The sequence below is a fragment of the Vidua macroura genome, chromosome 1 (genome assembly GCF_024509145.1).
Source record: "Vidua macroura isolate BioBank_ID:100142 chromosome 1, ASM2450914v1, whole genome shotgun sequence".
Lineage (NCBI taxonomy): Eukaryota > Metazoa > Chordata > Aves > Passeriformes > Viduidae > Vidua > Vidua macroura.
Window position 1 is genome coordinate 88145616 of NC_071571.1, and position 119154 is coordinate 88264769.

Genomic DNA, 119154 nt, shown 5'->3' on the forward strand with positions numbered 1-119154 from the left:
ATGGCTCTACCTCTGTGATCTCTTTGAAAAATGAAGGAATCTTATACATCAGTCTTTCCAGTCCTACAGCCAGAATCACATCAAATAGATGTCTTTTTTTTTAATTTCCCACACATCACTAACAGGATGAGAACAATTATTGTGTCTTGTTGATGTCCAAGTCAAACACACAATTAACGGGCAGACTCAAATAACCCCATGTCTGGAAGAGAGTCCATTACATATTCCTCTGATATTTCCCACCTCAGATACTGTGACATGAACCAGAATATTCCAAGTATGCAGTAAATGAGTCAGAAGCAAACCTGAGGCTCAGAGCACCAAGACAGCAATGGTCAACTGCTTCTACACCAAAACACAAGGGCTCCCTGTGTTGTGGATATTACACCAGCTGGGTATGTTGTGCTGTCAGCTGCACCATGCCAAAGGCATTGCCTGTTTGCTGTGCAGAATAATCTGACCTGTCCATGATGTCCACATTGCACAGTCACAGCATCACACTGGCAGAGGCAGAGAGGTGTTCTCAGGCAGGTGGTTTCCAAAACCAACTGCAGAGCAGACCAGGTGTGCTGAACTGCAGTGAACCAGGAGCTCTAAAATGCCAAGGCCTGAGCATTATTGAAGAGTCATCTCCAGTTACTGGCCTGGCAAAGGCAAAGAAACCTCTTTTATGCTGACCAAGTGCTGAGGGGTGAGGGTGGGAATTTTGGGAACCTGAAGAAAACAATTTAGCAATGTCAGTGATCATTTAAGATCACTCCAGATTTATTTGTCACAAATCCGACTTCAGGAACCAACACGCTTAATGGATTATACTTAAATGGCTTCTGAAGCCGGCATTAGGCTGGAAGATTCAATTGGACTGAAGTGTCCAGGAACAAAGCATATCCTAGGAGACTGATCTCTACCCATTCTACCACTCTATCCAGGAGACCCAGCGCTGGCAAGTCCATAGCCAGAAAAAATCCAGACCATATGGATCTGGTTTCTACAAAAGCCATGACTCAGAAGATACAATTTCCTCCAAGTTACATTCCAGCACTGTTGCACAGGGTTGAAATGCATTTTTTTTCAAGGCAAAAGTACAAGGCAGAAAAGTGGAAATGGCACATGATGCCTCATGGCAACCCAGAGCTGTGGAAAGGAATGAGAACAATGAAGTGTTTCCTCACACTAGGGACCTGACTGAGCAGGGTCGAGGTGGCACTGACCAATTTCTGTACCAAACAAGACAGGCAGGGCTAAGCATGCCTACAACAAACTTGTACAATAGCCTCTTGATGTAGGTTGGGTGTACATGCTCCTGCTGCCGGGTTCAACTTCAGTTCTAATTGAAGTAGTTTAATTTGCTTTGTCTGAACTACTTCACATAAATACGCACATATGCACAATCTGTAATTGAATAATTCTCTGTTTCCATTCAGTAATTCACATTCAAGATCATAAAAAAAAAAAACAGGCCAGATCAGAATAACGATTGGCTTTGACTACAAAGGGTAATTCTGAGAGCTACTACATTCAAGCATGCCCTAAGTATGGGTAATACAGTCAGTTCCTGTGGTTTTCAGCATCTGGGAATGTGAGAGAGGATTTGGGGGTTTGAGATTTGTTTCCAGTTCATTCACCATGTAAGTACAGCCACATTTAAATGGAACTATATGTGCAACTTGATCTCACTGCCTCAAGCATACATTTCTTTCATCATTTCACGCAGGGAGAGGTTCTTTACTCTGGGTAATGGAAATGACACTCTCACTCCCAGCACTTCCCTGACTCAAAAGAGTACAGGAGAAAGTACAAGCAAAGGGTCATTGCCATTCAACAAGCCATCACTTACCTTATTACAGTGATCATCTATAGTGACAGTTGTCATATCCCAAGACCTGGCATACTTTCCACCAGAAATGGTCATTTGAGCCATGTTTATCAAACTGGTCTAGACTGAAAATGCTATTTTGCTAATCTGGTTAGCTACCTGAAAACATTTTCAGACCAAAAAGATCCACTAGAGACTCAGATATCCCAATTAATCAATTCACGAACATCAAAACCAGGAGAGAAAACAGCAGTAGAAAATTCTTCCTGTTTTCATTGAACTTGAAACAAGTTTTTTGTTCTGAAACAACCCAGATCTCCTCATCGGGCAGCCAAGGCAACTACAAAACTTACTCTCAAGGTCTTTGGTCTGAATATTTCCAATGCTGAAGTTGCCACAGCAATAAAGGCTGGGCTTCTTTCCCACTTCCTGTGGACTGGACATGGACCCAACAGTTTTTCTTAGACCACTTCACAGGATAGGTGGCTCTCTTTGCCAAAGTTAAGTTTGTAAGAAAGACATATTTCTAGAATTTAGAGGAAGTAGTGGTGAAATCTCTTGAAACACTGGTTTAACCTCTGTTCTATTGCAAGTTCACTCTCAGTATATGAACTATACAGAGCCAATTGGTTATCGTCCCAAAAGCAGGAAAATGACAGAGCAAACAATATCTGCAAAGTAAAGATTTATGATTAACTTTGAAATGCACAGTGGAAGGCACAGAAAAGTGGCAGGAAAGGAAATTTTGACTAGGTACTGGTGGGGAGGTGGGGGATTCTTTACCACAAGAGGTGTCAGACACGGACAGGTTGGCCAGAAGGTTGTATCCATCAAGACACGGAGGAGCTGACTGGGTGAGGTCCTGAGCAATTTGATCTAACTTTGAAGTCACCCCTGCTTTTGCAAAGGTTTAGACCAGATGACCTGCTAAGGTCTGTTCCAACCCAAGAGAAAAAGAAAAGTGGGAATGTTAGAAATGTGTGATTGAATCAGTATCATTAAGTACTGAGGAAGAAGTCCCAAGTTATTTAAGACAGAAAAATAACCAACACAAGGTGACTAAACAGCATACATGGAAAGAAAGCAAAAATCTATAAATTCAACTTAATGCAAAATGGAACAAAGAATTACTTCTATAGTCCTGTATAATAAGATAAATATTCAGAAGACTAAAATGCCACGGAGGATCACTTCCTGAAAACATTTACTTAATGCACTATTGGAATACCTTACGAATAACACAGAAATAATGCACATCTCTAAGGCAATATATATGTCCTCATCACTATCTTAAAAACCACAATCCAACCTTTGAAAATAAATTTTAAAAAAAATAGACTCAGAGAAAGGTGATGAAAATGAGACAGAACTTAACAAGAGGTGAGGCCAAAAGGCTTTTCTAAAGAATACAACCATGAAAAACATCAGAGTTATCAGACCTCCTAATGACATCCATCCACTGAAGGAAATAAGATGCATTTAAAACTGAAGGAAGTTCTATGTGTCTTACTATTTACTCCAGGGGCAAGGAAACCAGTCATGATTGTTGCAGAGGCAGGTTACTGTCTATGCCCTGAACCAGTGCTATGACAGTTACTTGGTTTGTTGTCAGAAGTAGTAGTTTGCTTTCATCTCAGAATTCAATTCTGATATGGAGAAGCATCACCAAGCTGAATGGCAAGGTAAGGGTCAGCTTACACTGCATGAAATGCAAGCAAAATGCTACAAAAACATCCTCCAAGATTCATAAAGAAAATAAATGAACAATGTAGTGAATTAGTTTTCATCTCAGTGTCACGATTTCTAGTCTTTAGATAACCTATTAGTTATGTGTCAGTTTTGTTTTCTGCATTAGAAACTTGCTATATAACTATTTACTTATCAAAGTACTATTTTGTTGTTCAAAATACTGAACCACCATGCTCACCACTTTCACATATCACAACTATGCTTAGCTGAACAATTCTCAATCATCATTGGTTAGAGTAAAATGCAAACCTCAGAACTATTTACTTTAAAATGATTGTAAGAAATGCTATAATAGAACTGAGAGCAAACAGCACTCTGACATTGTGCAAGTTTTAAATTTGGCACATTCCTCTCTTACCCTAAATCTCTACTGTTTACAATTTAGTTCAAATCAGATACAAAGCTCCTAAAGCTACTAAAATTTATTCTGTAGCACTTGTTTTCCTACATTTCTTCATTTGAAAGCATGAAGGAACAGTTAAGTAGTGAAGGAAAGCTTTGAGTTACTATTTCTTAGTTAATCTTCCGAAGCACATTTGCATCTCCTTACTTACCTTGAAGGAGAAATATAGCAGAATAAATCTGCCAGTGTTTTGCTCATCTCTCTGAATGTGCTACCTTACTTGAACAAATACAAGAAAGAATTAAAAAGGATCATTCTAATTTTGTTTCTAACTTCTAACACAGATTCTGTCTTTTGCTTACAATAAGATAAGAACCACTTTTGCTTACATTCAGATAAGAACCATTGCTATGCTAAAATGAAACGGGACTGCCAAGCCCCTTCAAATGGAACTACCATAAAAATAACATTATTAAAATACAACTTAATACTGATAAAACAAACTGACAGTTTGAGACAACAGTCATAGTCATATGTACACACAGGTAACTTTTGTGACTTGCAGTAACCGAAGAGACTCAAGATGACCTAATCAGACCTGGCACAGTGTAGTTAACTAAAGTTTGTATCAAAACTTGTAATTTATTTCAACTCAGTTAAAAGGCACTAGTATTTCTCAATAAATGTCTTCAGGCAAGCAAATGAAAAGAGATGGAGAACAGAACACTGCCTTTAGAGCATGCATAGGAAATTTATGCTAAATACACTGAGCACAGGACAGACAAAGGACAACAGGAGAGGTTACCAATTCTCTTCAAAATATAGCTACTGATTTTTTTCACTACCATGCAACTATTTGCTATCAAGATTAAAAACCTCTCAGCAGTGGGTTTTTTTTTCCCTCCTACATCTGATCTGAACAGCAATAAATGCTGAAGAACTAAAGTGAGATTTTTACTGGAAATCATTCATACATCTCATACACAGGTGTGTTACACAATAAGGAAAAGGCAATGCTTTGTTTTTCAGAATGGGTTAAATAAAAATACATACGGAGGTTCTTAAAATTCTGTCTGAAGACTCAAGTACAAGACTAGATGGAAAGGAATTAAGTATGTCTGTAACTGATAGAGCCAACTAATATTCCTACTCAAAGCTGGTATATAGAAGCACTATGCCTGTAAGTGGAGGACCACTGCTGGATAACTACAGCTGAGCAGAGTTCTAAGGTCACTTTCAGCAGGGAGCTCTGGTGACACGAGCTTCTGCGGCAAGAGAGGCTCTAAGATAACTCTGTGTGTTCCGTGGCCATGTTTGAAAAGTGCTTAATACGACAGAACGTTTGAAATGCACATTGGTGCAGGGATTTTTTGCAGAAGTCCTGCGTTGTCACCGACACAGCACAGCTGGTGGGCACGGGCCATGGAGACATAGACAGGCTAAGCACAGCCCACTGCCCCTAAGCAGCCCCAGTTACCCACCATGGGACTGGCTGAGCTGAGGGGTTTGGAACCAAACACCTCAGGGCTGCAGCTGCTCTTGGGACTGCTGCTTCCCCTCCCCATACTCAGCAGGTAAGAACTGGCAACATATAGGCTGGAAATCTGACTGCTCCTTCAGCTTGCTGACAACTTGATACATGCCTTTTAAGTTCTGCAAGTATTTGTACTGCAGTTTTATATGACCAACATGTAAAATGACTTGTTGAACTAAAAAGGGTAAAATCACAGTAACACTGAGGCCTGCCTACAAGTTTAGTTACCTCCCAAGCCATGGCACTTCAGTTTTGTTAACAGGATGTCACAGCAGGGATCATAAGAGTTGAAAATACAAAGTGAAAATTTTGTTTTGTGTGTTCAGTGATGTGCTGTGTGCATATAAAATCTGAAACAAATGAAGAAATTTTTAAAACTTACATGACTTTCGCACTGCATTTCTGATGCTCCTGCTTCTCCATGAAATTTCTCATTTCATTCCATGAAAGCTTACCCAACTCTGATTTAGAGCCTCTTTGCTGGAAATGTTTTTAAAAGAATGTTTTGTGTTTGGGAAATTTTTTCTGAAGTAAAAGATACCACATTCTTAGGCACCACCACAAACGCATGCCCTAAAAATTGCGTTTGCAAAGATTAAAAAAAAAAAAGATGGCACTGTCACCCACCTTGTCCTCTTCATTGACCATAAGAAAGAATAAGTCTTCTCACATATCTCACATAACCATTAAGATGGACTTGTTCCCTTTTTTTTTTTAAGCCATCTTGTCATACTTCAATATATTCCTCATAAATTACTTTCATAAATCCACTTCAATCTCATAAGATTTGCAGGGCTATCCAAACAAAGGGGTCAATAAAAGATAATTAGATATTTGGATGTTTTATCTAATATTAAACCCACATTGTCTCATCCTATCTATTTTTAAAGTAGCAATGTAACAGTACAATTTTTTAACCTTTCCCCTGTTTTCTGTATGAAAACTCTCATGTACTCCTGAAGAAATAATGGAGATAACACTGACAACAGCAGCTTGGGATAGTAAATCTAAAATGGCCTTAGCAGCCAAATATAATTTCACACAACTTTTGCATGAGTCTAGGTTTAATTTGCTTTACAGGACAGTTGGCCAAACAATGACATTTATCATAAAAATATCCTCTCCATTAAGCAAATCTCATTTTCCTTTCCAAAAGAAAATTCAATGTATACTCTGAGCAGTCAGTGGCCCATTTTCAAGATCAGCCCACATAGATTTTTCTTAACAAAACAAAGCAATTCAGTTAAAAAATGCAGACCAATGTAATGACATAGTCATATTGCTTTTGGCTATGTTAACTTTAAAAACCATGCCAATTTCACAATTTTTCTTTAGGTTTTATTAGAAAAAAGCAGCAGATCAACATTACAATTCAGAGTCTAATCTAAATATGCACTTGACAATGAAGCACATCTGAATATGAAGTGAAAAAGGATTCCAGAAAACCTTCCGTTTTGCCAATCCTCTACGCAAATCACGTATCTTTTCTTCTGGCTTTCTGATGACTGAAATCAAACAAGGAACAAAAGATTTATTGCTATGAAAACAAAACTGTAGTACAGTAGTAGAAGTCTTGGGCGCTAAAGCATACTGAAGTTAACTTAATCTCAAAGTGTACTTAAATCTTTTGTTTGGCCATGAAAGTCCATAAGCTGACTGACCCAAGTATAAATTGAAATGGCAGGTCTGGAAAAAAAAAGTTAGACAGCATGTTAACCTCCAGTTTTCAGACAGTAATAAAAAGATACAATTCCAACAGCCAAGAAATTAAAATTAAAAGGAAAGTGGATTTGACATTCAAGAGCTCAATTTATTCTTATGCTCATTTTTGTTTGCGCCCAAAATAATTTTAGACTCACCAGGACAAAAAAAGTATTTATGGACTATCACACAATTGAAAAAGAGAAACAATTGCCTTTTGACTTGGTTATTTTCCCCCACTGAGGTATAAAATCTACATATAAATTTGATACTTCACTATAACAAATTGTACTTTTCATAGTTCTGCTTTAGTTTCATTAAACCCTGTTTACTTTTTGCTTTTAAACCACAAAATTCTTATGTCATGATACTGAATCTGGTTTGCAGCTCTCTCATTTATTTGTGGATCTATATTTAGTAGTCTGGTTACCACTGCTAACCAGGAAAAAAAGAATTCTTGAAACTTTCTTCATTACAACAGCACTTTCAGCAGAGGTTACTGATGTGCAAGCAAACTAAAACGATATGTAGCTCTTCAGAGAGACTATTTCATTGATTATGCTTCCACTGTCCAAAGGTTCTCTAAATTATTTGCTGGAAGAAACTCTTTCAATCCTGTAAACATCAGTGGGCACAGTTTCACTGCTATGTGTGGTAGTTTCACATCCTTATACAGGAAGGCTGGTTCACAGATACTGAGAAGCTGCAGGAGTTCTAACAGCTGAGGAACTGTGGATTCAGAAACTGAAGTTTCTTCTGTTGCTACTTAACAGCGTAGCCAAAGTATCAGCCGAGGTAGCCCAGTCAATCCTTGCTTTTCTTTAGAACCTCTCAGAATATTTCTGGAAGGGTGACATTGCGGAGCAGCCATTGCTGGGAGCGGCTGCCGGTGCAGTCTCTGATGCTGGGTACCTGGCTGTCCTCTTCTGTGGCTTTGTCCAGGCACTGGTTACTGTTCACATGCAACAGGGTTAATTTCTTGAAGAGAAAATAAAAAGAAATTAGCTTTATAAAAATCACCAGGCATAAGGTAACCAAAAAATTTCTAGTTGGCATCAAAACTTTTCCATAGGCAAGTGGGAACTAGACAAGACCCTGTGGTTACTGACTGCAGATCCCAATCCTAAAAAACACTTAAATATGCTATATGACATTGTAGACACTAAAAGCATTGCTTTATGAAAACCAAAACAGTCTTAACTTGTAAATGATGCTCTTTGTCAAGCAACATCCACCATTCTTTAAATAGGGCTATACAGCTAGGGATCTTTGAAGAGTTAGAAATTACAGGTTGGTAAGATATACAACTTCAGCTATTAGTTATAATAGTAGCTTTTATCAGATCAGAATGAACACATTGAATATGTTTTCAAAACTACTTTTTTCTTCCCTCAGCTGGGGACATAATACTGACCTTACACTATGTTCTTTCAGCACTTTTTGGGCTCTTTTTCAAAAGTATGTTCTTTTATGAAAAGAATGTGCAACTTCACCTAAGTGTATATCTTTTGCAGTACCTACTAATCCCTCTTATGCAATCTTTGGTTAACCACTCTATCTACACCTCAGCACTATCCTCATGGAGAAGAGATCCTCAGAGGCTGTATTTCCTGCCACTGTTCTACAGGTGCTCCTCAGCGCACCAACTTGCCTATGGTACCATAGGCATTACTACCTGTATTTCCTCTCTCATTCAGCAGCTCAGCCAGGGCAATGGGATGATTGAAAAGCCATGGCCTTATGTGCACAAGTAGCAAAGGGTAATAGAAAAAAATCAAATTCAAAAACCTGAGCACATCAATCTCCTGCACTCATAGAGGTGCTGAAGAATGAAGGAGGGAGTTGAACAGAGGAAGAAAGAAAAAAAAATAAACCACAGGAAAAAAAATCACTTAGCTATGTGGGCAGGAGTTCTTTTTAAGTGCCCTATAACTTTTTTTTGTGCTTTATTAGCCAGCTTATGTTCTGAAGATTATGCCTGGATTTTCTACTGACAAATTAAAGAGAAAAAACACATATAAAATTTATGGCTGAGGATCAACAAAGGGAAGTCTGTGACAAGCACTGCAAGACGGATTATTGCATTTAAGTGTCTAAAGATGCATTTTTATTATCACTGATAAGGTAGAAACCTAATGAAAAGCACTTCCTCTTCAGTAAATCAGTGTAGGTGGTAGTATTATTTATATTATCTGCTTAAGTCAGGTAAACAAACTACATTAAAACCAAGAATGAATGGTCCCCAAGACTAACTTAATCCTGCAAGCCTTCAGCTTTCTTCAGTGTCCTGTCAACAACTGCTAGCAATGTGCAGAAATCTTAGCAGAGGTCCATTGTCTTCTACCTTAACTGCCATCCTAATCACAAAATCATCATATTTGCTCTTGGTCTAAAAGGCTGCAGGCTTTGTTAACACCTCAGCTACAGTAGCAAGAGCATTTAGTCAGAAATAACCCCCACCTTGCTTTTTAATTAGTGAAATGACTTTTTAGTAGCTAAATATCTGAAAATTCTTTTTTAAAATAGTCACTGCAAGTACTGGCAAGATTCTTCATCCACAAATTGTCTCACAACTGTGTTTTGTAATAATTGATTTTAAATCAACAAGCTCAAGAACTACCTTTTTTCTAACTATCCATGACGTCAGAGTTCTTGACTGCATTACTCAATCACGAAATCATTTCTAGAGCTTGCAAATCAAACTAGTGATGAATTGATCAATGGACAATGATTTCTAGATCTGGCAGTTCAACATATGAACTTCAAAGTAAATTCAAACATTATGTAGAAGAGAGAGTATGATTTAAATAAAGGTGTTTTAAGCATCTATACCTTAGACATAACATTATCAGAAATGTAAAATCATCATCAGTTTGCAATGCTCCTTTTTTAATTAGACAAGTATTTCCTTTTAACTTTGTGTAAGACAAGTTACCAAGTGATACGTTTGTCACCACATCATTACTATTATTTTTTCTTGCCCCAGTAGACACCTGGAATACTTCTCCATAATTGATCTGATTCTAACACAACACTACACTGTCAGATAATATTTCTCCAGAGGGTCCCAAAGCACATACAAAACATTCTTCCAAAAGCTCCCCCAAAACTCACCAGGTAATTAAATCAACACAGATGTCCACTGAGTGCCTACATAGTGAATTAGTAACAGAGGGAACATAATCCTGACTTTATTTCCTGTTTTGTCTGTCCAATAGTGGCCCACACTGGAATATGCTGCTCTGCAGGCTCATCTAAAAGCCAAAGTTGCCTCATTTTACAGTCAAAAGTCATTAGAAGACTTACCACTGGATCATATTCCCAAAGCTGATTTCCTTTTAGATGGTGGCACTTGAGCATTGTTACTGGGCCGTTAAGTTTGGATACATCTAAACACAAATCATCTGTTCGAATTTCTTTGTTGGCAGTGTATGAGAAAACCTAGACAGAAAAAGAATGAGAGGAACTGAAAAAGAACTGCTTCAACCAAAAGATTCCTCGAGTGGGGGGAAAGGGGAACATTTGTGCATTACTTCATTTATTCCCACTATTTTTTTTTCTTTTGCTTCCTGTTCCCTTCATAATAGCGAGGCATGGAAATATTTTAAAATTTTTTTTGGAGGGGAAACAAGTATAAACACAATCACAAGCTGTTCAGTCAAAATAGACTTTTTTGAATTGAAGATTGCTTGCTGTGAAGGAACAGGAGCATCCCCAAACAGAGGTAATCTCTGTTTATGTGAAAACAATTCATCAAGAATCATTAAGAAAGTAGAACAAAAAAACAGATGAAACATAAATCCCACAACTGACACCCAGGAAAAGATACATTAAAATATATTTCAGGCACAGGCACATTTGGTTCTGTTTTTTTTTTTGTTGTTGTTTTTTGTTGTTTGTTTTTTTTTTAAAAGTAACAATGCCAATCAGGAGTTCTAACTAGAATGCATCTAGAATGCATTTCCAAAGAACCTACAGGTGGTGAAGTCTAACTCATAGCAGTATTTTCCTCCCATGATTTTGTTTTTGACTTTAAAGTTGATCTAAAATGTATTGCAATCAGATCTGAAAAATATACAAGCAGAAACCACCACCAAATCTTCTCATGCATTTCCTCTTACAAGCACTTTCTTTAATGAGGGTTTCCTAAGTATATTTTGAAGATAACCACTGAAAACATCCAAGAATTGTCCCAATGAGCAGTACTGTCTCAAATAACTCAATACATTAAGAAAATTCCTTTTGAAAAATTGTCACCTGATTGCCACCCATTCCATGGCAGTTAAAGATTCCAACTTTCTCATTTTCTTTTCTTGCCATGTTATCTAGACATTGATTTGTCTCCACATTTCTTATCTAGGAGGGAAAAAGAGCATATCACCAAAGGTTGATCTTTTTAGAACAGAATTAGGTCCTTATCAAACTACAGTGGCACCAGTTCTCCATGCACCAGAGGTTATGTGAAATAAATGATTCATACTAGCAATGAGGAATCATTGTCCAAGACTCAAACTCTCAAGCAAACACTCAAGCTTTCTTTGGGGGATCCTTCCACCTTGGGGGCACTTTTTGCTCAAAGATTCAGCTACAACAGAATGGATACAATTGAGTCTGCAGCCCAAAACCTTCAAAAGTATTAATCTCTATATCACTATACAGTAAGCAGGCGTGAAACCAAGTCTCTTGATAGTCATGAAGAAGCACGCTCTGCTAATAGTGTTTCTTTTAAAATCAACAGTACAAAATCATTCTACAGAAAACTTGATATTTAGTTCAACATGACTTGTAGAGGAGAAGGTGCCTACTTATTTAGGACAGCATCATCTGTACTATTTCTACAGTTAAAAAGGTTAAAGAAAAAAAGAGAAATGCTCAGCAAGGCTTAGGGGTCACTAGAATTGGCTGGTCACTGGTGAGGGTTCTGGGGGTAAAGTTCAGAACAGCTTTTAGGCAAAGACCTTGCTTGACCTAGTATAGCTTTCAAGCAAAACTTAACTCATAGTCTATGTACAGAACATTATACAGAAAGTCATGCACAACTACATTTCTGAAGGAATATCTCTAAAGCCATTTATATGGCATTTTGTACTGTAGTAGAAAAAAAGGAAAACATTCAAATTACAGTACTTTATACCAAAGTTCAGTTGTCTGCCCCACTGAGAAGCCAGGTTTGTCATTCTACATGGGACAGAAACACATGTGCAAGATACTTGAACTTTGCTGGAGACAACTTGCATGCACTGCTCAGTTCAAAACACAACTTACTGCACAATGTACTCTACATAGGGAAGACGAATATGAAAGATGAAATCTTACCTCTCCCAGAGAAAAGTAATGGCGTGGAATTTGGGAATCAGGATAAACATTCTCCAGGTACCAGGAGAAAGGCTTGCACTGGAGCTTGCGCCTTAGCCCAAGTCGTGACGATATGTCCCCATAATCAACTTTAGTAACTCCTGAAAAAAAGAAAAGGAATTTGTATTCATTAGCTGCCAAGAAATACCATTTAATTCTGCTTCATAAGAAAACCCATTAGTATAATTTACTACTTCCATGAAAGACTTTCTCTTTAAAAAGTCATCTCTATACAAAGGGGTTTTTGCTTAATATAGCACTATGAACGTATCTGTCAAGACCCGTGACTTCTGTTTCCACAACAGATAGGATCTCTACATCTGGGCTGTGCATGACAATTTCTTACCTGTGGTTTGTGGAACAATTTGAGTGTAGTTGCTTACTAAGTTAATAGAGGAGAAAGGCTGAAACCTTTTTAGTAACTAATGCCATTCTAGCCCCAGTGGTAACTGGAGTGCGTATCTATGCAGCAAAACACAGCAGTCTCCTTCCGTGGAGCAAGCAGAATTCCAATTTAATTTATTTCTGTAAGCTAGGTACCACCTGCTGGACTCTTCATCATCTATCTAACTGCACAAAGAAGCAGGCAGAAAGCAGCCTTCATACAGAGCACTAAACCTTAAATAATTCAGCATTTGTTCAATATAACCGCAGCGTTTGCAGGAAGTATGTTCACCATTATGACTGTTATAATTTTTTTTGTGGTAGTTTGCTTGCCTTTTTATTCCTTTGCTCCTCATTTATCAAAGTGCTCCTTCTTCCTGTATCTTCCCACTCCGTTATGGTTGCTTTAATTCCTTCTGAAAATTAATTTGTGCAAGTCCCATCTGCAGATGGGTTGAGGATGGTGTGCAAGAACAGTAGGTACTTTTGCTTCACCTGAATTAAGCACTATTGTAATTAATATTCAATAATAATCATCATCATCATCATCATCAATAATAGTAGGATAATTTCTACTTTTCAAGCATCATGTCTTTTTTTTCTATTTCCCACACCACACTCCATATCGCACCCGTCAAATGCAGTATACTACCAAAACACTCAAACCAAAAAAAAGAGAACAAAAACTGGCCCCAGCAATTTAAATTCCCCTAACAGACTACAAATATGGCTCAGCTGGCCACCACATTACAGACCTCCAGCTGCACACATTTTTCAGAAATCTCTCCACTTGGGAGGACTGCGATTTACCTCTAAAATTCTTGACCTTGGAAAGAGCTTGAGACATTTCTAAGCTGGCATACTGTGTATTAAATGGACTTGCCAGCAGATGGTGTCTTTCTACTCAATTGAGACAGATAATTGGATCAAACTTTAGCTAACTGTCTGTAAATGCCAATGAAAAACACAATATTCTGGAAAGAAAAAAATGGTAGTCAGGTTTTTAGGCTTTTTTTTTTCTTTTTTAATGAAAGACTTCATTTTAATAAATATATTGGAAAACTACACTGGTAAGGGAATGAAAGCAAAGGAAATTGTGTTTGTGTAGAATCCCAGAAAACTTCTGTCTGTGCTTTCAATTCACAGAACAAATCCCAGAACCAAGAAACACAAGACAAATTTAAAAACCCAAACAAACAAACAAACAAAAAAACAAGCCACAGAATGCTGCTCTATCTTCATGAAAGCCAATATTTGCTCTACAAGAAAGCAATACTCTCTCAAAAGCTGACGCAAGAACAGAAAGGTTCCGACCACAGCTAAGTACTGGATTCTTCATTTTTCAGTATGAAAAAGCAGCTGATGGATGAAATAGTTATCATGCCACTCTTGCAACAACCTTAAACACTCAAAACATACTCGGGTTGCTACACTGACCTCCCAAAACCAGCACTGTTAAGGCTTTGTCACATCACTGAATGGCAAAAAAAGTCACATCCATAAATAATTCAATGTAAAGTAAGACTTAATAGCATACAAGCAAGCTGTTTCTTAAAGTAGTTTTAAATGTCACCACACACAAAAAAAGTGCCAGTTGATTTTTCTCTTTCATTGTATTCCATTAAACCATTTTTTTTCAGAAAGGTTTTCAAAAAATCCTCTCTGAAGTCAGGTCTGCATCAAACCATTCACAAAGACTACAGTTAGCAGCAGGTTGGCAGAGAGACTGAAGAGCACAACAGTTAGAGTTGTCCTTGAGGTGTCCTCTAGTAAGGCTGAATGATTCTTTTTCCAAGGTTTTGGTACCTTATCAATATTACTCTAAACCAGCTTGAGTATTTCTCTCCTGTGCCGTGCCAGTTACTTATGCGACTTTCTTTTGGGGAAAAAAAGAATGTAAGTATAAAGCATACCAAAAATTAGGTACAGGTTTAAATCATTATTTCTCCACAGATCAGTAAAATTTATATGTATACCTACAACAGTGACATATAAGCTTCTATGGGTTTTGGACATTTGTTCAAAGGCTAAAAAACAAAAACCAAACTGAAAAATGTAAATTAGATCCAATTTCCTCTGAGGAGACAATTATGCCAGATTCCAAAGGAATCATAAGGAAGACAGTCATGTCCACTTGTTTTTTCAAACCTTTTGTCTATTAAAAAAAAAATTAGGAAAGAATCATATAACCACAGAATAGTTTGGGTTGTAAGGGAGTTCAGGATCATCTCATTCCAACCCCTCTGGCAAGGGCAGGGACACCTTCCTGTACACCAGGCTGCTCAAAGATGCATCTAACCTGACCTTGAACATTCTCAGGGATGGGATATCCGCATCACACAAATCAGAAATAGTATTTAAGAAATCTTACAACTGTTGTCCTTATTTGACCATAACTATATTTTTCCTCAACCTCCCTAACCCTAATTACATTTAAAAGTTTGGCCCTCCCTGGTGATTCTATTTGCCACACAACTTGCTGTTAGCTGTGGGACAATCACATGCTTTTTTTTTCCACACACATGCTTAAAGACATACTCATAATATAAATATTGGTAATGCAAAAAACATCTACTTCAAATCATCCAGCCACACCAGCACCAGCCATGTTGCAACAGTCATGCTATCCTCAAATTTTCAAGAGCTGAAGATTTCCTTGCCCAAGTTTAATGTGTGGCAATGTATTTATGCTGAACTCTTTTGAAAAAAAATAGCACGTTGTTGTCATCATGATTATAAATTGCTCAGTCATTTGCAAAAGCAGAGTATGAAAACTATTTCATCTAAATCTAGCCTTCTGATAAAAATAATATAACTTGTTTTTATTTAGTATTATGAAACTCTATAAGCAATAATTTAAAACCAATTTGAATAGCTACATTCTTTGCATTCTCAATTAATGCTAATAGGGACTAGTAGCTGAACACAAAACCACATGGAAACATTTAGCTTAGCTACACTGCAAGATGTGGGCTCAGTCCCTCCTCTGTCATCACTATCAACCATAAATAATGTTTTCCATTTCCAGTCTCTACATACTGAACCTTGACCTGCTGTGCCTGGCTAGAGCCCAGGGCGTGCAGTGATGAGATACGAGGCCTACAGATCCAATTTTCAGCATGATGCACCCCTGTCTCTATCTAGGTGACTCCAGCTTAGCTAATTCCACAGTGCTGTCTTTTCAGGCTTTCTGCCAGCCCACTTAGTCCCAGGACAATACACCTTCTGGGTACATCCCAAAATATATCTCAGAATATACCCTTCGGGGCAAAGCTGACCAGCTTAGCGCTTTGCAGCTGCTGCTGCCAACGGGACAGCTTTCCCTTGCTCACCTTCAGATTCCTGCTGTACCTCCTGTGCTGACACAGATTCTAACTTAACACCAGGGAGCCAGCCCACAGGAGAAATAACCCTGACAAATCCAGAAAATCATAGAAGCAGTTGATGCAGATGAAGGATCAGCAAGTGAGGGGAGGTGAAGCCCTATTATCTTCCCTACAAGCACACCTGCCATGAAAAGCAAGCTGTGAGACAGGCATCACCATCTTGTGAAGCCTCCTCATCCTGGAAAATACAGCCTAATCTTTTAGTCTAGAGAGAGTGATGAATGACCAGCACTAGAAATAAAGAAGTGGCAGAGTCCACAGAAAGAATGACTGGAGCCAGGAAACAGATTATTCACATGCTGGATTTGTTTTCTGAAAGCCAAAGAGAAAATGGTCTGGGAAACAGGGCCCTGGTGTAACACATGACTGCGAGGAAAGCTACCAGCTAATGAGAAAGGCCTGCAGCAGTGCCTGTACTGCTGGGGAGAAGAGCTGCTGCCTGCAAAGAGCCAGGCTGGATTCTGGCTGAGCAGCAGCTGCAACAAGTCCCTGCCCAACCTCCATCTGTACCTAACCACACCAATGCAGAGGGATGGCTTCTAAAACGCACTCAAGCTTAATACAGACAAGTAGCCGTTTCTACTGGGTTATACTTATAAAAGAAGGAAAGAATTACAGGCTTACTTTTCAAGAGGGCAGCTTTCCATTTAACTACATTACATCAATAGTAGAAAGTCTCTTGAGTTCCTATCATTCACGCAGCAAGACTTTTTTTCCCAGACAACACAGATTACATTAAGTGGGAAAGCTACCTGAGAATCTTACATTTGCTTTCCTGGATGAATCCCTCTGTGATTCACTATCTTAGGGGAACAGAAAAGAAAGTATAAAGGAGGAAACAAGTGTCTTGTTAGCTAGGCTCAGTGATGTTTGTCAGTATATTATCTCCTCCAAAATCCAATTCTTTGCATCCATATCAACTAGTGAGAAAAATCCTGGGTGCACAGAGGATTGCTTGTTTTCCTCTTTCATCTGCACCCAAGGCTTGCAAACCAGCATCAGCCTAAGAATCCTCACCTTGCTCCTTGCAAGGGCTTGTGACACTGTCACAGTAATACTGAAAGTACACATTTGTACTAGCAAACAGTTTCACAAGCTGCACACTGTGTTCTGACTGAGGATTACTACACCAGCATTCTGTAAGAACTATACATTTAAATTTTTATATTAGAAGGATATCTGGAAAAGCTAAGTGAGCCAAGCTAGCAGAGATTCACTGAGTTCCTAAACAACTAATGCCCACAAGGGACTTACTGAAACTTGTACTGATTCTATTTGCTGTCAATGGGCAAAATCACAGTCTGCAACACTCAGCTAAGATTGGAGATACCAGAATTACAAGAATAAGCTGTTTGTGAAGTTCCCAAAATAGCAATCCTTGTTAGTTAATATCTACTGGCTCTCACAACTTACGTGGATTTGGGAGGGTGAGAGGCATGAGTGGCTCTGAGTACATTTGTGTGTTCATTCTTTGAACAACAGGTTTTCATCAGAGCTAAAGAATGACCCACAGTACTGGGCATTCTCCTCACAGCCCCAGGCAACAAATCAATTTCAGAATAACCCAACTTATTCAGATACAATATTATCCTATTCTCGAGACACTTGAAAATTCTGGCATCGAACTTCAGCGCACGGTCAATACGGTCACGGAGACGCAAACGAGAGCATGTGACAGGCAGCAGGTGCAGATGCTCTAAGAGCAGCCTGGCCAGAGCACATCCAACAATCACTCAGGCCATTAGCATACAAATTATGCAGACATGCATCTTTTGAAAGGAAAGAAAATATACAGTTGTATATTGTACAGTTACAGATAATTGCTTAACTTACTTCTACCATTTCAGAATTTTTACTGTCTTTGGACAATGCATGCATATTGTACAGTACCACAATGCTATGAAAGTCCTATCAAAAAACCCCAATCCTACAAAATTCAGAGTATAACTCCTTTTGTAGCTTATGCTTACCACGCAAAATGGAAGGCGTACAGTGGTGATATATAAAGTAACAGAGCCTTATCATGGCTTATCAGTAATTTACATTTTTAAAAGAATTTGGCTCTTTTTTGTAATTAGGTCTTCCTGCAACTTTTAAAATCTAGCTTGACATGGATGCATAAGAGCAATCTTTACCAAAAAAGACTGCACCTATTTATATATAACTTTTCTGAATATTTCTACATGCTCATGTTTGAATTCATAATGCTGTATTAATTACACAACAGGGCAACAACAATAAGCTGTTAGCTTCTGATTTCACCTAAAAAGCTTTGAATAGTAGCAAGACTTTTTCTTAATTAAAAGTCTTACACAGTCTCATTTGAGTAAAGCATTCTTTTAAGACAAAACCACCGTGAATCTGCACTGTCAGTTGCTTTCACATGCATCTGTAAAACCCATAATCTAAAATTTGACACTGTTCAGACTCATACAACATTGTATTATAGCTTTTAAATGTCAATAGTAATGTAGGTTTAATAAGCAGGTCAAAAGGAAATACTAGTTTTAAAGAAATTTCTTTGGGAAAGCAGATGCAGCATATAAAACTACCACTCGGTACACAAAGTCTAATGTCTCAAGTATTTAGAGAAAGGTTGGCTGTTGGTACCTGAAGGTTGTCTTTTTATAAAACAATAAAAATAACCTCAAGTTGAAAGTAATAATTCAATATTTCCCAGGCATCCTTTCTTCTCCTGAATTTTTTGCAGAAAATCTGAGTTCACAGGAAATTTTCTCTCATATTTTACATCCCCTTGTTTTGCTAACATCCACATCAAGAAACAATAATAAATATCATCACAGTCAATTATATTGGCAGCTTGCCCCTATACTCTAGACAGTGAAATACAAATTCTATCAAGATAGAAGATAGTCACTTTTGCCACTCCTCCTTCTGGGTTTCACTTAAATCACTTGTCATGTATTCATCATGGAATGCCTACAACATGGGAGCCAGAGCCCAAAATTCAGCACACTGTGATATGACTTTGGATGGCTAATTTTCAGCATTACAACTGAGCTCTTTGATGTTCCACTGAGCTTCAATTCTGTTGCACAGGAAGCTCATTCATAAATCATGTTCATGTTAAAAAGCAAACAAAGAAAAACCCCTTCAGGGCATGTCTCTGGCTAGCAAAATTATTTTTCAATTAAGACCTTTTGTACACCTTAAGTGAGTTCTGTCTTAACAAACTTCAAAGCAATAACATTCTTATATAAATACTCATGTTATTTCCCAGTAGTAGCAACATTTTAATTCTTAAGAAGTATTTCTCATAACCAAAGACCTGCTCACCTGGGGAAATAATGTAGAAAAAGTTTTTGAATTCGTCCATCCAGACTTCTGCGAGCCGCCTGTTATTTTTGTTGATTATCTGCCCTGTACCGCCTGGGAAAGTGTACGGTGTTGCTTTTCTGAACACATGCCCAACATGTGAACAAGTTACAATTTCCAAAGTGCCACCACACTGCCAGATCTGGAAGAGATAGAACAATTATTGCAAGCTAAGAATTGTTAAAAAAAGTTCCAAAACATTAATCACTTGCTTCTGTTCAAGGTGGGGAAACAACATTAGCTGAGGTCTAGAATGCATACTGCACGGAAGAGAGCTGCATGTTTTTTCCTGCTCAGCAGCTAAAGATGCTCACAAGCCCAAGCAAGGCAGCATATGAAAGTACTTCAACCCTTGGAGCAATACCGCATCAGCCAGAGATTACTTTAAAGAACGGGGCAAGCTGACCACAAAGGAAGGAAAAGGCTCACATGAATCACAGGAACTAACAGGTGTCTAAAATAGTCCATTATAAAACAAAATCTCCACGTAAAAGAACCCACACACTTCCCAAGTCTCTGAAAATACTTTCAGTTTTATCTGGACCTTGAAAACCAGCAGATTCAGAAAGCTGAAGTACTTCAGAAAAATCCCCACCTATGTACTTTCTGCTGACAAGTAAAATGAAAGGAAATGGTGCCATTTCGTAGGAACAAAAATGAGAATACCACTGGTTAGGTCCACAACTAAATGAACACATGAAATCATGAAGATAGCAAAGAGCAAGAAGAGAGGGGTTGTAATAGAGGTGCTCACATGTCATTGGCACATTAAATGACGCACGGACGACATCACCCTTAACTGATGCTCCCACAACAGCTTTTCTACCTGAATTCCTTTCAACACACAAACACCCATTCTTCAGAATAACCATTTTAATCTTTTAATCACAAAGCTATACCGACAATTCATCATGCACTTTTTACTGACACATACAGTCTTTGTGTCTCTGCTGGTGGAATTTAACAGGGAAGTGCCAGCTGCAACAGAAGAGGACACTGGTGCAGGTGGCAGATCTGTGTTTTACAAAAATCCAGATGCACTGTCCTGATTAATAAATTAATGATTAATAAAGCACTGCAGAGTTTTACCTACCCTGAAGGAAATTTCTAAGTTTTCTCCACCCCAAATATCCATTCCAGCATCATATGTTCCAATTTCCTGAAAGTAATCTCTGTCTATTGAAAAAAGGCCTCCTGCCATTGTAGGTGTCCTGGGGGGAGAAAACAAAAATCACATTGGTCACTGTAAAAACATACTTCGATACATTTCACTACATACTCTGACAAACCAGATGTTTATATCCCAAGTTCCTAGCATATTCCTTCTCAGTAAACTTCCCTTCAAACTCTGTTACTGTTGGTGTACTTGCTAGCTCAATTTTTTCCAGACATGGAATTAGGTAGTGGCATAGTGGCAGTTCTCCTTATCTTCTCACTTCAAACTGGTGTCTGGAGAGAGAAACAGTCCCTAGAAAGCTGCTGTCATTCCTGAGAAAAACTTCTGCCTTCAGTGTTGGTAACTCATATAAAGGACCCAGTTTCACACAGGAAAATTATACTTCAGCCTACTGTTCTTGAAACAGTTCTGGGAGGCCCTTAAGCAGCCTGATTGCTTTCACTCTTATTGCTTCATACAGGAAAATTGTACAGTCAGGGTTGCATCCAGATTTTCCTTACAGATTCCTTATTGTTACAAAAAAATAAAACTCTGCTAGCTGTTTCTCAGAGCTTTAGAAACATCTCCCAAATTTCAACTTTTTCAGACAACAAATATACAATAAGTAAATTACATGTTAGGCCAATGACATAACTTTGTAGTTCAATTATTTACACTTTTAACATAAATTATTTTATATCACTAGCTATTTTCCTGAAATGTTTAGGGCTTTTTCTGAAAGATACATTAAATATAAGCTAAGTCACAAGCTAACTAAAAACTTATATCTCTTTTCCCCTGCTAAAAGGAAACAGAGGGAAGAGAGGATTACAATTAGCAATATCCTGAGAAGACCTTTTAATTTCTTAAACTAAAGACAAACAAAAACCAGCAAAGGTCAGATCCTGAGCTTTACTGTAAGTAAATAATGCCAAGTTTTCAAAAAAGTAAGGACAGAAAATCTAAGTTTGCAGTTGTTAAAAGGTACACATTACACACAAACTATCTTCCTCATTACCTTTCTCATAAACCTACATGACATCCAAATCTAAATTCACCTCCCATCCCACCTTTTAAGACTTAAAGTTTGCATATAAATGCACATGCACAAATATATATATACATGCATATACCAAAAATCAATGCAAGTTTACAAAATACAGTTTACTTTGTCATAATAAAAAGATAAAAACAAGGTTCAATTTAAAAAAAGGAAAAAAAGCTTAGTTAAAAACATGTGCATCATTAAAAGTTCTATCTGAAAACTAGTCATTCTGAAGTAATTAACATAGAACTGAAAAATATTTCCAAAGTGACAAAGTGATTGATGCCTTTATTGCTACCAAAAGTTACCGACAACCAATCCATGCAAGAACTATTTTGTTGTTCCTTCAATCAGACAAAAAAAGATGCTACAACATTTGACTAAGTACTTAAAAACCTTAAGTACTTACTTTTGAGTTTTTAATAAAAAGCAAATATCAGACAAAGATTTTAAGCAATTTAATAAATTCTTATTACCTAACAGGGAGGGTTCGGTCTCCTTTCCGTCGATCCATCTCTCTCTGAGGAACAGGGTACCAACGAAAATTCAACTTCCAATTGAATCCACCATAGGTCATGTCAGAACCTGCCATATATTCGAAGGTGTCATCACTGATTACATCAATGATGGGACACACTACTGTCCTCCTAGGAAAAGGAAAGAAGCAAAATTATTACATTTTAAACTAATAAAATCTATTAGTCAAAAGGGTAAAGAGGCTGTTTGGGGTTTTTTAAAAATTATTGTTTTTACACATACAGTTGAAAGTTTTATCATACCATCTCTTAACAACATTATTCAATAAATTATTAACAGGAAACATACTAAAATTCTGTCTTGCTAATTGTAAATCTGATACAATTTTGGCAATGCTAGATCTTCTTTTAAATCATATTTGCATTATTACCAGTAATAAATATTCATCCCTCCGCAGACAGAAATAATGATCCCAACTTTCTCATTGCTACATAGTGATTAGATAGAAAACAAGAGGTTCTTTTTTCTAGTTGAGTGGTAGAAGTAACTACCGTGTTTTGAAATTAAAACTTGGATATTAACTCTGGGTAAGTATTTTTATACAACCTCAGGACTAAGAGATGATAGTAGTTGTTAACAATGCACAACTACTGCATCACAGTCAACAGAAAGTGGCCTCGTTGTCCACTGTCTTGACATTATTAATACATATATTCACAGAAACCAATTCTAATCATCTTAAAGACATTTAAGTAACCATGCTCAAAGCAGGCTTCCTGTCATGGGAAGCTCAGTAAAAAGATTCAGAGGCTGCTTGCAACTGAATTCAAAGGACTTAAGTCAAGATATTTGCACAAATTGTAACAATGTATGTATTGTTGTGTCACATTACCTAATTAAGGATAACAAAGTTTACTTTGTCTTTCCACAGTGCTGAATAAAGATTCTTCATTGTTTGTAGCTTTTTCATGATGTAACACTATATTTTGTAACATCAAATTTTAAGTGTGATTTTTATCTATAACAGTAAAAAACTAGGGATCTTTAGCACCATGTTTTATTCTATTTAATATGTAGTCTACTAACAGACTAGTGCACAAATACAGCTACTGTTCAGATGTTTTTAAAACATGGATATTTTATAAAGCAGACAATTCTCTCACCTTCATCCCCAATACAATTTCCATCGTGTATATAAGTGTAGATCAGTATGATTCCAGTAATTATTCTAACTTTAGAAAACACATCCCAGAAGATCAAGACACAGCCCACATTTCCACAATCAAAACCATTATGTAATAAAGAAATCATAATGAGAGCCTGAAAACAGCTCTTGTTCACAATGTTGGTGCTATGTAAAATCAGGGCTTGATTTCTTCCTCAAGACTATCTACCCCAATACATGAAGGAATAGGCCAAGTTGCAGACTGAAGACCTCAATTTCATTCATTGCTCCTGCTATTTAACACATTATTCCATGCATCCCAATATAGACTTCATTTGAAACAGAGTTTTACTTTTAAAAGTTTAACTAAATTAGCCTTTTATCCTTATACCAATGACAATTTATTCAGCTCCTCAGAAAGTCCATATTTGCTTGTAGAATATTTTGTAATACTTGGAAAATTTCTTAACAAGTGAAAAAACCCAAGATGGGCGAATAGATGGATAATTACCTGTCAGCTTTGATCCTTGCCAGCAGAGGTTCAAGCCAGCCTACTGTACATTCACAATGAGCATCTAAGAAGGTGATGACCTGGCCTTTAGAAGCAGCAGCCCCCTTTAATCTTGCTCTAATCAATCCAGAACGCTGTTCCATTCGAATCACATGAACAGGTACTTTTAATTTCTTCACATAACTCTCCAGTGGTCTTTTCAAGAAGTCTGTGAAGAATGATCAAAACTGTTAGTTGTGTAGTTCAGCTTCTTTATTTTTTAATGAAGAGACTTGAATTAAGATACATTTCCCCTGTTCTTGCCTATCCTTTTTCTACTTTCTCAGCTAGTTTCCTCTACGCTTCACAATACTCATTTCCACATCTCCCAAGTGTTTCATTTGATAGCACAGAAAGTTCTTCCTCCTCTTTATTTCTTCAGTATGGAAAACCCAAAAAGGAAGAGAAGGTTGAATGCTTACACAAAACCCAGATGGGATTCACAAGTTTTTATGGCAGAGAAGATGTAACACTTATTTTCAAAAACAGGCATAAGTGCTCTTGGACTTCTCTACCAAGGAAATACAGAAATGGTTTGACTAGCTGAATATAATTAATTGCCTCCCACAGTAATGCAACTTACAGATAGTTTCTTTGTGAAAAGTTTAAAACACAATCAAACTGATTTTTCAATTGTGCTTTCTCTAGGGTTTTCTGGCTAATATTTTTATATTAGATTATCACCATAACACCTAAAAAAATAAACTATACGTAAATGAGAATCTGTAACACCAACAAATCGCAATGTAGCACGAATTATGAAAAACAAGTTATTCAAAATACAAGTCAGTTACCATATACCCAGAGACTCAAAATTACTTGCACTCCGAAGAGCTATTGGGTTGTGATGACTGATGCCAAAGGAAGAACAAAGAAGTGAGGGAGAATGCAACGGACAGGCACAGAAACAGACTTCTGCAATAACTAGCAGTTTCAAAATGTGTAAAAAAGGCAAAATAATCTTATTGCTCAGATATGGAATACTAGATTGTACACTCAAAGCACGTGGGAGTTGAAAGTTGTACCACAACAGTGCATGGCCTGTAGTAGGAGTCACATAAGGTAGAAAGTACCTCATGCAAAAATAAGTGTGACACTGGACAGGTGGCGGGGGGAAAGCTCAGCATGAGCTCTTAGTGACTCTTTTGTAAACCTCAAGAGGGAGGGTTGATTTGAAGGTGATTACCATTCCTTACCACTTCTCCAGATGAATGAGTTCTAATTGCCTTCTCATGTTTTTCTGTGCATTGTTGGACTGCCACTAAAACCCACAGAAGAAAGTTCTAACATGTCTTGAAAGCTAAATTGTGCTAAAAGTATATAACAGTTTGATATGTCTAAATATTTGTCTCCAGAGAAACTCAAAGCAACTTAATTCTTATTTTGCATATGAACAGAGACTCAAATTAATACATGTTTCTTAGTACAAACCAAGTGTACATGTTTGAACATTTTGCAAGACTTTTGGGGTTGGTTGAGCACAGAGATCACAACTGAGTCTGTAGCAAATATAGACTCATCTCTTTACAGTGTAGCTTTCCAAAGCCACTGATTTAAAAGAACTAGTATCATGGCAATGTTTATAGCTTTAATGTACAGATGATGTACACAGAGAGACCGTGCAGCATTTCTCTCTATGCTCACCATCTGATGAGCAAGTCACACAAATCAATATGTTTCTCTGCACATCTCAGGTGTAATACTGATAAGCTTTTAAAGTAATTCCATCCACTTTAAACGTAAATGAATTCATATGGTGTGTGACATTGGTTCTTGAATGTAGTTACATTAACAGAATGGTAAAATTCTGGCAGAGGGAAGAGAGAAAGATTGCAATAATACAACTGCAGCCAGTCAAGAACTTGCATAAAACACAAACTTACATTACAAAAAGTCATGCTCAATGTATTGCATATGAAAATCCTGAGTCCTACCTATATTTTCTTGGTAAAGTGTTTAAAATTTCAGTTTATCAAGTACTTTTAACTTTTTTTTCTCTAAGAAAGAATCAGAGATATGTGCAGTGTTTTCAGTACAGAGGGAAAAAGATTAAGAATAGTCCTTCTCTCATGTTTAACCATGTCCATAAGAACATTCTTATGAACTATCACCTTGTTCAAAACTGCAGAAGGGATTATTCCCAGAAACAAAACATCGTGACAGACCTCCAGTAACTGTGTCCTTAAAATATCACTAGAGCTCCAGCAAAATGTGCAGAAATGATAAACCTTGATCTCTCATCCCTATAAAAGCACAGTAAATAATTCAGGCATCAAGATTTCCGAAGTTCCTCTGCTACCAGCACTTAGGGTAAAATGTTCAAATCTAAGCAGCTATTTTCCCTCCAGAACACCCTCTCTAAGAGCAATACACATCCCTTACAAATTGCTCCCTTTGTTCAAGTAGCAGGAAACTAGCTTTTTTGATTAGTCATGCATCCAGAAACTAGTAATAGTTTCTTAGAACGTAAGTCTTGATTTTTTACCTTAAACAAAAAAATCCAAATATTTGAATAATCTTTTAATGAATGTAATACACTTTGTCCTACAAGAAACATCAGGAAAAAGCCATGGAGATGACTTTTATACAAACCTATTGGTCATACTAAATTCTATATTGAACACTGAGATGAGAAGCTTTATGCATTACAGAGTCAGCTGCTTATAAATGACCCAGGATTAGAGCTGACTAATTTTTTAGCATTGGTTCATATACTTCCAAGAGTGAGGCTTGATAATATTTAAAAAAACCAAACATCTCCACAATACTCCTAATTTGAAACATTAAGAATTCATGTTGTTTCATAGGTATAACTGTAACTCTTTGTGGTGGATATTCTTTTCAAGCCTTTTTGCTGTCAAAAGGGTGCATAGTTTTACCTAGGACTGAGCATCTTCTGGGGAAGTAGCAGAACTAAGGAAGACAAAAGAGCAAATATATTCAGTTCAAGTCAACTAAGTGCATTAGTTGAAAAATACCTCACCAATTCTATTACCAAGTCACACTGATATGAATATAAATGAAAAATTAGGTTTCTACCCTTTTTTTTTATTAAACTACAATAAAGCACAGGTTTATCATTTTTATGATCATGCAAACGTTTTCTTAAGAAGTATGAATATTTTTGTAAGTATTGTTGGCAGGATTTAGCTGCAGCCACGTTGCTTTGACCTGGATCTCTGTAGCTAAGTTCTGTGGATGTGGTCTATCCCGATGCAATCTGCCTACCACACTTGGCTACTGGGTGCTGACCTAGTCTGAGGTACCAGCTAATTGTGATTTCTCCTGTTAACTGTTTCCAAATAGTTACCAAAGATCAATACTTCAAAACTAAAGTTGCAGTTCTGATCAGTAACTAGAGAACAATTTTTACAGATATGTCTTGTTTCTCCAATGCTTTTCTTTTGAGTATAAATAAATGCATGCTATTATGCAAATTCACTCTTCTAAGAGCATGACACTAGCAGGTACAAAGTGTGCTTCAGGCAGACTGAATGCTTACTTTATTTCAATTAAAATTACTCTGATGTTAGAATTCAATATACAATACCCAGGCTGAACACTGTATTTTTCTGGAAAAGTACACTGTTTTAATTCAACACAAACAGAATGCTTAACACAAACCCTTCACATCTTCAGGCATCGTACCCTTCTATTTTGTTTAATGTAAAAGCATGCTTGATGGAACCATAACAAGTTCTTGGAAAACAGAACAAAAATAACCCCTCTCAGTAATTGTTGAAAATAACAACAAATAAAAGATGCCTAAGTGATCTGAAATGAAGATCACAGGCTTCAAAAAGAAATGCTGGAACAGGTTCAGTAACAGCACCAAAGAAAGTATGAAATGCTCTATCTTTCAGCCTGGAATTAAGTTAATATGTTTTTATTACCAAACGCAGAAACAGAAAATTTATCTAGAGAAAGCCACATGCTTTTTTAAGTGGACTAAAATTCTATGATTCATAGTGAGGACATCTTATTGCTACATTGAAATTGATTTTTTCTAAAACAGAAACTGAAGAGGCAAAACATAAGTAATATGATGTGTACATATTCTAATATTAGCTTGCTCTTTATTTCTAGGTCATACTGAAAGCTGACCTGTCACAAATAATAATTAGCACTGATTTGAATTAGTGCCAAGAATTGTTTCGATAAATAAAACTTAGAATTTTTACATAAAGGTTAAAAACTACAACAAATCAAGGAGTATAATTATAAATTACCCACAAGTGCAAAAAGCAAAAATTGGATGTCGTGTCTTTGTAAAAGCAAAAGTTGCTCATGCCTCTCATTTAATCTGGAACACGTTTCTGTGGCATTTTGCATAGGCATTTCTCCTCTGCTGCCGGAATGTAATTGTATTTAATGCTTCTGTTCTTTCTTCCAAATTGCACTGGAATTAGCTGAAGCATTTAGAGTTCGGTAAAAAAGGAAAAGCAAAAGCAAGTGAGGGTGCCCAAGAGAGGAAAGGAGCAGAGACAAGTGCAAACACAACCCGAGCGCGTGTGCTTCCTCAGGAAAGCAGAGCGGCGCGAGCTCAGCTGGCTGATGGGATCTGTCCATGCTCCACAGGCAGCTGTGCCCACACCTACCCAGCCAACACTCCAGGCATCATGCACACACGCATAACCTGAAGGGGCAACTTGGTATGTTTGCTACCACCTTAGCGATAAAGCAGAAATCCACTCCTAATGCTCTTCAGCTACAAAAGCTCCCGTTAACCACAGTAAGTTCCTAACTATCCTAAAACCTCCTGTTACACCGTAACCCGTGTATCATAGAGCTACTTGGGGCAAACCCAGCGCCTCTCTTTGTACACACAGATCTTGGGCAGATCTTGTTCTCATCTGGACAACAGTCAGACATCTTACTCTGAAGCTGGGAAGCTGGAATTACCATAGGCAGCAAAACATGAATTTTGCATCACTAGAATGAGAAGCAACAGGCTGGGATGTCAGCATGCTGTAAAACTCTTCTATGTGTTACACATGGGAATTCCTTCTGACACAGGCAATTGGTGACAGCCTACAATTGGTGACTGTCAAGACTTTTTCTCTAGTGGCATACTACATTGGTTCCAGTAGAAAACTTTCAAAATAGAAATAGAAGGGAAAAAAAAAGGTGGATCAATATAAAAATATAGACATGTTTTATTTACTAAACCTGTACTACCCTCTCACCTCCATTTGCCAACATAAGGAAAAAAGGTACTTCATAACCCATACCATCAAGAAATACTAAATAAAGAACAAGCCAAATATCAACTATTAACCAAAATTAAATGTTAAGTATTATATAGAATATTATTTTTATTTCTAATATACTGCAATTAAAAATACTATGAAGATTAAAATCTAAATACTATTACTATGTTTCACAAAAAAATCAGCTTCCAGTTTTGCTTATTACACATAGCAAGCGTCATTCTGTAGCATGAAGTTTTCACCTGGAGCACTGTTATTAAGAAATGGAACCTCCTGAAGCACAGAAACTGAATTTTAACTTCCCATGAACTGAATAATCAAAATTGATCCCTCTGAACACCAAGCGTAACAGTGGCAGTGACAGTAAATTTAAATGTGTGCAACAGAGTTGCCTTTGCTATTATTCACTAGGTGATTCAAGTATTAAACACCCTCAAGCTGTATGAATGTGCTAAAATTCTAAATGCAAAACACTAAAACTGTAGCAAAACACAAAGTCCATGCTGCCAACAGAAAAGTAACTGGACAGATGAAGTTACACCAGCTTCCAGTGCAGAATGATCCATCTGTATTTCAAAATGGGCATTGCTCCCTCTGCCTTCCCTGCCCCAGGTGCTGTGCTCTCCTAACGAGGGCTAAGCCCACATCAAGTCAGCTTCAGCTCTCGAAATAGAACAAGCAGCAGGTCAGGCACTGAGGCTCTCCTTACCTCTCTCGCTGGCATCATCGACGAGGACGATCTCTTCCAGCATGTGCCGCGGGGAGCGGTTTATCACGCTGTGCACGGTCCGCAGCAGCGTGCTCCAGGCCTCGTTGTGGAACACAATGACAACGCTTGTCGTGGGAAGGTTGTCTGCATACACCTTCGTTTTACACCTGTAAGCCAAATTAAAGCACGTATTTGTCAAGGTCAAGGCATCAGTTAGAGCTGCAAGTCTGAGGTTTCTCTCTTGAGGATTGCTACTAACATCCTGGATATGTCAATTTTATGCAGAGTGTGACAAAGGAGCACACAATGCCTATTTTATATATGCTCAAAGTGCTATAAAGTTCACCTAATTAAAAGATAATTATATTCACTTTCCAATGTTAGCACAGAAAATAATAGGTTTAGCTCTCCTAACAGCATATATAGGGCATTTATGTAAACTATGACATACACTTCAAGTAACCCCACATGCAGCCAAAATTTTTACAGTCTGCAATGCTATTTTAAAATAAATGATGTTTTCATTATCTTTTAGAAAAATCAATACACTGTACCCAAAGTGCTGATCACAATTCTGAAAAAATTCCAATTCTGCTCTAAAAAATAACCACACAAATATAACTGTTCTCTGCACAGATCTGCTCCTCTAGCACATTTAAAAATGACACTGTTACTTATGTAAGATTTGATATTATTAATCCTTTAAGAATCCAAATTAAAGAGATATATGCAGATCTCAAACAAAAGGAAAACACCGAGGTGGAAAAATAAATATATTCAACAGAGCTCCATTCCAACAGAAAAGCTTTTATTAGATCCCAAATTGTTGAGTCAGTTCACTTTAATGTAACCTGATCTAAATACTACAAAACATTGACAAGTATTCATGACTATCATCCTAACAGCAGCACTGTCCAAGGGCTTGAGAAGCACAGAGTGCATATTCTCTACCCTAAATATCCACAAGCAGTGCTTAAGGAGCAGCCTGCCAATACAACAGGATCACGGTGTCAGCATCCAATACCATGCCAAACAGTGACACGAGGAATGTCAGCCAGAACTAGGCTCCCAACATCAATATTTTATTAGCTGGATAACTCATTTAGCCAGAGCACTTCTCAGAGCAGCTCTCACAGCAAACCAGCATTTCAGCTCTGAGGTGGTGACAAAAGCCCAGCATGCACAGACATTTCAGAAGGGATCAGTAAGTCCAGGTGCAAATGAAGAAATACCTGGAAGGGCTTCTGTGAAATAATTTCTGAGAATTGAAACAGTCAGATCAGGCACTATCTGCCTTCGATATTATGCCTACTTATTATACAACTATGCCAAATTTAATTATTCATCACACTGAACTGAACATTATAAAATCTTTATGCAAAGCTTCCATATATCCCTATGTTATCCTGATTTATTTCACATATTAAAAAAAAGCTTGCAAAGCATGCCAACTGAAAAAGCTACTTCTTTGGTATCCCTTGAAAAATAAAATAACTTTTCACAAAAACACTATGAATTTCAGATGAAAAATTCAATCATAAGCTAAATAATTTTATTCCCATATTTGCCATTTGTTCAGTCTACTTTGCTACTTTAAACCCAAAATGTTTTATTCCTTCTGCTGCACTGCTCCCTAGACCAGAAAATAAGTTTCTGATTGTAGACCTTCAGCTACAATAGTATTACAAATCCACCAATTGCTCCTCTACTTTTTGGAAGAATATTTGTAAAAAAGTTGAGAGAAGCCTGTTAGCAGTTCTCTATGAAAAGCAGTAACAATGTGTCATTCACCAGGGATATCATGCTGGGATAGCCACAGGATCTACTCTTGTAGTATGAAATCTCTCATATTCAGCCTTACCTTTTATCATGGTTTTACAGAAGATTTTATTTTACTGAGCCCAAATCAATGAACTGGTATAAATGTCAGCCAAGTGAACAGCGCCTACAATGTTTATACAGCATTGCACTCTCTGAAGTACAAATATATTAAAACATTTGAGAGCTGTCATTGAGGAGGAACTTTTTAGCACTAACAGGAAGGCTTACAGGAATTTTTTGAGGACCCTCCTTCCCATTGCAAGGCATTCCTCCTGCTCTGTCCTGCAGAAGGTCAATCTCCACCTTGCCAAAATGAAACGTGTCTATTCTCACCCCCAGAGGCCAGTCCTTCCTGGGGTAACAGTTTAGGAGTGACCCTACACTGGCACTTGGCTGCTGGCTACGTTTAACCCATGACACTTTTTCACCGACATGTAAAAGGCTGCCAGGACAAACAAAGGGGTGGTATCATAACAAAACTGGCTGGGCATTTTTGAATGCTATTCTTAATCAAGTGTTTGGTATGAAATTCATTGATGCAGGCAAGACAAATGAAAGGGTTGACAGTATGAGACCTGTTTTTTTATTTTCCTTTTACCTGCCCTTCTATATATACACCTTTTAGCTATATCTGTACAAATTGCTATGAATACATACAAATAAAACCTCTTGTTTTGAATTTTGAAAACCCGGTAACTCCTTCTGCCCCAGGAACATATTGCTGCAGAACATAAGACAAATAAAATAGAACACTTGATGCCCATGATTAGACATTAGCCTTCTAAGGAAGCCTCATGCTTTATTCCATTAACAAACATTTAAATTAAGAATTCTTTTGTCTTTCATTTGAAAACAAATTACCCCAGAAAGGAGTACTATAGAATTTAAAATAAAGCATTAGCTTCAACCAAGTTATGCAACATTAGAAGCAGAATAAAACCATGAGGGGTATGACACACAGGCTATGAATTAAGGACAATTTGAATTTTAATGAGCTACTAATACATTATGTTCCTTTTGTTGGATCATGCCTCAAACTGTTTTAAAATTGAGTGCATAACATTAGGAAGACATACCATCTCCAGTAATTTAATGAGGACTCCAAACAGCAGCTGAGAATGTCTACTCCTCATGGAATGCATCATCCTTTCCTTAATCTACAGAATTCACTGTAGATTATGCAAACTCTCAGCTAATGTGACTCTATATTTTATTTAGATTGTGGAAACTCCCCAAAAACATAATATATTTCAAATACAAACAGAGACTTGTGTCCTAAAGACACAGAAAAAAAACCAGGCCATATTGTTAAAATACAGAGTAATGATATTTGTCTTCCCAAGTCACTGTTACAGGTGATGGAGCCCTGCTTTCCTGGAGATGGCTGAACACCTGCCTGCCCATGGGCAGTGGTGCATGAATTCCTTGCATGTGTGGCTTTTGCTTTCCTGATTAAACTGAATATCTCAACCCATAATTTTTTTCACTTCTACTCTTCTGATTCTCTCCCTCAGCCTACTGTGAGCAAGTGGCTGCATGGGCCTTAGTTGTTAGCTGGGGTCAAACCACAACAGAAATAGAGTGGAAAATTACATAGGAAATATAATTAAAATTATGAAAGATTTTTAATGCCTCATCAAAATCAGATGTGAGAAAAAAAATATTTACATTTAGTATCTAGGCTTTTTAAAGCTGTTTTACAATCACACTACTATAAAGACATGACTCTGCTCTGACCTTTGTAAGATACTCACACTCTTCACAGAATTTTATCTTTTTTGCAATCTTGCATCATATATTCAGAATACTGAGTACTGCATTCTGGTCTGGGGCCTTCAACATAAGAAGGACATGGACTTGTTGAAGCAAGTCCAGAGGAAAGCCACAAAGATGTCCAAAGGCACCTCTCCTATGCAGACAGGCTGAAAGAGCTGGGGTTGCTCAGCCTGGAGAAGAGAAGGCTCTGGAATGACCTTATAGCACCTTTCAGGACCTAAAGGGGATATACATGAACTGGAGAGGGACTTCTTACAAGACTCTGTAATGACATGACAAGGCAGAATGGCTTTAAACTGAAATAGGGTCAGTTTAGATTAGATAACAGGAATAAATCCTTTACTGTGAGGCTGATGAGACACTGGAACCGGTTGCCCAGGCTGTGGATGACCCTGGGAAGTGTTCACAGCCAGGCTGGACGGGACTTTCAGCAGCCAGGTCTAGAAGAAAGTGTCCCTGTCCACAGCAGAGGGGTTTGAACTAGGCGATCTTTAAGGTTCCTTCCAACCCAAACCAAACCATTCCATCATTCTGTGATTGTCTTGTTCTATGAGAATAGTTTGGCCCAGTTCATTATAACTACATAGTTAGTTCACATCTCCCCAAGAACACAGGGCAGTGTAAGAAGCCAGAATACTTTATAACTTGAAAACAAATTTAATGGACTAAAAGCAAATAAAGGTGGACAGATCCTAGCATTTATCTGTAACACTGTTAAAGAAGAACAATACAGCAAAATAAGCACATGTTGTTGTCCCTGACAACCTGTAGCCAGAATCCAAAGTTTTAAGTCAATTACAAAAGCTTTTTAAATGAAAGGCTAAAAGCTGCTCTGAGTTTTGTTTTGCTTGTCCATTATTGCAACTCTTTGTGAAGGTATAAGTTGAATCTTTCATAGAAGGTCTGGAGGTTTTATATGGGAAGATGTTCAGAAAAAATACCTGAGAGAATTTTATTCAATGGACTAGGTATAATCACTTGAAAGCTACCCAATGCTACTTCAAATGCATCTGAAGAGCCTCTGAATAAACTGCTTTCCTACGTTCTCTTTCAACCCAGAGTACAAATAGTCCACAGGAGACATTACAAAAATAACCAGAAGAGACAACAAGTAAGGCAATTATGTCCAAATAAAATTAAACCATTAAATCTCAGAGCTTAATTGTTGCTTCGGCACAAATTTGCAGGCAAAGAAGACAACCTTTCATTTTGCACTTTCTACAACATCACAACCATACACACTCAATCCTTCTTCACATCTAAGAGAACTCTCTTCTCTCCTGCCAGTGAGAGAATAAGGGAACAAATGTACTTTGCCACTGCAAGGGCAGAAGAAATCTACCAGATGATCCTACAAGATGCTTCAATTGAATTCATCAGAAGGTGAAATTCTTCTGATATTCTTCTGATCTCCTCAGTGTCTAATTCAGAGATAAAAAAGCTACCCACTCTGGCCACAGCTAGGCATGCAGAGACTCAAGGAACTTGGGACAACACCTGTGCTGTCCTCATGCTGCCTCTCTCCGCTTACTGTTGGGTCTTTGACAAACATTCCAAGTATAAAATTAGAAAAACCCAGCAACTGTGCAGCCATCTTATTACAGAATAGCACTTGGCATTTTATCAATATTATAAAATTGCATCCATGGATCAATTTACTTAGAAATTATTCCTGAAACCCAAGATTGAGTGCTACATATGTACTGTTGGCAAATCTTGAATGACATATTTACAATGTTAATAGTGATCTCTGCACACTCTTCAAAGGCATACTAAATAATTTATGGAAGTGAAAAAAAAAGATTTACTATTTGGATAGCTCTTAAGTACCTTTTCAAAAAAATCACATCCCAAACAAAGCTACAAGCACGGAAGAGGTCTTGTAGGAAATCAGTTATACACGACCATAATGCTCAACCAGTGAGACACAATGAGGAAAACCTCATTCACTGAGGCAAAATACAAAATAAATTTTAGGTCATTTTCTAGAAAGATGAGGGCATAATTATAGTCTGCATTAGAAATAAATGCTAAATTTCTAAAGAACTACAGGGCAGGTTTCTACCCCTTCTGATGCTGCCAACATGTTGTTCTCCGCAGAGGAGAAGTGAGAGAACAAGATACACACTGGAACTTGTTTTTTAATATGGATTATTCAAAACAAGGTCATTGATACCTACCTAATCATGAAAATTATCAGAGTCAGACACTACCTGAGCTATGATTTACTCTACTTGTTTCCAGTTCTATTCCCAAATTCCACCAGCCTTTCAAAGGAACAAGCCATGAGCAATAATTTACAATGGCTCAAAAACATTAACAGCAGTAAAACATGTATGCAATCCTTGTTTTCTAGCCCAGTGCACACAGCCCAGAGCACTCTGATAAAGGACAGAGATGGAACACAAGTAAAAGTGTCTCCTGTGCACTGAGCAGCTCAGTTGGGAAATCCCAGTGGAGCTCAGATTGGTGCTCGTACGTGCAGTATGATAACACAGTGCCAATGCATTTCTGAAAGCTGAACTAGCAAAAGATTGGGGAAGGAAGGGAAGCACGTTTAGTCATCTTACAAATTTAATACAATCTTTCATCTTGGATACTACAAACAACAGTTATAAATAAAAACTGCAGTTATAAATAAACTGCATCTCAGGACTTAAATTTGACAATGACACATAGGAATAATCCAAGTCTTGCTGAAAATCAGGTTAGAGCTGAAGTATTGACAAAATACTACACAGCACAGCCTCTGTAATAAATTTGTTTAATATTACTGATGCAGTATAAACAACTCACATTTCAGTATTAAAATACATTGAGAGTCTCTGGAAAGTAAGCATCAGTATCCTTTGACTTGAAAACACACATTTATTTTCCTTTGAGGTTACAAAAGTTAATTCCAGATCGATAGAAAACAAAATCAGAAAATCTGAACTCCCCTCATGAAACCTCAGGTTTAATTACTGATATCTGATGAATATCACTGCAGCACTATAAAGTGTCAGTATTCCATTGCTTACCTGTTCATATGCTTTAAGTTATAGCCTGCAATAAAGTTAATGTTACAGAGCTGAAGCACAGCTATGCCCAACAAGAAACCTCCTCTCTACTTAAATCCAGGTGAAAACAAATTTTGAAATAAGACTCAGAGTCACCCTGAAGCTGCTGAGACTGACCTACATTTCCATCAAGGGAGAACGCCCTGTAGCAGGGTGTCAGAGAAAATGTCAAAACACTACATCAAGAACCACCAGGACTCAAGTCACGCTGTGTTTTTCTGGTAAACACCGACTTAGTCTTTCCTGGATCACAGAATCACAGAATGTGCTGAGTTGGAAGGGACCCACAAAGATCATTGAGAATATGCAGTAGCCTCATAATATCATTTAAGAGGGGGTGCTAATGGATCTGCTTTTTACATAAATTTTAAGAACACTCCAAGCTCCTAAACTGAAGACAATCAAGCTGGATAAAGATCTGATTTTCATATAGAAGCAATACAGTTAAAAGGACTAAAAGCAATTCTTCTGAGAGATATGGGATCACTAGCTGTTGTAACATGCCAAACCACATTTCACTATTCAGATTTTGTATACCACCACAGCTTTAACTTGCAACTGAACAAAGAGAAAGCACTGCAGATAAGGTTGCAACAAAACTTCACACTACCCTGAATCTGGTTTTTCCAAGCAAATCAGAACAATTCATTTTAGGAAGAGAATTCTTTTCTGTAATTCAGAATTCTTTTCTGTAACTTCAATTATTCTTTCTGAACAAGTGCCCTGGATGCAGGCAAATCCCTTATCCTTATTTAAACATTTCAATGCAGCCTGCTTAATATCTGCCTTCAACAGTATTACATAATTTACCTGACATCAAGAGTATGAAATTTTCCTTTCTTCTGATCTCAAAGATTTGGATATAAGAAATGTCGCATTATCTCATGAGTCAAGTAGAAATCTTCTTAAACCCTGAAAACAAAATCCAAAATGGTTCTTAAAACCATTGTGGTTACAGAATTCAAGCAGAACTTCACAAAAATATTAGTAGCTGCAATTGACTATTTTCCTTATCCTCAAAGCGATCACAGAAAAGCATCTCTTGACAGAAGTAAAACCAATTCTGTCCTCAGAGTCTGAAATTGAACCTAGATCTCTAGACCAATTATTTTCCATACCTGACCTAACAATCTGAATAAATTTCAGGATATGGTAGCTCATCCAAAATAGATGAGCATGAATAAGAAGATTACTATATATATATATATATATATAAAATATATATCTGTGTGTGTGTATAGTGTAACTCCTTCCCACTGCCAAAAAAAAAAAAAAAAACACAACAGTTTACAGGAAGTAAGCTGATTTTTATTGCTATTTTTTCTCCTCTACACTTTCTCTAGGGAAAAGGTTTATAGAGAATTTCTTTCAGCTAACTCACTAAATCAATGTGAACAAGAACAATTCCAAACATTGATTCTGCATCAGGCCAGGAGATGCTATAGGCACCACAAAAGCCAGATGAAAAAACATTCCTGCTTGAAAGAACGGTAAAGTCTCTAATACCTCACAGGCTTTCTGACTTCCATGACATTGCTGAAAGTTACATTGCTGGTGATGAGGTCAGAAGATTTCTTTACAGATGCCAGGTTAATTAACAGTCTGGATTTCTAGCTTGAGTCAAAAGCTCCTGAATCTTCCACCACTTATGTTGAAAACTTTGCTCTTTTTTTATTGTTTTTACATTACTATGACCTGAGCTGAATGATTACCCATGGCCTTATGGGGATTTTAATGCTCAGGTTCTATAAGAAAGCTTTTCTTCCCACCACATTCCACATAATCCAGCGCAACTGTGGGCTGCTGCCAAAAGCAATAAACCCACCTTTTGCCATTACAGTTTAATCTCATCCCCTTCTTTCCACCAGATCTGGTAGTCACATGGCTGCTGTGTGTGTTGCCTCAGTTTGCTGAATCAACAAACAATACTTTTTTCTACTTTTTTGGTGTCCATCCAGTCAGTGAACATCCAGGCCACACAATCATCAGATTAGTATCAACAGAAGTGATGAGAAAACTTCTTTCATCTGCAGTCCACATTTATACCAAATTATATGTAGTATAAAACTACCCCTATGCTTTTGAATTAAATAACTAAGTAGAGAGCACACTTTCACAAGCCTCATATAGAAGCAAATTCCTTGAGTGCTGTCTTTTAAAAAACCCATGAAATATCACACTTGAGTCCCAAGACCACAGTCTTGCATGTGTGCCTTCATTTGTTTTACTATGAATAGTTCTACTCAAGCTATTATCCTCACATTGAGATTGTGTTAATTTTATGGATGTGTTATATTTTGATTCAACTATAGTATCCTGAAGTATAGAACAAATAAATTTGCTTTGAGAAGATATAATTCTGAATTCCAGTATATTCTCACGTGCATATGTCATACTTAAAATCAACATTACATTTTTAAAGCACAGATATGAAAACCAGATTGTGGTAACTGAAAAAAAAATTATATTTTATTATCTAATTAACAGTGCTGAAATCTAAATTCTGTTCTTTATAACCAAAGATATGACAGAATCAGTCAAAATTACTATTTTACTAGATTTACTCAGAAAGAAGACCAGCATAATTGCCATAAACTCCATTACATACATGTAACATCGAATAATGGCTTTTAACTTGAAAAATTGTCTACTTCCTCCCACTTGTGGAAGTAAGCTTGGCAGCAAGAACTAAGCAGCAAGAACTAAGTTTGATCCAGAAAAAAACCCTACAATAATAACAATCTGACAACATTTATGTACTAGCTAAACACAAAGATCTCAGAGATATGCACCTTTCTTTTTTCCATGAAGTGGCTGAAGTTGTAATTTGTATGGATTTAAACACAGTTGACTCAAAATATGTAGGGTCATCTGGCTAAAAACTCTCATTACACCTTAACATGATTTATAGCACTCAAAATACCAGCACAACTACCTTCCTGAGTACAGACAGCTTGAGAAAATGATAGTTAAAAAATCCCAGACTCTATGCAGAACTAATTGAGGTAAAATAAGATGCCTGATACCCTTAATTCTGGCAAAATTATACCACTGGAAAAAAGGAAAAGGAAGATCTTTTATGCCAAATTGTATAGAACCTGTAGCCCTGGAAAAAGGTTTGCTGAGGAATCAGCAAGGAGCGTGGATACTCCTGCTTGCTGCAGGTCTGCCTGGGGAAGCCCATCACCATTCCAAGAAATATCAACCTGCAAATATGACACCCTGCTAGTACTGCATCACAAGCTCCAGTGGGGACCAGAGCCCACATGAACACAAATTCATTCTGTCCCAGCTATGCCTTCATTGCTTGAAGACTTGATTGCTTGTGCCTGAAAAATAAAAGTGTTTTAAGCAGCTCTTTTCAAGTGAAAACATCTCAGAATTTGTTTTAAATTCTCACAACAGGGAAAAAATGTCTACTTAAAAGTTTTATATATTCCACAAATTGTTAACTAGTAAGTTCAGGCTGGAAAGCTCAGCCTTCGAACACAATACTCATTCTTCATTTTGCAAAGCAGTTTCTGAAGTCACCTCCAATGGCACTGAGAGCCAAACCCAGTCATACAATATGTGTAACAACATGCCTTCAACCCCTCTACTTTCCAGGCTGAACACCAATCTAAGGTACAGAGGCACAGCTGAACATGTACTTTACTCACTAGTGCCTATTTTATTCATTGCCTTCCTCATCTTCAGCAAAATCAAGGCAAGACTCCAGTGTTCCTGATCATCCATCTTTTACTCTTTGCTGTCATGTCAAGCCCACAGCTGCATATTTTCCTGGCAACTGTGAATCAACCCCCACTTTGATGATTGATTCACAGGCTAGAATAAGAAATGCTTGCACGAATAATTCTATTAACAACTTAAAATCAATCTGGTATGCACAGCTGCTTCTTCCCCTGCAAGAGCTTTCCTCCAGAGGTTGTAGCCTTGTCCATCATATTAGTTTGTTATACTAACATGTCCCAGTCCAGATTCAGGGAAGTATCCAGGCTAAAAACATTCCTTCTGGTTTAGCTTTTTCTGTTGAGTAAATCACACTCAGCTGGGATAAAGAGAAGTACAGCAATGTTCCCAGTTACAGACACAAAGTGACCAGCAATTCAGGTACATATCAATGATTTTATAGGTGTCTGTGTGCATCGGTAATTTTGTGCCAAATAATAAAAATAGATATAAACCTGAAAATACAACTGGGGCACACTTGGCAGAACAGAGATGCCAGCTTCTGTAGCTGTCTTGTACTGAGGAGTTCCCTTAGCTGGAGAAGTGCCTAGAAGTTATTTAAGAAGCTCACATTTCTGTTCTTCTAGTAAAGGAACAAAATTTCTTGGCCAAAACAGAAACAGGGTGCCCAGAGTGGGTCATCTGCAGAGATTAACTTATGAGCACTCCAGGACCAACACACTTGTTTTTGCACAGGTGATAGGGGTTTGGCAGAACTAGAAATTAATTGAAGGATGAAGCAGTCTACTTCAAAAACTCCTCTCCAACTGACACATCATGCCATTCCCATTAAATACATGTGGCAAATTGGTCCTGGCACTCTTAATTCTGCCAGCTTTCCAATGATTAACCGCTAGGCAAAACCTCTGCAGGCTTCTGAACTTCAGAAAAACTGACATGCTGGAGAATTAGAGAACTTGAAGTAATCACTTCTTCCCGCCACACCACATTAAAGGAAGCAACCCACAAAACTTGTGAAGAAAATAATTACATGGTTGAACAGCTAAGCGTGCCTTTGAACATATCCTGCTTTTTCAAAATCTTGATTGAAAGTGCTACTGGCAGCTGTGCTGTAGGCATATAAGTGTGGTAAGGAATGATTAAAAATTACCCATTCCCCTTCTCCACAAACTATTTCCACATTACCAGGGACATAGAACAAATTGTAACAGAAGTAACACTAATGCAGCACAGAGTGTTTCTGACTTTGGAGTATTTTGACTAATCAGATAAATAGTTTCATCACACATACACACAACACCAGAGTACATTTATAGTGTTCACAATTCTGAACATGATTACAGTGTTCTTGAAGAGTAATACTGATCTGCACATACAGATTAAGACACCCTTGCACTGTAAACACAGTATTGTTCTCAAATTTGCCAGAGAAATGTTAACATTCTCCATGACTTCTTAATTACCATGACCTTATAAAGAACAAGTTGAAAAGATGACAAATGGAAGAGATTTTTGGGAAGTGTTTTTCTCTCAAAAATGACTAAAAATGAATACACACATAAATGTTAAAATTTTGGCAGGAATTTACAAGAACAGAAAAATCCAAGTCTCTCCTAAGACTATACCTAAAATTTTATACAAAGATTCCACTTTCACACAGCAAGTATAGTGAGAGTATTGTATCCAGAAAAAATGGAAAAGAGAAGCAAATGCAACATTATAGAACTTATAGAACATGTCTCACTGTGAAACACAATAACTGTGGGGTTGTGAAAGACAAAAAGTTCTATTTAGCTAAACTGGATTTTGAAGTAGCAATTTCAAGTGCCTGCAAACTTGAGTGATGCCTAGGTAATAATTTTTTAATAGTTTATAACAATTTCTTTTTCCATTTTTGTCTAATTCAAAGTCTAGACCTCTCAAAGGTTATGATTAAGTCAACTTTTTAGAGCCTCAAATGTACATTTCATATTTGAAAATTGATTAAAAACTACATTATTTCAATCTTGTGAAATCATATTTTGAAAAATATACCTCCATTATTAAGAACAGCAGCAATGCATCAAGAACACCAGCCCTACCAGGAAATCACAGAATCACTTTCATCACAACAGATGAAACACAGATCGCTACAAACCAGTTCCTTATCACTCATTAAAAATGAAAAGCAGCAAGAGCTTCATCTCACTCTGCTAATATAATCTTCTGAGGTAGGAGATGAAAACAAATTCATTCAGGAGCTAGGACTTGTGTATGCAGCAACAAAGCAGAGCTTCTAAAGAAATTATTCTTGCAAGATAATGTAGATAATCAGGAAAATTTTGTTTCCTAAGTGTTATTCAATCTGAATGCCTCTTTCATAGAGATGAGGGTTGAGGTGGGGGGAGTCATCATCCTGTCATAGTCCCAGAAGGGTAAAGCAATCTTATTTTTTGTTAAAACAAGGCTACAATTTTCTTTTTAATTACTTATGATTGAAATAGCTCTGAAAGGATCAATATTCTAGAGGCAAGATCAAAAACAAACCAGATGGATATTAGAAAACATTATAATGAAATCTAAATGAAGATTTGCACATTTCATTAGGTAAGAAAATTTTTGAAGTATTTCTCTCATCACCCAATCTCTTTTATTTTATATAATGCAGAATTTTAGTCTGCCTCATTACAAGTAATGCATGAATTTTTCAAACAAGTGATTTTTTTTCCTGAAATGCTTATGCTTAAGTTAACTTTCCTTCAGCCAAATTAATTTCTATTCCATTAACATGCTTCATACTTGTAATCAGATTCAAAGTTAAATACAATGAAGAAAACTGGTTTCTGCTGGTCCATCTTATATACAGATTTTTTTTCTATTTTACTAGTAAGTATCTTATATACAGGAAATTCTCCAACTGTTTGCTGGAACAGTAATATCTTAGAGACCTGTACTGTTGTTTAGGATTAGTCTTTGCACATTCTTCATTTAAAGAGAGTACATTTTTAATACAACATCAAGTACTTACCCTTCTAACCTGACATCAGGTAAAGATCTGTTGAGTGCAATCATTTCACTTGCCATTAAATTAAATTGATTTATTTTAAACATTTCTTTCATTTTCTCTTGCTCCTCTTTTGGAATGACCACAGGCTTCCCCATCTCTCCAGGTCCTTCATGTGGTTTTTGTATGGGTTCTGGAACTTCAAAAAAATAAAATGTTACTAACTCCTTTTAAGCTTGTTTTTGTTTGTTTATACATTAATTTACACTGTAGGAGTGCTCACATTTAGAACAATCCTAAACCCACAAGGTTTTGAAAGTGAAAACCAATCTTCACATTTGGGAGTTTAACAGAAATAGTTAAGTGCTTTTCTTACACACCACAGTTCATGTAAAAAAACAATAAGGAATTCTTTCTATCTACCATTACATCATAATTGACTTTATAAAGTTCCTGTAAAGAAAAATTCAACTTTTCCAGGAAAGCCTGCATGCACAAGAAAAATCTGGGATATAAATGAGGGGAGACCTCACGGCAGTCTGCAACTTCTTCACAAGGGGAAGAGGAGGGACAGACACTGATCTCTGCTCTGTGGTGACAGTGACAGGACCCAAGGGAAATGGCCTGAGGCTGTGTTTGGGGAGGTTTAGATTGGATATTAGAAAACATTTTCCACCCAGAGGGTGTTTGGGCACTGGAACAGGCTCCCCAGGGAAATGGCCACAGCACCAGCCTGACAGAGTTCAAGAAGTCTTTGAACAACACTGGCAAGCACATGGTGGGACTCTTGGGGAGTCCTGTGCAGGGGCTCAATTACCCTGATGGGCCCTTCCAACTCAGTGTATTCTGTGACACTGTGATAAATGATGTTCCAGAACAGTAAAGGTTCGATTCAAGTGTAGCTTGACATTTATTTCCACATTTTTATTTTATCAGAATGACATTGGCAGCAATAGTTTAGAAACAATTTCTCTTGTTTGTACTAATGTTGTTTTTATGCAACAAAATTATATTTTGAAGGTTAATATTAGTAACAGAACATTATCAAACCAGTAACACTACACATCTTAAACCCAAAGAAATTTAAATATCAAATATCTGATCAAACTGAAGAGGAAGAATGGGAGAAAAAGAATTCAGACTCTTGAATTATTTAGGGTTTTAAACCAAATATGTAAAAAAATCAGAACAATTTTTAAAAAGTTACATTTCTCTTTACAAGTACCATTCACTTTTCTCCTGAACAGAAATGCTCAATTACTGAATTTGAACTATATTACTGCTTTACAAATTCAGCAAGAGGTTTAACTTAAAAAACAGCAATTTAAGATCTAAACAGAGGAACAGAAAGTATTTTAAAATAAAGACACCAAATCCCCAAGAAACAAGCCTAGCTTTAAATTATCTTTAATTTGCATCTAGGATAGCACAGTGTAATTAAACCTTAGGCAGAGAGTAAACAGCCACATAACGAATAAAAAGAAAATTAAAAAAGAAGGCCCGAACCTTCCATCCTTGCTGAAACACTAAGACTTAAATATATATTACCAATAAATGAGGCTTTTTGCTGGTCTGCATTTAGTGCCAACTGGAAACAAGCACAATGTGCTCCTTGAGAAACTTTCATTTTCAATCACCTGAAGCGATTGCACTAGTTGCAGTCACGTAGGAGCATTTAGCAGAGAAAATCCTCCCATCCTCCTCCCATCACAGGGTGTTTTCTTTTAACCAAACTCTCCTTGATGGCCTGTTGAGCTATAAAACCCTAGAAGTTGCCAGCCAGCCATTCATCCACTGAAAATCGATGGAGTAAGTGTGTTCGAGCAAATCCTGAACAGATGGGCCGAGGTGCTCGTTCCAGCCACGGGCTAAGCTGAGCAAGCAGTTTGCTTTGCATCTTTGCCTCTTCAGAAGGTATGGTTGGAACCTGCAGCAGAATTTGCTGACTTGAAATTGCATAACCTTTTAAACTAGAATTTTTGCCTTCCAGGGGGTAATTAACTTAAAATTATGGTATACAATAAAGTAATTATTTGGGCTTAATTTTATACATTCAGCGTGGTATTATTATCTGGGCTATTACAGCAATTTTTCTTAAGTGTATAGCAATGAGTACATAGGTTCACTTAGAAAATGATTTAACAATGAGTGTTCCACATACCTAAAACAATTAAAAAACCCTATCAGATATAGTTGTAGGCAGCATGTTTTTCAGAGTACTGAAGAGTATCTTATCCTACCAAATGACCTATTTAGAAGAAAAAATAATTTCCTGTTTCATTTGCACTTCCAGTTCTTTCTTAAATTTCACTAAACCAGTCAAACTGATTAGCTAAATCAGCCAAAAGCTCATCTCTCACATTTGCAGGTCCTCCTGTTAAGATGCGAGTTTAGCACATCAGTGACTTGGATACTGGTGTACAAATTCCACAAATTCATCAGTTGAATTTTTATATTTCATTAGTAAATACATACTGCTTGATTACACATTTTACCTCAGTACCTCATTCTCCTTGAAGAAAATTCCAGCAACAACTAACTAGATTCAGATATTTTGTGCAACTCACTAAATGCAGACAGTCAAGTTGAGGCACAGGCAGGGCAATGACTTTCCAAGAAAAGTTAACCATCAGAAGATGTTCTCTCAAGTTTCTGAGAATCATCTTCTCTTGGGTTTTTTTTTATGGTTATCTGTTTCCCCACAGAAACATGTAGGTTTCACACAAACAATAAGCAACAACGTTCTCCCAAAATTACTAATAAATGCATTGTTAAGAATTCAAACCACAGTCCTCTTTTGTCAGTTAAATACAGAAAAAAATTTCCTTTGAAGGACTCTATGTACTTGGTGGTATTCTTCTAACAAACAGAAATTAAATTTATGGCTACAGGTTTCAAAACTAAATGAATGACTGAATAACCACCTGATTAAATGAGAAATCTAGTAATGTATTTCCAGATTTTTATTTGTATCAGTAAACCATTAGTTTCAAAGAAGGCTTGATCTCTTCCAGATCTTCATTAAAAAATCAGCAACTCTTTATGTCTGTGGACTACAATTTTCTTTTTACCAGGCAATATGCCTGATGAAAACCAGATAATTCAAAATCTAAGACTATCTAAAGCCAGGAAAAAGAAGTGGATTCTTCTGGTGAGATGCCTTTAGAGCCCATGTAAACTGACCAATGAAAAGTCCAGTCACCTTTGGAGGCGGCACCATAATTACAAGAAGCTGTTTGGACAGGTAAAAGTTCAGAGCACTTCTGCCTCTTACACACTCCTCAATCTTAACAGAACAAGACTGATTTATGACAAATGGTTCACATTTTCAACAATTAAATCTTGAAATTGCTCACTTTTCTTCTTAGGATTTTTTCATGCAGATGAGGTTATTCAGAACCAAGTCACAATTTAGAGATCCAATCTTTACCAGAGCTCAAAATTCAGAATGCAAGGTCTTGATTAGCAATTGACAAAAATGGCTGTGTCCTAGTTTAACTTTGTCATTGCTCCAGGAAAAGAGTGTAAATAGCAAGGAGCTGAGATTACATGATTCTTGCAATTCACCAGTCCTAATTCTGAAAGATTCCCCAGTGCCCCTAATCATTACACAAGGGGAATGTACCTTGAGGTAGAAAAAAAAAGGAAAGAGGATGATTCTGAAAATTTATTTTGAAACCACATCAAGTGCCAAAGCTGGAAGGCTTTTGTTTTTTTTTTTTCAATCAGACCTTTAGTAAGCCTCTAACTGGGGGTAAAGAATGACTCATTTCATCTTCATTTAAGTCAAGACCTGAGGGATGACATACAGGGTTCTTACAGAAATAAGACAGAGCTGCACAAAAAAAAAAAAAATCTTTATTATTAGTAAAACCACGGTACTACCTAGGTATATTTTGTTTACAAGAATGGTCCCTAATGGTCCCTAAGCTGTTAGAGAACATCTTGAACCCTCTCTTTAAGTCTGGAACTTGTTTACATTTATTAAGTAAGCTCTATTCCAGGCTGTGCAGTCTAAATTGTAATGCCAATCTCCATAGGAAAACAATAATGTTCAAGTAACTATCCTATGAATTTTAGATTTGGGAAAAAAACCGTAACATGGATGATGCTAACTTACCACAGTTAAGTAATTTTCTTTCCAATTCATAGCAACATTTAAACTTACAGCAACAGTCTTCAATAGAAAACAATTAATTACTTTTTGTTTGTAAATTTTACTGATTAATCACCAGGAATTACAAAAAGGGAGCCACCATCCAGAAGATGCGGCAATAGGAAGAACATGTGTGGCAGTTTGATGTGCACCATCCATGTCAGAGGAGGCGAAGCAACCTCAGAGCTGAGCACTGGGAAAGAGCTTCCCCCAGTTTTCTCCCAAGCCCTCTGGTCACAGTAGGGAGAAGAAAGAGCAGCTGTATCAGTCAGCACAAGCACAGGCTTCTCACAGCTCATGGATTGTTGCTGGAAACAACACTGCTGGGTGTTCTGATCCCAGCTCCCCAGGTTACCTGGTGAAGCCACTGCAGATGTCTTCTGCCATGGTGGAGGGGGTTGGCAAAAGCTTAAGTCCATAGACAAATCATCCCATGCAACTACAGTCACTAGATTCCAACTATCCCTCCCTCTGGTATAATCTTAGTTACTCAATCCTGTACTCTCCAGACCCTCTTTTTCCAAAGCATGTCCACCTCAGCTGCCTTCCTACCTGGCTAGTGGCCTGTCCCTTTTCTACCTCACCTTTTGTCTCCTCAACTCCACACCTGTGTCATTTCAACTCCCAGCCTTTAATCTCCGTCAGAGTAGACACCAAGGCTTTCATCTCACTCACCTTACAGTTCCCCATAACCATGTACACTGAGTTTTCCACAGTTGCACATTCCTTTACTATTCCTTATGTCGTGGTTTGACATGGAAGTGAATTTTTTCAGAAAGTTGGGGTCAAACCAATCAGTGGTCAGGTTTGGATACTGGCACCTGGAGCGACCACTGAAGGCATGGACACACCTCTGAGAACACAGGGGGTTAAAAGCAAGAACTCCCAGGGGAACTGTCTCTTTGGTTCGGGTCAGGGTACAGTGCAGACCTCCCCTGCCCAGCCACAGGCTGGGTGGGAGAGGGGACGCCATGTGGCCTGGTCGAGGTAGGCCAGGGGCTGAAGGACTGGAACTGGGCGAGCCCCCTGTGGATGGAAGGGTGGAGAGAAACAGAGATGGCTTTGTTCCACCCGCCCCCCCCCCCCCCCCAAGAGGGAAAGAGACAGAGAGCCTGAGGGCACCTGGAATTTACCGGCAGAGGAGAAGGAGAAGGGTGGGGGGAAGGTGCCCAGACATGGGAGTTGGGAGTCCTGGGCAGAGATTTCAGCTGTCCAGGGAGTCCGAGACTTTTAACCCTTTCCTGGGAAATGAAGGCTTTGTAAAATATTACTCCTCCTTGATTTGAAGTAGAAGAGAGATAGTCTGGGACCTGAGATGTTAGAAGAAGGAATTTTTAGGTGGAAGGAGATGATGAGGTGGCTTGTGGATGGACTTTTCTTGATAGCCATAGACTGAACCAATTTCTCCTGCAACAGAGACTGCATTTTTAGGGGGATGCAATGGTGAGCCAAGAGATCTGCTTCAGCGACTACCAGCACAGGAATGGATAGAACAGAGAAAAGCTGAGGAGGGTGTGGTGAAGTCCTCCATCTTCAGGAAGAAGAGGGTGTGGTGATGCCCTCTGTCCTCAGGAAGAAGATGATCTCTGTTCCTGGACCCTTGGCCCCAGGGGAAAATGGGGGGGACTGTGGTCCCAAAATGAGAAGCTGAACTGTTGTCTCTTTTGGTCCATGGCAAAGCATCCTTAAAGGAGCCCTATGAGCAGTCTGTCCATGCACGGTGGTGAGAGCACTGTGACATGGAAAGGAGAGTGTCACACTGGCAGATTTTCTCCGGGTGGTGCCATGTGTGACAGGGAAACACAGAAGGGTGGCAACTGTGTTTCCTGGGGTCGTCTATGGTGCTAGAGAGACTCCTCTCACCCTTGATGGACTGAATATTGATTATCTGAAGGGTGGCAACTTGATCAGGAATCCCAGGTGGTGTCTCACTGTGGTTGTTTTGGAAATTGGGTGGGGGGAGGAGTGTTTTGGAGAGTCTTCACCCTGGATTTAGTGTATGTATGTGTCTTTTATAGTAGAAGTAGCTTAATAAAGATTTTTTTTTTCCTTTATTTCTAAGCTTGGGCCTGCTCTGCTCTGTTCCTGATCGCATCTCACAGCATTTATTTGGGAAGGTGTATTTTCATGGGGGGCGCTGGCATTGTGCCAGCATCAAACCGTGACACGTTATTTTCAGCAATTTTAAAAACATTACAGCAGGATAACCTAAAATCCAATATTAGACACATAACCTGAAGTTCCTGATTTAAGATGGTGGTATCTTATGTCATCAATACCAATGAGAAAGAGCCAAAAGACAATTTTGGCTATGGCTTTTGCCTAATTCTATAAAAAGAAAATCCTTCAATTTTCTGTATTAAAAGCCTATGGAAAACATCCTTCTAACTTAATGAAAGCCCAAACTGTCCAAAGTTGTCCTCAAAATCCTGTGCTCCTGCTGAAATAGCTAAAGACTGATTTTTCCAACTAAACAAGTACAACCTAAAATAAACATAAACTCTTCAGAAAAACTTACTCCTATGATGAGTAAGTTCATTAAATGCCATGGAATTCTTCCATGAATTGCAAAAGAGAGGCTATATACCAGAGTAACATGGACAAGAGGATATTAAATTCAGAACACTAGCATAATTTATGCTGAATCAAGGAAACTAATTCAATTATGGAAATTAAAAGCAGAGGAAAAAGTGAAGTGAAAAAGCAGATTTTAATAAAAGCTTCACAGACAAAATAGCCTCAATGTTATCTGAGAAGACTCCAGGCACTCTGAGCAGGAGTAAACCCACTACAGATGCCAAATCAGCAAACTACTGGAACAAGTAAAAATATCTATGATCAGGCATGCAGCTTGGTTAAAAGGAAATGTCACAGGGTCAACCAAGGTTTCTAGCAGACCTATTACTCCTGCACATACCTTACTACAAATCAGCTGTTAAAAAAAAAAAAAAAACAAACCAACCAAAAAAAAAAAAAAAAAGAAAAAAACACCAAAAAAACAAAACCAAAAAAACACTGAAAAAACCCCACCAAACAAGAAAATGTACAAAATTATATACAAGGTTTTGTTTGGGTGGGTTTTCATTTGTTTGTTTACCAGCCGACTATAAGACATTATAAACATATCAAGAATTTTAACACACACAGGTTTGGGTAAAGGTCAGAATGAAGACTCTACTCAACTAAGTAAAATTAGTGTTGCATAGGGAAAGTCATAATACTAATCTGTCAAAACTGAAGACTTTCCCTCACCTGAAGGGTTCCCACAATGAATTCGTATGTCATCTGAAATTTCAACATTATCAATATATCGCATTAAGTTGATAGATATTGACTTCACCTGCTGTTTTCTGACATAAGTTATCTGCTTTATGGGAAGCCAAAAAGTGGATCTATTCCTACATAACAACACATCAGCCATTATCTTGCCACATAAGAATTTCCAAACTTCTGGAGAAAAAAAATAAAAAAGGAAAAAAAAACAGGACAAAAAAAGCCTGAGTTTCTGTAGAAGACATACTTTCTACATGAGCCTAGTTAATTTTCTTGCCACTTTACTTTCCTCTTACTGAAAAAGAAACTCAAAAAATGCAATGCCAGTAATGAAAATTTAAGTTAATTCTGCAAAATTCAGGTGAATTAGAACCCCTTGTTCACATGCACTCATGAAAACAGGAGTCCAGAGGTGCTGAGCACAGAAATTCTACATTCTACACAGTGCTCTCTGTGGAGATTTATTGGCTTGTTTTCATCACAGGGAAAGAAAACAAGTAAACCAAATCTGACACTTCTTAAATATCTCCCCTGTGTTATTCTGTAATAGAACAACATTATTCTTAAAATACTTCTGAAAATTCCCAAGATCAAGATTCATACCAGATGTCAACAGGTGAAAAAGTTTTCTGTGATGGAAAGCAATAACCTTGAGTGCAATTAACTGATTGGACTTGACAATTACCATCACTGAAGAGGCTTCCAACATCAGCAGTGTAACACAGACACAGCCTTTTCAGTGGGAGAGATACCTACTACAAAATTAGATGCTTCACAAACAAAGTGGAGGTGGCAGCTGCTTGCTGTTTTAAATGCATACACTGAGATATTGCAGGGATGAGAAATCTCCCTGCACCAATCATTTCTCCCATGTGATCAACTATGCTAACTTCCTAAAAATAAAGTTGGCAACGTCAATAGTAGTGCTGTCAAAAAATACCCAAACAAAACAACCCCACATTCAGCTCATCTAATTGGTACTCTAAAACTTAAGATGGCAATAACAAAACTGAAAGCTTAACTGAAAACCTTAAGTAGTGAATAATACAGCTCTCACTTAAAAGTTATCTAGAGAAGCATGTACTCATATTTGTCACTTTTACATCCAAGTTCATTCTCTTATCATAAACCTTTTCATTACCATATTTACTGTGCCTTATTGCTACAGTCTTTGTCTAAACTTTGGGTTAGGTGGGTTGTGGGGCGGGGGTGTTTTTCAGTTTGGATGGTTGAAGTCTTTTTTTGCAGGGGCAGGCAGACAAGTGAGCTTGGTAGTTGGTTTGGTTAATTTTATTAGCAGGTCTAATGAAGTTAATAGTGCCTTTGCTTCCTCACTCATGGAAATTTAAATATGCTTTAGACTGCATTAACATGGCTTAGATTTCTGCACTTCTTGTTGCATAGTTTTTTAGGGTTATTTCATATACATTAGTGCTTAAAATTCTACATCTTAAGTGTTTTAAGTCTGCAACATACATGTCATGCAATATGGTTATTCTCTAGTCATTCAAAGAAACACAGAATATTCTGTGATTCCTAAATACTGACACAATGCAACATCGTTGAGAAAAAAAAAAATCCCAAATCTTTAAAAAGAGTACAATTTTAAAGGAGCATAATTTAAAGAGTACTTAGGCAGATAACTTACCATCTCCAGCTGGCAGGCCTCGTTCCTTTTTCTCATCACATTTATTGCATTCACTGAAGTACAGCAATAGAAACATATCCAGAAGGACCCAAACCAAAGAGGTGGCAAGGACCACCTTGCAATATGCAAATTTTTTCATGGCACTTTAAGTCAAATACAAAAATAAAAAAGTATAAATAAAAATATCAACAGGGTTTTTTTAATCCAGTTTGAGAGACCACGTTCTATATCTGGAAAAAAAAAAAAAGAAAAAGAAGTCACAAAATTTACCTGAGGACAGATGCTAAAATCAGAAATTTTAACTCCATTTTAAAGGTAACAATTTAGTTACCTTATGATGTATGCAAAAAAAATTAATGTCCTATGCATTTCAGTGAGATATGGGAATGGGGTAAATTATAGCAGCATTATCCCAGTCCTTTATTATGTTGACATTCATCACCTCATCACTCATCAAAATGAGTGACCAAAACAGAGTCCTCTGCTGAGCCACTGGAAAAGAAGGCAGGCACATCTAATGACATTAGAAGAAACTCCCTGGATCCTCTGCAAACCAGGACAACCTAAATGAATGAAAACCAGGAACATCTTGGGAAGTAGGGTATCACTCTCTACTGTGTGAATCCCATGGCTGATACTTCTCATGCTTCTCCCATGTAGCACACACTGACATTCTAGGTCCATCACTAGGAATGCTGGCCTACAAATGCCAGGATTTTACACAGGGTCTAATTGCCTATTACACAAGCATCACAGAGACAAATGCTTTACTTTCAGCAAACCAAAAACAAACATCCCTTTTAGTAAAATAAAACAGTAGGCAAGGTTAACAAAGTACCCATAAGCCACCACGATCATTTACTAGGTATTCAAAGCTAAAGTTAGCAATTCTGACACTTGAACTGCCTTTATTAGCTTAATGTCTGGTTATAGAGCAAACCTCTATACATTTTTCAATGTGTATACATTACAATTTTAGAATGCCAGCCTTTGAAATTCTCTTTTGCCCTACTCAAATTACAGATTTTGTTATAAAGACTGCATATTTCCGTGACTAGTAGGGCAGAATCAAGAATAGCTTTGAGCTTCCTCACGCTAAAATACGAAGGGTTTAATTTTTAATTTTTTTTTTAACCACTACTGACATATTTCAACTCAGAGTACTCCTGAAATGTTTACCAGTGGGAACAGCATACCAGTTAAAACCAGAATTGTAGACACTCTTCACATAGAAAATGAAGGGAATAAAATAAGAAGTCTTTAAAGACATGCTAGAATTTTATAAATTACATACACTAAGTTTTTCTTACACGCTTTCAGTGAAAACTGAAGAATTTATTGAAAAGCAAACTTTAATCACAAGCCTTTGTGCTGGTTTGGACTGGGGCAGAGTTAATTTCCTTTAATGCGACCAGTAGAGGCCATGTTTTGGATTTGTGCTGGAAACAGCGTTGATAATTCAGGGATGTTTTCATCAATGCTGATCAGTGCTTAAACACTGTTGAGGCCTTTTCTGCTTTTCACCCCACCCCATCAGTGAGGAGGCTGGGGGGGCAGAAGGGAACACAGCAAGGACAGCTGACCTCAACTGAATCAAGATATTCCATACTATATGGAGTCATATAAAGCTCATATAGAGGGGATGTTTGGAGTGATGGCTTTTGTCTTCCCAAGAAATCGTTGCATGTTATGGAGCCCTGCTTTCCTGGGGATGGCTGAACATCTGCTTGTCCATGGGAAATGGTGAATGAACTCCTTGTTTTGTTTTACTTGTTTGTGCAGCTTTTGTTTGAACTCATTTTTCATTTGTATTCCTCCCATTCTCTCCTCCATCCCATTGGGGTGGTGGGGCGTGAGTGAGTGGCTGCTGCACAGGACTTGGATGCCAGCTGGGGTTAAAGTACATCAGTTGTGACTATGCAAAAACCTCATTAAAAGCCTGCATCATTAAGACTGCACTTCCTTTAGTATTTCATTGCCATAATTTGACCCCTGCCTCCCCTCACCCTTCTTAAGGGAAGATGCCATGACATCCCATTTCTAAATACAGCTTATTTCTTCTTACTGGCAGCAGACACATTCCTGTTTCCCTGCACTCCTTTACACTGAAGGATGTTCCTTCACACAGCTTTGGATGGTACAGCAACACAGAAGCCTGTGGCCTTCCACTTGTACAAAGCTAGAGAGGTATACAACCCTCTGCTTACTACATAGGTGTACATCAAATACCAAGAATGAATTTTGTTTGGGACCTCAACTTGCATCTATATAGTTTTGGTGTACAGGGATGACTGTACAAAACTAGGAACTGCAGAAATATCTGTAACTAACAACCTGATGATAAAGTAACAGATGAAATTACCACAATGAAACATCAAGTGACATACATTATGAAAAAATCCCAGGGGTTGTTCGGTTGGAGGTTTTTTGGTTGGTTTTTTCAGTCTTTTTTTTTTTTTTTTTAATAGATAGGAGGATAGACCTGAACTCTGGGTCTTGGGAGCTGTACTATGAAATTCTTTAAAACCATCAGCAGCAGTGAAAGAAAAATAAATTTGTTACAGACCACTATGTAAAAAACAGAAACCAAACCCTCACTACACCATTACACAGTATTTGCTCTCTCATCTTGAGTGCTATGTGAACATCCAGTCTTATAATTTCAAAAAGGATATAGAAGGATTAAAAGGAACAAGTGAGAAGTGCAGAAGGATGAATACAACAAAGAACAGCTTTATTGTAAGACGAAAGTAGCATTTTTCCTGGCTGGAAAAGATGTAACCTAAATCAAGTGGCAGGTCTATAAAATCAAAAGCTGTATGGAGATGGTAAATAGAGATGGACTGTTGCCTGCTACTCTTTTTTCTTATATTGGCAGAAATCAAGTGAATTTAGCACAAGAGGTTAAAATTCAGAAAAGGAATGTATTCCCTACAATGTGTAGTCATCCAGGGGAGCTGCCTGCCACCATCCCCTGCCAGCACTGCAAGTCTCCTCATCAGCTATTAAATACCAAGTCCTTACACCTACTTCAGGCAGCCCCTGACCATGAACTTCAAGTCACTGCATTCCAGGAGAGTACAGTGAGAAGTATCATTCCAGTTTCCCCTATTCTCTGCCCCAGATGTGCATATCAACCGCTGGCAGAAACAAATACTGTATACAGACAAAATTTGTCTGACATAGTGCATGACTGCCCTTAAACTCTTCATACAATAGGTTTCTTCTGGTCCAAACTCAGACACCATAGAAATGATTTGGCAAAGAATCAAGTCACACCACCACCCTGCTTGTACTTAAAGAACACAAATGCTAATAAAATACGTGTTTTGAAAGAAAACTCTACCAATTCTTTTAATTTCACACTTCTTGAAGTTCAGACTTGTGAGACATTAGGCTGTAAAACAGTGTAAAACACACAGGAGCACAGTGCTTTGGAGTCCTCAAATTAGCAAGACATCAGGAGAACCACAATCTAGACTTGCTGTCCATAAAAATATCAAGTGCTTTAGAATGCATAGCCTGGTGGTATATCTGCCTCTAACAAAAGAGAATTCTTTTGTCAGTTCAGTGAAATGTCAAAAAGACACTTTGTGAACCCTTTGAATCCTTTGAGGGTTTGGGGAAGTGATGAAAAGACAGTGATGCGAAAGTTCAACACACAGTTTTCCATCAATAAGGCCCTTCCCTGTACCTTAGATGAAGGCTCTTATTCCTTTGGGCAGTCTATCATCTCATGAATTACACTGCATTTTTACCACTGCTTTTGTGACAGCACTTCCCCTGCCTGCTTCCCCAGCAGAGCAATGAAGCAGAGGGGCCCAGAAACTCCAAAGAAGCAATTGTTCTTAAGGTACCAGAGCCTTGACCCAGAGCTCTGGGAAGAGGGCTCTGCTATCCAGGGCTTGTGTTGTGTATTTGGTTCCTCCCTCTGCTGCTGGAGAGGCGGTGGTGGCCTCAACCACGGGAAGAACGCTCTGAGTGCTGCTTCTTCAGTGGAACAGGCTATGGAGCAAAGTGAGCAAGGATGAACAGCAGGTGGATGCATCTCCACAGAGACCTCCAAGTGCCACAAGTCTGTGCCCCATGATGCAAAAAAAGAAGAGACAGCTAAGCACTGCACTCAAAGGATAAGTGGATGCAAACTCCCAAAATGGAGGCTGAGAGAGATAAATTCAGGAAATGGTGGCAACAGAAGAAAAGCTGGCAGATGTGCCCTTCCACAACAATTATACTGCCTGGGATGCTGTTGAAAGACTGATGAATATGGCTGAGTTACATTTCCTGAGCATGACAGGAGTTTCTCAGATAATCCAGGAATACAAGTTGGAACAAAGCAAAAGCAGCAACAATAACAGCACTTTAAGGATAGGGGATAAAAACAAGGGCTGAGAATAATGCAGATCCAGTGCTCAGCATGGAACTTCACATGCAGGACACAGACTGGGTCAGGGATCTCTTAAACCACTTGAACATGTGCAACTCAATGGCATCAGAAAGGTGGCATCAGAGGGTGTTGAAAGAGCAGGCTGATCTTACTGCAGGGCCATTCTCTATCATCTATGAAAGGTATGAAATAGTGATCCAGAGTTTCACAATCCTCAAGATCAGGAGAAAAGTTATCATCAGTTAGGAAAGAAGAATCTGGAGAACCATCTGCTAAGTCAGTCTCACTTCAGTCCTTGCAAAGATTATGTAAGAAATCTTACATACAAACACACAAAACCCCAAACCAAACGAAAAAACAAACAACAAAATAAAGCAAACCCAATCCCAACCAGATCACCACAACACAAAAACCAAAAGGGGAACAAGGCAGTACAGATACACCAAAGCCATACCATACTTGAACAATTTGGCAACTCTCTTCAAGGAGAGCATTGGTTTGGTGAACAGGGAAGAGCAGTGAATGGTGTTTGCAATAACTTCAACAGGGACTGTGACAGTCTTCCAGAGTACTTTTTCAGAACTTAGTGAGGTTTCATCTAAAGAAGTGAGCTATCAGGGGGGTGGACTGCTAGCTGGACCACCATGCTTTATGGGTTCTGACCAGCCATACAAAGTTCAGCTGACAGACAACCACTAGTGATGGCTCTCTGAGGCCAAAACTGGAGCTGACACTTGTCTAGTGTCTTTACTGAGAAGCTGAGGGATAGGACTGAAAGCATGCTCAGCAAGGTTGCTGGTGACACGCAGCTGGGCTGGAGCATGCAGACAATACCCTGAAACAACATGCAGGAAACTGATCTGGGTGGCCAATTCAAGGGACATTCAAAGGCTAGAAAAACAGGCAGGTTAAAACCTCAAATATTCAGTAACTAAAAAGTACAAATTCCTGTTCTTAAAGGCCAAGTTGGATAAGGCCCTGAGCAACTTGATCTAGCTGGCATCCTTGCCTATGGCAGGGGCTTGGAACTAGAATATGACCTTTGAAGTTCCTTCCAACCCAAACCATTTTATGATTCTACAAGTATTAGCTATATAGGCTCGGTACTACCACGCTCAGAAGCTGCTCTGCAGGAAGAAACCTTTGGAGCCCGAAAGCAAATTCAAAATGAATCAGCAGTGTGTTCTTATGGCAAAGAAAGTCAACTGCATCTACAAACCAGCCTAGCAAACACAGAAATAATCCCCAAATGCATAGGCTTAATAATTGCATTTATCTAAAGAGTCATGTAATAGAACTGACGATTTTTGCAAAACCAAGTATTTTTCATCCCTTCAAAATACTGGATTATAGATTACAAAACCCTTATACTCTGGAAGAAAAAGGAGTATTAAAAACATCTTGGAAAAGGTAGGAACAAAGGTTGTACTTTATCAAGAATAAAGTGAAAAGAGGAAAAATGGGTACATTCAAGTCTTGTTATTTCTGAAGGTCAAGTGAATTTTTCTTCCCCATGACAAAATCCATGATACATTTGACACTACAGGAAAAGGTCATCTTTAAAATTACTGCTCATATAAAGAGCATTGTTTCACTTAACAACCTCTTTTACAAACACAGTTGGCATGGGAAAGAAAACTTACTCTTTTTCAGTATAGCACACAAATACTCAGTAATTTTTATCTTTGGATCAACTTTATCTCTGTTTATACCAGTGATCAGTCTTCAATACGACTTTGTAGCAGACTTGACAAAGGACTTCATTGCCATTATTCAGCTGAATCAGGATTCTACACTGGTTGCAGCACGTAACCAGACAAAGCTGATGTAAAGTTTGTTTTCCAGAATTTCAGATATGAACAAAGAGAAGCTGGCACAAAATAAGGGCTTGTCAAAATTCTGACACAACATTTGCTATTTTTAAGCTATTAATATCAATTTAAACCAAATTGAAAATGATTAACTGAACAGCATCTAAGGAAAGATTGATGGCTTCGACAAAACTGAATTTTCAGCTTCTCAGTCCACTTAGTAATGAGGGAGAAGAACTGGCATACTGCAAGGTAACATATTAGGCATGTGTATGGATTTTTGAGCAAATTTCTAAAAAATTGTTGTGAGCACTGTCTACAACTCTGTACCTCTGAACTATTAGTGAGGCCAATCCCATTGGTTACATCCATATTTGAAAACAGAAGTGATGCCAACACTACAATAAGGTTCCAGAACTACTTTTGCTGCTGGGCTGATGTGTTTTATCTTGTTCTTTTTTTCTTTTTTTACTGACTCATGCTCTGAATTGGTTCTAGTGCTTGTTTGCAGAGAGCTCATTACCATCAGAACATCAGGTTGGTTTGAGGATAAACAAAGCACTACCTTTCAATGCTGTGAAAGCAAGTGATAAAAAAAACATTTAAATTAGGGTGGCCCATCACCTGTGGAAAATGGATTATTCTTCATTTTTTTCACAGTAACACAAATGCATCCAGTAAATTTCAACAGGCAAAAATAATACTAAAGTGTTTTAGGATGCCAGTAGTTTTCTTCTCAGAAGTTAATATAAGAGAAGAATATATCATGGGGCTATGCTCATTTCATGGATTTTGAAAGGTTTTATTATTCATCTGTTCAGTACAATTCAGCAAGTAAGTTCTGAGGAGGTGATGAGAGAAAGCAGATCATACTAGTCTGAACAGTATGAAAACAATTCATTAAAAGCAAACCTGCACTTCAGAAAAATCTGAGAAATGTAGGTCAGTACAATAAATTTCTATTCTTCTCGCTCTGAGTAGGAAGACTACACTTTTAATTCATCAGAAGCAATTTTTAAATTAAGAAGTCATTTTTTAATTGGCCATTTGAAAAAAAAAATCAATTATATTTCTAAAAACGGTAGGCCTTGCAATAAAGGCAGAATAACAAACATAGAAGTGGCTGACTACAGTTGAAAAACAAGGATGAACTTCATACACAAAGGCAGAAGCTATTGGTTCATACCTCCTTTCCTACAAATTAACAGAATGCATTACACTCACAAAAGTAGAAGCTCTTGTGAGGTTAAAATCTCTCATCACATAGAAAAGCAATACCAGAAATTGAACAACAGTTATGCCCTCCAACTACAACTTTGTCAAACTGCTTACGACTGTATGGAACTGTGTGACTGTGTACTTGAACCTTTGATTCTCCCTATCCAGAATCACAGAATCATAGAATACTTCAGGTTGGAAGGGACCTTCTTACCTAAGTAGTCTTTACTTAACCTTTCAACTTTTAAGATTAGCTCTAAATACTGCTACATAGTAAGGAAATAACATTTCTGAATTGAAGAAAATGGCTTTTAAAAAGTTTGGCTTTTAAAACAAGTTCTTTCAGTTAATGCAAGAAAATTAATTGAAAACACAATGCTATTTTGGTACCTATAGTTTTCAGAAACAACTACAGTCACTGAAATTCTGAAAACAGTTTATAATTTTGCAAACCAGTGTTTAATGGTTTCTCAAATGAGTTAGTAAAAACACCAAATTCCCGCAATACAGCATTTTTGAGAATGGAAAAAAAAGATTATTTACAAAACTGCTCAAATAAAAACCTTTGAAATCACTTAAATTACACTCTTTCCCAGTCATAGTCAGACCTCTTTAGATTGACTTTAAGAAAGTCCTGTCTTGCTTGCAGGAAGAAACTGCAGTGGGCAAGGTTTCAAAGGACCAGAAGAACAACATTTTAATCAAATAATAAAAGTTCAAACCAATTTAATGCACAGATTTTGAATTTACATTCTGTTTTTCACAGCAATTTTTGCTATGCAAGAAAAGGAATAAATTTATCCAGGAGGGAGATTAAATATTCCCTATCAGACTATCACTGTAAATATTGCAAGAGCTCAAGAGGATAGCTAAAACTTGGAAATTAAGAACACAATAAAAGTACAAAGAATACTGCTGTCATATAACCAGCTGAGATACACTAGATGTCTAGTCTTTAACTTTGAAGTAGATTTCAAATGTCTGAGGCAACAACTTCATTTCTCTGTTGTTCTACAGGTTGTATAAAAATTATCTAAAACCAGACATCTCATTCAGGGATTCTTCACACATTCACATTCTCTCAACTGCTCTAAAATTTAAAACATACTTCTCTTATGTCCAGTGAGAAATCAAAATACATTACTTAATATTGCCAATCTAACAACCAGAAAACAACTATACATCCTTTTACAGAACTGCTTCAAATAGTTGGAGAACATCGTTAGCCCAGGTTAACTGCAACACATAAGAAAATGAATACACAGATATATAACACCCTGAAGCAAAGAGAAGTAGGTGTTTGAAGGGGCGTTAAGTTATTGGCTGTTACAGTCCTGGCAGGTAATTCAAATCACTGCTATTCAAATCTTTTCCCTCTTAGACTGAACAGCAGAACTGCCTCTCGTGACAGGTGCAGAATAGGCAATCCTTTTTGGAAAGCAGATTTATAAGCCAAAAGACAGTTATTTCTTTTCCTGAAACAACTGCAGTCTTAAATTGGATTACTGACACCTCAGATGCTGACAGAGAACAAACATTTCTCTTCCAAGCCACAGCTACTATGCAGGCACACTCTGGGAGGGCTACTGAGGGTGCTTGACTAAGAGAAACAGCCAGCATGAGAATACAGGCAGTATTTTCATCGCTAAGTATCAGAGGCAGCACGAAGACAATGAGCAATTCATGAGTGAAAAGCTTTTGTTTTTAACAGCAGCAAGAGATGATTTAAACACTAAGCTCATAGACCCTTGACATGCAATAATTAATGGCATCAGTAAGTCCTATTTGAACCTTCTGCTACCCTTCACAGCAGCCTAGAAGGCTGAAGTGGACTAGAACCACTGGAATAGTTTTTGATTCACAGATGGTGACCCAGCACTCAGCTTTTTCAGCACAGCAACACTCCTGCCAGTCAGCATCCTAGAGCTATAAACTGAGTCCAGTTTTTAATAACTCCCTGAAGAGCTGTGTTAGCTGGTCTTTCAACCCCAACACTACAGGACTTTTAGAGAAAAATTGAGGTCACAACAACACAGGTGTTCTAGGTGAGGACCTCCATTTCCTCAAGAAAAACAATCTGTCATGTAAGGTACAGACTGTGAAAGTTTACCATTACTCAGAAGAAACAGCTTAATATGAAGTAATTTTAGGCTCCCTATTGGATCTAAATGGCCTTTTAAGAAATTAAAAGCTGAGTTACCCAAAATTTATACTGCAGCTGAGTAGTGTCACAGTAGCAGAGATTAGGCTATTAGTACGCTATTAGCTGTCTGCAAGGAAAAGCTGCAAACACCTCCACATGTTTTAGGCTCTCAGTCTTGTGACAGGATGTAACACGGCGTGAAGGCTTCTAGCCAAAAGCAGCATCACCTGGCCTTACAAGGCATAGGTTCCCTAAGAAACAAAGCATGCAAACAGTCAAGAATTTCTAATAATCAAGAATGCATACATTTCCAAAAATTATTTTAAATAACTTGGCAAATGCCAGTTGAGCTGTAAGTAGAATAGGCTACCTGATAGGATTTTTTTTAAAGTTAAAATTCTTTCTAAAAAAAATTAAATTTAGTATTGTGAGCAAGCTTCTTTAAGAAATCATATGCACTAGATTAGACTATGTGGAAGTAAAACCACAGTAAGCTGTTTCATATTCTCAATGCTCACATTTTCCGTCTTCCTTTACAATGTTTCTGCACGGTTCAGAAAATCAAATTGACTTCCAAAATGTTTTAAAAGTTCTACATTAAAATGTCCAACATCAAACTCAGAATTTACCACCTGAGACAGAACTAAAATAGATACTATCTTTATGAATAAGTTGCTCTTCAAATAAATGTGTCAAATAATAGAATTTTCTGCAGATTATACTTTCTTCAGTCTGCACATGTCAACACTCAAAACTGTCAGGCAGCATTTGCTTTTGAAGTATTTTGAGGAAATAAGCAAATTCTTATTGAAAACAGTGATGAACACAGACAAAAGGATTTCAAATTTTACTCTCTATTCTGCTATTAAGTTAGAAGAGAAGAAAACTAGAAACTCAGGTGTCATATGAAAGAATTACAAACTTCAAGGAGGAATCTTTCACTACTTGAAGGTCAGGAAAATTCACCATCACAAAACTAGCTACATATTTTTTATAGACAAAAACTTGTGCATGCTCTGAACAATCAAATGAATAAATCTTATACAAGACATCTATGACACCTTCCTTGTATGTTTTAAGAAATTATTAAATCTTTCCAGCTAAGTCTCAAATGTTCAAAAATCTCAAATCTCCATAAAGTTTCTGATTATTTTTTAGGTATGTATCAAAGCCACAAGCTAGAGTGGAATAAAATTGTTCATTAATTCTTCACTTTTAAAGATGGCAGAAAATTACATAGGAAAATAGCCATCATTAAGGATCAATCACTAATGGGCAAGAACTTGATTTAAAGAAAAGCAGAATAAGCTAATTAGAGGAAAAAAATATTATAGAGGAGACTTCTGGAAACTGAGTAAATTGTAGTCAATAGATTCAATCATCCTTTTGTGAGTAAGTGCAGAAACCTCTAATCCTGAAAACTTTCTACTGTAGATAAAAATCCAGCCGGGGAAATTGAAGAAGTACCAAATAACTTTGAAGAACACTTTTTCTCTGCCTTCAGCATATGTGAAAAATATTCAAAATGGTGTTTTAGAAGAAAAGCTTTGAAAAAAGCACAGATAAAGAAAATTTATTGTGCATGCTGGGGCTATAGGGCATTTATCATAGAGAAGCTGGCTGAATTCTGCCTAGAGTAACAGCAGAACTTGCTGAAAAACAAATACAGGCCAATATCAAGTTAAAAACTGCTGAAAGGATAACACGTGCGACTAATCATGAAGACTTGAAGAATTAGGATATATAATTTGAAAACATACAGGTGACAATCACTTAACACACAGTAGGCTCCACCACTGCAAGTAAAATGAAGAATGATATTGCAAGTAGAATGAAGAATGGCAAAGAATTCAAACAAGCTAACAAGTTTTACTTCCCGTTCCTTTAAAACTGCCACTGCAGATAGTTTAAAATAAAAATTGAAAAGTACCACACCTCATCATGTCTAGGAAAACACCCAAATTCTAACCAAAATAAGTCAGCAGTTTTGCAGGGCTCAACACTTTTTGAAATACAGAGAAGACATCAGCTCTCCATCCACAAAAGTCTATCAACAACAACACCAAAAAAAAAAACCAAAAAAACTCCCAAAAAACCAAAAAAAAAAGCAAAAAAAAAACCCCAAAAAAATTCCAAAGAAAATCAGAACATGTGCATGTTTCTCTTTCTCTAGAAAGAAAAGACTGATCATATATGGAGAAAAAAAAAAAGAAAAGCTAGCATTGTCAAATTTTCAGATACATGAAATTTTTTCAATGTTTCTTCCAAAAAGCTTGTGCTCCTTTGCTTTATATCCATAGGGAAAAGAAAAAGTCTACCTAGAGAGCAATAAGGCTGTATTTATAGAGAAAGGCAATGTGGCTTTTAAGCATACAATCCCAGATAAGCCTGTTCTCACAACACAAAGCTGTGTGCTCAGCAGGTAACTTCTGCTGCTAACAACTGTTTTGTACTTAATTAACACACACAATATTGCACTGAAGAGAAGATTCTTCACATCCATCCTTCCCTTTCTCCCTTAGACTCACTTGTTTTAGATGGAGTTTTTCTTAATTCTGTCTTTCCAGAGATCACTGACAACACAAATTTGAGAAATACCACACTTTTAAGTCCTTTGTTTCAATTGTTAATCCATGCAAATATACACATGGCATAAAAAGAACAAACATGAGATTTTCTTCAACCATGACACTCATCAATTTTTCCATGCAAAGTTTATTTCTAAAGTAGGCAATATCCATATTTTGGGTTCTACACTGAAAAGGTGAACAAGAAGAAAAGAACAGATAAAAAGCTAAAAATTCAGAATAATAAATGCGGAGTTTTGGAAATCCTTTAGAACTTGAGAACATTTTCAAGACTGGACAAGGCAAGAAGAAACTGATAGGGAGAAGTTGTTGGGAGAGTTTTCAAGCAGACTGATATTGCAATGGCTCTTCTTCATGACTAGAATCCTGGATCTTTGTCCATGTGGAATCTCGGTCTTAAGCACTGGTACTGGTATCTCCACAGGAACTGAGCCTAAACTCTAGAATTCAGACTTCAGGTGAGCTACGCTGACCTGCGTTGCCTGACTATAGAGATCCTGGGGGGCATTTTCCTGGTTTAGGGAGACACAAGAAGCTTCCCTCAAAAAGCTGTTAGACCCCATTTGCTCCTTTTCCTCTTCCTATGTCTGTTCCTATGTCCCTGAGGCACTCCCTCCCCATTCCCTGATCGGCCCTCACCTTTGTACTGTCCTGAGACCAGGTTCACCCCTGGACAGGGTAGTTAGAGCTGAGGCGTGTGTGTGCTGGGAGAGCTTTGAACAGCTCACCACGTGGCTGAATTAAACATCTGAGGATACCGTGCAAAGGCCCTTTCTGCTTCTTTACCCCGAACTTGACTTGTAGCAGTCCAGGCTGCTACACCTGACACCACAAGAGAATTCACAGAGGTATCAGTACTGGCCATTTTGAGCAAAGACTGGTTTCACACTGAGACATTCTCACCACAGAGTTCTACTCTCCCTTTCCTTTTCAGTGCTTTTATCCCTTTGCTGTTCAAGCAAGCAAACTATCCCTAACTTGACCAAGTCAAGTCCCTGCAAGAAAACACCCTTCCCACCCCACTGCTCTTATACCTGCATCTCCTAGTTTGCTACCATACCAACACAAATTAAGCTAACAGGTAATGTAGAGACAGGATGGAAAATGATCTCCTACTGCTGGACTCAACACTGTAAAATAAGACAAGGAGAAAGTGACAGAAGAACTCACCTATCTAAGAAATATAAAGCAGCCCATATCATTCAAAAAGTCTGGGGTGCTCAGTATCCACCCATCCAATAAATATGTATCTGTAACCATAAAAGTGGATAAATATGGGCCAAATCACAGAGATTTTAATTGATCATGCACATACGTCTTCCCATCTTTCAACTTCATTGAAAAATAAATATAAACTTTACATTCAAGTTTACATTTGGTCAAAAGCAGCACTGTGGAGAAGATAAATTGAGTTCCACAGAAATAAAAGTCCTATTTTGTTAATGGCTTCAAAAATCTGCCCTTTTTTTAAAAAAAGAGAACAAATTGATCATGCTTTGAGCTCATTTATGGGAGAAAATGCTAGAAAAACAAAAATCAATTAAAGAAAATAGTTTTCACTTAGGCCATGGAAATTATTTAAACAAGGTCATTTTCAAAAGAAAATGCTACATTTTCATTATTCTGTAATAAATGCTTTTCAAACATTGCTGCATTTTATTTCTTGAATATTTCTTTTTGTTTCTTAAATATTTCTTAGGAAAAAAAATGGCAGATTCTCTCAGACATTAAATTTCAAGAGTATACTCTTAAAGTTAGTGATTCCAAAACATGTTTTTCATCTGGCCTAACTTTTATCCTAGTTTGATAAATTTAAATAAAATCACGATAATGCATCAATAAGGTAAAAAAGTAAATAAAATTTAGAATTTTTTTATTTGTTGTGCTGTACAGCAGTCCAGAGAAATCTGAAGAGTGGGATATGCAATTTGAGGCAGAAAGATTATTTTGTGGAAGAGTTCACTTGTTTCCCCAGTTACCTATAAGTGTGATGATAACAATTTTCTGCACAGTTGCATAGGGAAAACAATCAGCAGAACATTCAGGAAGGCAGGTATGCATCACACATCAGTAAAGTACTTAAATTTCTTCAAATACTTTGGTGCTTATTACTTTGCTTTTTTTTTCCCCTCCAGAAACTGTCAAGCACTTCATGAAAAAACAGCTAGTGTATTTAATTTGACATCAAATTATTTTTGAAGGTATAAAGCTTGTAGCAACTTGAGCTGTTTTACAATTCAAAATTAATTCCTGACTAGAAGCCAAGAGACAAATAGGTCACCATAAAAAAGGTCAATCTGTCAGACAATATTAAAGAAAGGAATGTGATGGAACTGTTTTGGAAATTCAACTATATATTAATTGAAAATCAAGGAATTTGAGAAATAAAATCACTGCTAAAATTTAAATTAAATCAGAGATCAGATATTTTTTAAAACATCTTCTAAAATTCTGTGCTCCCAGACATTTAATATTACTCTTCAATACCTTTTCTGAAAGATTTTCAACTTCTCTGAAAGCTCTAGAATCTTTACAAGGAGAGAGAGTAGACATGCCTTAGAAGCCAGACCATGGTTAAAGATTTACCAGCACACTATTACTGTGTAAGTAGCTGCTACTCCAACCAGCCAGCCTTCTACTCTGCCAGCAAAAATCTACACAGCAATGAAGAAACTTAATCAGAGAACTGACACAACTGAAAAATAACCAAGAACAACTGTGTTTATTCAGCCACATCAGTCTCTCAGTGCAGACTCAGACCAATTGGGTATTCTCCCCAAAAGAAGTTATTTCTCCTCAAATCTGTGATCTCATTAAACTCAACAGTAGTCAGCAAGCACAGAAAAGGTGATTAGGCTACCATGAAAAAAAAAAAAACATCAGTGAAGATACCACTTCAGTGGCCAAAAGACGTAAACCCAGAAGAAAAAATTTTTCTCTACTTTTTTCTACCCTAGATTTTTTTTTCTTATCAACCTTTACTACTAAAGAGTATTAGGTAGTAATTTTGAATATATTTTTTCCTCTCCTCTAAACTGATACTTGTTCCAGTTATACCTTTGAAGGACTGAATTTAAGACTACATGTTAGATCTTCTGAAGTTGACTAGAAAAGGACCCACTCCAACATGAAACACACTTCTCCCATTTCACCATGCTGAACCTGAACTTCAGAATTGGACCCAAAGTGTTCTTCAGAACTCAGTCTGTGAAAACTAACCTATGAAAACTGCTAATAGGTTACAGGGAAGAAAAAAATCGGGATGAAAAATTTGCAAAAAATGTCAATACCAATGATTCCAAGTGCAGGACACCATTTAACACACTAAATACAATTGCACTGGTTAAACTTTTCTGCCAAAGGAAATGTTCCTGTCATGCCACATCTTTGCCTGTCCATCCCATTAAACTTTGGTTCTCCATCTTGCTTCAATCAAGCTTAAAAAAAGCGTAGGAGATGCACACAGAGAGGAGGCTTCACGAATACTCAGTTGTTAAACACCTCACTGCACAGCCAATGACTACACAGTGGTCGTTTAATACATCATCCTTTGACAAGGATGCTTTAAGGGTACTGTGTTTGTTGTAGAAACACAGAAAATAAAACTCAGGCCTTCTTAGGTCATCTGGATGGAAAGTTGATCTGAATTCCAGTTCACTGGACTAAATAACTCTTTTCAAGATCTACTGAGAGGGTAAAGGTGAATTTAGGAAAACTAATAACAAGGTCCTTTATCCACTTGGATACTATGCTTCCCAATACTCAGAGAGAACCACAATAACAGTTTAATTAGGTCTGCACTAATATCTAACGGGATTCTTACGGAAACTTGTTTAATAGCTGCAGACAACTGAACTGGCCCAACAGGATGCTGAAGGAACAGTAAAATATGGAAATATGCATGCAGACTATTGACCCTGACTGGATTCCAGGTGTCCCATCCCTCCTCAGCTGGACAAGGGAAAGAAAATATAATAAAGGGTTTGTGAGTCAAGATAGAGGCAGGGAGAAATCTCTCACTATCACAGGCAAAACAGACTCAAGGTGAGGAAACAAGTTCAGTTTATTACCAATCAAATCAGAGTAGGATGAGAAATAAAACCAAATCTTTAAAACACTTTCCTCATGCCCCTCCCATCTTCCCAGGCTCAACTTCTCTCCTAGTTTTCTCAACCTTTTCCTCCCCCTAACAGCACAGGGGAACAGGGAATGAGGGTTAAAGTCAGTTCATCACATCCTGGCTCTGCCTCTCCTTCCTCCACAGAGGGAGGATTACTCACACTTCTCCCATGCTCCCACAGGAAGAAACCCTTGACAAACTTCTCCAACCTGAGTCCTTCCCATGAGCTGCAGTTCTTCATGAACTGCTCCAGCATGGCTCCCTTCCACAGGGTGCAGTCCTTCAGGAACACACTGGTCTAGCATGGGTTTCCTATACAGTACCCCAGAGACTCTAGCACTGTAAGTGATGGGCTCAGCCTTGGCCAGTGGCAGGTCCCTCTGGGAGATGGCTGGCATTGGTTCCATTGGACACAGGGGAAGTTTCTAGCAGCTTCTCAGAGAAGATGCCTCTAAGTCAGTCACTAGCAAAACCTTGCCACACAAACCCAGTACGATCCACTGACAAAGCACACATGCAGGCATTTGCTCTGAAACACACCCAAAGCAGACAGACCTGACCAAAGCATCAAAAATTCCTAGAACACATTTTGTACTCACCTCCTCTGCAGATTTACAGCCATCTGGATGGTCCACTAGCACTGGTGGCAAAATCCTGACACATTGCTGTAGAGCACCTGTGGCAGGAACCATACAGCAGCGGACTGGACTAGGCCATTCCAACATGAACGTGGAAGCAAAAGAGGTATTCCACCAGAAAGGTCTTAAGGCTGTCCTAGAGGAAAAACAGAAATTCAGATAAGTTCCTAGCTCAGCTCTGGCAGAGCTTGAGGTGCAAGGGGAAGAAAGTTTCCCATTTAAGATTTCAAAATCTAAAATCCCATGCAAGGGAGAAGGAGTCAAAGGCTGTTTCTAAAAAGAGGCAGTGAACTGTGCTTGTGAGGAAAACAACATATGCTGGGAAGAGTGGAGAGGTGGAACAAGTCATCAACATTTTTTAGCCTTCCAGATGATATTTTTTAAGTGGGAGGACTGCCTGTCCTCCCAAATAAGCTGTTATCTATTTTTGAGTTCTATATATGTCGTTCTCTATCCAATCATGAATACTTAGCACAACAAACTATGAATTGTTCTCAATACGGTAAGAGAACAGCCTCCTCAAAAAACAGCACACATTCACATGAGCAGCTCCCTAGATGATCACTCTTTTGGACTAAATCTGCCTATACATATTCTAGTTTATAGATGTAGGGGTTTTTGCATTCTTTCATCTCTCGCCCACAAGTTAAACATTAGCATTTATAATGACAGCTTTTGGAAAAAAAAGGTGTTATTACAGTAACACAGACTTGACGCTTAAGAAGCAACATTTTTTCACTTCTAGAAAAAAAAAGTGACACCTGAAAAATGATGCCTGAGCCTTTCCAAGTCTTATCCATTAAAACTGTAGCAATACTGAATGAATTCCTTCAAATCTCTGCCTCTGCCCAGTTAACACAGCAATGTCTGAAGGAAATTCTAAACAGCTGAAAACTAAAGAATGTGTCTTAACATTCAAGAGAGATTTGTTCAATTTTTAATGTAGTTGAAATTTGTCTACACTTAGGTAATATTTCCTGTACATTATTCAAGCATGTATCTTGCACTTGCCATATTACATCTGAACCTACTAAGCTAGTCAAATTTCTTGCTTAGCCTGTTTAAACTGTTACCTCTAGGTATCTGTCCAGGTAAAAAACTTTGTACAAAGGAGGAAAAAAAAAAGTTGCTGATACTATGGTAATACAACAGTATGGAGAAAGCATATGGTAAGGAAGACTAAGATTGGCAGTGATAGAAAAGGTGTTTTGTCAGCCACCTAATTATTAATTGTTATCCCAATAGTGAAGCAGATAAAATTAGTGTAATACTTGGCAGTTTCCTTTTTTTTGCATACCAAAGTAGAAGGGGAAAATGTCTTGGCTTAAAGTCTGATTATTAATAGAACTGGCTAAAGATCTCCTTGAAATGATACCAATTTTTATCAAATCTGAAAAAAATAGGAAAATTTCAAAGGGCCAGAAAAATATGATCCAGTACAGATTCAGCAGGAAACGTAACATAAATCATGTTGTTTATTTTCTGAACATGTTAATATAGGAGCTCATGACATCATTCTGAAGAGATCCAACCTCCTTTATCAAAGCCAATTAGCTGTTGCCTTCAAGAGGTTAAACAGATTTCCATTATATATCTGACTAGGCTCCACACACTGCACTGTAACATGCAATAGACACACACAAAAATATGAGTGTTGGTTATGTTAAATTAGCCTTTCATCTAGCACTTTTCTTCACTGAAACTCAGGTGCCTTACAGAGGTGGGTGGAGAGCATGATCCATTTTTACCCATGGGGCAACAGGTCTATTACTGGCCAAGTGGTTAGCAAGTCTGGGAGCAAATTTTCTTCTATCTGCTCTAAAGTTTATACTGAAGTATCTCTCTCTACATCTGTCTGGTTAGATGAAGATCCTTACTGTAGTGATTTTGCTAATTTATGTATTTTTTCAAAGGACCCTAAGATTCAGGCTCTTTGTTCAGTACTGTCCAGACACTGACTAGAAGTAGTCCTTATAAAACACAAAACCAAAAGCCAAACAGTGAGAGGAGGACACACAGGGAATGGCCCACGTTACCTTTAGTAAGCAAGGCACAGCTACCAAGGGCAGATGTTCACTTATTTGTAGTGAGCTTCCAAACACTTAAAAGCTTATTATTTCCCTTGATCTTTTTTTTGGGTTACAAAAATGCCAATTCAATCATTCCTTCTGCACATAGCACCTTTTCTAAATCATCAGTCATTACGCTCCTGAGGCAAATTAAGTGTGCCTACATCTTTCTTAAAGTACAATGGCCAAAACAGATACAGTACTTGAATTTCACAATACAAAACAAAGCAAAAGGTTCAACTCCACATCCTCCAGATTATACCACCAATTAGTCATGCCAATACATACACACACCTCTTCTTTGTCAACCATACTGCAGTGCCGGCTCTTATTTTATAATCCATGGTGAGGAACGGGGTGGCAGGGGAACTTAACAGCTGTTCTCCATATTTTATTTTGATATAATATAAAGCATTCAACTTATTCTTCTAAATCAAATCTTATTCTCCCAGACCACCTTTCCAACATTTAAGATTTTTCTGAATTGCCATCCCATCTCTGTGTAAATTCATTTATTCCCAAATATGTCTTTAGATTTCATAACCATATGCCAATTAGCCAGTATGAACAAGAAGAGTTAGCTGAAGCAATTTTACAAAATCCCATATAATATGCTTTCCTTGCTGAAAGAGAACTACTGAGAAACCTCTGGCTACTGTTAACCTAATGAGTTTACACACATCCTAAAATAGCTTTTTTTATCTAGGTCGTATTTCCTTAGTTTGCTCTGTAACAGTATCACATGTGGCTTTCTCCAGTCCACAAGCTTCCTGTTAGAGAGGATATTACATTGCCTTGATTATGCATTTCTGATCATCACAGCAACATAGAATGGTTTGGGTTGGAAGGAACCTTAAAGACCATTCACTTCCAACCCCTCACCATCTTCCACCAGAACAGGTTGCTGAAGCTCCAGCCAATCTGGCCTTGAATACTTCCAGGGACTGGGCATCCATAACATCTCTAGGCAGCCTGTTCTCATGCCTCACCACCCCCATAATAAAGTTATTTTTATATCTAATCTGTATCTACCCTCTTTCAGTTTAAAGCCAATACCCATTGTCCTATAATTATCTGTCCTTGTAAAAAGTCCCTCCTCAGCTCTCTTTCAGCTCCCTTTAGGTACTGGAAGGTCTAAGGTCTCCCTGGAGCCCTCTCTTCTCCAGGCAGAACAGCCCCAGATCTCTCAGCCTGTCTGCACAGGAGACACGCTCCAGCCATCTGATCATCTTGGTGTCCCTCTTCTGGACTCACTCCAGCAGATGGGGGGTCACCAGAGCAGAGCAGAGGGGCAGAATCCCCCACCCCCTTGCCCTGCTGCCCACGCTGCTCTGTATGCAGCCCAGGGCATGCTCATCCTTCTAGGCTGTGAGTGCACATCTCTAGGTCATGTTGAGCTTCTCATCCACTAACAAAACCAATCCTCACCCTACTTGTATTTGTATCCCAGGCCAATTCCCCGTCCCCCCACCTCCTGCTTATATATAGGGCATGGAATAACCCTTTGGCCAGTTTGGGTCAGCTGAACCGGCCATGCTCCCTCCCAGCTTTTTGCACATCCCCTCACCGTCAAGAGCATGAGACACTAAAAATTCCTTGCCTTGGAGTAAGTTCTACTTAGCAACATCTAAAACATCAGTGTGTTATCAACATAATTCTCATACTGAATCCAAAACACAACTCTGTACCAGCTACTAAGAAGAAAATTAAATCTATCACAGCCAAAACCGGCACATCACTTAAAAATGAAGAAACATTTATTTGAAACTTATTTAAACCTAAACAAACTTTAGCCAGTCAATCTAAAATGCTGACCAGATTCACAACCATGTTTGTAGAGTGCCAAATATAACTGTTTCATATTCAAGCAAGTGGCTAAACTGAATAGTCTCAATATTTGCATTCCTATTATGCAGAGAACTTTCTTCTGATACATTTAATGTTTAAAACAGCAACAATCATGCAGAGCTATCTATGCCCAATGAAAAAGCTATCCCTACTTGTCACACTCAACTTACCACTTTCACCTCTTCCTAACTATAACATAGACTGACTGTATGATTTTTTAGCCACCTTTCTCATCTGTGCAGTCAATTTCTTTTGTATTCAGTGAAAAACCTCCCCACACATACAAAGTCATGCATGTGTCATAAAATATGGAGCCAACTCCATTGCATCAACTTTTTTTTCTACTAACTCATTACAGTGGTATGACCCTGCACAAGGTCAGAAAAATCAGGGCAAGAGACTGAACAGAAAAACATTAAATTATTAGGGTGCCATTAAACATTGAAGAAAACAAATTTGTAACACTGAGAAAACCACATTGTCTTCCTGTTATTCCTGAAGTAACCAAAAATACATAAAAAACCCCAGAGTGTACAACAAAACAACCACAGTTTTGTTTCGTAAGTCTCCATGGCTTTATCTTATACAGAAAGACAGCAAGGGGGGGAAAAAATCATTTGAGTAAATCTTTCTTAAGGGAGACAATCCAAAGATTTTTTTTTCCCCTGCATGCACTTTGTCTCAAAAAAAAAACAAAAAGATTCATAGGCATAATTTATAATAGAAGCAGCAAAACTATAAAGACAGGTATTATGTTTAACAGCTGTTAAGTACACACTGCTATCGTATTATCTCACCAAAACTTAGGAAAAAACTGTCAAGGTAACAGTTGCTTTGATCAGACTGACATCTAAAGTGCATGTCATTGCTTTTCTTGGCCTTCACTAACAGGTTGTTCATCAGCCAAGCAATGATTCTGGCACACACAGCCATGCAAACAATGCAGTAGCACCTTCTCACAGGCCTCCTGCTGCCCCTGGGGACAGGGACTCAAAGCAGCACAAGCCGACACAAGCAGTGTACGAAAGGCACCAAGAGTGATTGGACCCACAGAGGTATTTTGAAGTAAGTATGATTTTTAGAAGTCAACTGTAAAATGCACCCCCAACTTGTACCCCCAAATCAAGACTACTGAAAAGTCCATTTTCATGTTGCTTGAGAGCACTACTCTGACAGTCTACTGCTCTCACCAGTGAAGTGTCTACTGTCATATTCAGCATCGTTACTAAATCCCTTTGGACTGTAAAAAATAGCTTTTTCATAATTTAAACCACCTACACAGAATTGTTCAACTCACCCCCCCCCCCAAAAAAAAAAAAAAAAAAAAAAAAAAGAGAAAAAAAAGCTATCTTTCATAACCTCACAATTGCTCTCCAGAAAGACAAAATCCCAAATTATTCAAAAATCATGAGAAGCGCTGCAGGTTTGTAAAAATGATAGAAATCTTTCTTAATTATCATGATTCAAAAACATTAGTAAGGCAATCAGCAAAGCCAGTTTATTTTGATAGCATTAACTTACATCAGCTCTAAGTAGGAGCACAGAACATCAATGCAGACATGTTTGCCTCCAGTGGGACTATCAACAAAGAGTTGTGTGTTGACTGCTGTGAGCTGGCAGACACCCTCTGCACCTTCTCTTCAGCCACCAGGAAACACTACCCTCATTGTTTCACAAGTATGCAAAGCAACCAGCACTGGTGTGTATGGAGGATGTGAGCCACAGTGAAAAATGCATTAGACACCTCTCAGCTCCTTCAACTGACAAAACATTCACTATGAAGGAATACAGAAGCCAAGAAAAATTAATGTTTGTGTCAACAAAATATTTTTGTTTGCATTGTTTGTTTATAAAGAGTGGGTAGCGTAGTTTCCCAGTAATGTTTCCATTGCAATAGGCTATGAAAACATAAAGACTGAGCTGTACTTTGCTCCAGAAATTCCACTTTCCTATACAATTTCAACTGCAGTCTAGACCCCTCACCCCTTGCTGGGAAGAGCTCAGGTGGGACCAGCAGCAGATGCACATCCCTGACACTGCAGCCAACACATTTCCTGTGTAAAGAGCACTGACTTTGGACCTCACATGAAACTCTTCACCACAAGTCACAAGCTCAGGAGACATCAGATGGTTATCACTCACTCTAACTGATCAAGTCATCTTCCTCAAAAAACACGAGTATGGCAGCAGCCTCAGACCAGGCAGGATCACCAGCCCCTCCAGGGGACAAACCAGCAGTAACCCCAGCCATGTATGTATGTGCACAGCCATGTACACAATGTGAATTTCTTCACTTAGTTCTTATAAACGTAGCTCAGTTTCCATTTTCAGAATACTGCTCTTTGCTAGAAAAGGTTTACATAATATTAACGAGGGCCCCTTCAGCTGAGAAACATGGGGCTTTAACATTTTCTAGTCTTCCCCAACGCATGAGAAAAGACTAAATGTTTCTAGACCTACTGAGTTAAAACATCCTATTTAATAATGAATGCAAAATAGCTAAATACATAACTACATTAAAATCAATGACAGCTGCCCTCATAAATTTTACATCCTGTAAAATTGCATGCCCTATGATCAATGTTTTTTTTCAACAGCACGCAGAGGGCTCCAGGAGAGCTGCCTGCTTTATTCTAGGTTTAATATTCAAATGAATAATCTGTTACCTCTCTTTCTCTGATCTGATGCAAACACCCAGACAGTAGTAAAGCTTACAGGTGTGGATCGCACGGGAGAACGGGGTTTAGGGGGAAAAAAAATGTATATGAGTAATTTTATTAATTTCCACTGATAATTACTAATGGAACTACAGAGTGAAATAACTACAAATATTTCCCATTACCTCAGAGATGATCAGAGGGATCCAAAGTGACAGACATTCAAATATACAGTCTTAATGGTGCTTAAAAGACCACAACCTCTGCCTTCCATGGGCCAAGAAATCAGTTTTCAAGTGTTAACAACTGCAGGATAATAAAGTTACAGCAACTCTATATTGTATGTAGAGAAAGAGAACTGAATTGCTCTACTTCTAATCAAAGGCTTAGATTTTTTTGAGTTCACACACACAGAGTACTATAGCAGGAATGATAGCACATTACTTAGAGTGAGAAAAGTGGGAGGGGTAGGTAACTAAGCAAGATCCTAAGATTTGCCATTCACAAGAGGCAGTACTTGAAATAAATCAACCAGTAAATTTGCAAAAGCAAATGTCACATTTACACAATGCTTCTCAACATTTACAAAGGGCATCAATGATATTAATATTTTCTCACAAAGATAATAAACAAAGTGCTAAGTGGTAGAAAATCCCCAAAGTAAAACCACTGCTCCACACATCTAATTATGTCTCTTTGGACACTGAGAAATCATTTCTTGCAGCACTCTGGCATGAGACAGACCACTGTCTATTCAGCTCTATAACTTCATTGCAAAAGAAATATAAATATTGGAGTTCTAAATTAAAACATTTGTGGCTGTATACAAAGCTAAAAAAGGCTGTTTATATATTTACCAACTTAGGAACCAAATGAAACTATAAAAAACCCCTCACAAATCTAACAGGAAGTATTTTCTTGCACTATGTAATTAGCACTTGTTAATCAAAGAGGAAAATGAAAAAATTGTATTCTTGTCCACAAGCTTTTACTAAGTCTTATATCATCACATATTACAGTATTAGCCCCCAGTAAGTAACTGAAATCTTAGAGACAGCTGTTTAAGAGGTGAACAAGCATATCATAACTCCAAAGTACAAAATAACACATTGCTTATTAAGAGGACTTTAACTCAGAGAACTGATAAGTTTACAGCACACAGAAGTAAACCTTTAGAAAAAGTTACCCTAGGGCACAGAAGTAATAGAGACAACCTCCTCTAGGGAAAAAAAAGAAAAAAAAAAAAAAAAAAAAAGTCTGGCCTAGGGACTCAGTCCTTTGAAAATATTAATGTTCTATTTGAAAACAAAATTTTGTGGTGAGGGAAATAAATAGTGAAGAGGGAATGGTTTTCTGCCTTCTGCCAGATTTAAAGCTTTTCAGTAAGACTGTCTGTCAGTGTCAACAGGAGAAAACATACCCAAACCAACAAACTGCTTGGCTGAGCATATGTCTTCATGCACAAATACTAACCCTCCCACAGAAATTCTAGTTTCGGATATATGCATCTGCCTCCAGGCAAAGCTCTGCTGCTTGCAACAGTATTTGAAATTTGGCTGAGCTGACAAATGACTATCATTTCTCACTTGCAAGAGTAGCAAGATCACTTTAAACAACAGCAGCAACAAAATATTCCATTCTTCTAAGGAAAATAAAGAAGGCAAACATTTTCTGGCTTCAGGTGAGATAAAGGTCCCTAATTCAGGAAGTTTTGTTTACCATGGAGGAACACAGGAAACATTACGCTATCAAGTTCCCAAAACAATGGATTCAGTTAGTAATACAGACCCCGATTTTTTTCTTGCCCCTTTTTTGTAGTCAGTAACTACTTTCAGGTAGTTGAAACAGAATTCTGAGAGCCATTAACACTGTCAAAACAAGGATGAGGAAACTGCGACAATAACCCAATGAATTAGCTTTTCTAAAAAAAGCACTGCTGTTTTAATGCACCCTTTGGCAATGCAGCAATCCAGCCCACAGTTTCCCAAATCATGCTGCAAACCTTCAGGTTTCTTCCTAGAAATATCCCATTTCATTTGATTTACTAATTGCTGAGTCAGTCAGCTGCTTGCAGCATCTTTCTTTTTATAAGCACAAACCCAAAAGATACTTCAGCATGCAGGAAGCAAGGTATGCAGTTTACATATACATCATGCTTGAAATAAGTGGAAAAAAAAAAAAAAGTCAAGAATGCTGAAAATCAGCACTGCAGCTCAAGGACTGCATAAAACACCCCTGGTCCCTAAGCACTTGCTCTATCCCCACATTCTGACAACATTACAGTCACAGATTCAGAGCTAATTCAGCACAGAAATAAACTGCAATCGAGAAATTTTTGCAATCTATTTCACAATACTTGCCTAAGGAAGGGAAAGAATTTCCAGGAAAAGACTTTATTCAGCAGAATGAGCAAACACATGAAGCTAACAACGTAAGTTTTGAATTTTGAGAGTTGCCACTGTTCTTACACTAAATCTCAATGTGCCTATTATTTAGTAATTATATCTTCTATTTTGTCCAATTCTGTAGTGTTTTTCAGTTACTCTTTATCAGTTTTCCACCTCAATTTTACTAGCTCCTTAGCAGCTGGGCCACAAACATTGTTAATTACATAATAGCATCATGAGGAAAGGATTATTAATCTGATATTTGGCAGAATGCTTCAGGGAATGAGAAACTTTCATTACTGGAAATCTCCACCAGTTATTCAGATGTGAATTTGACCATTTAGCATTTTCAATAACTGGAAAGACATGAGTTGCTTCCCTTAATACCTGACTGATTCAGGGTTGAGGAATAACTCTTGCTTGAATATTCCAGAAAGAGATGAAACAGACATCTTCTATATAGAGGCTCAGCCTAGTGTACATCAAAATCTAGGTAGCAATATGAAAACAAGCAGAATGTTGAAGTTTCTAATCAGCCCCTAAAACCAAAATTACTTAAGATAAAATAGTGCAACAAGCAGGCTAGGCTTCCACTATGCTGAAGGAGAGTCAGGATATTGAGAACTATGACTTACAGAAGAATAAAATCAGAACTTTTTATTTTATGAGTGGGTCTGCTATGCTATAGGACATGTCAGCATGCATCAAAATGAAAGAAGGTACCTTTTAGAAATACAGTTAAATGAAAAGCAATAAAAAAATTATCGTACTACTTTTGTTCAGTCAACACTGAATTCCTTTGGACACATGGGAAAAAATTTTGGAAGCACTATACTGTCTTAAACCACTTATCCCAAAATGTTTAGCTTGTCATGCAGCAAAGCAAGCAGGGAGCTCTCAATACTTCTGCCAACCTCATGACAGACCAAAGCAAAGCCTCCCAACTCATTCAGCTCTCAGCTCAACTGTTTGACAAAGTTATATGCTTTGCAAATGACTCCTCAACATTGGCTCAGGTGGAAAGTATCAACTAACATTTTTGTATAGGTTAGGAAATCTACTGTGCTATTTAAAGACTCAGATTCAACTCATCACTAGTAACTAAACTAGAGAAAGCAGTGCCAGCTAAAACAGCATTTCTAAAACCTTTCTCTGCAACTGAAAACCTCAGGCTTGCAAATTCCTCCCTGTGAGGCTCCCACCAAAACAGCAGATCCATTTCTCAAAATAACTGAGCTGGGTTTCCATGATGATAGACGAACATTTAGCTTCAAAATACTTGGATATAAAATTAAAAATCAACTTATAAGTAGTAGTTCAAGGGCTTCATCAGCTTCAAAAGAACAGTAAATGCTGAGAATGGGTATTTGCTTTGCAAGCTGAAGTGTTCTACAGACCAAGAATGCTCAAACCAGTGATTTGTCAGCATTGCTCTTAGATTCATAGCAAAAAGTATTGCACACTTCCAGAAAGCAAGTTCTAAATAAACTCTAAATAAAAATATGATGACTTAAATACGATCCTTTGAGCAAAAGCCTTATCAATCTTCCATATTAATGGGAAAATTACATACAGAATGGAAAATTAAATTTGAATTTCCAAACCATAATGACATTCTGCTAATTCATCAAGAATGGATATGGCAAAAAAGTTTGTAAAAGACTTGTAGTTCAATGTTATCTTCAGTACATGAATGCTAAAGAAAATTACAAGTATTTAAAGAACATGTACATCTAACTTCTTATATATGGTCCACGGTTTGGAATACCATGTAACTTTTTTGCTCAAGAGATATCATGTCTTATCCAAATACATATACTGTCTTTCCCACCTCCCCAATAATTATTCCAACACACCCCAGGACTATATTGGTGTGCTCCATGCTGTAAATGAAAGCAGAGAATGTGACTATTCTATATTTTACTGGGACATATAAACCCATCCCAGATCTTGCAAAGATCCCACAGGTATTTTCCTGGAAACTAAATCCTATGTCATGAGTAAATTTTGCCCTTGTCAGAGTCCAGCAGGGCAGGAAAGAAGAAGGTCAAACTGATTTTTTCCTATGTGAAATTGGCTGGACAGGCAAACCATGCTAGTCAGAACTTTTACCTGTCAATAGGTAAATTGTCCCCAGTCAACACTTTCACATTCCCCTCACAGTTCTGGATTTGCCATCTCTTTTAGTAATTACCTTGCTATACCTCTGTAACGTTACTATTTCACAGAAGAAATAGTGAAATATTATTTAACCATTGAAATATTTTGTTATCTTTTAGAGCAACATATTTTAATCTCTCTTGCCACCTTTTCTGTTCCCTTTTCCTACAGGTTTTATCTTGCCCAGTACCTATCTGCCATTATTTTGAGCTTCTGATGAACACCTGCCAAAGCCTCTAATTCTGACACAATGCAAACTACTTTTATCTGCTAAAAGATGCTTGGTAGCATCACTCATGCTGTCCAATCCCAATTCTCCTCAATCTCAAATATTTGCTCTTTGAGACAATCTACTTCTGTGATAGTTCTCCACAAAGCAATGTCTCATTATCAGATTTTTTTAGTTGTTTTTTTTTTTTTTTCTTTTTAAGCAGAGGCCTTTACAAGGTACATACTTACTGAAATAATTCCAGTACAGTTTTTCAATATTGTGACCCAGTGATTTACTTATAATGCTTTGAAAAGTATGACAGTGACCCATGAACATCACCAGAATGGCAGGAAATTTGAGTGTAGCAAATATGATGTTTTATATTACATGCAATTTGGAATTTTTTTGCTAACATGCAGAGTAATCCCTGTTAGAAAGACCAAGATAAACATATAATTCAGATACTATTACCAAGAGATCAAAAAATAGTTACAATGCACCTTAAGACAACCTATACTTTTTCTTAGGATTTAGTAATTTCAAGGCTTGAAGTAACCAACTCCTTTCACAACAACACTGGTTTGTGCCAAGGAAGTTGTTATTATATATTACATGTACAAAAAGTGGATAATTCATGTAAAAACTGCAATGAAAGTATAGGCGACAGCAATGTTAAAAATATGTCCATTCTTACACTAAAATTTCACTTTAGTAAGAGTCAAGTCTTTAAAATCATATCAGCTACTAGCATTCATTCAGAAAAGTCAAGAATATTGTCCATATTATTTGCAATATAAGAAGTCTTTCTTAATAGTTGCTATGACACTACAGTGTAGAAAACATGTCCACCAAAGAAACAAGGTCATAACTAAACATCCAACAACTGAATTTGAAAATTCCTGTATTAAATTTTTGAACTTCAGAAAGTTGTCTTATTAATGCTCTCATACCACTCTTCTGTGCAAGTAGCTGTCACAGTTAAGAAAGAAATCTCAAATTTCCCAATAAGAGCAAGGTACCCAGTTTAATTTTAGTGCAGGAAATATTAGCACAAAGACAGTAAAGTAAGATTCTTTCCTTCTTTTTCCTTATGCAATTCAGAAAGCAAATAACCTAGGTTATCACTCTCCTTAATTACATCAGCTTACATACTTTATATGTATGAACAATACATTAATCTTCTCATCTAATCTATAGTCTGCTCTCCTGTGCTCCTCTTTGGTTTTCTAACAGAGGAACAGGAGATGTCATACTTCCAAATAATCACTTTATCAGCTAATTGTCTATTCTACAAGCAGCTTTCAACTATTCCCATTAAGAATAAAAGATACAAAAATAACTCTTTCCATAAATTCAGACCAAACAGTTCCTAAGCAAACTGTGGAAATTTTGTTTCAGGGAGAAGAAATATGATCAACCATTCATTAATATAAGTAGAGCAGTTTAACTTTTACCACTATGCTCTTCTAATAAACTGCCCTGTAGCAGCAGCTGGATACTTTTTTTATAATTTAAAAGGACCAGCTGCGGTACCAGTCACAGCACACTGAAAAAAAAAAAAAAAAAAAAAAAAGACTGACAGAATGTTGACGCTTAGAAATAAATTATGGTCAATCTGCAAACAGATCTTGTTAAAACAATTTATCCTGCCTTGTAGAAAGCAGAACTTTTGGGTTTTTTCTCCCACAAAAAACAATAACCTCAGCACCTAGCTGCTGCTGCCCCTTACAAGCTCTCCTTTATTCCTCCACCTGCAAAATGTCCATTCCCCTCACAATACCAAGACATCTTCCCTTTGCCTCTTAATTACCAAATTGTCAATGGGTATCAGATGCTAGGGTTTGTTCCAAGGTTCAGGTATCCCATCTGGCCAGTCAAAAGCAAGACTCACTGCTGAACTGGCAGGCTGGAAAACAACAAGTAACTGTTGAGTTGCCTTTTTTCAATTTCCTCCAAAATTGTGTCAATTTAATATTTTGTGGAATTTTGCCCATCAGGTATTACTAAAAGCCATCTACAAATTGGAGCAGGAGGGTAGTGGGGCCAGAGGGTAAGAATGAGGGAGGGCTGAGGGTGAAGAGAGCAGGAGATCAAACTAGCTTGAAGAGGCAAGTCTTCCTCTCCAGCCAAAATTATTTTTCTTGCCTGACTGGGGCAATCTTCAAGTAAAAACACTATTAGCTTTTACAAAAAGGACTACCACATGTCAATGTCACCATACTTGACATATGATCAGAAAACAGGCAGACACACTGTGAGCAGGGAACAGAATCCCAGCCAGTGGTGGTACACCCAGGGAAATGCCCCTCCCATCACTTAAGTCTGGACATTTGATCCATACATATTGCAGCAAAACCAAAAGTTTTCAAGTTTTGTGTATTCACTTTTTGTGTATTAAAGTTTCATCCTTAACTTTCCTCTCTCTTGAAAGAGCAATTTAAAGAAAAAAAAAAAATTATACATCTTAAGTTTTCTTTTTGAAGCTGAACAGAAAACAGTATTTCCGCCATAAACCTTCATTTACCGTGGATAGATTTTCAGCCATATACAGAGTTTTAACACAGAAGTGTTTTAAAATTTCCCTAGTCTACACACAGTTGACTTCATAAGCTTGGAGGCTTTTCATTTATGTTCCTCCATAAACATTCAAGCTTTTACAAATTTTTTTGGCTTTTTACCCGTCCATCTGAAACAAATCCCTTCTGGAAAAGGAAGATAATTCTTCAACAAGTATGCTTAAGACTGGCTAAACTTCTCCAGTTCCAGCCACCACCAAAAGAGCTAAACTCCTTTCCTCAAAGCCTAAGACTTGGAAATGGAAATTTTAAACATAGCGTTTGCCAGTTGGGCCATTGTGATGATTTCCTCTTCAATAAGCCTGACCATAACTAGACTTCAATCTACTTCAAATACACCAGTCTTCCTTTTGCTCTTAAAGCCTTGTCTCTCTACCCTGACATATCCTAGTTTTACCTTTTATGTAACAGTTTAATAAATTGTTAAAACATGAAGAAAGTCATTAACTATTCAAACTACATTGAAATATCTTTAGTAAATTAAATTATGCTAATAACTCACATGTGAAGGAAAAAAAAAAAGATCTTACATCTTTTCTGGATACTCTCCAAGCACCAGTACAGTAAAATGAACATTTTCAGTTAGCTGACTTTGAGGTAATTTCCTTTTTTTTTTTTTTTAATTTAAATACTTGAGTTACACTACAAGTGATGATTTTCTGGAAAACACTGAGCTTCACTTTCAGACAGCCAGATCTCTAAGAAATGTGAAACCATGTATCAAAACCCCCATATTACTCTATCATTTTGACTTCCTTTGGATACGTTTCTCCACTCTCGTTCTTGAATCATTACCACATTCTTCTGAATAAAATTAATGATTCACACAACCACTCATCACATACCCAGACAAACGAAAGAAATAGAGAAATCACAAATCATGGAAACCTAAGGTGGTGTGCTACAACAATAACTGATATAAGCTGTTTTAAACTAACAATTAGCCAGCATTTTACAAGTGACAGATAAAGAAGCAAACAGTCTTTTAGAATAACGAGAAATTCCTCTTAAGTTTGCTCCATAGAAATATATCACACAGTTCATCTCTGCTGATGGAAGTGGTAGTGAATCATAATTTCATTTGCCTCTGCAGTAAAAGATGGTTTGGTTGTAAGAAAGTTGGTTTCAAATATTTTACAGCCGCAGAGTAGAAAATTCAGCTATGAAGACTGCAAGGTCAAACATTTGATTTGGAAATAAGTGCCTGATGTGCGTGGTATTAACTCTTCTACACACAAGTGGTCATAAAGGAAATTTGTTCACCTAGAAAATCATTCCATTGTGGATTCTTTGATTAAAAAGGCTCGTGATCCAAACTAGCAGATCACTGCAAACTAGTGACCACAATTCTACTGCAAATAACATGAGATATGCTATTAAAAAAAAACAAATAAAATGCATTGTTTTCCTGGCAGAAGGCAAGATGCTTTATGAAGTTTTCCATACAGAGGAAAGTGTGGTTAAAAAAGGAGCTCTTAGATGCCTCTCAAATATACATAATACTCGCAAAATATAGAGAAACTATTGTTTCAAGCTCTTAGAAGCTCCTACTGTGTTTGGGAAAGCACAATTAGGGGGGGAAAGAATGAATACTCATAATAGTCTAAAACTGCATAAGAAAGCTTTGATATGATCCAAAGCAAGAAAATTACATATTGTTGTACTTTCATGAAGCAGATCCCAGCTGAGATTGGGTCAATTGGTTTCTTGCACACAGCAGATTTCAAGCATTAACTGCTTGCAGAAGAGTGATTAGTTTTCCTGGACATGGAAAGACAGAATAAAAGATGTGATTTGACAGCTCTGCAAGATCCAAAAGCAACTAAAAGAAAGAAACATGAGGAGGAAAGGAAAGAAAATAAATAATGTCTAGTAACAAGGGGGTTGGTTTAATGGTTTTTATAGGGTTTCTTTTTTTTAAGATTTAACAAATTCAATACACAAGATTACTTTGTTTCCCGTGGGCATTGGTTTCCGTAATTTTTTTTTATTAACTACTGCAGGTATAAAGATTTTATGATTTAGAACTGCAGCACAAAATTAGATATAGAATCTGGCAAGTATAGTTTGCTAGAGAAAAAAAAGTTTTGTGCTGAATCTGCATACATAATGTATTAATTGCTTTAAAATGCTTTAACCAGCTCTGGTTGCTCACCAGACTCCTCGAATTCTTCATGGTTTCTAAACACTCTTTTCCATTTGATGACATGACACCATAGCAGAATAATGCAAATAATATTGTGAAATAGCATTTGAATTTGTAATAGCAAAAAAAAAAAAAAAAAAAAAAAAAAAAAAGGCAAAAAAAAAAAAAGCTGTACCACATCTTTCAAATATCCAAGTTAAGATTTTCTTCAGATGCTCTGATGTACCACATTTAAGTATCTTCCAACTGCACTTTTGCAAGAGTTGATGGATTGCTTAATTTTTCTGCAGGAGTCCGTTAGTGTCACTGGACAGTCATGGTACCAATGCTTTTCTCTTCTTTAACATTTTGTACAACAACAAAGTTTAAAATACAAGTAGTATTTTAACTGCCAACACACAACTTCAGACTTGATAAAATATTAATGCAGCGCCCAGCAATTCAATGAATCTATTCACAGTGAAACATGAAATACAAATTTTAGAGCACACAAAAACCTAAAACGAACACTGTTTTTTTTCTAAAGCTATACTAAAAATAATTTTAAGCCCTCATAACATCAGTTGTTTTGAAGGCTAGATTATCAGCCATTTAGTTCTGGACGTCTGTGTAGCCTAAGCTGTCTTTAAGGATGATGTTGATCTATAAAATTTTAAATTATTTTATTCCAATGTCCAAAAAACCTGTGATACCATACATAAAACCAATTTGATGCGGAAAAAAACCCAAAAAAAAACCCAACTAAAGCATTTTTGATGAGTATGCCATCTAACATAACAGCAGATGCCCCACTCTGTTCTGTTTTAGCAGGGAACTTGACAAAGAATGAAGAATTCCTGAGCATCCTTCATGTCACATTCTTCTCCCTGTTCACTTCAGTGCGCAATCAAACCACAGTAGAAGTTGCAGGAAAGGGACCACTGAGCAGCTTGGAGTTGTTTTCTCACAGCTATCTCAGACCACATTTCCAAAAGGTTGCCAGGCTGTTCTTCTAAGGGGACAGATAATTAGATTTAAGCAAAGTCTGAAGCAAATGTATATCTAACTTACTGGACTTTCCTGTCTGTAACCCCGCATATGCACACACAGCTCTAGAGCAAGGAACAAGTCCCAATAAGAATTTAAAGGCCTTTCAAACATTCTAAGAAGGTACAAAGAGTGTATTTTTGATCTGCATTAGGGCTCATGGAAAAGGTACTGTGCTTTCCTACTCCCTAAAGTTATTGAACAACTTCATATTTTTCATGCCATTTCTGAGACTTTCAGTTCACAAAAATAAATCTCAAAATCAAGTATTTAGAAACATCAGCCTGAAAAAGTTCTTCAACTTTGTAACCATTCTTTGCAGACAGAGGGCCTTAAGGGATGACTTTCTTTTTTCTTGAAATATGTATTTCAAATAAATGTATTTAAAGCATAGCACCTCTACTGCACCATTGTCCTGCACCGTAGGAAGCTTAATATTTGTTGTATGATGTGTATACATCCACACTATCTTCAGAATTTGAAAAGAAAACAAGTTTATTAAATTATTACTAATTTAAGTACCCAGCTTTCTAAAACTTCTCATCAGCAAGCCCTGAAGAAAAAATTGCAAGAGTATATCGCAAAAGGGGTGAACAAAGCTACACACTGCTAGCAGGGGTGGGGGTTTTCTTTGCTATTCTAAGTAGAGCTGTTATTCAAGTATCTCTTTGGGACTGCTCCGGTGTGCCATCTTCAACCGTTTTTCAAAGATAAAGATAGTAGATATTTGATTCATTATCATGACACAATAGACAGTAGCCTTTAAAACCACAAAGTCATCTAAAAAAAAAAAAGTTACGTGAAAAAGCATACTTAATTTCTTTATGGCAAACTCCCAAACTGGACATCCAAATTAGTATTCCAATCAGGAAAAATGGAAATAATTCCTAACAGAAGTATTGTCTGGAAACAGTAGTTAAAGCTGGGTTTTGCACCTAAAATTAGGTTTCAGCTTCTGTGTTTGAAAAGTGTATCAATCCAAATTACCCTGAGTATGCAATGAACTGAAAATTAAATAAATCCATTAGTTTAATTTTAACCTAAATGAGTCCTTAAAGATACTTTAAAAGTGCTCCATCAGTGAATGTTCTCAATTGAATGTATTTAACGAAGAAACATAATGAACAGGATATGCACATAAGAGCCTGGGCTGTTCTTAATGCTAAATTATTCACAGTGGTAATCAAACTGATGAATGTCACTGAGTGAAAAGGCAACTCTGATCAATCTTAATTTTTTGCCCATAACTAATAAGCATTTGGGCCATCAGAAGATTTGGAAGCCTATTGTACATGGGGTTTGTTTACTCTGTTTTTAAAAAAAGTAACACCTAGCAAAGTTACGAACTGGTCTCATGAAATTACATCTACTTGTTACCCACTTTAGGTTGGGGTGAGAGGCAGCTTTCTGCTTGGTCTTAGTCCTTGCTTACCCTGGCCATGGTAGTTAAACTCATTTTTGAACACTGCTGTGGAGACATCTGGTCAAGGGAGGGGATTGTGCTGCTCTTGGGCAGCCTCACCTCAAACACTGTGTTCAGTTTTGGGCACTACAATACAAGAAAGACACAGAACTATTAGAGAATGTCCAAAGGAGGACAACAAAGATGGTGAAGGCCGTGAGGGAAGCTGAATAAGAAGCGGCTGAAGTCACTCGGTCTGTTCAGCCTGGAGGAGTTGGTCAACCAGCCCAAGGTTCCAGAAGTGTTTGGACAATGCTCTCAGGCACATGGTGTGATTCTTGGGGATGGTCCTGTAGAGGGACAGGAGTGGGACTCGAAGATCTTTGTGGGTCCTTTCCAACTCGGCGTATCTTGTAATTCAGACTGATACTAAATACCTCTTTGTCTTTATAGACGCACACGGTCATTTGATCAATTTTTCATTCTGTTTTTCAGTCAGCTTCACCATTCGGGTATGTAATAAGAATTTTCAAATCTTCCTATATATACCGACAATTGATTCCAACCTGTTACCAGTATTCCCATCTTTCCCTGGTTTGTTCCTCACAGACATCTGAAAAACAGATAAAAAACTCCAAAACAAACAAACAAACCCTTAAAAAAGGAAGGCAAACTCAAAATCCCAACCCCAAAATATGTTTCCTTCCCCTGGAAGAGTCCTGGCATTATCACTTTCCCTTTAATCGTCAGCATAATTCTGGTTATCATTCACAATTTGCACTAAAGTGCTGCTGGCATACTCAGTGCAGGTTTAAAATGCATGAAAAAGAGAACAGATAACAATGACCTGTGGCTATGGAAAAGTAAACAGATTGGGATTCAAGTTCTTCAGGTTCTGTTGGCCTTTGTCATGTGGTGCCTGTAAAATCAGACCAGTATTCCTGCCTCCTGTCAAACTACTTATTGCGAGATATGTATGCGCTCTGTTATTTTCATCATTCCTGTGGCTGATAGGAAGCCCCAGCTGAAATTCTGGAGTCTATTCTAATGCACTGTAAAAATAAAAAGTCAAGGAACATGACATACCCTCCCGCTTGCCTGTAACAAGTTTTCACAAGCAACTTAGATGCTGAATATCATTCTGACTCAATTGTTCCACGTAACCAGAATGACAAATTTTGTCATATGACTTCATTTACACATCAAGAACCCTATTACAGGAAGATATATTGGAACTCAATATGAAAATAGTACTGCATCCCATTACAAAGAAATATTTGTACAAAAAACACTAAGAGTTCATCTACAGTAAGAAATCCTGTTAAAAAAATATAATTCCTAGAGATTCTACCACTTGCACAGTTTAACCAATATTAGTACTAGTGAAAACAAAGTAAAATTTTCCAAAAAAATTACAATATTACACTGGCTTGCAATTTACAGGACAAAGTCTTATAAAGCAAGATGAGAATTAAGGAACAAAAGAGCAGTTCACACATTCTGCCTCCAAAGGATGCTAACGTTCTTTCAGCTAGACAGCAAAACACTGAACTGGATTATCTTTTGGATAAGTTTTCTAAAAGAGTAAAGTTTCTAAAAGTTGATACCAGCATGGCACAAGAAAAAAAAAGTATGAAAACACTTCCTTCCTTAACTAGGAATGAATTTCACAGCAGCTTTACATAAGCCCGTCCCAGAGTCTGAATGTCCACAGCAGCAAACTGCTGCTGCTTTACATTGGTCTTCTCTAGCAGGACCTCCTCAAAGTAGTAGAACACAAATGTCTTGAGGACCCTCAGATTACACAGAACAGCCACACAATACAAGCAGTGCTCAAATTCCTACCTGTATATTTCTCTTAAGTGGTAGTCTGACAATCGATCTGAAACTATCAATTAGAGTTGCTGTGGTCATTGAACACTGATTCCAATGAAAAGATACCTTTATAAAGCTCTTACTCTCAAGGATAACTTTTTAATTAAAAAAAAAATGAAACTAACCACTCCAATGCCAAAATGAAATACTTTGATAAAAAGAAAAAAACCTGTTTTGAAGTCTATTCATAGTGAATTTCCATACTACAGTTTACTGCTTAAAGAGACAAGAAAGAAAAAAAATATAACAACAAAACAAAAACACATTGTGGCAGAGTTTTTTAGTAATTGAAAATAAAGCTCTGGATCACAAAAACAAGGTTGGCAAATGGTATCAAAAGCCAGTTTAAGAAGACTAACTTGCCAAGGGTACCTTTTCTCAACTAACCAAGTCTCCAAGCACATTTGCTTTCAGTGACAACTGAGGTTGTGAACTAAACACACCTTTTCCATACTGACTGCTCAGTTCCATTGGTCAAAGACAGGAGGAATCAAAATCGCTTTTCCTGCAAGGAACTACAAACCAGCACTCAGTAACATGCAGAGTGAAGGGCTTTAGAATTCAAGCTAATTCTCTTTTGTGGGTTATAAAAAGACCTTTATGTGAACCCAATGGTAAGAATGGCTCCATGAGTTGGGAATTCCTACAACAGCACGTGTATGAGATAATTTATGCAGTGCTCAAAGTCACAAGCTTCCAATTTAGCCAAAAGTAAATGCCCCTAAAGAACCTTCGTATTTCATACTGCAAAACTGTATTTAAGTAGTCAAAAAGTGAATAATAGAGCAGTTAGCCAGCTCTTTAATACATTAGCTAAAAGTATATCAATTCCATTGATTTTTACGATGGGCTGATTTCACATAATGGATGAAGCTCTCTAGAAAGACTGTAAAGGGGAAAAAATGCTTTGCCAGAATTAGTGGAAGATGGTGTCAAAGTGCTTTTATGACAAGCATGCTGTTAAAACATTTTATTTGGGGATGCTAAATTTAGAGTACTTCTGTCAGGAATAGACCTGGTGCTAACAGTTGAGTAAAAGCCATGATTTCAACACTGCAGATATATTTTCAATATTTCAGTTATATTTTCCTTTAAGTATTTTATTCCTAGCTAAGAAACAGCAAGTTTGAACTAGGAATATGTAATCAAACTTCAACATGGCAAAAGGTTAACAGCAGGATGCTTCAAGGATCCATAAAGTTAGCAACATTTAAAGGCACTAATTAATGAGCTGAAAAAGAAAGTAGAAAATTTAATAGTTATATAGGTTAGCCAAGTACACAAGTCCAAAAATGTAACCAAGTGGAAGCTAATCAACCATGATGTACAGGTAATACACTGGCAGAAAAAAGTCAATGTTAATAAATGCAAAAGTGTCACTGAAAGTTAAATAATTACTAGTATGGTCAGCAACCTTCTAAATTAAGTAGGCCTAGTACAAACAAGAGGATTACAAGCATCCCTGTGGAACTCAGGGAAGATCTCTGCTCAATATGAGAACATTGCTGCTGATAATTAAAAGTATCAAGATTCAAAAGCAGCAGTGGCAAACACTAGCAAAACTGCCTTCATATAAAGCTAGTGCTTCATTCTTAATGAAGACCTGAAAAAGGTTGCTGCAGCATTTGACTAGGTAAAGAATTAGAAATCCAACAGAAAGGTTCACAAGGCAAAGCATGAACAAACACAGTTATGAGAAGACTAAATGTAAACAGAAGGGAAATCATTTACACCTCAAAAATTAAGCTGCTGCTCAGTGAAAGCAGGAAGTACACAGTCCAGAGATATTCTTATTTGATACACTGCATAATTGAATATTCACTTATGTCTAGTGCATCTTTATAATAAAGAATATGTCAATATTCAGAGGAGGACAGAAAAAATTGACTGGGATGAAGAACATATCATGTAATGATCCAAGCCTACCTCTATTAAGTATTGGTGCAAGACACATAGCACAACAGGAGTATTCAACATTTGTCTTCTTTAACACTTTTTGTATCTGTCATGAGTTATTCATCCAGATGAACTCCAGATAAACTCCAGTGTCACAATTTCAATACTAAAATCAACATGAACATGTTGATTCTTCAGAGATGGAGGACACCAAAACCACCTCCTTCCAAACAAACTTTAAAAATCAAAGCGCAACAATGGAATGCAAATGATGCACTATAACTTGGCCTGAAGGACAGCACCACATACTGCCAGATTTTGGTTACAATTAATACAGATAAAAGAATTCCAAAATTCTTAATGAAGTGATTGGTTAACTACAAAACAGTACCATTTTAAACAGCACCACTACAACTATTAAAATATATTTTAATGCACCTTACACACTAAAAATAATTTTATTTGAATTTGTAGGCTATTCCTTTCCTTTATAAGCAGTGATAGCTCCTGATCCAGCTCAGCTTGAATCTAGAGATGGTCCCTGCATTTCCATGAGAAGATATCTAAAGACACAGGCTGGGGAAGACTGCAGAGCCAAAGACCATACCATTTTGGTCCTGTGAATCAAACTTTTGTGCTATGTGGACAGTCTGACACCATATGCCCTAAAAAAAAAAAAAAAACAAAACCTATAGAAATATAAAATGTAAAATATGTCAAGAATCTCTTGTCTCTTGAACAAAACATGATGCAAATTGCATTTAAAGAATTTAAGTATTTGGAAGTACTTTATTTTTAGATGAGTGTTCCCGGAGCTACTTTTTGTTCTCAGACCAAAGACAAAGATTACACTCCTTTCGTGAAAGAACAAAGAAAAATATTTTTAAAGTTTACAGCTAACATATGGGTTATCAACATATATGCAAAAATGAAAGGACAGCAGGATACTATTTTCCTAAAGCAGCAATTAGGTATTGAAATTTACTCTAAATTATCTCCATTTTTTTCCCTGTACAGCTTATTCCTGAACTCATTTGAACAAATTCACTTTGAGATGATGAGTGGGGAGGAACTAATCTTTGTATAAAAGTGAAACAGTACCACCTCACCACTAGGCTAAGAAAAGACTGTCACATGGTGTTTTCAAAGCATTTTCACGACTTTCATTAGTGTCTTTGAATTGCCCTATTCCTCAAGGTACACGAGGGATAAGGTATATCCATTCATGCAGCTTACAATTCTGAGCAGACAGACATCATCCAGTAATAGTCCCTGTGCTGTCCTTATCACCTTGATCTCAAGGGTAACTCGTGTGTGGTGTCGTTGCCAGGTAAGGTTTGTATCATTTTTCTGAGGATGACCATGCTGCCACAATTTTCCCTACTGACAGTAATTGTCTCAGGTTTACATTCCTGTTTCACAAGTAAGCCTGAAAAAATGCAGCAAACAAATTCAAAGTGCTAGCAATACCACTTTAAAGAAGGCCAGCATCACAGGAGGACACAGACACAATTCCAAGTCACAGAAAACGATGAAGCTGGCACTAGAAAGTGAAGTGATATCTTCAAGATAAGTAATTCTTTGTATTTACAAGAAAGTCGAGTTATGTGGTGTTCCAAGTGTTCAGGGTAGCATGATCTTCAAAGTCTTTGCAAAGGAATGAAGTTGAGAGCAGGAATATATAATAATAATACATGGTTAGTTACATAGTTTTGGTTTGCACAGCTGTTGGCTATGTTCGTTTACAGTTCATGTAGTGCCAACATCATTTATATAAACCGAGGAGGCTGTTTCACTCCTGTTCATCCCCATAAAAGTTATTTCTATCAGCAGCTGCTGCACAAAAATCAGTTTCTATTTCAGTATCTCGCGCTCCAAGTTCACGAAGCGGCAGGTTCCAGAATCTACTAAAAACAAGTGGGACCTAAAGAAACTTGCACATGGTTAACAATATAAAGGGGGGGCGGAGGTAGAGGGGGCAGAAGACACGCACTTCTGCTTTCCCAGGAAAAGTGGAAGGAGGTAGTAACCCTCTGTTAACACGGCCGAAGTCACATGAAAACCAAGTTCCATTAGGCAACCAATTAGAATGGTTCTTCCCTGGCCCTCTTCAGCTTTATGAATTAAAATGCAATAAAATAAGGCTGATCTGGAGCCCAGCAGATAAGAAAAACTCTAAAATATTAGTCACATGTTACGTAATAAATATAAACTGAACGAACTTGATGTGACAGCGGTGAAGAGGTAGAGCCGACGATGGTGCCCTGGTACTCCCCTCCTGCACACACACACGCACAAACAGCCACGCTGCCGGAGGCTGCTGGCACACGGCAGCTCCCGACCCCTGGAAGCAGCAACAGGACGTTCCTAGCCCCACGACCCTCTCCGCGGCAAGAGCAGCTCGCAGAGCCGCCGGAAGGCAGCCGCAGGCTGTGTGCGCCCGTTCCCCGCGCCGGCTGCCTGCGAGCGGGCACCGCGGCGGGGTCACCCCGCTCGGAGGAAGCGGCGGCCGGCCGAGGCGGCAGCTCTCCCGCAGGCGGCCGGAGAGGGAAGAAGCCCGGCGCCGCGTGAACTTGGAGCTTCCCTTCCCCCGAGCCCCAGCGCGGGCGGGAGTGGGGTGGGGGGAAGCGGAACCCGAGGCGCCCGAAGCCCACACTCACCTCGGCCCTCCTCTCCGTCGCTGCCGGGCAGACGTCGGGGCGAGGCGAGGGGCGCCGCCAGCCCCGCCGCTGCCGCCCCGGTCACCGGGCGCCCGAGCAGAAGAGTCCCGCAAGGTAAATCCTCCGGGCGGCGGCGGGGACGAGCCGCGCTCCGCTCGCTCGTCGCGGCGGCCGCTGCCTCGCACCAAGTTGAGGCGCGGCCGCCACTGCGCTGCCGGGCTGCCGGCGGCCGCCGCTACGGCCGCGGGGAGCCGGCGCCTCCGCTCGCCGCCTCGCTTCGCGGCCGGGGAAGCAGTACTGCACCGCCGCCGCCTCGGCCCCCCTCTTCCTGCGGCTGCCGGGAGCCGCGCTCCGGGCGCAGCAGCGCGGTCACACGGAGCCCCGCGGAGGAGCCGCCGCCACCGCCTCCCTCGGCGCCTCGGAGCCCGCAGCTGCAGCCCCCCGGTGGCGCCCGCTCCGCATGCCCCACGCTCCGCCGCTACCGCTGCTGCCGCCGGCGGCGGCGCCCCCGCCCGCTCTCCCGCGCACCACCGCTGCCGCCCGAGCCCCGCTCAGCGCCGCGTCTCCATCGCCGGCGGCAGCGGCGGCGGCGGCGCGGAGAGGCGGGATCAGGGAAGGGGCGGCGACCGCCCCGCGCGGCCCCGCTCCGCCCCGCCGCTGCCCCGGATGTGCGGGGGTCGCCGTGGCGGGGATGTCGGTACCCGGGGCGGGGGTCAGTGTGGCGGGCGTGCGGGTGCCCGGCGCGAGCGGGAGCTGCCGCCCAGCCCGGTGCAGCAAAGCCGGCGGGCGCCGGCGTCCTCGATTCCCGCCCGCCCCGGGCGAGGGCGGCTGCCGGCTTTGGCGGGTTCCAGTGCAACACGTATCGACCCGGGCGTCCCTGGCAGAGGGGGCCGTGCGGCGCTTCGAGCGCGGCCCTGCGGGCTGCGGGTGCGTGCCTGCCAGCCGGTGGCTGCTGTCCGTGGCGTGCAGGCTTTGTAGGCGGGGAGCGGTGTGGTGCTTCCCCGTGTCATCTCTGCTGCGCTGGCACCTGCTGCACCCGCGCTTAACGTGTGCTTTTAAAGTAGGTCTGGCCGGCGAGGACGAGCGGGAACTGCGTGGCACCGGCTCGTCTTTCCTATGCCTTGTGATGGGGGTCAGCAGCAGCTCCCAGCTCCTTGCCGGACCACGGCTTTGGCATAGTTTGTGTGCCGTCAACGTGGTGCCCCAACGGCGATGTTGGGATGAATAGCTGAAACAAATGTTGCTTTGGATCATTAGGCTGCAACAAGCCTCTTCTTAGCAGTGGCCCCTGGGCAAGGAAGTTTTAAAACGTTACATACGTGCCCTAGGACCACGTTTCTAAGAGTATTCCACACAACTAGAAAATTACTTCACACACACACACACACACACACACACAACAAGATATATTCTGACACCTGAATTCTGTGAAGTGTTTTATCTTCTCCCTAATCTTAAATTCAGCTTTTTAAAGTTTATAGATCAAAGTTTGTATGTCCCCTTTGGAAAGTCTAACTCACAAAGTTTCAGCGAAGAAAACGTTGGGTTTCCTTGATGAGTGAATCTTAAGTCTCTAAAATGATATATAACTTTAAAGAAGTATTTGTTTACAGAATCCAATAATCCATGCTATGCTCATCATTTCTTGGCAGAAACCCTATATTTGAAATAGAACTTTAAAAGGGAAAGGAAAAAAAAGTGTGCAAAGTTAGGTGAATGCTGAACATGTCATACTGATGCCTCATCATTTTTAGGGGGATATTGCTGGTGCTTTAATTTATTTCTCTCTTTAAAGACCTTTCAGTTCAGTCACTGACTGGTTCTAGCCCTTTATCCACAACACACTTGAAGTTGTGGTATTTTCACTTTATTTAACCCTAAGAGTTACTTTTTATTGTGCTACTTGCTCTTGCCCTCCAAAGTAACTTAGAACTTTTTAAAGGCACTTAGGTTTTCCATTCATTTGGGTTGCTTCTTCTTAAGACAAAACAAGCGAGTTCAGAATCCTCATGCACCCACACAGATCTATTGAGGATGAGCATTTAGTTTGTGAGGTAGCATACAGGACTCTGTTTCTCCATATATTCTGAAGCTATTTCAGGCCCAGCCTCTTTAGGCAGTGCAGAGTGCAGGCAGCAGCACAGTGGTTGCATTTGAAGTCCATCTGCCTTTTCTTCCCTCACTAGGGAAGAGTCAAAAGTGCAGGATGGATTCCTGAGAAGACCAGGGTGCACTGAGAATTCGACTAAAAGAGGATTTGACTAGTATTGACTGAAACAATCTGAATTAAAAAAAAAAAAAAAAAATTTGCAAAATGCCTGAAGGTGTAGTCAAGTGACAGAGTAAACATTCCTGTGAAAATACTAAGGTAGGCAATGCATAAACAGTAGGACAAGGAAGCATTCTTTGCCCAGTTCAGGGCTCTCACATATGTTCACCTTCCGTGAGCTGAATGGGATTCTTTGTGTTGCTTAAATAACTTAAATGTTTGGGCTTTGCTGTATTGCTCAGCTGATACATCCACCAGGGAGTGTGTGCACTGACAGGTAGCTTCCTTGTGAGAGGTAATGCACACAGGGCTGTCGAGCTGCCTTCATTTAGCATTTATAGGCTGGGCACTAAATATGTGTGTGCTTATACACAGACAAGAAGTATCAGGTTTTCCTATTAAAAAAAGTGTTTTAAATTTACACTATTTACTATTTTTTATGATCTATTCTATGCAAGCAGATTAACACTTGTCCTGTTATGATTGATGATGCCATAGGATGTATCTCAAGTTCCTCTGGTGGAACGTCTTTATGACACCTCAGTTATCTATTCTATTGCATTGCAGCCAAGTCCAGGAAACTCACTTAGCAAAAATGCTATTAATTTCATGAAAAGAAAAAGTCAACGTGAGATGTCTAGATACAGCCAGAGACACTTTAAGAAGTGGCATAAATTCACTAAACTCTCTAAATAAAAAGATGTAATTTTGGAGTAAGTGAACATTCAAAAATGTAGTCTATAATTTAAGGGCTATGTTTATGGCAGTTGTATTTAGAGAATTATACTGAGATTCAGGTTTATGGATTGTGGAGCACTACTAAGTCAACTTTGTAAAATTACTATTGGAGGGATCTTTTACAACATGTACATGTTTAAGTCATGAGAACGAATAAACACTTTTTAAAAAATCTTTGTGATAGTTTGTAATTTTAGTCAATGCTAGCCTTTTGATTTCATGAGACTCTCAAATTCCTCTAACATACATACTGCAGAATTGCCTGGAGGGAAGCAAGAAAAAACTTCGAGTATTTTTTCTTACTTTAGTTACATGTTTACCCAAACTGTACCACTCCTCTGATGTGTCCAGAACCCCACAAAATACCAGGTCTAAGGAATAATGTAGAGAAGAGGAGCCCCTCCCCACCCCGTGTAATTTGTACTACATCAGGCATTAACAGGCACAGTTCCCTGCACAGGTCTCCATCCTGTGTCTGCAGCCCACCTACAGCTGCAGGGGGGGGTGAACTGGCCATGACAAATGCCAAAGCTGCCAGATGAGGAGCTGATGTTCCTCAAAAGGTAAAGAGAATCATCAATGACCAGACCCCACAGGCAAGGCACATGTAACTATAATTCACATCAGCAGCATGACTTAGTGTCCTGAGGACAACAGCCAGGAGCAGCCTTGCCAAAGAATCCTCACAGAACTGGGATTAAAATACTCCCTAGCTGAAGGAGGTTACAGTGCCAGGGTTTGGCAGTTTGCTGCATCTGAGGCAGCATCCCATTTGAACTGAATGCAAACAGACAGTACCTTAGTGGAGGTCATTTTGCACTCATTCAGTATTTAGATGATGCTTAGAAACCTTAAAAATAAAACTTATGTGCCAGATACAGTCTGCTTTGTCAAAAGGAAGGAATATGTAAATACTGTCTTCACATCAAATTTGGGAAAGTGTTTGTCTCAGCAGAGCTAATTACCAAAGAGGATACTGGCATTTGTTGTTGAGGTTGTTACAAAGGGTGTCATAAACTAACTTTATTATAGCAAAAGTTGAACTGTATTTGCATTATTTCTATTGCATCATCTTTGCTTTACAAGCTGTCTGAAATAGCTTTTCTTGGAAGGTCTCCAACAAAACATTCTCTTTGGGGCTACTAACTGCAAATAAGATTAAAGTTTAATATGTCTGGTAATCAGTTTTCTTTTAAAGAGTGCAATCTGATTTCTTACGGTCAGTTGGGATCCCACACATCCTCATCTCTTCTGTTTTTCAACTTGCTGCTTTCAATAACCCAAAAAAGGCAATTTGCCAACAGATGTCCTTTCACCACTTTTCCTGAAATGGAGCACCATCTGAGAGGCAGTCATACACGGCTTATATTCTAGAATCCCAGGCTCCTGTCTTCTAAATGTAACCTCTTTTTTTTTTTTTCTTTTTCCCTTGAGCCTGAGCAAGAACAAAGTGATTTATGCCCTCCATTTGTTCCCATGACATGCAGTGAATAAAGGTAGGTAAATCTCCTTTGCTCAAAACCAAACAACAGGAGGAGATAATCTCTGTACTCCTCACTCAGATCATTGATTTGCTCCAAAAGAACTGTGGCTGTACTGAGGGGATTTTTCTTGATATCAATTAAAACATCCTTTGGGGCAAACGGCAAAAAGAAAGAGAGAGCACCACAAAAACTTGTCTGTTTTTCATGAACCCAGTCCTAACTCCCAACTAGATCTGATCTCACTCAACTTTTAAGGATGGAAGGAGGGAGCAGCTGGGATCTGTGCTGACACACAGAGGGAGGGTAAGTATCCTAGCATGGGTCCCCGCTGGGTAATAATTAGTGTTGACTCCATGATTCTGGAAGCCTGATCAATCACTTTATTATTCTATTCTATTCTATACTATATACTATACTATACTATACTATACTATACTATACTATACTATACTATACTATACTATACTTATTAAGAAACCCATCGCCCTTGCCGACAGCCCAATACAGCTTTTACCAGATTGGTCAATGGAATCCAAACACCATCACCAGTGGCCAATTAAGAAATCACCCTCTGGTAAACAGATCTCCATAACACATTCCACATGTGCACAACAACAGGTGCAGCAAGTGAGAATAAGAATTGTTTATCATTCTTTTCTCTGATCTTCTCACAGCCTTTCCCACCACAATGCCTGGGAAAGTTGTACCTGATGCTCTCTGTGAAGAGAGCTGTGGCCACAGGTAAGAACATTGTTTCACCCCGCAAGGTGAGGAGTACTAAGGTCCCAGCACTCTTGCTTTCCATGAATGCTCCCTGAGCCCATGAGTGCACAGCCCTTGTCTGCTTTGCTCCTTTGCTGGGAAGGACTAGAGAGAGAACACGTCTCCTTCACAGAATTCCTTCCCCTGTATTGGACTGGAACTAGGATACTGTCCTGTAAGTGAGGAGAAAATTAAGGACAGAAAAACAGTGAGACTGGACCTGCAAAACTGGACTGAGTAAGCCTAGCCCTAAAGATATCATGTGGGATTGACAGCCTAATAATTATTAAGTCATTTGGCATCATGTGCAAGCTGGATAGCAGCCACACGGCGTTCCTGACATCTATGTGACAATACTGGACCACGGAAGGGTCAGGAGTTGCAGGAGACCATGAATCATTAAGGAAAGCTTTTGATAAAAGAGCATTGCATTTTTTTTCAATATTCCTAAAACTCATCTTGACTGATACTATATCTTTCCTATTGGGCCTACTGGAGGAAGCCACCAGAGGATAACATCTTTAAACTGTTAGTTCCTCATTGGGGGATAGTTTCTCACATCCCAGTCTTCAAATTATTTTTTTTAACTCTCCTATTGAACAAGTTGCCCATAGAGGTTGTGGACTCTTCCTTTCTGGAGATATTCAAGATCTATCTGGACACAATCCCATGCTGTGTGCTCTAGAATGACCCTGCTTGAGCAGGGAGGTTAAACCAGATGACTTACTGTGATCCCTTCCAAAAAACCCATTCTGTGACGAAAACGAGCTCTCAGGTAAGATAACATCAGAGCATATTGGTATATTCACCAGTTTGGTTGTCAGAGGTCCAAGAGGATTTAAACCAAGTTTGCCAAAGTAGGAGGTTGCTTCTAGATATAAACAATTCAAAGAATGTAAATACCAGTTTTCAAAACATTATTAAAAGGTTTTGGCAGGTATGAAAGTGCTTTCATTTCCATCTACATTAAACCTGGAATATATTCATCACTCTTACACAGCCTGTTGTTATTCCATATGTGATAAATTGTTTTGATACAGATTTTTAAGTTCTATAACAGGAAAAAAAGGTGAGTCCTGTTTTTCTAGGACATTTCTGTCACAGCAATGTTTCAGTATATTACAAAACACTTGATCCACACCTACAAAATGTGGATGTTCAAAAGACCAAAAAAAAAACCCTATTAGATTTCATTCAAGTACACATGTGACCAAAAGGACTGAAGATTTATCACAAACAGCTCCAGCCTATGAAAAGCAGTCCCATTCTGGAAGAAATATGAATGTGCTTTCTCCCAAGAAAAATAAAGGCAACCTGAGGGCAACATAAAGGTATAGTAAACTTCTAAAAGATGAAGTCTCTATTTTATTTTTTACCACAATAACTTTATGTTATGGATAAACAAAGACAAGATATAATTTTATGCAGCCATTTGGAAGTTCACAAGCCTGGCTAAAGCTTTTCAGGAGCAGCCTTAAAAAACAACAGTAAAACTAGCAACTAATGAGTTTGCCTGATACACTGTCTCGTCTAGAGGATAGTAAGGTCTGTCTAACACCACCAGCTCTCCCTGCAGATGGGATCCCAGTGTTCCTACTTCAGCAGGATGTTTTTGTCACTGACTTATAAATAATAAGCGTTTAAAGTGAGAGCAGATACTAAATGTTTTCACATAAAAGCCTGTCACAGATTTCTCACCCAAATGCTTCCATCTATCCTTCACTATTTACCATTGCTATTCACACAGCAGGTCAGCAGTACAATTTTTTTGCCAAAAGTGGAACAAGGCAATTTTGTAGGGAATGCTTGAGGCCACTTGGAAACCAATTGCTTGAAGGAGAAGGTACCTTCGAAAAGGGACTGTAAAAGCGGCACCCGAGGCTTCAACTTTGTACCTTGATGGCTCCTTTAATAAACAGGCTCTGTTTATCACATACAGAAGAGCAAAGGAGAGGAAATGGGCTTCCCACAGACAGGTCTGCAAGGCGAAGTTGCCGTCTGCTTCACACATCATAGATTAAGCAGAATAAAAAGGCTGAATTCATCAGTGTAGAGATACACTGCATCATTAAACTACGCCTTCGGTGACAACTGAATAGTCCATTTGCCTTCAGCAGCTTTCTAGTGAAGGCAATGATTGGAACTTAATAAACAGTTGTGTTAGAAAAACACTATTTGTTATATACATGGCTTGTTAAGTACCAACAGCAGAAGAAAGCGGGAACTTTTTTGTTGTTGTTGTTACAAGCATCAGAAGAAATTACTGGCAGATAAAGGAACTGGACTGATGTGATAAAAATATACTACTTACCACTCACTTTTCTGGTAGAATAAGCCCTTAAGATGTATTTGGTAAGTTTTCTATTAGTCTGGTATTCCTAAAGTGTGCATTGGGTAGCATTCTAACATGTTATTTTCAGTAAAGTACTCCACCCCTAATCCAGATTCCAGTTTGATGTCTCAACTGGGTTTTTAAAATGATTAATACCCACAGCAATTAAATAATTTAATTACATTTACCATTTACCTAAATGGCAATGCAAGTGAGCAACACCTGCACCAATGGATGGTTTGGGACAGACCAAAGGTGTGTCTAACTTTGAATCATCTCTGACATCTCTCAAAATGAGTACCCTGGAAAAGATTAAGAAGGCCACTACAAACAAGTGGTTACACCTCCCCAGCTTCCAGCTGAGTTTGGGCTTCCTTCCTCTTTTCAACACAAAGGTGATTTGCTGTTCACTTGTCTTCTACAACTTGTAGGAGTCTGCAGAGGCAATAACCCTGAAGACAATCCTTAGTTAGGTCTCTCCTGAAGTACATGCCTAATTGAAATGCACTAACAATATGCAATTGCTGCAGGTGAGCTCTGTAGACAAGCAAGCTCTGGCAAAAGCAAAAGGCAAATATCACCTCCATGTCTCAATTCAGTTTCTCCATTATGATCATTCCCAGACCATGGGAATTCACATACCTTCCCTAGGGGTTTGATTTCTGGAAACAGTGGATGATATCAATGTGGGTCAAATAATCATCCAAAGTATAAAGATGTTTTTCTGTATAACCGAGAAATAGCTCTTCACTCAGGTTTCCTTGTTATCGATTTTCAAGAATTAGGAAGATGTCTAAATTTTTACTGCTCCATTCTTATTATTAAATCCTCCTACCCCACAATATCAAGGTATATACAAGCATAAAATATTTGGCTTAGGATATGTTTAAGTGATAAGGGCATTCTAACATGTTTCTTTCTGTCTTGCTGTGTAGCAATTATCTTTGATCTTAGTACATTCACTGCCTCCCTTCCAGGCTTGCACTGATTTTAGGCAAGGTGGATGAAAATCCCTCCACCTGGAGCTATTTTAATGCTTACTGCCCAATTCTTAAATCCTGTACAGGAATAGAGTGCACTGTGGCTGAGCACAGGCCCAGGATGGAGGGATTAGAGAGAAAAAAATCCAGCATCTCAAGGCAGTACTTGGCAGCTGCTGTTTCAGCCTTAGAGCTACAGCAGCTGCCACAGCCAAAACAGCAGTGCTTGGCACAGACAAAATAAGGGAGGTTTGCATGATGTGCTTCTTCCCTTGTGGAAGAAAGGAAGGCAGGCAAACCTGGTGGCTTGTCTGCATTTTTAACTCATCTTTTACATGATACAAACAGTTCTACCTGGAGAGTAAACTTGTGGATCCAAGAGAAAGGCTATGTTTTCATCCCTATTACACAATACAGCCACAGAAACCTCTCCCATATCCCCCCCGAGGTAAATATTACGCTAAATTAAAAATAAACCACATTATTTTCAGAAATTATATATTAAATAATTATATATCTCATACATTAAAATTATATATCAGAAATCCTGGAGGGAGACAGTAAGAAAGATCCTTTCCTCAAATGTAACAAACATGGAGACTGTGCAAGCAATGAGCTACGCTTTTAGGAAATGGTGAGAAAAAGATTGAGCATATAGTCTAGAACCAACAGAGCAGCATTAATGTATTTAATTCTATATGAATCTATTTTTATAGCTTTCTCTTCCTCCAGTCTTTTCCAGAAAAAGGTTTAACTCTCCAGAGTGCCATTTCTGAGACAGCTTCCCATAATGCAAGAGAGAAAAGTCTATGAGCTTTCCAGTATAATAAGCGAGTAGCAGATGTGTGTGAGTACAGCTCAGTAAGTAGGTATTTCCAGAGAGCTTAGACAAAGTGCTTAATATTATCCCCAAATATCACAAGTCCCAATGGGATAGTGAGCTTGCTATGGAAAAGAGACAATGGAAAAAAGTCAAAGACAATGCAGGAATATGACCTTTTTGAACCGTTTCAAAATCCAACAGCCTTTGTGTGAATTGTCAGTCTGATGCAGTCAACAGAATGATGCAGCATAGGCTGTGGCCATGGAAGGTAAAATAGTACCTGCTCAGGGTTATTAACTGCATTCCAATTGTCCTGTACTAATTCTGGGGCTAACCATCAGAACCAGAAGTAAGCACAATTTTATAATTTCTAAAGTACTGTTTGAAAGTTGCACCTTTGCATCTAAACAAAGTCTAGCTTTTTGCTACTCATCTGAGTGCACACAAGATCTGAGTTTTATTAAATATTGAAGCATTGGCACTGGTCAGTGCAGGCACTAGGTGAGTAAACATGCACATCCCCCATGCTTTTAACCTGAGGTTCTCACAGCTTTTGCAGATGCAACTGCCTCAGTCTCATTCCTTTTAGACAGACAGCTACACTTGCACCAAGGCCAGAAGACACCACACTGAATCCTAAGTATGCTGCACGTGACCCTGTAATGCAGGGTGCAACCCTGTGACCTCCCTCCCTGCTTTTTGGGAGGCAAACTGGGGTCTTGCCTCAGGCTGCAAAGCAAGTCAATGACATAGTGCCAAAAGGATTCAAGGTCTCACCCTGCCTCCCATTCCTCGGCTCAGTTATTAAGTCATGCTTCTATTTTATTATATGCATTTCACTTTTCATTACAATGTATCATTGTGTAGCAGAGTTTTAACAATAAAACTTACTTTATGATTTTAAGTATCCTTCTTTGGATAAAGAGAAAAGCATTTTCTTCTAAAACACACTCCCATCTTGAAATGTAAGTGTTAAATCTCTAGCTGAAAAACTATTTATGGTCTGCATAGTTATTCTTTCAGGGTATGACATTATCCTCAGCACATGCATAGCCCAGAACACGTAAATTATTCTTCCTGAAAATTCCTTTCATTACTCTCAGATTGTTAAACATCACCCAGTGGCAAATTTTTAACTGCTGTCTCTTGTCTGAAATTGATTTGCATGCTTATTTCTTTTGTTAACTCACTGGGGTCTCTTACCTTTTGTGTCTACAACAGAACAAAGGATGTAAATATTTTAGGATTGAGAGAATAAATTATTCTAGCCTATTTGCCATTTTCTAAACCTGTATTTATTTACTTCTTAAAAATGACTTTTTTTCTTGCAAACAATGCTCTTTCACACAGTTACACATCCTCTGGTATTACCTCAGATGCAAAATGCTATTTTCTACCCAACCTTTGATGCAGGACTTCAGCCTCATCTGCAGCCAACTTCTGCCCATGGCTACTCTCCCTGATTTTGCAAAGGAGTGACCTTTTGAAGTTAACACTGTTTTGTTCATTCAGTATCACTACTCCAACTAGCTGAACATTATCAGGGTGATCTGAGGCCTCTGAAAGCAAAAGGTTTAATCAGAGCCCCTCATTCAGTCTTTGGAAGCATCTTCAGAAAGACAATACAGGCCTAAAATTGATTTCTTGCAGGACCTCTGAGTGGCTGCTACAGAGAATAAGGAGATGGCACAGATAAGAGTCCCATGAGGAAAATCACTTTAACCTGAAGAACACTGGAATTCCCAAAAGCTGAATGGTGATGAAAACAATTACCTGAAAACATAGGCAGTGTTTTGATATTTTTGCTATTGCCTTTTCTTCATGGCTTCTGGAGCTATTTCTCTCTTAGTAAGGCCAGCCCTGCAGCTTGCTGCTGTCTATCAGCTAAGCAAGTGGCAAGTATTACCCTTTTGTTATGGTGGATCAGGCTCTTAATCTGAACAGTACTGTCTGTAATGAATCAAAAAACCTCCAGGGCATTCTCCTGTATATGGCACAGTTATTTGCTTCCATGTAAAACACACTTTTTAGTCACAAGTGCTGTGCTGCTTCTAATATCCAAACAGTGATAAACTCCTGGTCACATATTCAAACAGAGCAGGAAATACCTCCCTTTCTAAATTTCTTTCCCCTATGCTGTCAGTCAACCAGAGTTTTTATTTTTATTAAATGGGCAGATTTGCCTTCCCTCATGTATCCAGTAAAAGCAACCTGCTCTAGTGGAAGGTATCTCTGCCCATGGCACAGGGGCTGGAACTAGCTGATTTTTAAGGTCCCTTCCAACCCAAACCAGTCTGTGACTCTATTTTTTTTTTTTTTTTTGTTTGTGCTCTCATAGTTGACGACCTTGCTACCAAACAACACGCCCTGATCTTCTGAATAGTGCCTTTATTAGGATTGTTGTGCTAGAGACACTTCCCTATTCAAATTCAAACAAATTTTTGGACAAACACAGATACAGAGGTAAAGAATGGAAATGGACATAACTGATTATTTTTCTATTTGAAAACAAGTTTTCCTGCTGTTCTAGACAGATGGAGAGGAAAAAATATAGTACTTAATGAGGTGGGACATATTGTACTTCACAGTACTTGACAGTACTGCTGAGCCAGAATACCATTTTTTAACATGAAAACCAATGCAGTAAATGATGTGCCTTTCAAATACAGATTTAAAGTAAAAACCAATACACAAACCAAATCATCTCACCTAATTTTCTCATAACATAATGGCTTTATTGCCTATATTTGTATTTACTACTGCTCCTTCTTCCTCCCATTTCCTACTCCACTCCTTTTTCTCAGAAGAGAACAGATGCTAGCAGAGTAACCCTCAAGATAAAAATACCTAAGAAACCATGCACAATTTCCCATTAATTCTTTCAAAGTATGGTCCCAAAAGAATATTTTCATGCACTGCAGTCTCATAACTGAGCTCTGGTCAGTCTGGGACATAGTTTTACAATGCTAGAATAGAAATACTGCTCTAACTGCATGAAAAAGCTTACAAAGTTTATAAACTTGCAAAGTTTTGGAAATTCTCTGCTGGCAAAGTTAAATTACCCCCTGCTCTGAAAGCAAAGATTGAAACCATCTGGGAAGAAAAAGAAATGAGGTGTCAATTATCTAGAATGAGTTTGTGCTTTACATACAGCTTATTAATAAATATTTTGTCAGACCACAGCAATTCTACTGAGCCAACACAGCCTGAAGAAAACTTATTTTATGCATGTGATTTGGGAAGCATGAAGAGAAGAAGGCTTATCCAGGGCCGGTGCAATCACTTGGAAGAATGTTGTTAGCTGGAATGGAGTTCAAAGGACTCTGATGGGTAAAAGCAGATATCTTTGGCTGCCAGCATCAGAGGTAACAAAAGCTGGGATCTTCTACACTTACACCCAGCTGAAGAGAAGCCAAAGTTACCTTGACTATCAACATTCATCAGTAGGTTGGAATCTTACCATCTAAGGTCTACAATCCTTCCTCTCTCAAAAACCACAGAGATGGCAAAATGAGATGAGTCCTGGAGCAGCACTCAAAAACACAGCTTTTGAAATTTCAGAAAGCCAACTCAAATTCCTTAAATATGATTTTGGAATAATTCTAATTTAATTGTTGTGTTTTGCCTCAGAATTTTTGTGCCTATGTGTTTCAATTAACATTTTCAAGCCAAAACCTAAAAGCATTTTGCTGTTAAGTAACACTAGAAGCTAATGTAAAAGCTAATGGAGATTGTTCTTGCCATTGAATAAGGCAGAAAGGAAAATAAGAGCCCCAAAGAATTTACCATCTAAGGGCTCATTAAATTCAGTGGGACTACTTCCAAGATTAAATGAACACTTCTGGGCTGAGTATTTGTGAGATCAGTTTCATATTGCAGACGTAATACCCAAAACTTCCCCTTGAGACTGGAGAATAATTATGCATAACAGGAGGCATGTACTCACTTACTGTACTCTATAGCAAAGCTTTAATGATAATAGGAGAGCCCTCTGTTGTCTTCTTATACACACTCACTCGTATGTGTATATATAGATGTTTTATCTTTTTTTAAATATATAATTGTGTCTGGGTATGTGATGTCCAATCACATAATATGGAAGTCTCTCTCTCTCTCTCTCTCTCTATATATATATATATATATATATTTATTTATAAAACTCCAGTCTATCACTGCTGTATGGCATACGGTGTAATAAGAAGTCATAAGCTAAGAAAGCGAGGGGGCAGTTAGAAACAAAGTCTTTCATACAGGTTGCAACTTCATTCTTGTAAGACATCAGAGTTCCCACTTCCAGTTTTACAGAAATATCATCTCATTAAGTACATGAAGTAACTCCTCTTTCTGCAGGAATTCTAGCTCCTGCTATGGTCAATGGAGAGTTTTCCTCTGCTTCCATGAGGAATCAGACTAGGCCTTGCTCCACGCAAACAGAAATCACACAGACAAGGCTATGGTGTCCCTTCTGATGCAGGAGTTACATATTTTAAAGCAGTAGATATTTCATGATCACCAATAAAGGAAAAAAAGCTTCAAACAACACAAAACCCAAACCCCACCAACCAAGTTTATTTCTTCTATGTATTGTTTCAGATATAGAAAAAAAACCCCTCTTTTTAACCTCGTGTACAATTTTAAACAATCAGAATCATATGAAAGTGGGAAAGTGGATATTGACCACTGCTTTGGGACATATTAACATTCTGGCAAAAATTAAGAATTTAAACCTTAAAACTACAAGGGACTATGATCTGCAGGAAAACCCTTACTTCTTGCCAGGCTGTTCAAACTAGTTTCTGGCATTCATACTAAGCTCCTACCAGGTTGGGTATTTCACTTGTTTGAAAAAGAAATTGGGATTTATGCAAACATTCCTGAAATACAATGAACTTTTAATCAGGAGATTTAAAACTGCCTACCTGCCTACAAAATCATCATTGCTTCATCAGTAAAATCACATTCTATATTGCTCTCATTTAATCAAAAGCCAGTCTTCTTAAGTTAGTAAAAAGAAGTGGCTTATTGGCATTAGCTAACACCAACATTAAAAAAATAAAAATAAACTAATAGCTCATTCAAAAATTAAGGCAAGAGTGGAAAGGAAAAAAATAATTGGAGTAGACTCTTTTCTCTAAAAAACATAAATACCATCAATTTTCAATAAGCATTTGCAAAGCCCACATTTAGAAAACAACTTAAGATTTCATCATGGCAAAAGCAAGATACCATCAATATTTTAGATTCTGTAACATCTATTTACAGTCAAGAATTTTTTCTGAAGTACTATAAATTGGCAATTGTTTATGTACAGTAATGTACTCAATTATTCCTACCCCAGATTATGCAATAAGCATATTCAGTAACTGAGATAATTAAGCAACACATATATACTCTGAGCTACAGCACAGCCTTGACAGCATTAATTCTGGAAAATTAGAAGACATGCACACATTGCAATGTCATTTATTCGCACTTCATTTTTCAGTACTTTGTCCTTCACTGTTCTCTTCTGTAATGCTAATGTACCATTGCATTGCAAATAATTAAAATTATAGTCTGACCACATGCAGTTTGAAGAAATTAATGTGTGACCTTCGACACTACACAGAAACACATACATGACAGAAAACAAGGTTATGTAGCATTAGGGAAACCACTATGCAAACTTATGCACATTTTAGAAGTCAATACACCAACCAAAATTTTAAGACACCTTTTCATTGCACAAAGGTATGTGCATTACATCCTTATCCTTACATTACAGAAATGTTTTGTTAGGCTTTTTTTAAAGCGTCCCTCAAAGTATCAGGTGAACCAACATAATTTGTCTCCAGGCTTTAAATCTGTCAGAAATATTCTCTTTTTTTTTTTTTTTTGGAGCCAAACACTTAAGTTGCTGATAGTTGCCTTTGAAGGCCTAAACCTCCTTAAATTTACTAAATCCATGCCAGAACAAAAATGCTTCACATCACCAAACTCACATTATCTAACATCTCCTAGAACTTACTAATTGGGAGAGACTGAACGTCACTGCAGATTAATGCACCTCCTTTCAGTATGAGCACCTGAGTTGAATCTAATCTGCACAAAAGTGACTAAAAATCAATCTAATCTGACAGTGCTGAAATTATTATGTATAATTATATGCATTCTCAGATCCTTAGCAGGAGAAGACAAATTTCTTGAAACATTTCAAGAGAGGAATTTAATATTTGTAGGGTTTGTTTTTTTGTTTTTTTTTAATAAAAAAATATGCAGATAACCTTTTCAATCATAAAAGACGAAAGGTGATCAAGACAATATCTTCTGTTCATATCAGCCCTCAGTATTTGCTACAGGAAACAACACATTCCCATGCCAGAAGTGTGCTGGAGGAAAGAAGGAAGTGGAGGGAGGAAAAAACCTTGAAAAGCACTCAGATGCATCATTTTTAATTACCTGAAAATATGCATTACATTTTTAATCATGGGCTCTTTTCCATTAAAGGGGCAGAGATCTTAGCTTGCTCATATATTGACATAATCAGCAACATTTCCTGTTGGCAAAGGGCTGTATATATCCACCTAACACAGGCAAGTAAACTCAGCCTTTTTACCAAATCCAGAGCAATAGACATGACTAGTATAACCCTGATTTGAAGCTATTTTTCCTTTTTCCTCCCTCAGTTTGCTGAGTGATATTCAACTACAAATTAGAAAATATAAAAGACAATACATCTATTTTTGTCAATAATGTCAGCAATAACACAACACCAAACAGTATTGAGAAAAAAAAAAGCAGTTTGTTTCAATAGGCATGATTAGTATTGAAAAGATTTAAATTGTTTTGCAAATTTTTTATTGCACAACATTACATAGTCAACTGCACTCAGTTAACAACGATCTTCATCAAAATCTTTCTTCAAGCAGTAAAATGCATCAATTTATAATGCCAGTATTAGAAAAAATCAAGACAGAAATGATTAAATCATTGTATTCTGAGCATTAAAAAGCACAGAAAGGCCATGTGTCAGAACTTGGAATGTGACAGTGTGACTAAACCAACAAATTTGCATTTGGTGAGTAGAATAGTTTCTCATATCTAAGAAAATCATATTGTTTGCTACTACTGTCTTAATTTTATTCCAAAAGGTACATGGTCAGTGGAAATCCAGATAATACAATCTATCAGGATTTCCAGAAGGCTTAAGGAAGCTAAGGACCTACCAAAAAATAATGAAGGCTTTTGCACAGATGAAGAATTTTTCAAAAATAGAATAAAATCACCTACAAGAGTTAGGGAAGTAAACATTCCTCACAGGAATCTACCCTGGGACTCGGGCTGTTCGTTGTATTTGTAAGAAAGCCAGAAAAGAAGCAGGAGAATAAAGCTTTCCAAATTTCAAATAAACAATGAGCTGGCCAGCATTACTCAGGAAAAGGGGCCTTGAGGTTAGGACAGCAGATTTTGGAAACATAAGCTTAGTGCTCAACAACAACATCACGAAAAGAAAAAAAAAATTCTCTTATTTGAAAAGGAATTGAGAATAAAACAAAGAACATCTCTTTTCTACCTATATAGTGACAGCTTCTTCTATATGACTTTTGTGCCCTCCATCTGAAAGGATGTAGAGCTCAACATGTTCCACAGAGGGCAACAAGGAAAATCCAAGCATCATCTACCATATAATAAATAGCTATGTAAGCTAGAACTTTTGAATCAAGACACAAAAACATTTAAGAATGAATAAGGTAGAGGTTGATAAAGTCTTCAGTTGCAACAGAGAGGATGGGTCTATAATGTCTGTCTAAAAGAACGAGAACTAAGAAGCACCAAATGAAGCTAAAAGAGGGTCAGATTCAAAACCAAAAGAAAGGTTTTCACACAGGCAATGGAGCTGCAAGAGCTTCTGGTTGTGGAATACCATAAACACCAAAAGCTCAGACTTGTTCAAGGGGTACCAGATAAATTCAAGGAATTAGAATCTAACAAAAGCTACTAAATACACAGAAACCATCTACAGAAAAAGTATCACCCTGTGTAGTCGCCCTGTTTGTACAGTATTCCCTGCATATCTGCTTTCAGCTCCCACTGGGATGGTGCACTGGGTTAAACAGTCTGACCCCATCTAGCCAGCCTCACATTCTCACTGCTCTGTGTGAAAGCACATGCCTTTAATGAATAACCATGGAACTGACAGAATCACAGAAAACAGAACTGCAAAAATTCTTGAGAGGTCATCTAATCTACTCTCCTGTCTCTGGGTAGAATCAGTTGTACATGATCTTTTGTGGCAGATGCCTAACCTGTTTTTCAAAACCTTCAAAAGCAAGCTATTCTAGTGTGAAGTAGGCCTTCTCTGAAAAAAAGCTCTTTGTAATACAACCTGAATCTTCCTTGCTGCAAAGTTAATCCCTTTATTTCTTCATTGTCACAGACACAGAGAGAGAGATGGTCCCTCCCCTTTTGCAGTGGTCTTTCATATCCTTGGACTTCTCTACCAAAACCTAGAAAGAAAACCCAAGCCCTCTCAAATCACTGTCACCTTATCATTGAAAGAAAAAACCAAGCATCGTTCCTTGCAAACAAAAAATTCTTTTACATATTCCAGCTTGAGTGCGTCACAGAAAGTAACAAAAGAGATTCTTCTAGTAGGGACATTATTATTAAAAAAAACCAAAACCAAAACAAACCCAAATAAAACACAAACCCAAAAATGTGTGAAGTCTGTTTAGTATATAAAGAATGGCCTATAGCACATAATAAATTGAGTTGATTTTACAACAGACACAGAGAACAGCTCTTCCTTTCCTGTCGGAACCTCCTCCAGTCCCCTTCTCCTCCTTATCCTTTTGTCACATAGATAACCCACATTCTCAACCACTCTTCATAGACCACACTCCCTAGGCCTCAGAGGATCCTCTTCTTTTCAAGACAGGAAGGATTTGGATAGAGCCCAAAGTTGTAATGCCCAAAGCTAGACATAGCATTCAAATTGAGCCTAAGCAAAGCTTTGACAAGCGAGGGGAGCTCTGCGCGTGCCTCGCCGGCTTCCTGCTTGTGTGACGTGTGTGTTTCAGGGCACTGCAATCCCGCTGATTCACAGCCAGCTGCTAAATCACCCAGGCTCTGCAATGCCTTCTACTGCAATTGTTATCCACTCGTTTTTACCCCAGCCCATGATTTATGGAGTTCCAATCATTTTAATTTTTTTTTTTCCTTCACACAGAACAGTTTCTACTAAAGAAGAGACAACCTTTTTAGGAATTTTAGCTTTGCACTGACGCTAAGCACTATCAATTTACTTCTTCTGGTCACTTCACATGAACTGTAAGGATTTCCCAGGATCAACAGGTGAGACTTTTAAAATCAATGGCTCTAGAAATTTAAGTGAGAATTCGTGCTTGTCTGTGATGATTTATTTACATATATATATTTTTTAAAAAGACCAAAAAAAAGAGAAGCACAGAAACATTTTCTCTTAAGTTCTAATCTTATGCTCCAACTGGGCTCTTCTTGAGTATCTGCACATTTAATTAGGGCTTTTTTGTCCATCCAATCATCTGTTTTGCGCAGTAGCAACTCAGAGCAGACATTGGGTATAGTCTGACTAGTTCTGCACACACCAGAGTAGTTCATCTAGCACTTGACATCCTAGCTAGCATTTAGGAAAAAAACAAGTGACACTGACAAACAACCACCAAAGTCAAGTTGTCATCAAGCAGATGTCAGACCTTGGTTGAATTCTGCACCTTCACCTTCTGAGTTTTTTCCTTGTGATGAGAATTAATAGTGAGAAAAGCAAGTTACACCCACAGATTGCCCACTAACAGAGACATTGTTGGCATTACCAACTTACTCAAATTTGTATCACAATTGCAATAAAAATACCGGAGGCTTAATGTACAGGCAAATCCAAAGTTACTATAGAATTAAGAGTGCTATAGCACCAGAAGACTTGCTGTAACAAGCAGAGATGCATGAGCTAATCCCTCTCAGCAATTTATTCAGTGACTTCAACCCCTATTCTGGTAATGAATTCAATGGGACAGTTTTATTTCTGTGAATTTATTCCTTAGAATTATTAATAAATTAATTATATAACCATGCTCAGTCTCCAGATTGCTTGCAAACTAATAGCCATCCCACCAAGATTTTATGTTCATAAATCAGATTACTTATTCAGCTAATCCACATATTTTTCAGTCTACAAACCCACAGCATTTTCAAGGTGGTTACTACATTAAAGATTATGCAAATGAATATCATGACATTTTTATCTTTCTCAGCTGAGTGTTTCAGAAATGAAGAACTTGTTCACATGAATAACTGCAGAAAACATTCATCAAACTCTGAATGCAAACTAAATAGGGAAATTCTTAACCCATTTTCACTTTCAAAAATAAAAGATTAAATTTAATATGATAAATTAATTTCATTAATCTTTTGAGACAGTACCTAAATATACAAAATATTGCTTAAAAATTAATTATTTGGGATATACAGAATACAGGATTCCATTAACTTGCACAATGGCCAGTTTCTTCCTTTCATACTGTATGCAAACAGAATCATGTTTAAAATCAAACTCAAATATTACATGTAATTTTTTTTCCCCCAGCATAAAACTCTATTTTACCATACTGAAATCTTTATTTAACAAAACCTTTTGGGTTGGATTTCCTTGCTTCACAGTATTTTGGTAAAACCTGCCAGGCATAGCATGAATACAATTTTTGGTCAGTAGTCCACACTTCAAATAACAACACTGATAAGCAGCTGGTGTGCTATCAACATAACTTTACTTAAGTTCGTAGCAAAAATTCAAGTAAAGTACAACTAAACTGCAAACAGAACAGCACTTTGACTCTTATTGCTCATTTCTGATGTGTCAAATTTGTCACATTTTAAAATAAACTTTGAGAAGGAGAGACTACTAGGAAAATGACAAAAGGCATTTCTAAAGACCCTGGTTCTCTTTTTCTTTTTTTTTTTTTCCTGTTGTTAAGAATACAGAAAGGAAGATTGCATTGTATGTTAGATATTTGATGTGTGCAGTAAAAAGGCCTTTAATATTACCAAAGTAGTCTCCTTAATCCACAGTTCAAATACCTATTTTAAAGGCATTTGGCATTATATTTAAACAAAGCTAGCGCAGTGCCTGCAGCTGCAAATTGCAGGGAACAAATGCAAATCACAAGAGTTCACACTGCAGGCTCTGAAAAGTCATCAAAGCCTCCAAGTACTTTTAAAGAATAAGGTACAAAACACCACCAAGACCCCACAAGCTACCCTGCAGGAATCCATTGCTTTTTACCTGACAGACCAGCGAACATAAGAACTTCAATCCTTCCTTTTTCCAGAGCCTCTATGAAAATTTAAATGACACCCAGTAGACACATACACAACAAAAATGGGAAAAAACAGTTGTTTTTGTTTTTAATACAACTTTGAGTCTTTTTGAAGATTAAAAACCTTACAAATTATAGCACAAATTGCACCTGTGCAACGCTGCTAAAAATGGCTAAATTAACAAAAAACCTGTCTGAACATGTTGGATACCGTTGCCAGGAAATTGCAATAGTACAAATTACTATGTAACTATCACTAGGAGCTATTTCTTAGCTACCACAGCTTCCTATCTTCATTTCAACCTACCGTCCAATAAAAGGTTATCCCCACTTTGTAGGTACAAAAAACATCACCCAAAAAAACAGGAAGAGGTTATTTAAGAATTCTAAACTCTTCATTCTAATTCAGTGATATACAGAGGGTTTATACATATTCTCTTCCATTATTTTAGGTACCTGATAAACTTACAACCTGCAATATAGCCAATGAGTAAAGCCACTATTTCATTTTTAATCCACACATTTTTCTGTAGACACAAGTAAGAATAATAGGAATATTGACAGCTAAACAGCCAGGAAGGATGTAAGCTGGGTACTGAGAGAGATTTAAGTTCAAAGCTTGAAATAAAATAAATACACAGTTACACATACGAGCCTTTTCCTTTTGATGGAGCAGAAGAATTGCCATGCACTTGGACTGAAAGCATCCAGCACATTTCCTCCCAGGCAGCCTGAATGTGTCAGTCAGAAGACCTCCCACCACAAGCAGCCACTCCACTGGGCCAGCTCAACAGTAGGAAGAGAGCTGGCACAGCTCTCCACTGGCTGGGAAGCTGCACTTGGGGCTGGGGCAGGGAGCAGCTCTGACTCACATGGCTCCTGGAGACCTGGCTCTCTCCGCTCTGCTTATCCTAACTCACATGAAAGATATTTCTGCTGGCTTTCCATTCTTTTTCCTCCCAGTACTTTCTTCCTCCACAAACAAACAAACAAACAAACAAACAAACAAAAAAAAAAAACCACAAAAAAAAAAAAAAAAAAAACACACAAAAAAAAAACCAAAAAAAAACCAAAACCAAAAAAAACCCCCAACAAACCCAAAACACATTAATCTTAAATTGTGAGGTACCCACCATCCTTCACATACCTGAAAACCTCAAAAAGCTTCACACTGTACTAATCCCCTGTGCATGATGAGAAAATTATCATGGTCAATTTTCATCCAGCCAAAGGATAATAAAAGACAAAAACCCAAACCAAACAAAAAACCTAAAACCTCACATCACAAATCTGGGATAGGACCCTGAGATCTTCATCCTTAATTCAGGAGATTCCTGCATTTTGCCCCAGATATTATTTTAAAAAGTACCAGGGGCTTTTCCAGCTCCCTAAGACTATTACAAACAGGCAGGTTGGAGACTACTCACATTAGAAAGCATGCAGAGTTATTGCTGAGCTGTATTTAATTTTCATATTAGCAAAGTAGCACATAAAAACACACCTTGCAACACCAGTAAGAGAAAGGTATTCAACTCAAGCCAGGTTCAAAATTAACAGCAGGAAGAGCCTTGTTGCACCAAGCCAGGTTAGGAATTGCAATTTGCACTTGTTCAAATGAGCCCTCGTCTGTATCACACAGTGACTGCTTATTTAAGTGTGTAACAGGAACCCAGCAAGATACATATGACACTTATTCAGCAGAAAAACATCTCTTGATTTTCAGCAGAGCTGGTTATAGAGAGCCACTCAAGGGAGCAGGGAGAATGTACCATGCAACTCCACAGCTCTTCTCTCATCCCTAATTCTATTACTCATCCCCCACAGACACCGTCACTGTTTACATTGCCATTGTTCCTATTTCTCTATGAGTTATGGGTGTTCCAGGATTGTGAGGTAGATTGAGAACTGGCTGAACAGCAAATCCCAGAGGGTCATAATCAGTGGCAAAGGGTCCTGTTGAAGGTCTGCCACTTGTGGTGTCCCCCAAGGTTCAATACTGGACCCAGTGTTGTTTAACTTGTTCATGAATGACTCAGATGAAGGGGCAGAGGCCTCCCCAGCAAGTTCCCTGATGACACAAAGCTGGGAGGAGTGAGCAGTACCCCAGTGCAGCCCTTCAGAGGGACCTCGACAGGGTGGAGAGATGGGCAGAGAGGAACTGTCTGAAATTCAACAAAGGCAAACGCAGGGAGAGCAGTAACCCCCTGCACCAGGACAGGCTGGGGGCTGAGCTGCTGGAAAGCAGCTCTGTGGAGAAGGACCTGGGGGTCCTGGCAGACAACAAGCTGACCATGAGTGAGCTCTCCATGAGCCATGGCCAAGAAGGCCAATAAGATCCTGAGGTGCACATTAGGAAGAGCATTGCCAGCAGGTGGAGGGAGGTGATCCTGCCCTTCTAGTCAGCCCTACTGAGGCTGCCTCTGGAGTGCTGTGTCCAGTTCTTGGCTCCTCAGTACAAAAGAAACATATAGCTCCTGGAGCAGGTCAACATCTCTCTTATGAGGAAGGGCTGAGGGAACTTGGCCTGTCCAGCCTTGAGAAGAGAAAACTGAGAGGGGACCTCATGAATGTCTGTCAGTATCTGAAGGGAAGGTGCCAAGAAGATGGATCCAGGGTCTGCTCAGTGGTGTTGAGCAATAGGACAAGAGGTAACAGTGAGAAACTGATGCACAGGAAATTCCACCTGAATATGAGGGAGAACCTCTTTACTGTGCAGGTGACCGAGCATTGGAACAGAGTGCCCAGAGAGGCTGTGGGGTCTCCCTCACCAGAGATACTCAAGAAGTGTCTGGACTCAATTCTGTGCCATGTTTCTGTGATGACCCTGCATGAGCAGGGAGGTTGGACCAGATGACCCACTGTGGTCCCTTCAGCCTGACCTATTCCGTGATTCCGTAAAGCATTTGACACTGTGTAAAATTCTGTTTACTTAATATTGCTGCAATACACATGGGCCTTGTGATTTTTTAGTAAACAATTGATAAAAATGGGTACAGATAAGAAAATGCCTGGCTAAGTGCTATTCAAAAACTTTCACCGATGCAGCACGTTAAGTCTAAGCATGATTCACTTGCATTAAAGATGCTCCTCTCAGTAAAAACATCCCTGTGATAAGGTATGCTTCCTATTTAATTGGGCATGCCTGGGAGCTGCTCAGCACACAGCATGTGTGTGGGAAAGGGATGGGACCCAGCCCTGGGAACAAGAAAAGGCTGACTAAGACAAGATCAACGTTTTGAGCACACAGCAAAGCAGATCTGGCTTTATCGAGGGACACAACTCCCCTGCGATTCCCAGTGCCCCTGCTAATTCCACTCTCAGGTCACCCTTTTGAGCATGTTGTCGACTGAAACGAGAAGAAACATGAACTGCAGAGCATACACAAGCCTTAAACACTCCCTAAGGGTAAATGTGATCCAGTTTACCAGTTGGCTTTGTGGTGCTGCTGGCAGCCTGTGTGCTCAGACAGAAACTCCAGTTAGAAGGGAGAATATGGGACTTGGATGATTGTACAAGGCCCTGTTTATGCCCCTGGAAAGCAAATCTTGTTCTGCTTTTCTGCTACATACACAGGTGCCTGGAACACAGCCTGGAAGTCCAGGCTTTTGTCTTCAACTCTCTTTCAGGCCACCTTCAAAGTTTTTGTTTTACACTGCACTGCCTGGCACCCCTACTGTGCCCAAGCTCAGTCCTCATTACAGCACCATCTATAAACGTGACCTAATTTTTATGCCTGAATATCAACTTCTTGGACCTCTGCCTCTCCACAAGGCATGTGCTGGGACAGGATTGCATGCAGCTGCAGCTGGAAACCTAGCAGACTGGCACTGCATGGGACTAGCTCAAACAAACAAGGCAATAAGCTGACCAGCATGTTGAATGCAGGTGCATGCAAGCACAAAGCTCAGGAGTTTTCTCAGTCACTAAGCAGTTTAAGAACTGTGTAACATCACCTCACCACTAGCCAGTTCTCTGGGGCATGGTGTGAAACAGCACAGACAGTAAGTGGACTGTAGAAACTCTCTAGAGCAAAGTCCACATCCCCTCAAATCTATTCTGGTATATTTCTCCAGTGCAAAATTATTCCAGATTCCAAGAAGAGGAAAAATCACTAGACCAGGCCACTAGTCACACCAAAACATCGCAGAAGCAACCAAATCCTTAGCAGTACAAATTACCCAGACAGGCAATCAATATCAGCCAGCTGTAGAAATTTTTTATGTTAACTGTAATAACTTGCATCTTCAAAGGTTACACAGTTAGAATCATAGAATTGTCAAGGTTGGAAGAGCTCTT

At 38.3% G+C, this 119154-nt stretch overlaps 2 protein-coding genes across 2 annotated transcripts; both read right to left on the reverse strand.

Moving 5' to 3' along the window:
• Nucleotides 1-6758: 6758 nt before the first annotated feature.
• GALNT1 (polypeptide N-acetylgalactosaminyltransferase 1) lies at nucleotides 6759-52545 on the reverse strand. The gene is made up of 11 exons (XM_053989703.1): nucleotides 52323-52545; nucleotides 43270-43444; nucleotides 29917-30083; nucleotides 23959-24166; nucleotides 22282-22452; nucleotides 20698-20815; nucleotides 19566-19746; nucleotides 12460-12599; nucleotides 11401-11499; nucleotides 10450-10584; nucleotides 6759-8121 (listed from the first exon to the last, which is right to left on the reverse strand). The coding sequence occupies exons 1-11, from the start codon at nucleotides 52459-52461 to the stop codon at nucleotides 7975-7977; spliced, it is 1680 nt and encodes a 559-aa protein (XP_053845678.1). The 5' UTR covers nucleotides 52462-52545; the 3' UTR covers nucleotides 6759-7974.
• LOC128806758 (translation initiation factor IF-2-like) lies at nucleotides 52494-95394 on the reverse strand. The gene is made up of 4 exons (XM_053976607.1): nucleotides 94768-95394; nucleotides 94141-94673; nucleotides 69189-69363; nucleotides 52494-52552 (listed from the first exon to the last, which is right to left on the reverse strand). The coding sequence occupies exons 1-4, from the start codon at nucleotides 95392-95394 to the stop codon at nucleotides 52547-52549; spliced, it is 1341 nt and encodes a 446-aa protein (XP_053832582.1). The 3' UTR covers nucleotides 52494-52546.
• Between the last annotated feature and the right edge of the window lie 23760 nt (nucleotides 95395-119154).

Coding starts and splice junctions, on each gene's coding strand:
- GALNT1 (XM_053989703.1), bottom strand. CDS start 52,461: ATGAAAAAATTTGCATATTGCAAGGTGGTCCTTGCCACCTCTTTGGTT. Junction 30,084..43,269: donor CCTGATGTCAGGTTAGAAGG/GTAAGTACTTGA, acceptor TTTGGCTTACAG/GTGTAAAACGAAGGTGTATG. Junction 11,500..12,459: donor ATTACTTTTCTCTGGGAGAG/GTAAGATTTCAT, acceptor TTTCCCTCCTAG/ATAAGAAATGTGGAGACAAA.
- LOC128806758 (XM_053976607.1), bottom strand. CDS start 95,394: ATGATCCAAAGCAACATTTGTTTCAGCTATTCATCCCAACATCGCCGT. Junction 94,674..94,767: donor GAGCGGGGCCGCGCGGGGCG/GTCGCCGCCCCT, acceptor CTCGGGCGGCAG/CGGTGGTGCGCGGGAGAGCG. Junction 69,364..94,140: donor CGACGGAGAGGAGGGCCGAG/GTGAGTGTGGGC, acceptor TTTTTCCTCTAG/GACAGCCTTAAGACCTTTCT.